Below are 143,451 nucleotides of genomic sequence, written 5' to 3'. Positions count from 1 at the left end.
GCTAGCAATGTATCAATAACTACAACATCGACAACTATATTTCTCAGCTGATACGCCGCGCTGCACGTTGCGCGTATAAATCGGAGAACGCATATTTCTCCCCGCGCTCAAGTGTGTTATCATCTTCGACAGCGACGGTTCGTTATCGCCCAAGAGCCGCGGCGCGCTGTGTGCGCGCCCTCTCTTCCACGGTGAAAATAATCCTCATGCTCGCTATACATAGCTACCGCCGCCGCCGCCGCCTCCGTTGCCGATACGAGATCTCGACGTCGTATTACAAGCGAAAAAGAAACGAGCGCACATCTCCCGAGAGATCTCTTGCGCGAGCGCGTATCGATTCTGCGCTCTCGTCCGGCCGCCCTTTTTCCACGATCTCAAATACGCGGCGCGCGTATGGATACACACGCACATGTGTGTGCGTGCGTGCGTGTACATAAAGGGGAGATAATGGAATCGGCAACGACGAAGCCCAGTAACCCATTTTCGTTCGGCCGTCCCCCCCGCGCCGCGGTGCGACTGCGAGGAACGCAAAGTTACAAAGCGGAAGCGTAGCAATCATCCAGATCTGATTTGCGCGCGAAAGCCGTGCGGACGAGAACTACATATTGTTCCAAAGTGACCAGAGATACGGAAATTCGCGGCATAACAGAGCGCGCGCTACGTTACAATGTTACGTACGCACCATGGTGGAATTTGCGTGGTGCTTTTCCGAAGAAAAAGAGATCCAAAGAGAGGGAGAGAGAGAGAGAGAGAGAGAGAGAGAGAGAGAGGAAAAGAAACGAAAGAAAAAGAGGGAAGAAGAACGTATTGAAATACCCGTACTTGATGTTACAGATATCTGCGCGTTATCTTCGCGTGTCTCAACGAATCTACTCGCGTGTGATATTTTTTTCTTTCAATCTAGGGACACCCCACGCGTGAAACAGCCGAGCCGATTCGATCTGCAACTCGCTTTCATCGCTTTCATCGGCGAAAAGATAAGAAATTCGCTCGTTCGGCTCGCAGCGGCTAGGAGTCGAGTCGAGGAAGCGGCGCGCCAGTGGATGCGGACCGCGCGTGGTACGGCGCAGTCAGTAAGACACGGTTCGCGCGGTCGGTGGACAGACGAACCCGGCGCCACGTACGGAGCGCCAGCAGTGGATACAGACCGCGTTATCTCGGCCGACTTGAATCGCGTCGGTCAAACGAGTCGCACGTGCGTTTTCTTCAGCCGTTTGTCCCTGCATGAGAAACGCGAGAGAGACGAGTCGGTAAATAGGTAAAAATATTGTCGAGAGAGAGAGAGAGAGAAAAAAAAAAAGAGAGAGAGAGAGAGTGGGAAGGAGCGCGAAAGGAAATTTCCGAAAGCGAACGCATGTGTTTCCACCGATATTGACGTTTTTCGCATAACAGAGCACGTTTCTGCAACCAGACGACATTTCGACTTTTGCATTTAGTATGCCCGGTGACACGCGCGCGCGGTACAGGCTGATTAAAGTTGCAACGACTTTTCTTCGAAGAATGTTGTCACGCGTTCCGCGTTTCCGATAGAAAAATGGAGATTACCTGAGGGAATTATTAAAAAAAAAAAAAAAAAAAAAAAAGGAAAGCAAATTCTCCTTTCGGATACGGGACGCGTAGCGCGACTAGTAACAGGAGGAAAAATATTGCGAGCCTTAATCAGCCGGCAGGCCGGTAGCAGCGGCGGCAGCATCGGCTGCGCAGAATTTCGACGATATTTCATCAAGAACGCAACTACGTTAATAGACCCCGAGCAATAAAGTGTTCCTCCGAGTACTTATCGCGGAAGACCCGTTACTCAACTCCCTCTCGGCGCGGCGCGGCGCGGCGCGGCAAATCGACGTGGAAAAAATAATTTTCTAACACAATTTGTAACGCCGATACTCGGCGGTAAAACTCGGCGAACTTCGTTACGGAGTTACGGCCGCTATCGAAGTTGCAAGGCCGTTGTCGCCGTGCGGGGGGGGGAGAGGGGGGGGGAGCCGCCGCGTCCAGGGGGGGGAGAATAGAACCGAGCCGATGCTCACGACAAAATGCCGAGGAGTCTACACTCTCGCGCGCGATCGACATGCTCTTCCTGCACTTTTTTCTCCTTTTCCTCACGCAGCAGAGACAACGTCTTCCGAGCTGCGACATAAGTCGCGCAAGCCTCCGGTGGCTATCCGATACCGCCGGCATACTGGCACATTCACGTGTGTGCGCATGTGTGCGCGCGCGTGTGTATACGCGACACAATTTTCGAAGCGATTCGCGGTGGCCGTCAAGGAGGCTGCTGGCTGCGGTTTATCGAACGTCTCCGTGATCGGAGCTCGCCATTCCTCAAGATCAGACCGCGCCGCGTGATTGCGCACCACGCGTAGCCAGATATTCGATACTGGCGACCCGACCGGCACATACTCGGCATTTGCGATGCGTAATTGAATATCAAACGGCGGTGGCCAGCCGGGGGAAAAGCGGAGCCCCCGCGATCTCTCGCCGATAATACAATCTTCTGCGAGCGCCGGCGACGGAATATCGGATTAATAATGCTGCCGCAGCGGAGAGTTGGCGGCGCCGAAAGAGTTGCGCGGCAAGAATAAGCTCCTGTCCTATTTTGCGCGAGAGACTCCGCCGCGGCCGGATCTGTCTTGCAACAAAAGAACGCGCAACGCGTGAAATATCCCGGCCGCGCCGAGGATTATTTCCGAATCGTAAATTGTTGCCGCAAACTTTGCTCTCTTTCTTCCTCTTCCCCCGTCTCCCTGCCCCTCCTTGTTCCTGCCTCACCTCTTGCCTCACCACTCGGCTAGCGCGTTATTGCGTTACATTATATTTACATTATCATTTTTACGCGACTCCCTCCGCGAGATCTCATTTCCCGCGTGTCCGCGAATGAAGAGAGCCATCTCCTCCCCCCCACCCCCGCCGCTTGGATGATATACCAGCATGTACGCGCGTACATCACATAATTCAGACGTCAGAGCCGGCTACGCGTGAGTTATCCGCCGGCAAAGACCAGGTCCCTTTATCGGAGGAAACAAATCGCTGGCGGAGTTTTCGCGCGACTCGGCGAGCGAGGCAAAGTGAAATTAGGATCCGGTTCTCGCGTCGACGACGGCTGAGCCCCGATGCCCGCCGTCGCGACGCTTCGCCGCGAGGATCCGAGGCGGCGGGCGCCTTCATAAAGTTAGATCGAGATTTCCAAGTTTCTCGTAAAAGAGAGAGAGAGAGAGAGAGAGAGAGAGAGGGGGGAAGGGATGAGTGAATGACTGAGTGAGAGAAGAGGAGGAGGGGTTGCGACGGACGGCTGCGCGCACCCACGAAATCGCCCCGATTTCCGCGGCCGTCGCCTCGAGTGGCGACGGCGGTGCTTTTAATAGGTCGCGAGAGTTACACGCGGCAGGACAGTTCCGGGGGAGGGGGGAGGGTGGCGGCGCAGCGCGAGCGGGGGAATAGCGCGGATGCTTTCGTACGCGAGAAAATTTCATTTGCCCCGTCTGTTTTTCGAGACGATTGCTTCCCGCCGCGCGCGTCCGCGCGGAACTGCGCCCTGCGAGGAATCGCTGACGGCGAAATTCTTTCTCGCTCTCCCCCCCTCCCGCATTCGCCTTCTCACTTCGCTACCGACGAATCCCCGCGGTAGGATGACTCGAAGGATTCGGCTTGCCGGAGAGGTGTCTCTTTCCCGATCGCGCTGCAGAATTCTTCGCTTTTTTGCGTCTTTGAGCGCCCTCCCTTCCTCCCTCCCTTTCATTCAGCCAACTGTGTAATGCAAATTCTCCCTTTTTTTTGCAAATTGGAATCGAATCTTTCCGTTTGAAGATACGGGACGGGAAATCGCACGACGGGGCGATTCGTCACAAAAAGGGAAGAATTCAAAAATTCATCCCTCGGCGAAAGGATACATATATGTATATATATATACATTTTTTTTTTACTCGTCAAAATTTATTGAAAGCCTTTACGAGCGCGGGTGTTTTTTTTATTTCCGTTTATTTCCTATCTGAAACGCAACGGTGAAGCGACCTCAATAATTCGTATCGTTTGTCACAGAGAGCGCGCACAGGCGACAACGTTATAATCAATCGTATTAGCTGATCTCTTAAACCACCCCCTTCCCTCGTCCCGAATATCTCCATCGGACACTCCGGACACGTGCGATCACGCGCGACCGCGTTTTTTGTTGCTCGCCAACTTTATCTTTCCGTCCCGACGAGGATTTACATCGACGCGCATGTTTTATCGAATTCGGCATCTCGCGCATAACTGGAGCTTTTAAAGCGATACGTAACAAACCATCGCGGGTATTGTTACCCCGGATATAATTGTCCCCGCCGCCGGTGTGTGTTTGCCTTTCCGCGGCCGTGAGCGGCCTCATTTTTATTTACTTTTTGCGAGCGCAAACCGGAGCGAGCTTCCAGTTATTCCCAGGCGGGAATAACTGGAAATATGACTGGAAATTGACACGCGACCGGTTCGCGTCTGTCGCAGATAGATCGACCCGACTGACCGATTAAATTTATTAACAAACAAAATCCCCCTCACAATTGTGTCCCTCACTTCGATTGTCACGGCACATCGATACACGAATATCGCGCATTGATATAAACACACACGTGTTTTAATACGCGGTACGCGCGCACGCAAGTGCGTACGCGAGTACCAGTCGCTCGTTATTCGCGATTGCACTTCGTCGCCATCCGTCGTCTATCTACCCACCCTCGCTGAAGACGCGCGCGAGGGGTCGCGTAAGAGTGCGGAACGCGCGCGGTTTTTAAGGACGCCGATGTAATGCGAACTTTACGACCTCCGTGACGAGTGACGAGTCACGTTCACTCGAAAACTTCCACTTAGCCGGCGCGGCGCAACTGCCGGCAGCTGTGGTCCCACCGGGAAGCCCCATCTCGCATTCTGCCGCCCCGTTGAACCACCCCCGGGACGACGGGAGCCATGGGGTACTTAACCCTCGTCGTCGTCGTCGTCGTCGTCGTCGGCGAGCGGGGTCGCGAGCGCCAGTCGAAATTTACGTTCGCGCGCGGCCGGCGCGTGCGAAATAAATAAGTAAATAAATGGCACGTGAAGGAGAGAAGGAGAGAGCCGGTTATCGGCTCGGACCGGTAAGAATTTCTGCGTGCCTAGCGGCGACAGCTGGCGCGCATACCGCTGCTGACTTGTCGCTATTCAGCTTCATCCCCCTCCCTCCCTCCCGCCCACGAAAATATCGGATTTATCTCCTGCGGGCCTGCGATCGACGACGCGTGTGTCTACATTGAGCCTCGATAGCGCTTTATCCTTTTCCGCTGCGATGGAAAAAAAACGGGCCGTAGGAACCAAGTCGCGGGATTAGTGAAACTTCGTTGCGGAAAATGCGAGCGAGTTCAGTCGAGGAAACGAGACGGCGAGCTGATATTAAGATTTGATAGGAATTTTAAGTATGAAATTTGATCAGCGATGAGAGACTACAAGGATCTTGTCTTAATCGGCAGCTCTCCGGTTGAAAGATTAATGGAATCAGACGAGAAAAATGGGCAATATCGAGTCATTGCTATGATCACTCTGTTCGACAAAATTTGGAGTTCGTTTTATGCGAGCGCGAGATTAAAATAAAACGGCAATCGCGCTGAAAGGATCGGAATAATTAGTTCGCCATGAATATTCCCGAAATTTCTGAATTCGCTTGACTTTTGTAATATTTTGACGAATCCTTTTTTAATGAAGTCTTGTCTATATCGGGATGAAATATTCTCGACGTATCTTCGAGAGCAAATGCTCTCCGTTCGCGCATCGACGACCGTGTCATTTAAACTCGAATGGATTTTCCACTCCGAATCGTCGGAGTGAATATTTTTCTTACAAATGGAGCTAGAAATTCGCAAAGAAGCAATGTCGCTCTCTAACCGATTGAAACATTCATTTATACGTTATTAAGAACCCATTCTAAAAATTTCAGTCAAACATTAAGTATCTCGCGACCCCGATATCGACGCCTCCAACGAATCTTCTCTCGTTTCCAAATGAAATTTCACTCCCAGATTTAAAGAATGCGATATGACGCGTCAAGCTGTCATACTGACACATCGCAGCGATCATGAAACGTACACTCACACACCCAGACGCGGTGCAAACTACACTGATAGAAAAATATAGTTGAATTAACTATAATCTCACTATATTTTATAGTTCATTTTGGCGTCAATCATATTTTTATAGTCCGTGGAACCTGCAAAATATAGTAGAATAGACACAAGTATACAGTCAATGATTGTCTTAAATAATTGTTTAGTTACTTTTACCACATATATGGTAATTTCTCATTCACAAATATAGTGAGATTCGATATTCATATAGTCATCATTCGGCAAATATTCAGATAATATTGACTATATAAAAGAGTTATTTTACCTACCTACCATTTTATATTTGTATCCATACAATAATTTTGGTTTAACTTACTATAATTCTTGGTAAAAATATTATGTGGTTGATTATACCATGCCTATATCGTAATTATTACCGATATTACGGTAACGCTTACTACAAACATGATATTTCGAACCATAATTTAGTTACTATATCATTATAGTTCCAAATATTATATACTTTTCTCTCAGTGTGCTGGAAAACCCGGCGAGTTCCATTCCGGCGAATAATTATTATTTATCAATCATTATTTATTAACTCGAAGCCAAGTTCTCTCGGCTACGCTCCGCGGACTCGGGGTGGATGTACGGGGCCGCGAGGTGTCCGCCAGGGTGCGCCGCCTTCCTCCTCCTCTTACCTCAGCCTTCGAGAGAACGTTATTCCGGGTCGCGGAATAAATGTAGCCGTCGTTCTCGCTCTTTCACCCCGCCCGTCGACCTGCACCACCCGTTTCGCACAACTCATTGTCTATATAAACGCGATATCACCCACGGTAAGCCGCTTTTCCTCCCCCTTTGCCAGAAACTCCATACCCGATGCGCGAAAAAATTCTCGCGCTCGCGTTCGCGCCGTCGTGGGTTAACGCGGCGGATCGAGGTTAATCCCGCTTCTTGCGCGCGGCCCGTCGTCTTCGCCGGGACGCGCTTATCCGGAGGGCTGCCAGTGGCAATGGTAACGAGGACGACGGCGATGGCGACAGGTGCAGTTGTTTAACCCCCTCCCCTCCCCCCCCGTACATCGCGACACGACGCCGCGTCTCGCGTATCTCGTCACCTCGCGGCGTCGCGCGACACCCTCCAAAGGAACTTGGCCTCCCCGTCCGTTGCGCCGCGCCGCGCCGCGCCGCGCCGCGCTGCGTCCCGCCGCAAGGCAAAGGGAAATTAATGCACGCGCCACGTGCAGCATACTGCGGCGGGTAAGCCTGCGCCATCCGCGGCGATATTTCGCGCCGCGCTAGTGCGATGTTCGCCAATGGGCTTAATTGCAAGGAAACAGACGGAGTGGTAACGCGAGGCGTCGATTCGACTGTCGCGCACCTCGCGGAGGAAGAGAAATTGCGTGGAGCCGCTGGCTTCTTATTTAGAACTCGACGCTCGAGTAGCCAAATAGCTTGTAGCGATTTTAGCGACTGACTTTTCCGCTCGCGGCGATTGATTGGAAATGAGCGGGTTGTCGGACGTTCCGAAACGGGCCGAAAGCTCCAAATTCGTGTCCCCGTGTCGTGAATTGATAACAGATTATATAAAAGTACGATTATTCTTACAAAAAAATAATAAACAAAGATAAATAAAGTAGCGTGCGCGGGTTTAATAAATTTCGTAGAGTGTGAAGTTGAACGTATGGGCTTTGAAGGAGGACGCGCGATCGGTCTCTCTCACGCGCGCCAAGACGCGCAAATAAATCCGCAACTTTGAGACTCGCATTCATCCTGCGACTTGTGCTCCCTTCTTCCACCCCCTCTTTCCCTCTCTCTCTCTCTCTCTCTCTCTCTCTCGCACGTAGGTGAAAATTCGAATCGTGTTTATTCGGAACTTTGCACATCCGCGTGTCGCACGCCTGCAGCGCATCGGGATTGCTCCGCGAGATACGGTTATCTCTCCCAGCGGAGCGAAATAATGCCTCGCCGGGAAAGCGTAGAGCCTACGCCGTGTTTCTGTGCAAAACACACACACACACACGCATACACTCCCCAGCGGCATGATCTACACGGGGAACGTATCTTACGGACGTCAGCGCCGTTTTGCGAAACGCGTTATGTACATCTGAATAATGAAAAACGCTCATACGTCGCGGCCGCGAAAGGAAGCAGGCAGGCGGCCCGGCCCGTCGCTTCGCGTTTCCCACGAAGAAAATTAATGTCCACGCTGCGGGCGAAACCCCGTCGCTCGCTCCGCTGCATCTTCCACGCGCCGCGCTGTATATTAAAACGCGAGGATCGCATTTACGGCGCGCGTTGCGCCGTGAATGTCGTCCAAACGACGACGGGACGAGAAGTTCATCGGCACGTGAGACGGGATTGGAGCTGCCCGTACGGGGCAAAGAAACAGAGAAGCAGGAAAAAATAGGAGAGAGAGAGAGAGAGAGAGAGAGAGAGAAGCCTCACACGTTGATCAACAACAACTCTCTCCGCGTCTTCATTCTCCCTTTTTTTCAGTTATCGAATTAATATCGCTGTACAGCTGTCGACTCGCTCCTCCCTCCCTCCCGCCCCTCCTCGCGCAGGATGATAACTTATTAACCACGACGGTGGAGCGCGATTTAAACACATTTCGCGAAAAATAGCTGGGAAGCAGTCGGCTGAAGGATACAGTAGCTTACGCGGCAACAGACGGAGAGGAACAACTTCTTCAAAGTCACGGGAAATGTAAGAGAGCAGGTGTGCAGCTTTAAAACTATTCCCGTCTGCACGACGACATCTCGGAGGGAGCGGGAGGGGAGGGGGGAGGATTCTAAAAGAGACGCTGGGAATTTTCCGTATTATTACCCCCCTGCAAACACGAACGCGTACGCGTATTCACGTTCGGTCTGCCGCTTTCGCTTACTGTATAGGCTTGTTCGTTGTTTCGCGCGTACCGTAGCTTTCTCCCCCCCTCTCCCTCTCTCTCTCTCTCTCTCTCTCTCTCTGTCTACTTATCTATCTATTCTCTCTCCCCCTCTCTCTCTCTCTCTCTCTCACTCTCTCTTCCTGCTTCATCCTCTCTTTGTGAGCGCTACCCCGGCGTTTTAAGATACATCCCGTACACGTCAAACGGCCTTTACGTTTCCCGGCAGCGTTTACCGCGAGATTATACGTACACACACACACACACATACACGCGAGCACGCGCCGCCGAGAGCGGAGAGGAGGTATGATTCGCGAAAGGAGGATCGGGGATGCTTCCGCAGCTGGTAGCAATTAGCGCCAGGGCCGAGAGCTATATACCGGGTATAGCTCTCCCTCGCGCTTTGCATTCGTATGCATGGAAGGCGAATCGGTGGCGGCTCTACGTGCCGCAGGCCAAAGCAAATTGAGGGCTTCGGGCCACGGAGAGTTCTCCGTCTCCCCATCTCTCTCTCTCTCTCTCTCTCTCTCTCTCTCGCTCGCCCGCTCTCACTCCCGTCCCCGACTCGGGGCATGCTCGAGGATAGCGAAGTCCGAGCATTCTCGTTTATACGGCGTCGCGACGCGAAATCGCTCGAGGTGATTGGGAATTTGCGCGAGAGAGACCCCACGCGAGGGGCCGCGTTTAAGCGGCGCGCAACGTGAGCGCCGAGGCTCGCATCAAGGACGGGGCGGAGGCAGCGCGAGCGCGCAGCAGGATAAATGGTCTCGCCTTTCGCCCCTGTTTCTCCCCGTCTTACCGCTCCGCGTCTCGTGAGATAGCCGGGAAACGACGAATCGTGTAAGACGAGTTGCCGCTCTCCGTCGATACAGAGGAATCGGAATTTCTTCCCGGAACGCGCCGAGCCCTTACGTCCGTCTGAATAGGCGGGGTCTTTTGCTACTTGGTATTCCAGTGAATGGAGTAGCTCGCGGTCGGACGTGGAGTGCGATTACGCATTTTGCTTCTTAATCCTCATCCACTCGCTCTCTCCCGCCTGCTTCTGCATTTTATCCTTAAATATCCTCGCGAAGCGTGTACATGTATGTATGTGTGTATGTATGTATGTATGTGTGTGTGTGTGTGTGTGTGTGTAGGTGTATGTACACGCACAATATACGGTGCACGCGGTGTTAAACAAAATTTTCAAGCAGCGAGCGCGATAAAGCACGCTTTCAGAGACGTAATCCACTCTTTCCGCGGTCTCTCCCGGCGGGGAGCTTTAAAAGTCAGCGGCCCGGCTTTCGAAACGGCTCGTTGGCCGTAAAAAGCATTATCTGTAATCCGAAAGACCGGTGGAGGAAGGAGCTTTCGGCGACGGGGGCGTTTAGTCGCTTAATCGGCCGTCGTCAAAGCGCGGTCACAGCCGCGCAAAAAGCGGACAGCTCCAACGACTCGATTAAAGTTATGAAAAAGTTCATGATCCCCGGCTGCGTCCCGCGACGGGAGACCTTCGCCCACCACCACGACGAAGGAGTTCGTCGTCCTGTGTGAGACGACGCGAGCTCTTCCGTGAGAGCGGAGAGTCTTTTCTCTCTCTCTCTCTCTCTCTCTCTCTCTCTCTCTCTCTCTCTCTCTCCCCCTCACTTCCTCTATTGATCGCGAAGATGCAGCCGCTGCTTTTCCCGCGCATGGATTATTGACAGATTTTAATTGCCACCTTGATCGTTATTTCGAGACTTTTATCGATAGACCGTTAACAAAATGAAGTCTTTATGCAAGCGGTGACCGAGGCTGGACGTGAAGAAGGATGTAACGCTTATGCCCCGAGGAGTTTCGCAACGCGGCCTTCATCCAATAGGGAATTTTGTTTGTCAATATTTTTCTTTGGAAGATAAATCTTGCTTCTTCTCTTTGCGATTTTAATAAAGGAGTCTTAAAAATTCTTTCACTCCAAGTAAATTTTCTACAAGGTTCGGGCTCTAATTTCTTCGTACCTGCTCGTACATATTCTCTTCACCGCTTGTTCCTTTGTTGTTACTCGAATTAAGTACCGATCTACTTGAATTTCAATCAAATGTCACGGGAGTTTAGGAAAGTCAGACTTTCCTCATAAATTTCTCCATCGACCGTCTTCTAAAGCTCGCCTAAAGGTAAAAGCGTGACAAACTTCTTTCTACTGATTGACGTCCACCTTAACACGAAAACCGCATAAATTCATCATCACCATTCTCCTTCTCTTTCGGCGTACATATTTACCGAACCGGGTTAAATTCGAGTGCATCTCGCTGGACGACATTAGTGCGCGTGAAAAAGGAGGTCGCTCTCGCCGCGGATTATTATTTCTCCGATCCATTAGCGGGCAATTAGACATAACACGCGTATTTAAAAGAGCGCTTTAATTTCGCGCCGAAATCGGCGAGGCGAGGCGCGATTAAAGAGAATAATTAGCTATTGATTTTGTTCTCGCGGTGGGATCCGGCCGAGGGCAAGAGGAGGACGAGGGGCTGGAGGGGGCGGGGGTATACCGTGCACCTGAGAATTTTTATTATGCGGACCATCGACGACGCTCTCCTTAACGGTACGTGCGTTCGAAAGCCGATGCTCCCAGAGTAAATACCACGGCCCGAGGGAGAGATCGAGAGAGAAAGAGAGAGAGAGAGAGAGAGAGAGAGAGAGAAGCTTGCAAGTTGGCCGGGAAACTTTTCCTTTAGTAATGTTGTCTAATGGAAATTAGAAGGAACGATCGGACACGTGCTCCAACTTGAACACGCGAAACCACCGAAACGCGTGGCTTACGAAATCTCGATAATCACTCGCCTCGGAGAAGGGAAGTGAAGCCGGGACGAAGCGACGACGACTGATCCCGCGAGATCGAGTCCCCGGCACTCCTCCGAGTCGAGTGCCGGTGCTACAAATCTTATATCCGTTTCTCCATTATCGACGTAAGAATTCGGACGACAAGAGGGACGCGAACTCCGACGTAATCCCGGCGGCAACTTCGCCTCGAGGATCCGGCGCTCTCGCCGGTGAGAGCGTCGCTTCCTTCAAACTCGAATCAAACGATTAATTGAATCGACGATTAACGACGGCGGAATCGCCAACAGCGATCTCGAGCCGTGTACAGTTCGGCCGTCCAACGCGGCCGAACAAAGCGTGTCGACAATTCTAACGGCCGGCGTTCAAAAATTCAACGGACGGTCCTCATGTTTTCCCGATAAAACGCCAGTCTCGCTGTCGGCCGCGCGAATTCGCCGCGAAGCTGACCGCTTGCGCTTGCGAGTCGTAAACGTCGAGAACGTACGTAGGTGAGCACGCCCGCACGTTCGATTATCGCCGATAAATAGCCATTCGACGTCGACGAGGGTCTCGCGCGCCGGGAACGAGGTAACGCGACGATCGTCGAGCGAGAAAGTACAAGAGTGGCCGCCGGTATGTCCGGCGGCTGTCGGCGGCGGAGGGCATATCTCGCGGATAGATCGATCGCCGTCGCGCGCGGCGCGTGGCGAGCGAGCGAGAGAGAGAAAGCAAAAGAGGGCGAAGGAAGGAAGGAAGGAAGGAAGGAAGGAAGGGACTGGCATTTCCGTAACGAAAAGCGGGCGGACGGGTGAGCTCGGGGGGTCCGTTCCGGACGGCGGAGGAATTCCATTTGAACCGCGGCCGGAGATCGAGGGTATTCTCAATGGTCGGCCGACGGGCGGATATCGGGATCGCGCAGGTAAAGCGTCGGGGATTTACCTTCGATTTAATCTGTCTCGCCCGTCGCCTCGCCGATGAACGGAGCCATCCTTTCAGCGTGGCAAACGGCTGCCACGGCCATCGCTGCCCGTCGCTCCGACGGCGGCGGCCCCCAGACGAGCGGCACGGAGGAGGGGCTTGCGGAAGCTTCAGGAAGACGAACGAAGGACGATAACACCGCGACCGTGCGGGATCACGCCGACAGGTCAGAAACAGAGTGCTTCCAATCAACGGGGATCTTTTTTTTCGCCGATTCCCCGCACGCCATCAAGAGGAACCGACGAGCGGAAGCCCGGATATTCCACCCTCCCCCTCTCACCTCCGCCAGCCCCGCGCCCTGCCGGAGTGTTCCGTCCCTCTGGACGTCCGTATCCTCCGCTGCGAGGATACGGAGTGAGGGGGCAGCCGGGGAGAGTAACGAGCAGCCTTCCGTCGGAAAAGCCGTTTCCCCCGATAACCGTGAGCGAAGCTGCGCGCGCTCGCCTCAAGTTCGACGTTAATTTTGACGCTCGATCTTGCCGTCACTCCTTTAACCCCTTAATCGCGCTCGTAAATATTGGACTATCCCGCCGTCGATTTTTCGCGTGAATTCCTCCTCCTCCTCCTCCTCCTCCTCCTGCTCCTCGTCGATTACGCGGGGTGGGGCTTTCTCTCTACATGTGCGATCGGAAACCCGTATAATTTTGACGAGATTAAGCGGAGAAATAACTTGAGACTACCTCGAGTGTCCTTTTCATCGCGAGAACGGGGAGAAGAAGCGCGAGGATTATTTCCGGGCCGTGTTTATCCCCCCTCCCCCCCCCCTCTTCATCTGATCCCTGCCGAGCAACGCGAGTGTCGAACTTTCAGTGGCGCAGAGTTTCGGGTTAAGTAAACGCGGACGAGGCTTGAGCGCGCGCGGTACCATCGTTAAGAAAGAGAAAAAAAATGGGAAAGTCGTCCGATGATCAATCACCGCAAATGCGCGCTCTAAACCGGCCATCGCATACGTATCGTATCGAATGACATCATTACGGGCGCGCGACGTAATCACCATTTCGGCGAACGCACTAATGCCGACACATTACTCATTGTCCGTCGCTCAACTTGCAACGAGCTGTAACCCTTTCGCTCCCCGGGTTAGCGGTGTAACCGATAGCAACACTAGACCATCCCTTAGATCGACAGACACGGATCGATTGCCCGCGGTGTCCATCGATAACAAAACGAGATCCTCGATTCATGACGATAAGTCACAACATTGGCGAGATAATGGCGAAATTATTACCGTTATTATAACATGCATATGCATATATATGTGCGTGCTAAGTGTAATAACGCGGAAGTATTATTTAAATCGTTGTTTGTATCAATTTATTGTCGAGCGTCAATTAGCGGCAATGAATATAATCAATAAATGAAAATACGCGCCATTTAAACGATAAGACGACAAACAGCCATTTAAACGGCCGATAATAGAATTATTATCAACAAATAAATTTAATATCGTCCCGACAGACAGGCGGAATTTATATAGCTGGACGAAAAAAAAAAAAAAAAAGAAAAGCGATAACAATTTCAGGCGAAAAGTGGACGACGTCCATAGCTCCGCATATATTTTCTTTTTTGAACGAAAGTGAAGTATATTCAACAATTAAAAAGAGAAAAAAAAATATTAAAACGCGCCGAAAGTGTCAACACCACCGGCCGCGCCACCCTCATCCTCCCGCTTATGGGGCGTCACGAACGTCCGGGGTTTACCGTTGGGCTCGATTTGGATTCATAGATTCACTTCGCGCCGTTTTTTTCCTCTTTTCCCCCTTTCCCCGCCGTTACAATGTTTGTCGTTGCGCCAGCGATGCGCGCCCACGGTGAGAATTTTCGCGGGGGTAAAAAAACATCACGGCGAATAGCCAAGGGGGCGAAGAGTTACACGCGGCGATGCGCGTAACGGCGGCAACAACGAAAATAGCTCTCCCTTTCTCTCTCTCTCTCTCTCTCTCTCTCTCTCTCTCTCTCTCCCTCTCTCTAACTACGCGAAAAGAAAAAAATAATCGCGCGATGGAGATTCAAACGCGCGAAACTCCTCTCGCCCTCTCGCTGTTTCGTCGCGACTAAATGAAATTTTTCGCAATGGCTCGGCCCAGCCGCGTGTCGCCGTCCGACCGAGCGATCTAATTCGGCGTTCTCGTGCAAAATCGTCCCATCGCCATCGTCATCCTCCTAATTTTACTACTCCGACGGGGGATCCCGCGGCTCTATTCGCGTTTCGTGCGCGGTGGAGTAGTTCCGGCAGCGCTCAACGGTGTAATCGATTTCGTGCCACCATCGGGAGAAAGAGAGAGAAAGAGAGAGAACGGAGAGGGAGCGGAGGAGAAAAGCGGGCGAGGGATGTCGCAGGGACGGGGGACAGGGGGAGTGCAAGCCTTTGTGCGATTTTCCGCGCACAGCACGCGCGGGAATCCGGCGCGACGGATCGTCGTTTATTGTCAATCGTACCGCGTCGCGCTCATGTATTTCCAGTCATCCCATGGGCCTCCTCTCCACCACCACCTCCACCACCTCCTCCTCCTCCTCCTCCTCCTCCTCCTCCTCCTCCTCCTGCACCTTTCCAACCCCTCGGTCCTGCTGTCCGCGGAAAAACGGTCGAAAAGCCGTGTAAATTCGGATATATGCAAATGGAATGGCGTTTTCGAGCTCACATGCGCTCCCACGCGTCGACTGTATCGTCGTCAAGCGTGTACTTTAATACCATCCCGAAGCTGTCCTACTCTCTCGCGCACACGCACACACACACACACACACACACGCGCGCGTTCTCCCTTTTTCTTTTCTGCTCCCGTCTTCGGGCGAGAGATTTAGCGTTATTTATACAGAAAATTCCCGAAAACCGGCGGCTCACCTCTCTGCGGCCCGTTCGCAAGCCAGCAACGAAAAGTCAAACTTTTTCGGTAAAAACTTTACGAAACGGGCCATCATTGCCACCATCTGCCGCCGCGAGAGAGAGAGAGAGAGAGAGAGAGAGAGAGAGAGAGAGAGAGAGAGAGAGAGAGAGAGGGAGGGAGGGAGCTCTCACTTTTTAAATTTGAATATCTCGACGATTAAGTGGCGAGTAAAATTTATTCGAAGCTAAAGTCTAATTGAATTTCACCCGACTACTTGCATCTGCCGGACGACTTCTTTCACTTCGCCGGGACCGTTATAATTCGCCGCTCTGCAAGTTGCTGGAGCAACTTGTCGGTATCAACACTTCGTCGACGCCAATGATGGTCGTGGTAAAACAGTGAGAATATACTTTCCGCCTCGGTCAAGGAAAGATCCGCTTCCGGTGCGTCGTCTCGACGCGAAGACGCAAAGACGATTGTCCGGGAACAACGAGACGGCGGTGCTTTGCGAGAAGCACCGCGGGAACGCAGCTTGACGCGAATCAAACCGAATCACATAAACGGCTCACAGCTCAAATCCGTCGGACTCTAACAAGGCAAGGCAAGGCAAGGCGAATTCAATTCGCGCGACTTAATTATCGCGGTGTTTAATTAAAAAAAAGAGGGGGCGAGAGGGAAGCGGAAACTCTCAGATGAGAGTCGCGCCAAGTTCTCGATGAGAAAAGTTCGAGGCTCTCTCGAGCTGCCGCGCCGCGCGCCGGAATCTACAAAGTGGATTCTTCACCTGTGAGAACTGCCGCTCGCGAAGACAGGAACAATTATCGCGGAGCCGGCACAGACGACGTGCGTGTTCCTCCAGCCGCGTACATATCGCACTCATCGCGAGGATGACGGAATTCAGGTACGCTCGTGGCTTCCTACAATTTCTATGATAGCGCTTATCCGCGCTCTCCCGCTTTCGCGAGTCGTGATCGCTGTTAATCGCGAGTGCTACCCTAACTGAACGCACGTCTATTTCCGGCTTGACGTCTTGTCTTCGCCCGACGTATCATCCGGACGCGAGTCGAGTTTCAGGAAGTTCATCTCGCAACACGGCAGCGGGATGAACTGTACGTTTATCGACCACTTGAGTTTACAAGCCTCTAATTAGGTCGATTATCGCGCTTACGCTAATTTTCTGTCGTCGAACAGTATGCGCGCCCGCACGAGTTTCGCTTTACATGACATACCGCGGTGAAATTCCACGAGAACGAAGTCCGCCTGCAAGCTGTAACTAGGGGAAGTGCCTAGAGCGCCCTTCGCCAACCTCGATGCACCTTAGGGCGGCGAGAGATAGACAGCGTACACGCACGTTTTTTTCAGTATTCTCTCTCAGCGTTTAAGGGCCGACCCAAGGCACGCCCCGGAGTTATTCCCATCATACGTCCAATGGCGAGCGAGTAGCCTGCCAAGTTGCGAGGTAACGTTCGGGAAAACGTTCGGAAGGAAAGCCTCACGCCGCACAATGCTTAATCACTCTCGGCATTCAGATCCGAATAAAATATCATATTTCTCAACGTGCTTGCCGTTGCTAGTTACAATTTTCGACTTTTTTACGAATTTTTCTATAATTTCTCGAGTTCGCGGAAGTTAATGAGAACTTTTCGCCAAATTCACGCGTATGTGAATAAAATTATTTTCTAAAATCCCACTTCCGCGCGGGCAAGAGACTCGCAGGCGTCGCAGCCGCGCGCCACGCTACGGGCGCATTTATATCTCGCTTTGTATGCGGCACTTTGACGGTGTAGTTCGCGGCGCGGCCCTGCAGCGCGGTGCACACAGCGCAGTGTTCGCAATACGTATCTGAAAAATACGATTCCACAGGATAATCTTATCGTACACGTCCGAGCGCACGGCGCAAAATTTTTCCCAACTCCCGCCACGGAGCAAGAATTTGGAAGTTCGTAGAATAACGTAACAATGGAGAGTGGACGCGCGTTGAAGAACGCGACACTTTTGACAAATCTCTGTGCACGAAGGTGCATCGGAGGCCGCAAAACATTTGCGCTCCAAATAATTTCCCATTCACCCTCACGGGATCTCCGAGATACTCTCGTTCATAAACAAATGCATCGAAGTAACTTTTCAGAGATTATTTCGAGCGAGAGACCGACCGCGTTTCCCTCATTTCAGGCCGCCCGACGACACTCGCATCCGAAGGTCGCAAAAATTGTCGCGGGACACCTTCGGACCCTCAAGTTTCCCGTTTATTCGCGTCTCTGAAGACTTAACTCGCGAGACGTCAAAATTCTTGTCGCGCGCTCTTCCCCCGCTCTTTCCCTTCTGCGCCGTGTTTGATTTCTTTTCGCCCGCGAGTCCTCGTAATCTCGGAATTCTTTTGTCTCCGTGTTGTGCTGCACGTCCGCGCGCGGTTTATCCCATTTCGTCGCAATCTCGCGCCGCTGTAACTCACATTCGATCGCACGAAAGTAACATTTATCGCCGGGCGCGTCCCCTCGCATCGCGCACACACCGCGGTGATCATCGCCTCGAGTGTTCACTAGCGAGCGTCCACGTACGCGCTCATTTCAGAATAGATAACCAGCCGCGAGATAATCAAGCAATCCGTGCGTGCGAACGTGCGTGAGCGTACGCGTGAGTTGGATGTGCGAGTGGGACAGCGATACTTCAATTCGCTAGCGCGAAGGTATGAATTATGAATCCCGCGAGCTGAAACACGTGAACGTGTGTGACTCTCTCTCTTTCTCTCTCTCTCTCTCTCTCTCTCTCTCTCTCTCTCTCTCTCTCTGTCTCTTTCTCTGTGACTAGCCTGAAAATTTATTATTTAGACTCCAAAGTACGAGCATGGGGGAGCATAAATATTCAAAATGACGAGCAATGTAAATTATTTCGATATTTCCACTTCTGTGTAAAAATACTAGTAAAAATAAAAAATAAATGGACACCGCCAAACATTCTTATATCGTGCAATGGCCGAAGCGGCCGGGGAGATCGATAATTCCGATAGTTTCGGGCGGTGCGTAGGCTGCTTATAAGAGCAGAAACAAAAGCCTGGCCCCGACGACGCGGACAGTTACAATTCACGACGGCGAATACGACGCGACGAGAATACGACCATTAGCGTAACACGCCGCCATATTGGGCATTAAAGCTGGAGTTTCGCTCATCCGATAGGAATTCAATGCGAGCGCCAGATGAGCAGCCGGACAGTCGTATTTAGCCATAAACGCGCGCCATGAATACGACTCATGCCGGGCGCGAGCGGCAGTCCTTTTCCGTACGAGGACGCGTCCTCTCGTTCTTTCACGTGACCGAGGTGCTACGAGCGAGCGAGCGAACGAGCGAGCGAACGAGCGAGCGAGAGAAAGAGAGAGAGAGAGAAAGAGAGAGAGAGAGAGAGCCCGCTCTGAAATTCCGTTCGCGAGGACGTGATTCCGATGCGAGTGGGTGGCGAAGAACAGACGAGGAAGGTTGATGACGACGGTCACGTTCGGCGAGTTCGACATTCGTTCTTCCCCTCCCCTCTCTCTCTCTCTCTCTCTCTCTCTTGCTCGCTCGCTCACTCGTTCTACCTTATTCGCGTCCGACGCGCGCGAACCGAGCCATCAGCGAGAACGCGCCTCGGGCGATCGCGCTTTCCGCGGTGACGGCTTATCCGTCGCGTTCCGTCAACGGTCACGCGCGACGAGAAGTCGCGCTTTTACGAGACAAACACACACGGGCGTTTTCCACGCATTCGGCCCGATCTCCGAATCTCTCTATCATTCGCTCTTCCCGCCTTACTCGCCCCGTTGCTTTCGCGCATCGGCCGCGAAGCCCATACGCGACTTGAATGTATCCTCCCCGGTTTTCACGCCAAGGGGTTCCTCCTCGCTTTCGAAAGGTACAAAGACCGGACAACGCGAGAACCGGTGTTTATTCACTAGTGCGGTTGAGTTTTCGCGCAGTTATACTCGTAAATGCCAATATTAAAAATACTTTGATGATTTTTTGAAAAAAAATTTGAGCCCCAAACGTGCGAAACGCATACGCGACTAAAGTGAAATTTTGAACGCGGCCTCGTTTCATACATAGTTTTCGTACGCTAAAGATTTATTTATGTCTCTCGTATTTTGCGAATTTTGGGGCTTGTAAAGCTTTCCCCTCTCTAACTCACTCTCACACACACACACACTCTCTCTCTCTCTCTCTCTCTCTCTCCTCTCTCTCTCTCTCTCTCTCTCTCTCTCTCGGACCTCGGAATATAATAAATTTTGTTATTTGACGTACGCTGAAAATGTAAATATAAAGGGGCATGGGGACCTACTTTTCGCATTTTTATCCGACAGATATACAAAGACATACCGGGGCGAAATTGTTTTTCCCACGCGTACATAGGAGTGGGATGCGTGAATTTCAGTTATTCGAAGCATCCCGAAGTTATCCCGGCCGCCCTTTTTATACCGCGCATACACGCGGATATCGGCGGGTAAATCTGCCCGAAAGCGAGACGCGGGCAAAAATGCAAGCGTGTTCGATGATGCATCGCGCACGGACGGCGACGAAGAGAGGCGTATCAGCTGCTTTTAAACGCGTCGCTCGTTAAAGCAACGCCGTCGCGAGACCGGACGTTGAATAATCCTACGTATTCATTATTTTAATGCGCGCCGCCAATAATTAAATAGCCGCATAATCTCGCGTGCGCGCGCGCCTCGCGATGCAAATATTTTCGCCGGCTCGAGTGAGGCGCGCCTGGTGTGCGCTCGAGCTTGCATACCTGAGGACGCGATAATTATATGTTTAAACAGACTCTCATCTCCAAGTTTCCTTCAGACTGAGGATGACCACGACGCGCGACCTGCGGAACGTCCCGGTGACAAGATAATTTGTACCTGCGCCTACAATACATTAAAAATGTATGTATATAAATGCAAGCGGCTCTATCCGTCTTTTATTGCGATATCAATCGCCATCAAAACGATTTTATGATCGCCGACACTTTCGCCGCGCGAGGCTTTTCTTGGACTGCTGAATACGCGCGAATCGATAAACTTTTTCCGCCGGCGCGGCGGCCGACCGTTCGTTCGCCGATTCGGGCTTAGTTCGCTGAGAACGTTGCGCCCGAATTTCTCGAATTTTCCGAGACGTTCGCGAGAAACGTCGGCGGCGGAAAAATTAAATACGGATCGGAGGAACGTCGTTTTCAAGTTAACGAGCAGTCGCTCGCTCGCTCGCTCGCTCGCTGGCGTCGATTAAATGGAACATTTTTCTAGAACGGCCACGGACGCGGTAGGTCGGCGGGTGATGAATCGCGTTTCGGACTGCCGGCTATCGCCGGCAGATGACAAACGACGGGCAGTTCGCAACAATGATAATACAGGTGGAGTGGGAATAAAACGCGGAGCCGTCATTCGCGCGAGGAGCTGTCTCCGACTTTTATACCGCGTTCGGAGATCGCGTTCTTGCAAAATGGGCACGACGAGGAACGGAAAGAGACACAGATAGGTCGAGAGAGAGAGAGAGAGAGAGAGAGAGAGAGAGAGAGAGAGAGAGAGAGAGAGAGAGAGAGAGAGAGAGAGAAATTATTATACCAGGTGTTCTGAGAGAGCGACTTTTCTCGCTGGACGAGTCGATCCTCCGCGAGGGAGATTGCGCGATAATCGATGATCATAAATCAAAGACAGCTCGACGTATAAAATATACACGAGAGAACCCGCATGTACTCGCGCTCGCGCGCCGCTTGCCTAGTCCCTTGCGGAATGAATGAATGCGAAAATTCTCGTTTGCACCTCTCGTGCGAATGAATTATGTTCGAAGAGACGGAACTATGAGCTCCCCCCCCTCCCTCCTCCGCGACGGTAGAGATTTTCATTTTGAACGCTCTCGCGCGCGCGCGCACCTATACGACTCCCGCTATCAATTGCTCAAATGTTTTCCACAGCGACACTGTTCCTAGCGCGAGTGTCTCGCTAATTGAAGCTCGAGTCGGCTCGCTAGCGAGGCGGACTCTCGCAATCTTAATTTTACATCGCTCTCGTGAGCGTCGCGACGGCGACGGACGAAGCGAGCGAATTGACATTCTTGCCGGTACGTTCTTTCCTCTGCAATACGCAACGTAGCGAAAGAAAGTACGCTTGCTTCTCACTGCCCCTCCCCCCCTCCTCTCTCTCTGTCTCTCTCTCTCTCTCTCTCTCTCTCTCTCTCTCTCTCTCTCTCTCTCTCTCTCTCTCTCTCTCTCTCTCTCCCTCTCTCTTTTTCTTTCGGTATAAGCTGACGTGGAGTAATTGCGCTTTAGATATTTCAAACGCGTTTCTTTCTCACAAACGGCTTTCTAATTCGATTCCTCGCACGTTCGTAGGGCCGCTCTGGAATTCCGCTTAAACGAAACTATCTCCGGTCGTATATCCGACTTTCAAGGAGTTAAATGGCGCGCCGCTTAACGCAAGAAACGAATCGCGGCCGGGATCCGCTTTGCGTGCAGGATCGCTGAAGGAAGGCGAAAAGGAAGAGGTGCGAGGAGCCGTGAGGGAGATAGAGAGAGAGAGAGAGAGAGAGAGAGAGAGAGAGAGAGAGAGAGAGAGAGAGAGAGAGAGAGAGAGAGAGACAGACTGTGGGAGGGGAAGGAGAGAAGTGCGCCAAAGATACGGCGGGTAATTAATTATGCGACGTACACGCGGTACGAATTAATTCCGCCCCGTCGCTCAACAATTCTTAATCGAGAGGGATTAAACCGCCCCGGAATTGCCGAACTTGCGAAGAGTGCTGCGGATGGATAGGAGAGCCATTTGTACGGTGTCGTCGTCGAGAGAGATCGATAATCGGAGCCGCAAGACGAAACAACCTGCAGCCCTTCCCGTCTCCCCTCCCGCCGCCCCCTCTTCCACGAGAAGAACTGATGAAGCGAGGAAAAAAAACGCAAAAGCAGAAAAAAGGATGAAAAGCGGAGAATGAGAACGCACTTGGCAATAACGGAGGGACGAAGTCCCGAGGAGAAAGAAAGCGGGCCCCTCGATTGTTTGGACGCAACGCCGAAGATCGATTATTTGTTTCATCCGTGCGCAGTGGCCTGAGGTTCCTCTCGATCGCGAGAGGGGTGGCGCGGCTGGGTGAGGAGGGTATATCGTAATTTTGCTATATCAGTCGGCCGTTACGATCGACATTAACGGCAGCTGACGGCCGTTAAGGACGACCAATTGTAGACAGATCCGGTGTTATGTCAAGGGGGAAATCGCGCCAAGTCCGGCTTGCTCGACTCTCTCGCTATCTCCTTCTCCTTCCCTCTCGCTCGCTCGCTCGCTCGCTCGCTCGCTCGCTCTCTCGCGGTGCACGGACGAGATGTCCGGTTCCGGATGGTGCTCAAACCCGAGAAGGATTACGGACAACGGATCGCGGCGGATAATTCGCCGGTGTACAATGCGTCGAGCCGAGAACGTATGTATCCGGTAGCCGGGCGCGGTCCGCGCTAATACCGCCCGAGGGAGGTGAGCGCGTTGCACTTCGATAAAGAGGCAGGAGCTGGGTATAGACCGCCGCTAAATACGTAACATTATCGGCTATCATCTTGCCTGCGGCGACACGGATACTCCTGTGCGCCGTCATAATGACGAGCGCGTCTTGCAACGCGCGCGCGAGTCTCTCCGATACAAACCGACGGCGGCGCCCGCTCCTTAGAGGGAAATTCTACAACCTCCCTGGGGGGAAGGGGGAAGGGGGAGGAGGAGGAGGAGGAGGAGGCACTTGAACGAGAAATAGCGATATTCGATGTTTATTGCGCGTCACGATCGTTTATTGCGCCGGTCGTCGCTCGGTCTTGCGATACGCTCAAGGAGTACTTCTTTTTACCACCGCCACCACCCCTTTCCCCTTTCCCTTCTCCCTCGAGTTGGTAAAAAATATTCTGCCGGTTACTCGACCATGTACTTCGTTGCTAAGTATACAAAGAGATAAATAGAGAGACGCTCTTCTCTCTTTCTGCTTCTTCTTCTTCTTCTTCTTCTCCGTCTTCGTCTTCTCCTCGAGCGCTTTTTCCGAGGGGAGACGAGCGGAAAATTACGAATTTGCTTAACGAAGATATCTCAATGAGAAGGAAAGAGTGAGAAAGAAAGGCGATTTTTCTCGATAATTAAAAGCGGAGAAGAAAGGAATACCCGCCCCCCTGTGAGCGAATCGGGGCATCGGGGGGGATGCGAATACGCAACGAAAGCGCACGTGAATGCTCGGCGAGCAGAGCCGCGAGCGGAACTTTAAGGCCGCCTCATTAAAATTAATTTGGAGAAATACAAGTGCGCCGTTCCGTGTTGAAATTAATGAAGCATACCGCCACTTGTACACTTAACCGCTCGCTCGCGCCGTGCGAGTGGCCGCGTTAGCGTGACTAACTTAAATTTTTCGTAAAAGTTCAACTTTCCCGGAGACTGTTGCGCGCCGCGCAGCCGGGGAGTTCCAGCCGAATCATTATTAAGCACGAAAGAGCGCGCGCGCGGCCTTAAAACAACGTTCAATCGCCGACTACAAATCCGCGTGCCGATCGCATTAGCCGAGCCAGTTATAGTTAACGCCAAGCCTCGCTGATAGCGCGCGCGGTGACACGCCATTACGCAGTAGCCGTGAATTTCAAGTGATTTCGTGACTTTGCGCAAAACGACGACCACTCGAATATCCGGTCGAGAGACATTGAGAGAGGGAGAGGGAGAGGGAGAGAGAGAGAGAGAGAGAGAGAGAGATACAACCAAACATCACGGGAAAATTAATTCGACAGCGAGCAGCATCAAACAATTCACGCTAAATCTGTTATAAAGTTGCTCACGTCGCGCTTAAAGACGCGCTCCATTCAGCGAAATCTGTCACGCCGCGCTTGATCCTCAATTTTTAGATAGCCGCGTGGTCGCGCGCGCCAACGACGAACGACTTTTCCACCGGCGAAAAGAGCATTTATACGAGAACGATAACGGTAACGGCCGCCGCGCCGCTGCTACATTCGTCGTAAAGTCGCGCTCTGTTTATGCGCGATTCATAGACACGCGCGTACGTACAATGCAGGCCCGTTTAAAGGCCGTTGAAGCTAATGGATATAATAAACTTTACGCGGCCTGTATATCGCCTCCTCCCTATAACCCTCCCCCCTCGACCACGCCGTTCCTAACCCGGCTCATCCTGACGCCGCGATTCGTAATCAGTACGTAGGTACCGTAACACCGTTACGGCTTTGCGTTAATTTGCCTCGCGGCAAGATGCGATCGAAACGACGGTGATGCAAAAGGGGAGAGACGTGGAGAAGGAAGAGAAGCAGAAGAAGGAGGAGGAGGAGGAGGAGGAGGAGCGGAGAGGAGGGGAGAGGAGCAGCTAGTGGCGAGGGAGTTTGCTCGCATTAGCCGCGCGATTTAATTTCCTTCCGGAAAACTAGCGGCGCTAAACTTTTCCTCGCCGAATGTCGACAATGGCGGGACGCCCGACGGTTATTTATACGCCGGGGAGAATATCAGGGGATATTCAGTGAAATTGGAATATAGTGGTGCGCGGACGTTACCGTAAATTCCGGACGTATTTACGGCGCGGGACGGCACACGGCGCGGCGCGCTTTTCGATATCGCAATCGCATTTTTACGAATATACATTTTACGTCATCTTAAAAGTTTATTTAAACCGATAGGAGCGCTGATGTAGGAGAATGCGGTTCGGCGTCTTCGCTTTATCGCGGATACGCGCGTAGCTCCCCCATATACGTTTCATTTTCTCGCTTTTCGTTCCTCTCGACGGCGCTTGAATTTCCGCGCGCGCGCGCGCGCGCGCGGGTTTTTCTTGCGTTCTTTCGTCAGCGTTTAAACCGAGTCGTTTAATCGACGCAATCGCCGAGTGTTTTCTACGAGCGACGAATTTCCAGCGCGCGGAGGGCAACCTTTCGTAGCGAGGCCTTTCGCGACAGCGACGGCCCGGATGTAATCGCATCAGCCATAAATTACGACGAACTTTGGTACAGGCAATTATTTATAGGCCGGCCAGGCGAGCATCGTATATCTAGGCTGACACACGTCGTAAACGCGATATGACCCAACATAAAGTCGCGCGATTGCTATCGGCGATTACTATCGCAACTACGTTCCTGTCACACTCAGCGACGGGGGGGGGAAGGGGGTGGGGAGGGAAGCAGGGGGACACGTTTTGCCACCAGGACTGTGACGCAATTGTCATTCGCGATAGTTAAAATGAACAGAGGACGACGACGCTCCAACGACAAAGACGCAAAGTACGGGGACAAATTTGAAAAATCGCGCCGACGCGATAAGCGCTCTTAGGTATGCACGAGCGGACGAGCGGAGTGAATGTAGGCCAACGAGTAAAAATTGCAAGATCTCGTGTTCGCAGCATATAACGTTCTTCGGAACGTTTTTCTATTACTGTTGACTGCACCGCGAAAAAAAAAATATCGGCTCAAAGGAACAGGGTTACTCGAGTTTTGCTGCGCAGACTGCGACCTAGTCGGGCCGAGCGAGTCTCTGACGTGGGAATTTGAATTACCGAATTTAGTCAACAGCGAAATGCTGATGAAACTGGGGCGCAGTTGTTATTTGCACGATACAGATGTTCAGTCAGCCACCGAAAGGCCGACCTGGCTGCGTAACACGGCTAATTACCTCTCTTTTTTTCTTGCATCTCCTTCGCAAATGTTGTTAATAATTCGGTTAATATGAGCATTGTACCGAAGAGGTAATTTCCGTGAATAAATAATAGTAGAGAAATATATACACACACACACACGCGCGCGCGCGCGCGCGCGCGCATCATCAACCCCTCTCTGCTTGCGTGTAGAAGGTTAAGTAAATTAGACGGCAAATACGGCCGATAATTTGTTGGGTCAGCTTTACGCTCGCCTCATTGGACAAATTTTGAGCTTGTTCTGTGCAAACAAGCGATTCCAAAAAACAAGCGAATTTCATTGCACAGAAATTGGGGCGGTCAGTTCGCCGCAACTACAACGTCGAAACGCTCGGTCCGTTTGACTCGATTCGAGTTGCTTTGACCCTTGTCGCAGCGTACAATGAAGAAGAAATAAATGGTAGACGGATGAGAACGACGATGATGAGATCTCGCGGTTGTAGAGCTCGCTCTTGGGGAGCGCTTGTCCCATTATCTTCATTATCTGCAATCTACGTAACGCGTGAGAGTGAGCACCGTTTATTCCGGACGATCGCCGTAACGCGAAGCCTTGTCGATCCCGCCCTTCTCATTAATTCCGATTCGACTTTCGCGCCGTCAGCGTTTCCTTCGCATTACAAACCCGGCGTGCTGCGCTGCGGTTGGTGCTTTTCACCGCCGCTCGAAACGGCGCGCGGTCCGCGGACCATCGGCAACAAACACCGGTCCGATCCGCGCGCGCGATTTGTACGACTGCATCATTTTTTTCACCACTCGACGCGACGTTAAATTTATACCGCTGCACTCCGCGACTAAAATCCCGCGCTTGCGGCTCCCTCCCCTCTCGCGCTCTCTCATTCTCTCCCATCGGTCTCTCCCGCATTTCTGCTAAGCATAAAGAATGACCTGCAGATTCACCACGTCGCGTATGAAATTTTAATAGCGAATAAACGAAAGATAAACGAAAGGCGACAAACAAACACGTGTAACAAATAGCAAATAACCGGCTGATAAGATTATCCCGGGGCGCAGTGTGCGTCACGTACGCGCGTCAACGAATAATAATAAATGTTATTTGTCGGGCGCGTATATTAGCACGCGCGTGAGCGCGGCGCATTTCGACGTGTAGCGTTATTCTCGCGTAATACGGCCAAGCGGCACAATAACTTCCGCGTGTGACACCTGACATGATAATAACCGGGTATCTCTGGTTACGCGCACGCGCGCAGATCGATGCCATAATCCCCTCGCCGGGGTTCTCACGGTGTGTCGCTTCCGGATCGCGCGATCCTCGTGTTTTCCATCCTCCGGCCGGCCGCTCGCTCGCGAAGAACTCGGGCGCGCAACATCCGGCTGTACGTTACGGGCTTTTCGGACGGTTCGTTGGCGCGTAACGAGCGGACGGAGAATACGCGGATGCGAGAGGCAAGAGAGGCAATAAAGTCCGATTCGTTCCATTCACGGCAACTCCGATCTACCCCCGACTTTGTCTCCCCCTCCCCTTTTCTTTCTTTCTCTCTCTCTCTCTCTCTCTCTCTCTCTTTAAAAGCCACTCTCGGCTCGGACTATCACTACCGCCGCTGCAGTCGGTAGGCAGAGCGGGCGGGGGCGGGGGCGGGGGCGAGAGCGACGCTGCGAAATCACGGCGAAATATTCTCTCATCGCGATAACGAAATTGCAGGAAGCGCGCGGAGTCGAGGAGAGAGACGAGCCGCCGTGACTTCGGGCTAGTTATTACGTCGTGTAAGGAGAGGCTGCAATTAGCATAACGGGCGTGTGGGACGTTTTCGCGGTGTGTACCGTCTTTTTGCACGCCGACGGCTAACCGATCGGGCGCGGGGATCTCGAAAACGGAGGAGGAGGAGGAGGAGGCGCATATACGGGTTAATTGCAGTTTAATCGAGGAGGGTCGTCGTCTGCGGCCGCAACGCTTAACGACTGAACCGGAAGAAAGCGGACGAAGAACCGCGGAGGAAAAATCGCAAAAATGCCGGCAGCAGGACGGGGGGGTGCAGTTAGCAAGGGAGACGGGAATATGTTTCGACGTGCGGGAAAATCGGCCGAGAGAGAAATAAAAAAGGATGAGGGAGGGAGGGAGAGAGAGAGAGAAACGCTCGGCTATTGTACGGTGAAACGGTTTAAACGCGTTCGCGAGTGAAAAACGGAAAGAGCGTTACGTCATTCTGTCGCGTGCGAATCGTTATCGGCCAGGGCGCGGGTAGACACCTCGGCCGACCAGGCCGGGATCCGGCTGGCTGGCTTCGTTTGTTTTCCCTTCTCTCTTCGCATTCTCCGCGATTCGAGAACAAGCGAGGCCCGGGGGACGAAATTTTCGCGACGCGCAAGCCACAATTGTAATCCGCTTCCATCGGATCGCGAATGTTTCCTCGAATAATTGCCGGCGTCACGTTGCGCGACGCGACAATAGCGTAATAAAGTCGCTGCCGGGGGGCGGGGGGACCCGCTCTGCCCCCCCCCGCCCCCGGCGAACCGTCTAATTCTCATTAAATGAAAGATTGATAATTTGGCGGATTAACCGCGCGAAAATGGCGAAATCTCGTGCTTATGTACAACATTGTGTGTATGTACAACTCGGTGTTGAATTGAATCGGTTTTGGCCGGGTATTAGCGCGCTTTTACCGCGTCATCGATAGCGTTTGGGCGGTAACAGTAACAGGTTGATGCGGAATACAGCTGGTAATCGAATCCTCTCGTTAAGTAGATACGTTACCTATGCGATAACAATGACTGTAGGAGGCTGCGAGAGAGCTCGTCGAACACGACAGAATCCGGGCTCCCGGATCGATAGCCGGAAAATTCTCGCGCGGGGGAGAACAGCCTTCGACGCTCTTTCATCCCCTATTTTCTCTGTCGAGCTCGCGGTAATAACGCGGATACCTTTTTGTTTCGCGGGCGCCAGAGAGAGAGAGAGAGAGAAAGAGAGAGAGAGAGAGAGTGCCGCACGGTCATTAAACTGCGTCAAAAGAATAACATACAGCGGGACACTGCCGCCGCTCCGGGAAATACGAGGTGCGTCGCGTGACGTAATAAATTAAAGAAACCAACGGCACTTCGGGAGAAACATTGGGGTGAATGAGACGGAAAAAGAGAGAGAGAGAGAGAGAGAGAGAGAGAGAGGGCGAGACAGAGACGGATGGATGGTTAGATAAATAGATAGCTAGGTGGATAGATGGATAGAAAGAGGCGCCGCCGCCTTTTCTCCTCGTTCTCATTTTCGGAGACAAATATTTGCGGCGCGATCGTTACAAGTTTCGCGAACAAACTACTGTACACCGGAGACCGGCTGTAAGAGAAATGTAAGTCTGAAAATTCCCCGCGGTCACGAGCGCGCGCACAACATGAAGAAAGCGGCGTCGCTGCGGCGTCTTAGAATCGGACGGTCGCTTTTTGCCACGCGCTTTTATTAGATGTCGCGACATCGGGCTCGTCGAAAAGCACCGCTTCTTGCCGCCCCGTCGTCGTCGTCGTCGTCTCGTTGCTCTCGTTCGCTCGTAGCGCACCCGGAGAGTCGTCTCCGTCGTCGTCGAGTCGAAACCGATCGATCTTTGTCGCGCCGCCGACCGGATATCGCGGCGATTGGAAACTCGCAACTCGCTTGATCCGGCCTCCATTCCCGCGTCGCGAGGTGTAATCGCGATTTATTAATGGTGTTGCGCAAACAACGACGCGAGACGGCGAAGCCGAGCGCCGCCGGAGCGCACGCAGAAGGATGGCAGCGGGATGGGTGCCACTCTACAGCCGGTCGAACGTAAAGGATACAAATGGACGTCTATCGTCTAGGATCAAGCCGTCCGGGAGATATCGGCGGCGTGGCACGGCGACAAACGTTCTCACTGCGAGTTATCGAATTCCAAGATAGAAAAAGATATGGATTACACCTTTTAATTTTTTCTGATTTCTTTCTTCACCCCCTCTCTCTCTCTCTCTCTCTCTCTCTTCCTCTCTCTCATTTACTATCTCTCGTGAAAGGCGTTCCCGATCGACTCTGTCGCTACCTTCGCGACTAAGGCCGGCAATAGCAGTCGATAAGCGCGGGCGAGTTCCGAGGCAAATAGTCGTCGCAAAGTGCGGAGAAATAGAGGACAGAGAGAGAGAGAGAGAGAGAGAGAGAGAGATAAGTACCCAGTGTAGGTGGGTATATACATATATGCCGAACTAACTGAAGTAGAAGCTACGCAGAAGCGAAGTAAGCTATACACGACCGGCAGGGAAAGCGTCAACAAAGACGCGAGAAGATGGCTTACCACCTCGGTTTCTCAACTCTTTCATCTCTCCCCCCCCTTTCTCTCTCTCTCTCTCTCTCTCTCTCTCTTTTTCTTTATCTATCTTACTCTCTTCCCTTTCGCGACGGACACGCGTATACACATACTTGTGCCAAGTCCACCACCGGCGGCCGGGCAACGATAGCCGGAAGCGCGGCCGTGGCTGCGTTTGCTGCGAAGTTTGAACGTTATTTGAACGAGGGGATTTCCAGAGAGTCGATATCTCGCAGTTCGCGCAAACGCGGGCAAGCACAGGTCGAGGGGATCCCGCCGGTCGGCGGCGGGAGCGGAAGGAAATCGGCCGGCCAACTTCCGCGGCTTCGTGTTATCGCGAAGATACGAGCGATTGGGACGCCCGAGAAGGAATTCGACACGAGCAGAGGTGAGAGATTTTCGCGCGTGCATCCTGCTGGCGTCGTTGTAGATCGTCGATGGTGGATTCGAGTTGCCTCGCTTCGCCTCGGTTTAATCCGTCAACTTGACTTAATTAATACACGCGAGTTCGCGCATTATTCGCAAAACTTCGGCTCAAAGTTACTCCGAGTTACGCACGGGAGATGCGGAACTTTAGATTTCACTTTCTTCATACACAGGGTCGTGCAAAGTACACGAGGAAAAAAGTTTGGCCGAATTAGCAATGAGCGAGGTGAACGCGGCCTGTCTTGGTCGGGGGGGAATAGAATTTCGAACTCTCGCGAGTCCCAAATTCCGCTCCGGTGTGTTTAAGAGCTCGTGGCGTCGTTCGAGTTCACTTTCCCCACCAACGAAACGGAAAATAAAATGATCTGCCGACGCGAAGGCGACGCGATTTCCCTACGTCAATTCCTAGCGCAGAAAGACCACTGCGTTTCTCGCGGACGGGAAATCCCCGCCAATTCCGCAATCCTCCAAAGCGAGAAGGACGCGCCGAATGATCCGCACACGGGAGGGGGGGGGGAAGGATTAACGCATCACGGGCGCTGCCATCACGCGGTTCACGGATCGCCGAAATAAACTTCGGCCTTAGACCTCTCGTGCGAGCCACTTCAGCCGCTGGTCCGCTCACGAACGAGACCACCTGAGCTCTTTACTGCCCACCCCGTCGGCTCGGCCCACCTTTTGCTTACCGCTCGGGAATCGACGAACGTGCGGCGCTATGGGTTCTTCGGTTAACCCCTTTACTGCTCGATTTTACGGCGCAGCGACGCTGTAAATGCGTTAGAGCTGGCCATCGAGTCGCGCACGTAGCTTTCCCCGGGCGTTCGGTCGCGACGCGCTCACGTAAAAGTCCTAAGTGTCGCGGGGTTAGCTTCGCTGGAGCCGGGGGGCGCGCAAGTGCGCCCCCCCCCCTCCGGCATTGACTTATCCTCCGACAACGTAGGCGCGGACGGAAGAAGCCGAACGTGATATGTATCGATAGCATGAAGCCGAGCCGATCGTCAAGGAAAGTAAGCGAGAAGTGCGTCGAAACTGCGGGATTTCGGACGAAGCAAATTTCGCCATCGACAGATGTATTCTCAACGTCGTGCCAGTCGACGTCTTCGTTGTCGTCGTCGTCGTAGTCGATGTAGGAAAATCCCGATGGAGTATGTACCGTTAATTTAGGCAAGGGGAGAACGCTATGTGTACCAATTTGCGGTAAAGGGAGAGTTGCGGTACTTCGGGTCATTCGGTTCGACTCGCCGCGGCCGTTCGACTCGCGTACGTACTTGTTCTGTGTACGTTTCGCGACGCATTGTCGATTTGCGATAAATTGACGTAGCGAATCCTTCCAAAGACGCTACTTCAGTTAGTTGCGAGCTTCAGTCAGCAGCTCTGCAGCGCGAGCTGCTACAAAGCAGGATATATATATATATATATATATCTGAAGAAACTTCCCGTCCTTGCCGTTAATTAGACCTTCCCCGTCTCGCGTCAACGACCGCCGTCGGTGGCACAGGCACGGCGGGGGGAGGGGAGGAGAGAGGAGGGGAGGGGGGATCGCGTATCGGTTTGTACGACACTCGAAATAAAAATTGCGCGCGCGAATCGTTCGACAAAAGAAATATTTCTCTCCGGCTGTTCACGTGCACACGTGCGCGCACGCGCGCGATTCGGAATCAAAGCGGATGGCATTTACATATAATTGAAGCGAGCGGATGCGCGACAGCGCGCATCGGTGCTTTTTAATCAAATCCCACTTGGCGGAATCAAGAGAGCCGACAGGGTAAATACGAGAGCGATAAATCAAAAAGATTGCATTTCGCGCGGCTCCGCGCGCGCGCGTTTTTATCGCTTCATGACAAATGTGCATTTTTGGAGATAGCGAATTTTCGGAGATGGACGACGACTCGAGCGTAAACAAAAGTGCAGCACTTCAATAACGTATTTGTACAGATTTCGGGCGGACAGCTAGCCGACGAGAGTTTCAATAACGGCAATCTGCCGAGCTCGCGCCGCCGACCGTCCGTCGTCCCGGGCTAATATTCGCGGCGGGGGTTGTGCGCTGAAAATGTTGTAAAACGTCAAGCGCGCGCGCGCGCGCGCGCGTCTCCAGGTGACGTGTGTTTTTCGGCTTCTTTTTGCGGCTTAAGCGTCAGGCAAACTAATATTTCGCTCGTTATCCTGCGCAAGCAGACGTCATTTCGCGCGACTAACGTTTTATCGGGTCAAGTGCCCCGGACGCGAATTTACGTTGCAGTAGTCAAATATTAATACGATCCGCGCGCGTTCAATTATCGTTCGCGTTTATTTACGCGATGCACGCGAAATTAGCACGCGCGCGATCCGCGCGATCACGTCGCTCGGTTCGTGGTTTTGACCCTTCACCGACTATCCATCCATCTATCTATCTATCTATCTATCTATTTATCTATCTATCTATCTACCTACCTACCTACCCACCTACCTACCTACCTACCTATCTATCTATCCATCTCTCTCTCTCTCTCTCTCTCTCTCTCTCTCTCTCTCTTCCTCTACAAATTGCACGCGAGTGGCCGCGTGGGATTTTTCACGAGCGTGCAACGAAATCGATTTATCTCGGCTGTGGTGAACTTGCTCTTCGCCCACCATCCACTCCAACGCTTTCCGAAATTGTACGCGTTCCAACTCGCACGATAATACGCACGAAGTTAGCGTACCCATCGAACATTCTATCTCCCGTGCGGCGTTCTGAGAATATGCGAAACGTCCTGTGGTTTCTCGGGAGAAGTGTCGAATATGTCGAGGCCTCCGCGATCTCGCGCGATCTTGACGACGAAATGAATCCGTTTTGCCTCAGAAGCGGATAATCGGCTCGTTTGGTTCGACCATTATCGCTAAAGTCCGAAAGTAATCGCGCGCGATGGACACAAAAGTGATCCTCCAGTGCTAAAATTATACATTCTTAAGTTCTGTTTTTATCGAAAAGATTCCTGACCTGAAAGATGTAAGATTAGACCTAAGAGATCCAATGTTGATGAAGAAATCTAATATCTTCGTCTGAAAGTTCGAGATATTTTTGAGTCTACCTTTTGGTAAGTAACTTGCGAGACGGAAGAAAAGTTCGCCGAGAAAGAAGGAAAAATTTCGTACATGGTTACATATTTTTATCAAATCTCTTAATGACAGGCCAACGAAGCGGCGAACCGTCCGTTCTCGCGCGCGGCAGAGCATGGGAAACGAACTTAACGGAGGAATTAGCTGACGGGCGAAAATAAACGGGGGTTCAGAGCCGTTGGCGGACGTTTGTTGCGGCGCGGCGCTTGCGCGCACATCTGCGGAATGCAATTAGGCGTGCGATTCAAAGTTCCGAAGCGCCGCTAACTTTATGATGCATTTGGCGAGCAATCTTCCGCCGTTTATACCGTACTGCGTTACGGATAAGCTCAACGCGAGATTAAAAAGTTGCCTCTCTGTGTATATGTATCCATGTGTGTAAAAGTGCATGTGCGCGTATTGTATGTATAAGTGTGTGTGTGTGTATTTCGCAGACCACCGTTTCGTAAAAATGAGTCGCGCATTAAATCGCGGGCGAAGCGCGAACCGGATACTCCGCGATAGAGCGACGAACTCGGGGCAAAGTCAAACTTATAAATGAACTATTGATAGTCGACCTCCCTGCCCCCTGCCGGTCCGCGAGAAAACTTACCGTGGTATCGAAAGTTTCGGCTTTTCCGAAAGGTCGCGCGCGGAGTTTCCGAGCGAATCGCACGCTGGAATTAAACGCCTGTGGGGCGAATTAATGAAACAGACGCTTCGCGCCGGTCCCGCTGCTGCTGCCGCCGCTGCACAGCGGCTTGTGCGTCTGTGTGTGTGTGTGTGTGTGTGTGTGTGTGTGTGTACTCATCCGGACACTATGGCGAATAAATCGCGAGGCAATCGCGCGCAACGGATCGGATGCAGCCGGACGAATCGAAGGAAACGGAAAAATCGCTGCCTCTGCGCGGAGCGAACGAAGGATTGGCTCGATTCGCTCCGCGCGACCGCCCCGCAATTATCCTCGTCAATTATGCGAGGCGATATTACATACGTGGGATTTACGCTGGATGGATCGAACGCAGAGAGTCTCGCTTACCTGAAACAGAAAAAGAGAAAAGTCGCGTTAGAGAGATGGATCTCTGTGCTATTTATGACGACGCGATTATATGCGATTACGTATGCATACGCGCGCTCGCGTGTGTGTGTAACAGGTGAGGCTGATTTTAAATTAAAAACTCGCCCGGACGCACCGCTCGGCGTCCCGTACCACTCTGCAACGCGAGCGCGAGCGGTGACGGTTATATATTCCCATCATTGTGATTTCCCTGACACACGAATTTTTAACTTTAATCCGATTCATCTTCCAATCCCATTCGCCGGCTCGTACTGTAAATTGTTAGCTTCGCAGAGATCCGCGCATAGCCGCGGGTTGCCTTAATTGCTCTAGAGAACTGTGTATATACACACGAGATTAAAAAGTTACCAATTCAATTCGAAGCTTCGCGCCGTCTATAGATTGCTAAACGCGTAATCTATAAATCCCCAAGCACGCGCGCGCGCGCGCTTTCGCTCCGTTGTGCAACACGTTTTCATTTGTTCGTTTTTTCGCGTTTCCTCTGCCTTTTTTCCTACGTAATCCAGAGTCTGACGAGTTTTCTATACTTTTTTGTTTCTCCTTAGCCCGCTGCCATTGTTTTACAAGCGCCATTGTGTGCGGCACGACACGCATCCCCGAGAGTCAACGGTAACCCTCGGCATAAATTACTCGGAGAAAACTCTTGTACGTGCGATCCGACGCACGACGCCGACGCGTGCGATAAATATTCCGCAAAGATTTCCCGGGATCGCTCAGGAGCGACAATTGCATTTCCGCGTCGCGCGAGCCGCGGCGAAAAGCCGCGGCGAGTCGGCGCACGGACGCTTAGAGAATACACACGCTCGCGCGCATTCAAAGCACGCGCGAGTTCATCGACTCCGGCTGGGATCTCTCCCCCGGATCCCTCGACGTCCGCGACGTCACTCTCTCCTCCTCGCTCGCTCCCCCTGCTCCCTCGACTACCCCTCGCTGTATCTACTTCTCTATCTCCTTCTCACAGAGGCAGTCCACCCACTTGATATTGTTGATCGCGTAACACGAGACATCTTAATACTAAGCCAAGTCGCACGCTCGGGGTAGCTCGCTACCTTCGTGGTTCTAATCCACGAAAATTAGTTCGAAACCGTTTAAGGATGTTTAGCACGAAGGAGGCGCTCTCGCGCGTTTTCACGTGCACGCTCGCGCGCGCGCCCGGCTCGTAGCCCGGCGCCAGCCGGTATCGCGAGCATATTGCGGCTTTGGGGAGGGACAGAGAGAGCGCAAAGGTGTAAAGCGGCGCGCGCTCTCATCGACTGTCCTCGCCGCGGTATCATTACTTAATTAAGATGCAAACTGCTTTCAAACTTGAACGCGACCCAACTACAGGTAATCCCGTCCACCTCTCGCCCTCCAGCTCTCTCTCTCTCTCTCTCTCTCTCTCTCTCTCTCTCTTTCCCGTCCTCTAGCCCATGCTCTTTCCGTCGCACTCTTGCTGGCGACACTCTTCTCGGCAGCCGTGCGAGTGGACCTCAGCGAGCGAAATTACGAGCCGCACGTCAAAAAATATCATGCATCTTCCTCGCCTTGTCTCGTCGCGTCTCGGCACGGTTATCGGATCGATAACGGACGGAGTGTGGCCGATCGAGCGAAGGAGCAGAGCACGAAGACGCTGAAAAGGGAACTTCACGGACGGACGACTATCCGGGACGGGGTGGAAGTAAAATTCCGAACTATAGCCGGTGTAACGCGGAGATAAGCGAGATCGAAGTTGTCGCCGTTTGGAAATTTCCAAGTTGTCGCCGCGTGCGCGCTCGGCTACTCGCCGGACGCGGACGAACTTCCTCCGAAGTGACACGGGTCGGTCCCGATATTTTGTAACACCGTAATCGATCACTCCCGCAGATTCGAGAGGGAGAGGCAAAGAGAGACGGAGAGCGAGCGAGAGAGAGAGAGAGAGAGAGAGAGAGAGAGAGAGAGAGAGCGAGAGAGAGAGAGAGAGAGAGAGAGAGAGATAGGAGAGATAGTTCCGAGTTAACTCGCGCTGCTAACTTTTGAATCGCGACTTGATCCGCGAACGCGTCGCGCGCATCGCGCAATTTATCAGCGATCCGTCAGCCCTCTGTCGCAATCACCAGAGTGCGGCCGATTACGTGGACGGAATGTTATTTAATCTCACCGGTGCGTGAAATTATCAGCCCGGAAGAGGAAAGTTTTCGTCTCCCCGCAGTCTCGAGTCCAAACATGACGCAATCGAGTCGACGTACCCGTATCGCGCCTGTACTTCGGAAAAACACACAAGCACACGTAAGCGCGCGCATATACCACAACAAGGAGAAAGAGAGAGAGAGAGAGAGAGAGAGAGAGAAGGAACGCAAAAATACGCAAAAATATGCAAAAGCCGTCGACGCCGGACTCGCGAAATGGCGGACCGCGGGTGAGCGCGGGTGACGCCGACGAGCAGAATTTCGAAAATAGCGAGAGCGGTCAGAGTGGCTGCTGCAGAGTGCCGGCGACGAGCCAAGGAACCGACGGTGATTACGACGCGGTAAACAGGAAGGAGAAAACGAGAACGCATCGCGACAGTCTTCCACCGTGCATAAATATTTATGCACTCGAACACGCGCGCGCGTGCCGCGAAAGCGAAACTCACGTGGCCGTAAGGACGAAAGGAAAAGGACGGACGGCCAGCGGGAGAGGACTCGCGGCCACCTGCCAGTCGGCACCTGCCAGACCGAGTTAAATCTGCCGTTAGTTTATGCCGTGACACGAATAACGGCGAAATCCCACGCGGCCGTCATCGGCACGCACTTCCGCCAACGATACACGCGCGCGCGCGCGCTTATCGATGCGCGTGATTACGCAAGCCGCGCTCTGTTTATGTCAGCAGCTCGCCTTGGTACGTGCCTCGCGCCGTAATTCCGTAATCGATGAAACCGTCCACGTCGACTCCGCGTTACGCAATCCGACGGATGTCGACGGCGACGAGTAACATGCGATAATGACGAGAACTTGGGGTGACTTGGGCTGCGCAAAATATCGTTCTCGCGACTTCCCTTTCTCTCTCTCTCTCTCTCTCTCTCTCTCTCTCTCTCTCTCTCTCTCTCGATCAAGATAACCCAACCGGCACGAGAAGGACTTTTTCGGTCGAGCGAAGCACCCGCGGGACATATTCGCGGAGGTCGCTCGTTCGCAATGCGGCCACGCCGGCGAAACACACTCGTACCCCGGGAACGACGCGAGACGCTCGTAATGACGGAAAGCGTTCGCTCGGTCCATCGGCCGCTCGTAAAGCGCTTTTACGAGACGCCGTCCGCGAGCCGAAACGAGCCGTGAATCGACCGCGCGCGGAATCGGGAACAGGTGGCGAACGTTTGGAACTCGGCGACAACGAGCCGGGGGTTGGAGAAAGCAGTGGCGTCGAATCGCGATCGTAAAGCAACGAATTCGCGTTCAAGGGGGGGGGGAGGGGCCGGGGGAAGGGGGCGGCACACGAGAGGTGGAGGAAACCTCAATCTCGGCGCGAGCTGCGCCCGGAACTTTCGAGCTGGATTCTTCGATTGTGAGAAACGGAGCGGCGGCGCCCGCGTCGAACGATCTCGGGACGGTCGTACGTTTAATCCGTAATTGCTCCGGCGCAGGCGGCCAGGTAGGTATGTAGGTAGACAGATAGATAGGTAGGTAAGTAGGTAGCTAGGTAGGTCCTTAAGCTCAGTTCTAGATCCGGAGGAAACACATGAGACTGGAAAAGCGCGCGCGCGCGTAGTTTCACCGTCGACGCGACTCGTGTAGGAGAAAGTCCGAGAGAGAGAGAGAAGCATTGAGCCGCGTCGGGTTCATCGGGAGTTACGTAAAAGTTCATTAGGGCGTGGAGCGATGAGCTTTCGGCGGGACAATCGCGGAATTGTCTGATAGCCCGACGTTTCCGTTCGTGTGTCTTTCCGAGTCCGTGAGGGAGCGAGCGAGCAGCTCCCTTTATTAACGCGTGCGGACCTGCCGCATGCTGGTCACCGGTGTGTGTGTGTGTGTGTGTGTGTGTGTGTGTGTGATCAGCAGCGTTGTAATATCGCCGCTAAGATCTCGCCAATTTGCGTTACAACCGACTGCGCAAGTGACAAAGTGATGACAGCCGATGAAAGGATCGAGCGAACGCTTCGCACGAGTCGCGCTTAGTCGCCGCTTAGTCTTTGCCGACTCGAGCCTGAGCTGAGCCTCGAAATAATCCCCGTGGCGACGGTCAACGTGTTAACATTTTAGGATATGCAGGATATGCGAGATACCGCAAACGATCGGAGGATATCCGCCATATTCGTGAAGTTGTTTTTTCGAATTCGGCGGACAAGCGCGGCGAATCACGGGCAAATCTCGAAAAAGCGGGGGAGGTCCGAAGCGATTTATTTAATCGGAGCCTCCGTTGCCTACGGTAGTCCTTCGCACGGCGAATATCCTCGGCAAGTTGCGTCGACGCAACCACACCACACGCGGTCGGAACTTAAATTTCAGTCCGCTTTACGCTCCTTTCCGAGGAGAGACCCTTTCTCGCCCCCCCCCCCTCTCCCGCTCGCTGCCTTCGTCCGTCGCTCGCGTGCAGCGGCAGTTCTTTAAGCTGCCGTTCTCTCCGCGACGTTGGCTTTAACGCGGTTACGCGAAATTAGAACGTCAAATTAGAGCGTGTGTTGTCGACCTCGACGGACGGAGCGACAACGCCGGCCGAAATAGCGGAGCTGCAGCAAATAGACGCGAAGCCGTTCCTCCTCGTCCTCCTCCCTCTTCGTACGCGAGAGCGACCGCGTGTGTGCCAAGTGAAAGCGACTCCTGCTTGTGTAATTCTCTCCCCCCCCCTCCCCCTCGCGCAGCACGCGCGAGAGCCGACCGACGATGTAACGGCCCGCCCGGATTCCGCGGCGATCGACACATGGTCCTTTTTTATCTATTTATTTTTTGTGATTTATCAACAAGGCCGTCGTAACAGCCATGATACGAGTACGTACATAACGTAGTAATCGGGTGATTAAAATTTTTTCCGGATTATACCGCAACGTTCTCTACAGTTTCGTGCGGGTAATCTCGATATCGACGCAATCAACTTTAATCGGAGTGATTAGCATTGTGCGGCTATTCTAGTTTTGACATTGAACCGCATTATTGATTTCGCGTTTACTGATTATCCAAAGAAACGGTCACGATATGCCGCTGTGATAACTCGAGTCCAGAAACGAATATGTACCGTCGCAAAATGCCCGTAATTAAATTAAACCGCGTGATAAAGCTATTACGGACGGCCGGTCCGTATGATTTTATTAATTCGTACGGCAAAAGGGTCGAGGCGGGTTCTTCCCCGTGAGTTTCACGGCTCACCCCCCCCGCAAGTGTTCATCGGGACACTGTTTCTTGTTTTCTTTTTCTCATTGAAGATAAATTAGCCCCAAGCGTTCTAATTGTACTTTGACGGACGCGTTGTGAGATTCGCCCAGGTGAAAGCGTGTCGCAATTTCTATTCGCCACTGACTGTATCAAGATGTCGTCTTACGTGGGCTTCTGTCCTTCATCGAGATTTTAATTTCAGCGAAATCAGCGAGCCGATTATATCACGCAAAAATGTCTCCTCATCTCGAGAGAGACATTGGCGCGGTCGAAGTCGGCTAGAGCCGGAGACGGCGGATTGTAATCCTTGCGCGATAACTTCGCTCGGAATATTCATTTCTCCGTCGTTCATTCGGCAAATTCCGGCCGATCTCTAACGCCGCCGACGAACTTGCAGAACGCCGTCCGTTTCTCCCGAGCAAACGGTCGCTGCGGATGTTTAGAGGAAGTCGAGTACGAATCTCGCTCGCCCCGGGCTTTGGGAAACGATTCAGCGAAAGTCGGCTGTACAAATTTACTTATCCCTTTGAAGGGGCTCGCGGAATGTTTTACACGAGTAGCTCCGTTATGAAAAAATATTTGCGCAGAATATTTCCCCACTTTACTCGCCTGGCTCGGGACGGATCCAAAGCAGCTTTCGGGGCTGCCTCCCCCTTAATTTCTATTCGAGACCGGCGCGAATTCTACTTGCTTGTGCTTTGAGAATACGAACGCAAATACCGAGTGAGTTTTCGATTCTTCAACGAGCTCTTCCTCTTTCCCCGCTCGATCGCCTCGCACTCGATGGGTTCAAATGAAACACGCTGTTTATTTAACCCCGTCGCGGCCATATAACATTGTTATGCCGCGCCATTGAAACTCTCAGCCGGCTGAAAGACGCGCTTCGCCGCAAATCGTGCGTCCAAGGGGAACCGAGAGAGAGAGAGAGAGAGAGAGAGAGAGAGAGAGAGAGAGAGAGAGAGAGAGAGAGAGGGAGAGAGAGAGAGAGAGAGAGAGAGAGAAGAGAGAGAGAAAGGGACAGAGAGAGAGAGAGAGAGAGAGAGAGAGAGAAAGGGACAGAGAGAGAGAGAGAGAGAGAGAGAGAGAGAGAGAGAGAGAGAGAGAGAGAGAGAGAGAGAAGGTACACACGGCAAGTTGGAATGAATTTAACCAGGATTATTAAAGGGCTACGTCGGTAACGATCGCGCGCTCGTCCGCGAACCACGAACGCAAAGTTGTATCTCGTTAGGAAAACCTCGGCCTCGCCGAAACCTCGCCGAAACCCCACCGCGCCGATACCTTATCGCGACGGGCACGTGCAGTTTCGCCATAAAACTAGGCGATCGTACTTTAACTGCCAGTCATTCTCATTTGCCGGGATCATTAAGGAAACCAACCACGGCCGTCTCTTAACGCCGAATGGAACATCGGCCGGATCGTAGTAATAAGGAGGATAGGAAGTGGATACTCTCAGGCAATGCCCGAGGCCCGCGTTAATTCCGCGGTAATAACACAAGGGAAATTCTCTTTCCCTCCCTCACTTTCTCTCTCTCTCTCTCCCCGCCCCAACCCCAGCTTCCTCGACCTGCCAGACTACAAAGTCTCATTTTCGTCACGTCGCCACGTCGGACATTTTTATCGACTAACATCGCGCCGCGTCGCGTCGCATCGCGTGACCGAGATACGCGTCCGTGTCGAATGCCAAGTTTACATGCTACGACAATCAATTAGCAGCAATTCGCTCGAGCATCTGTTCACTTTGCGATAGGAATTTTGTGTCATGCGTGAGACAGTTCTCAAACTTTGCACCTTGGAATATTTCGGATAACGCGAGTATATAATGACGCCTTCTCAGCGTACGAATGCTGATACCCTGCGGTATTGTCTCCGTGCGTGAAGCGTCTTGGGAAACGTTCATTATCCTCGCTGCTAATTACCTTTGACGACCTTAGGATCGACTCAACGAATATTGGAGGAGTTTCCCGCTAATGTTCCTGTCGTTGACGTTATCCGAAAAGCGAGTCGACCGAAACTCAAAGCAGATAAGCCTATTTCGTAATTCCTAACCGACACCGCGTCGTTATCGAGACATTGTCGGATAAGTCGTTGCAGAATAGGCCTGCTACTAATTCAGGTAATGACAATGGGAGACGTCGGCGGAAAATTTCGCCAATGTTCACCCGACCGATCCCGAGCTCGTCAAAGCGCCGCGAGTTGAGCGCTCGCGCGTTTGCGAGCATTTGCGCGCATTTAATTCGCAGAGAATATTCCATATTACATTTAGTAGCTCTGTTGACCTTTCGATCAATTTTTCAATTCGCTGAACACACCGAGCGCGTGAGAGCACTCGCTGCGCGCGAAACGGCGCGACGCGGCCGTGACGGCCTGCGCACGCGATCGGAAAAAAAAAAGTGGAAAAAGATCGTGAAGTATAAAGTCCAAACAACGCGGTAGAACAATCGCACGCCGTCCAAATATTTGCTCGACGATGTGCCGAGCGTTTTCTCAACAGACCGACCGACCGTTCTCGTGTAATAATACCGCGTAATAATAATATATTTGGGAAAACTCGCCTGTGTGCTCGTTGCGTGTATATACGCGTTGTGTTACGCGCGTCTACGTGTGTTTTCGCGAGCGAGAAACGCTAAACATTCGCAATTTTGCAGCGCGGTTGCTGGGAGATTTCTATCTCGATTATCACGCCGTCGTTGAGAGAGCAACCGAGAGAGTGAGCGAGCGAATTGATAGCTTTATTTATCGTCCTAGGCTGGGATGAGAGAGAACGAGAGGGGGGGGGGAGAAAGAGAGAGAGAGAGAGAGAGAGAGGGCAGAAGGAGGTAAGAGGAAGAGAGACAGAAGAGTGGGAGGGAAGGGGGCTCCGCAAAAGCTCGTAAAATGCGAACATCGAGAAAGAAACGGACGAGCGCAAGCCGGTCGCGGACTCGCCGCGTACTCGCCGCGCGGCAGATTAAATCCTCTTTTAGTACCTCGTCCGCTTTCAGGGCGGCGATGCAAAACCGAATGACTTTCGAATGGACGTAACGCACAGCCGTTACGAAAATTTAACGAAGCCCGCCGGGCAACGGCGCAACTTCGCGAGGCGAGTCGCGACGGACGGGACACGCGGTCGCGGGGCGCAATGCGGCTGCCCCTGCCCTCCCGCTGCCGCGACCGCTTATCGCGACAATAACGCGACCGAGTATGCGTCTGTTTAGCCCGGAGCTAGAAACTCTTAAATCGCCTTTTGGACGCCGAGGAGCTGCGCGAACGGAGGGGGGAATTTACGCAACACGGCTGGCATTAATTACGGCATATTGCGCGGCATTGAATTAAGCTTACGCAAAATAACGAGAGAGAGAGAGAGAGTTAAAGTTATATATATATTTACACTCCGGGGTTGAACTCCATAGAGAATAGAGTGTTTGACAGAATATTGTGACTCAACCTTATGCAGTGAACTGTGTAATAATTTAGCAATTCATGGCTACCCAATCATACAAGTATGGCACAAAATTTTGTGTGCATGGATGATATTTCGATTTGGCAGAGCAGCCAATAAGCGTAGAGACAGTTACCTGGCTCAACAGAAAGCAGACCAATAATTATATGAGTTACATCGGTGAATGCTGTCCTCACACAAGGCTGGTCTGTGCCATCGAGGTTTATATTTTATATTTTCTTGAAACCCTAACCACCAGCAGTGTACAACTTAATTTGTCTACGTCTGAAGTTACAAGCGCATACAATGAAGATTCTCACGATATTGAGCAGGTCCGTGTACATATGCATAGCTAAATATTCAAGCAACAATTTATGAAGCGATAATCGAGATAGTCGACCAAAATTTTTACAACATTGTAGAACCATGTTCAGTTCAAGCAAATAATATATAATACAAAAGAAGGTTTGAGAATACGCAGCGAGTGCAACATTCAGAAAAGCCGGAATAAATCAAGTGGCAAAATAAATCAAAATAGTCAAAAAATCAAAAATACTGTAATATTGGTATAATACAGCAAAGTATAGTATAGTATAGTATAGTATAGTATACACCCACACTCTTGATGTACATAGATAAGGCAATATTTAGCTAATTGAGATGAATCAACTGACATTAAGTGTAGTTGAGTAGTCTCACTAGCTTCAGATGTTCTTTCGATGCTCAGCAATCGATCACATATTAATTGTCGAAACTCTGTAAACGATACACTACTCAGTAGTGAAGACAGACAGAGAGAGAGAGAGAGAGAGGGGGGGGGAAAGGGAAAAAGAGAATCGCCAGATACATCCTCCGAGCAGATTTGTACTTGCGTCAGGGGAAGCTAGGAAAAATGCGGACGCTCGAGGTGACAGATTCGTCGCAAGCGGTCTCGATAGTCCGGAGGAAGAAAATTGCTCGCGTCACCTGGAAGGAGGGAAAACGGTAGGATCCCGACGAATTAAGGCGCGAACGCCCACGGCACGTTCGATATTATTTATATACACCCTGCTCGCCCTTTCTCCTTCGCTCCGTCTCTTCCTCTCTCACTCTCCCTTTCTCTCGATCGCCGTCGAGGGCTATAAATATCATTCCGGCGGATCGAGCCGCTGCTAATCCTTTGCAAAGGAATCCCGAAAAGAGTCGCGTCGCGCTCATACTCCGTAATTCTCGTCCGAAGTGATGTTGCACTTTGCTAACACCGTTTCCCCCGTATAACCATCCGCCCTCTCGTCGCGAAGCTTCATCTCTTCCCGCGAGCGCGCAAACCGACCAAGTTTTCCTAATCCATTTACCGAGGAACGCCGAAGCGCTCGGTTACGAGGAAAGAGAGAGAGAGAGAGAGAGAGAGAGAGAATGGAAGAGAGAGAAGGCAGCACCGCGATCGATGATGCCGCCGACCGTGATTTTCGACCTCGGCGAACACAGGCTCGCGCGCGCGAGAGAACGCCGCCAAAGTGCATCGGAGGGGGGTGGGGGTGGGGGAGAGAGGCGATACGGTGCAGAGCGGGCGGATAATTATCCTAATTGGTAACGGATGAACGCCGCTGAAAAACGAAGTCCGCGACTACGACGACAACGACGACGACGACGACGAGACTACGAGAAGGAGAAGGAAGAGAAGTAGCAGGAGGAGATGAACGAAGAGGGCGAAGGTAGACGCAGGGAAGCGAGAGGAAGCCGAGGATGACGGAGGGGGAGGCAGGTTGGCGACAAGGCGAAAGCAGCGATCGCGAGGTAGCGAGGTAGCGAGTAATTAACCGGGCGGTGTATAGCGTTCGTTAGGCGAAATCCGCTGTTTCGCGAAGAGTAACCCGCTTGCGGCTTTCGTGCGCGTATCCGGCGATTGGATGATTGCGCGTCGCGCGTCGGCTAGGTTCAAAAGACTTGGCGTGTTTCTCGATAATAACAGGCCTGCATAAAAGGCTCCGGGCTGGATCGACACGCACTTGATGCGCTCTCTTCGAGTATTTGCCCTGTCTCTCGGTAAAGCCACGAGTACGCGGCGTACACAAAGTGTGTACATGATTCGCGCGCGGTATGTGCGTCGAAAGAAAGATGGAAGGTGATGGCTCAAAGGCGAGCGCGTGCGTCGTGAGAGCCTTGGGATGCAGACTGCTGTCTCCGAAATCAAGATGTCTTCGCCGTCTCGAAGACGATCGAGAGAGGCGAGTGTGTACGTAAGAGTGCGTACACGCTCGTCTGGGCGCGCGACACCGCAGACGCAGCTTGACGATCGCGAAAAATCTCATGCGGAAAGTGACGACGATGACGAGGCTGACAACATACCTCTCAATTTGAGAGCCAAAGGTAATGAAGAGCCATCTGGAGCCCGCCCGTCTGGGAGAGCAAGCAGCCAAGCAGCCAAGCAGCCAACCAGCCAGCCAGCCAGCCAGCCAGCCAGCCACCGGTGTTTTCTCACTCGGGCGCTGCTGAAGGGCTTCTTCCGCAAATGGTGCTCTCCCGGCGCGCCGACGACATGGGTCTTGAAAGCACGCTCAAAAGGACGGGCGAATTTATCAGAAATACCCTAGGTTCCTAACGGCCGCGCCGGTGATTTCCTCGAGAGCGTCTCGACAGCCGGCGGCGCGACCTAAGCGGTGGCTCCCCGACGCTCTCACGCGAAAAAATCAGCCGTGACGAACATCCGCCCGAGGCTCGTTTCACGCCGCTCGCTCGCAACAAGTCGGGACATCTCGTTTATTTTATCCCGTTTTATTCTCGCGCGCGCGCGCGAAAACGGGTCACTTCAGTTTCGCCGTTTAAGTGGGATTCGGCCGAGTCATTGTCTCCGATTGCGAGAGAAAGAGGGAGAGGGGGAGAAGTGACGATCGCAGGGTGACACTCGAGCGAGATGATAATTGGAAAAATCGCGAACACCCAGAGGAAAAGCGAGATTCATTTCGGTCAATTCAAAGGGTCTTTTTCATAAATATTGATGAAATACATAGTAAAATGATAAAAGATTACCGAGTCGACCCAATTTTACCCAGACTTGTCTCGTATTTTTAGTCGCATTTCTGCCATGAATCTTTTCCGCTCCAAGGATGCGGCAGCAGCGCCAACCGGAATTTCTTATAAAACTCGGAAAACGCTACGTCGGTTTAGAACCTTTCCAATCTTTCCAAACTAAATACTACAACAGCTGGTTTTTTAATTGATTTAAAAGCCGCAAAGCGCCGTGCAGCGCATATATTTCGCGAGTTTTATAAAATATTTCAAATACCGCTGTGCCACGGTGCCGCTAGAGCGTACAAGGTAATTGTCTGATCCTGTATTTATAAAGCGGCTTGTTTTTCAACCGTCTATATAAAGCTTGTTTTTCAATTAAACAATCGACGACCCAGCGTTCCGCAAGCCCCTGCGCCACAAAATGTCACGCCTGACAAAAAATTCGGCTCGACCTTTGTCTTCAACGACGAGCCGGTCACCCTCGATGATAGAGACGCGCGAATGTCAGGCCAGCGAAAATTTGGCGAAAGATCACAGACTACAATAGCGCTCGCTCGCTCAATCGATCGATGATAAATAATTCCTTGCCACTGAACGCGCGACAAGATCCAACTCGCCAGGAGAATCGCTGTACCGAGCTGTACAGCAATATGCGACGAGAAAGTGCGTTATTTCGCACAACACTCTCACGGGCACGAGTGCTCCTAACAATTTACGCGTCTTTGTACTCAACATTCCGGATCGTCGGAGCCTGAATCTAAATTGCGAGATCCGCCGTTGGCGACGAGAGCCGCGTAAGCTCGGCAAGTTTCCCTTGACCCAGTACTACTCCGGTAAAGTACTTGCTGAGTAGCGCGTCGGTACTTACAGGCCTATTAAAATTCTCCCCGTCTACGAGGGAGCACGGGAGAGAAGAGAGAGAGAAAGAGAGAGAGAGAGAGAGAGAGCTGTTCCGCGTCTCTTGTCGCTCGCGAAGCGACTCCTTCGCGAGCTCACGGGGCGGCATAATTCGTACATACGTGTATATACCTACGTACGTTCCTCTCGGCCGTGTCCCAGCGACGCTAAAGACGATAGCGCAGGTGTGCTGTCTCTCTCTCTCTCTCTCTCTCTCTCTCTCTCTTCCTCATTTAATATTCTTTCGCCCGGGAGAATTCCGCGTATATACCCGGTAATCGTTTCCGCTTGTTATTACAGACAACATCGTGAGACATCGCTCGATGATAACGCGACGCCAGCGTTATCCTTCCCTTCCCTTTCCTTTCCTTTCCTTTCCTTTCCTTTCCTTTCCCGCGTCTACTCTCCACTTCGTCGACTGCACGACGATGAATCTTTCGCAACGACGGTTTCAACTTTACGGGACATTTTAACTGAAATCCCGGCAATCTCAATGCAGCGAACGACGCTCGGCGTGTGTTCATCGCTGCAGATATTTAACGCAAATCGCCGGTTCCTCTTCCCTCCGGCCTCTAATTCGCGGTCAATTATAAAAAAAAAAAACCGACTCAAAACCGAATTATTTAAATTCATGATGATGCATTTTATATGTCCAACTGACTGAATATATTTTTAGAAATATATATTTTTTTCGCACTCTCTCTCTCTCTCTCTCTCTCTCTTTCTGATTTGTCCTTCTTTCAAAACCTGACATTCCGACAAGATTGACAGAAAAAGGTCGTTCATTGCCGATAGATGTCGGGCTAAACTGCCACCCCCTCCCCCTTCTCCTTTTTAAAGTTTCCAAATACACGTGTAGAAAAAATACACGTGTATAAAGAAGAAGGATAAACGCAACGATCGAACAGCCAAGAAGACCGCGAGCCCCGAGGCTCTCAGCCGCGCGCGCGCAACAAGCTCGAGTACCGCGGCGCAGAACGAAGAGACGTGCAAGAAAACAAGAATGCCAACTGCAATATTCCGCCTGTGGAAGCACAAACTCCGCGTCGCGCACGTGATACGAACACGTGGTTCGATACTGTTGCCTGCGCGACTAGCTCGGGAACGAGTGTACATATTTATATAAGAAGGAAAGAACAACCGCGCTTACCCGGCGCTCGCCCGGCGTCGTCCTGCGAGAAGGACCTGCGCCAAGAAAAATAAGAGAAACGAACAGGAAAATATAGGTATGCGAATATCGATCCGATCCTGTGTCGCCGACGCCACGCGCGCGCTCGAGGCACGTAGGATCTGTAGCCGAGCGAAATAATTCGGGACACAGCGCGACCGAGGGGTGACACACGCTCGACGGCCGCGCGGCCACCGCCACCCCTCCCGCGCGTCTCCCCTGTCTCACCGCGGCCGAGAGTACCGCCGCATGTGAGCGCTGCTCTTTCGCTGCACTCTGCGACACGGTTCGGCCCGCGGCATTATCCGACACACGTACGCATCTTTTCGAACGCGCCCGGATATAACATGTGACGCGAATATATTATAGAGCGGATGCGGAAGCGCTGCTCGCGAGGGAGAAAGAGGGATGTTCATCTTGGTTCCGAGCCGTTCTCTCTAAGGGAGAGTCCAGCAGCACAATGAAGAAGAAGAGAGCAGCTTCGGCGATTCTCGTTCACAGGGCGGAAAAATAAAAGACAATAGAGAAGTAAAATAAGACTCGACGACGGCAATAAATACAACAAACGCGTAAAAAATTACAGTAAAAGACGCGGTGGAGAATTAGGGTAAGAGAGACGGTCGATGTAAAAGCGACCTTAATAACCAAAAACTGAAATAAGTAAATAACGACACGGAAGAATACACGAGAACGGCGAGAAGAGCGAGCCATCAAGGAGGCGAAGCGGAAGCAACACCCTCCGCGACGAAAACGAGGAAGGCGGCTATTGTCGTCTGCTTTCCGAGATTAAGTGGTCGTTAAGTGCGCGCCAGTCATACGAAGAAACAAGTGACAAAGACGCGCAAGTAGGACACGCGATGGAGGATCGGGCGAGGGGGAGGGCCGGTCTCGCCCGGTAAGAAATGTCTCCGCCGACACAGGTAAAAATGCGTGTAACGCGCCGTGCGTCACGGTTCCTCCATTAATTACCGGGCGAAATATTTGTATATGAGGCAATACAATACAATTCCCCGCGCATCACAAAGATTTATGACCGGCCGGTGAATCGGTACGAGCAAGCGCGCTCGCGCTCGCGAGCGCGGCAGATGCAGTATGACTAATGACTCGTGAACGAACGCGGCGCGGCACGGAGACGCGTGACTGGGAATTCCTCATTGGCGTACGCGATCCACGCGGTAATCCGACTGAGGAAAATACCTAGATAAAAAGGCGGCTCGGGGCCAAGAAGAAAAAGAAGGGTAGGCAGGGCGGAAAAGAGAATGGGGGGGGGGGGGCAAGAGCCGAAGGGTAAGTATCGACGCGGTAAATGAATAAAACTCCAATCCCTTCGAAGCTCGTACCGCGTCTCTACGACGAAGGAGGCAGCAAGGGGCAGCACGAAGAACGGAAGTTGGAAACGGAAGAAGAGAGGAGATGAAGGAGGAGGAGAAGAAGGAAGACCGAGTTCGATCGAGAACAAGAGCAGAGTTAAAGAGGTCCTGTCACGTGGCGCGATCGATAAGTTTGCCTTTATCGTGCGCCTGCTCTCTCACGTCGCTCTCGACGTGTGTGTGTGTGTGTGTATGCTGACGGTACGGTAGGGAGAGAGCGAGAAAGAGGGGGCAGGTGGAGAAGGGTAGAAATACATTGCAAGCAAGCTGTACTCCCGAAAGCCGATCGCACGGTCCTCTCAAATCTAATCCGAAGCAACTTCCTTGCTCGAGCCCTGAGCCGCCGCCGCCGCCGCCGCCGCCGCCGCGACCGCCGCCGCTGCCTTTTGTCGTCGCCGTCGAGACGCTCGTTCCCACGGCGAAGCAAGGACGGAACGTCGTCTCGGCCGACGGTGTCGCGTCCCGGATGGTACGAAACAGCGAGGGCTCGCGACCTCGTTTCCGCCACGAGGATATATGCCTGCCGGTTTCACGGACCGCGCAACCTCCTTAACCCCCTTGACTATTAAACACAGGCAAGTTCTTCCCGCCGACTCCTCTCGTCGGCTCCTTACGACTTTGTTTCCCTTCTTTTTACTCTATCTTTTTCTCTCTTGTCGAAAATTATACGTTACGAGAGTTACCCCCCCCTCCCTCCTCTCGCGGCACGGATAATTATCGCAGCGGACTTTCCGAGATTCCTTTTAAAGCTTAGTTGCTTAGACTGCAGCGAGCGATTGAAGATCGAAGGGAGTCTCGGCCGAATCGAGTTCTCTCACATAGTGTAAATAGATAACGACAGAGTTCGTACTTTGGTAAGTCCTTGCACGTTCGCGGATAGAGGAACTGGACGCGAGAAACCGTAAATCTACTTGCGAAGTACGCGGGAATGCTAGGATAGTTTGACGTACGTGCGATTGGCTGCTGCGGCGGCGACGTCTAGACTATTGCTTTATCAGAAGTTTCGCGAAGAGAGAGCCGTACGCGCGGATTTTGTTACGACAGTAACACGATCGGAGATTGCTCCGATTTACTCTTCTCTCCCTCGGCCACCACCCGATCCCCGTGTTGCGCGTCTGTTCCGATAAAAAGCTTGATCCTCGTTCCATCAGCGAAAGGATCGACACATCTCCGAATGAAGGCGTTCGTCAAAAAGATAACTTCAAACACCGCCGTCTCTCTCTCTCTCTCTCTCTCTCTCTCTCTCTCTCTCTCTCTCTTTCCTTTCCTGCCTCCTCCCTCTCGTCCTCCCTCCGTCCTCGTCCCCGCGAAACTTTGAAATCAGGTCGAACCGCCTTCTCATCCATATTCCTCGCTCGTTCCCGACCGCCCTCATCGTCGTCGTCGTCGTCGTCGCCGGGAGAATTGCGAAAGACGTCGCAGAATTTCGCAATGACCCCGCGACTTCGCGCGAATCGCAGCCTGCACCCGCGTGTCACGAGAACGAGAGAAGAAGAGCAGTTCACGATATCGGACGCGATTACGCGCCGAGAATTCGCATGAGGTTAGCGGATTCAACGAGTGTGCCGCAAGAGAAGCGCGACGAGACCGGCCCGCCGCCACCGAGCGAAATCGCTTTCTCGAGGCCGATCACGACGTCGTCGGTGTTTCGGAATTCGGGACGACCGGCGAGGCATCCTCGACGGGAAGAACAGTCGCTCGCGTGAGGATCGCACGTCGCCTTCACCTGGGCGGAAAAAGTGGGAATTGAGCCGTCACGGTCCGTCGCGCGAATTTTCATACCTGAACGCTTAGCGGCAGTGGGACAAGGAGGAGGAGGAGGAGGAGGGCAGTATCACTCGCTCGCTCGTGCAGCAGCTGCGGGACGATGAAAAGCCCGCTCGCGAAAAGCCCGCGATGGCACCGCGGGGACGAGCAGCTCCGTACGAGGTGTTCTACGTGCGATTGTCGTAAAGCCACGTTTCGCGGATACGACGTTTAACTCCGCGAATCTGGCGTTAAATCTCCGTCGTTCGTGCTCACCGTCTATCTCATTTCCCATCCCCTTCCTCCCGTCCTCTCGATGTGTGACTCGCTTTCTCTCACTCTGTCTCTCCTCTGTCTTCCTCTCTCTCGCTCTCTCTCTCTCTCTCTCTCTCTCTACCTTTCACCCCCCCGCTCTCACTCTATCTCTCTTTCTCTCTCTCTCTCTGGTTTTCTCCGGTCCCGGTGTCTCCACGGTGCACCGTCGCGTGTACGTCACGTATACATCCGCATGTATATACGTGTAAATATATACACGTAAGGTATACGCGAACGATCGCGCAAGTCTTGATTATTCGGGGATGAAGCAGTTACGTCAGTTACCGACGTCCTCGCGCCTAAGTACGGGGGGCCACGCATTACCAAAGTTTCGCCCCCGAACAGCAGCGGCGGCGGCGGCGGCGGCGGCGGCGGCGACGACGACGACGACGACGACGAGGCGACGACAAGCGTGAAGCTACTGTCGGCGTGCCAGTTAGAGCGCTCTGTGAAACGGTTCAATTTAACTTGGCCACCGATGCTCCCCGACCTCGGAGTGCCGCGAGCAAGCACGCTCGTAAACCGTGGCCGCGACTCGCCAAAAATTCGCTCGCGTCGCTCACGCTGCACCTTGGTACCGCGACGTTTTCTCTCCTCCCCCGTTTCGCTTCCTTCGCCCGCGCAAGTTACGTAGCGAGAGCGCCGGTCGACATCGCGGTTACCGCGTTAGCTCGTAAAAAATACAGACGTAACGTTACGTGACGAAATCCGCTTACGGATTTTTTTCATTCGGCGGTGCGAGTTTCTCCAGATAAAAACCGCCGAGGTGTTTAATGCCTTCTGAATGGTGAGCGAGCGAAAGTGTTTTCTGCTCTGAGTTATTTTCGTAGAAATGGACAGGGAGGGAGAGAGAGAGAGAGAGAGAGAGAGGAACGGTGAAATATCTCCTATTCGGCATTTCATTTCCAAGCGCGCCCTGATCAAAGTTCTAATTCGAGGCTTTAGACGTAATGAATTAGTTGCCACAAATTACAAAGCCATTCGGGACGCGAGGCAACGCGAGGCGCCACAATTCAAATCGATTCCGCCGCCATAATAGCTTCGTCGTCGCCCGAATTTAATCACAGTAGGTGAAACGAAGGCGCGCGCCGCTTGTGCCCCGCTTGCGTGTGTCACCGTAAAGAAGGGGGGCACAAAGAACACGCGTATGGAAACGAAGCGCGCCGTTACGTCGTGCCATTATATACAGCATATAAGCAACGACTCGCTCGCTCGCTCGTTTGCTCGCGAAGCTGTTTGCAACACGTCGCTTGCCGCCCTCGCGCTCTTCGCAGCTGTCGTTTTTCGCGAGGAGCTACGAAACTAACGACAAACATGAAAGGCGAGCACTTCACGCGTGAGGAATCGATGCGAGCGGTGCGGGCGCAGCAGGTGAACCAGGTAAATAAAGAAGAGAGAGAGAGAGAGAGAGAGAGAGAGAGAGAGAGAGAGAGAGAGAGTTTACCAAACGAGTGAGAGAGAAAGAAGGTGGATGGATACGCGGCGAAACAGACCATATCAGCGAAATTAGAGGGAAGCAGCGAAGGAGAAGCCCCGTATAATGCAGCTCTCGACGCGTGCAATCGCGAAGGAAAGTCGAGGTTGCGCAATAAAGAGTCACTCGATTCCGACTCGTGGGAGCCGGCGACAAAGCTAATTGCGCACCTTCGAGATCTTCTCGTAATATAACGGATTAAGAGAGCGTGCGCGCACGGGTGACTCGAAATTACCTCGGCGAGTCAGAGCCACGAGAGAGAGAGGGAGGGAGAGAGAGGGAGAGGGGGAGAGAGAGAGAGAGAGAGAGAGAGAGAGAGAGAGAGAGAGAGAGAGAGAGAGAGAGAGAGAGAGAGAGAGAGAGAGAGAGAGAGAGAGAGAGAGAGAGAGAGAGAGAGAGAGAGAGAGAGAGAGAGAGAGAGAGTCGCTCTCTCGTCACTCAATGGAGACGCGAATGACGAAACGAGAGTGCTCGGGAAAGAATCCCGCGAGTCGCTGCTCGCGAGGCGCGCGTAATCGAAACTCCCCTCGGCGGGAATCAGCGCGAGAACGAGATTTAAATCGGCCGATTGTGTTTCGCCGGCTGTTGTTCAACGGCGCTCTTGCTTTCGCAGCGACGGCGGCGGCGGCGGCGGCGGCGGCGGTCGGCCTCGTTTCTAAGGAGAACCTCTCTTTTCACGGTAACTAGCTGGCTTTTATATCGACGACTCGCATATATACGCAGCTACTTATGAAGTAGCGGACGCGCAGAAAGAGTCGAGAAGAGGACCGTTTGCACGAAAACGCCGGCTAGAAGAAAAGGCATGCAAATTGATTTCAGTCGCAAGCCGTCTCTCCCTCCTCCTCACTTCCACTCTCGCGCAGCCGCTCCCCCGACTAGTTGAATGAGAACCGTGAAGAGCAAGCGATCGGAATTTCTCTCTTTGTACGCTAAGACGCCCCCTCCGGGCTCGACGTTTCGATAACTGATTCTGGAGCTCGGTGAAGCTTTGAGTAATTAAGGTGCAATACAGCGCGTGCATATCGACGGATGGTTACGAGAGAGAGAGAGAGAGAGAGAGAGAGAGAGAGAAAGGAGATTTGCAGGCTCTCGGAAAGTCCCGGCCACTTCAACGTGGCGAAGCAACTTTTCTTTTTCCCCTGCGACGGTAATTAGTCGCAGTATTCGCACGACCGTGCGAGCCAGTTCGACCTGATTCAATCCACGGACGAATTAAAGAATCGGTAACGAAGGCGAAGGGTCGCGCGGGTGTCGTAATCTGGAAACGGCGCGATTCTCACACTATCGACAAGAGATATTCGCTCGAGGGAACGGATTCGTGATACCTCATGAGAACGGTGGAGGACAAAACGCGGCTCCGCAGATGCTCGCTCGAAAAATCTTCGGGAACAGGGAACATCGGCGCTTCTGACAGGTTAAGCAGAGGGAAAATGGACGAAAGTATACGAAAGCGCCGGATAAAGGAAACAGACCGCGTGTTGTTGGCCCGACGCTGAATAAAACGCCCCGGCTTTCGCGATCCGCTCGGGATAAAAGCCCGCCGAACGAGATCCCGATCCGCAAAACGAATCTCGCGCGGGTTACCACCCAGGACTACCACGGAAATTCGATGAGGAAAGTGAAGGAAGGACGGAAGGAAGGAAGAAAGGAAGGAAGGGAAGCGAGCGAAGGAAAGAGAGAGGCAAGCTCGGAGGCCGGGGGATCGTACTTCTTCGAGAGCCTCTCCATCTTGGGAATTTATGCGAGCCTTGGCACCGATTCCGTGAGCCGCAAGAGTCGGCAGAGATTGCGCTATCGACGTACAGCAGACCTCCATACGACCGAACACGCCACCGACCGCGTTGTTCAGCACCCCTCGCGCGCGTTCTCCCTTTCTCCACGCATCGACGCGACGCGACGCGACGCGACGGCGAAGAAAAAAGGGGGCGAGAAGAGAAAAGAAGAAACACGACTAGGTCGTCGGATTTCTCTTCCGACTCTCGACTTTGGAGAAACATTGTTTACCGATCGGCTCGTCGCGCGACGTTGCACAGCGCGTCGCAGGACCGCGAGACGGCACACGACGACGTTGAGGCATGAAGGAGCGCGCGCGCTGCTACCGGCGCGATTTACGAGCAATCGCGAATAAATCAAACTCAGCTACGTAGGTATATGGCAGCGCGCGGCTTATCGTTATCGGCGATCGGCGCGAGCGAGCGAGCGAGCGAGCGAGCGAGCGAGCGAGCGAGCAGACGACGGCGGCTTGTGACGCGCGAGTCGCGCACGAGTTCGCGAAAACTGCCGCGTCGCGCGCGCGCGCGCCTCCAACTTTCCGAGAGCGAGCGCTCTCGATATTGCATCGCGACGTGTCCCGAACTCGTCCCCGATAACTGTCCCCGCTCGGGCGAACCGCTAAATGTCCCGGAGATCGAGTCCGTATTAATAAAAATTCGAGCCAAGTTCGCGCAAACCAATTGCGAGATAACTTATTTCTCCGCGACTTCTTTCCATCCGCTCTCCGGCCGACGCTCGACGGCGCGTCCCCCGTCGTCGTTGCGAAATTTCATGTCGCTAATTAATATCGATCAACTTTAACATCGCCTCTCGTCTCTCGCTGCTGTTCTTTTTTTTGCCGTGTGTGTGCCCATCGGTGCAAAGAAAACGTGCAATTCCCGAGACCGCGTCGCGTACACGGCGCGCCTCGTCGGAGCCTTGACATTTGCCAGACCGAAGCTCGCTTCCTAATCTTTCTAATCGCTCCCATCGCGTCCGGATACGATACGTTATACGTCAAGTCGTCAAAATGACATATTGATCGAACGATCGCCGATCGTAACGCGCACGCGCATTTAGAAGGCGATGAGAGAGAGAGAGAGAGAGAGAGAGAGAGAGAGAGACCGCTTGAGTATCTCCGTGAACGTTCGAGGCTTTACCTCGAAGCTCTCCACGTGGATGTCGCGTTAATGAGAGAACGGCGAGCGATTGTTACGCATGGCAACGAGCTCAGCGAGCCAACGATACAAGGAACGCGCGAGGCACCGCGCAAAATTGATATATATCGCTCAGCGTGTCACGGTTATCTGCGGGCGAGAGCTCGTTTGCACGATGAAAATCTATCTTCCTTCTGTACGCAGCGCGGCCGGCTATTTTTCATCGGTCTCCCGCGCGCGCGCACGAACAAGCCATGATTCTTACGTCATTAAATTCCGAGTTCATAGTTAGGCAGCTCTGTTCATCGATTACACGACTTATATGCCCGACTGTTATCATCTGTCCTATTAATCTCTCGTTATCTCGCGACGCGCTCATTTTTCTCCCGCGCACGCTCTCTATTTTTTCCCCCTTCCCACGGAATCCCGGGAAAACTGTTGTTCTAAAAAACCTAATAAGGATACCTATTAAATTATATACCCTATTCTCTTCTCTTCTCTCTCTCTCTCTCTCTCTCTCTCTCGTTCTTGCGAAATAAAGCATCTCTCTCTCTCTCTCTCTCTCTTTCGTCGTCGCGCCGCATGACCTTCCGACACTCCCTTGTTCGACCTCAGCCCGTGACAAATGGATGCCGCTGACAGTCACATCGTACACGTGTAATCGCGCGTAATTATTAGCTCGCGAAAGAGGGAAGAGCATAAAAAGCGCTGTCCAACTATTCAGCACGACCCTGTTCCGCGTTAATCACGACGGAGCCGAGGACGATGGGAGCGCGAGCTCGCGCTCGCGCTCGCGCTCGCGCGCGCGCGGCGATCCGCGATCGGCGATATTAATTGCGGGCGTAATTAACGGGAAATACACACGGCAGCTAATAGCGGTGAACGCCGTCGCGTCGCATCGCGTCATTTATTAGCCCTACGCGACGCGGCGAGAATTTCCCGCATCAATGCTGTGTACTCGGCCAAGACAGCAAAGGAACGACGGCAAGGCGCGCGCCCGCTTGTTCGCGCGCGGGCTCGTCGTTACGCTTCGATTGCTCGCACCCTCCGCGACGATGCTCCAATTTGTCCGGGCACCTCGATATGCTAATTAGCCTCTTGTGTGTCAATGAGATTCGCGTGACGCCGTCAACCGTCGGCCGTGTCTCGTCCCACATTCGCCTCGCCGGCGAGGCGTTTGATCGAATCGGGGCGATCGCGGTGCGCCGAATAATGCTCCGATTGCCCGTCGCAATTAGAACGTCCGCGACACTTTGATCCCGTCGCGCGGTATCGACCTGAGAGGGTGGCGAACGCGACCCGAGGATTAATATGTATGTATCTTGCACACACGTGAGAGTGCCGAGTCCGAGGAGAAAAGGGAGAGATAGATGTGCCGTTAATAATCATTATCAGTATTGTCGATCGATATTTACCTGAAACAAATGGCCCGGGCGCGATCGCACGTCGCGGTGTTCTTTTCCATTAGCCGCTACGTGTCGCGCGGTATTGTCACAGATAGATGATGAAAATTTATCAACTTAATTGTTCGTTCGCTGGGAACTTTGCTGCTCCTACAAAACGTGGAAATCACCGCGCGGTTTCGGGCTCCACCGAACCGCGGGGGAGAATCTGCTAGCCGTCATGTTGGCGGTTAATATCCACGCGGTTTTATTAACATGTTGCGTTACGAATTGGCAGCGTAAAACGCGCGGACGAGACGAAGGAGTCGCGAGCGAACTGGTCGCGGCCGGCGAACGATAATACGGGGACGAGAGCGCGATGATCAATCGGTCGCGTGAAAATGATGGATTCCATTGGAGGACGACAAGAACGAGAAGGGCGAAGGCGAGGGACAAGATCGCTGATACCTCCGTGTAAAACTAATCCCCTCAGATATCACGGTGCTGTTCGCGCGCGCGCACATGTCGTTTTGTCCGGCGCTCCGGAAGAATTACGAGCGATCTAATCGTCACTTTATCGCAAGACAAAAAAAGGAGAGGGAGAGAGAGGGAGAGAGAGAGAGAGAGAGAGTGAGAGAGAGAGAGAGAGAGAGAGAGAGAGAGAGAGAGAGAGATAGAAGCAATTTACGCTTCATCGGCGGCGATAACGGCGAAAACTGCGTGTGGTTACGCGTGTACGAGGCGACCTGAACGGAGAACCGAAAGGGAGACCGATAAATCGATAACAGATCGTTAAACGTGAAATAGAGACGGAATGGCGGCTCGTCGTTTCCCACTTTGGTGGATTGCGCCGGGAAAATCAGTTTGGCTGCGAATAAAAGGGAGATTCGTCGTGGCGGCCGTCGTTCCGCCGTTACGCGAGAATTGAAGAGTTCGGTATTATGAGTGGTCTATCGAGCGCGATTGTCGATTGTCGCTCGGTACATTGTGCAACGCGAATAACCACCGGCTTGGGGCTGCTCGAGCATGTAGAGCGACGTCGCGATGCGATGCGATGCGCGCGCGCGGAAACTGTTTGCGATCTTATGTAAAACTTGATGTTTTCCTGGCCTAATGTCAATATTGCAAGCGCTTGCGTTATTATGAGAGCGACTTGCGGGCGTAGAAATGAAGGATTCTCCGAAAGCTCGCCGGTATGAGCTCAGTCGACGAGTCAGCCGCCGAGATACCGAATGTCGAAAAATAAAGGAGCCGCAACAGGTGAGAGACGGTCTTGCCGCTCGTCTCGCCGTGAAATTGTCAGCCGGTAATTATCAGGATATCTTGTATGCCACGAGGTCGCGATACAGCGCGCGCGAATTACTCTTTCCCGATAATCCGCGTGAGGAGGCGGAGGCGCTTAATTATATCTCGGGGCTCAATTATATCTCCAAGTCCGCCGTCGAACCGCAAGCGCAGCGCTCGCGCAAATGCCGGCATTTCAATGTCGATTGAATGATTTCAGAGTTAATATCCGTGAGGAAACTTGTTTCGCCACCGAGTGGAGTTGGACCGGAGTTCGCCCCGCCCCGATGCGACGGGGATTGCTAATTGCATCTGATGCTTTGACGAGAGAAGACACCGCTATTCCCCCCCCCCTCCCCCCACTTGCCCCTGCTCTCACCGGTTCGCCGTATTTGTCCGCAGTCGTAAGAACAGCGGCGAACTTGCGGCACGAGGCCGCAGATGTTGACACAGTTCGGGTCACCAAAGAGGAGAATATCTTTCTACTTTATCCACCGAGACTGCAAATTCACCCCCAAAAAATAACCCTTGTAAAGTCCGCTTCGCCGTACGCCGCTCACGCGTCGGAAATCGCGACCTTTCAAGTGCTAGGAGAGATAGGATGGAGGAGGAGAGGGAGGGACTAACCCCGGTCAGGTTCGCAAACTTTTCCGAATTTCGGTATCCGAGCTTGTCAGACAACTGAACTAAAACTATTAATTTATGAAAAAAAAAATCGATCGATTTTTTCAACTTTCTAAACTAAGAAGGACCTTCAACATCACGCTAAACGTATCTTGAAGATTTTTATGTTAAAGACGATTTTTTTTAACCAACAAACCGTACAAGCTATTATTACTCATGAACGAGCTTTCCGGTAGTTAAATATTGACTAACCTACTTCATTCGTCCACATGCCCGATTCCGATAATTTCACTTCATTGATTAACAAAATCACTTTTAATAAAGTACATCATGCAGCTGCAGCATGCAGACATTATTCTATCTAATAACACGTCGCTTAAGTTTATTCGCTCGCGATGGGAAATATTAACGTCGAGGCTCTCGAAAATGTACTCGGCTGCTTTTATAAATCAGACTTCCCTCTGCTTTAATTGCCATATTTTTTCCGACTTTAATGAAAATCGGAAAAGAGCGCGCGCATTCTAAAGAAAATATTTTTCGCGTTCCCTCCTGTTCCGCCGTTCTGGCCTTTTGTGCTCATTTACTATCCCACCCATTTTTCCTATTTCTTGCCTTATTTCCATGCCCTCATCGACAAGTGACATTACATCCATTAAGATGGTTGAGAGATCAACGGTCAAGCATTTAATCGTGGCTATGAATCGAGATACACGGTCTTTACGATCACCGAGTGGCGAGCCGAGAGTTCGTCGGCGAGTAGCTTTACAGCTCACAGTAAAATCCACGCATCTGGTCGCAACAACGCTTGTCCCTCCGACCGCAAAGATTTATGATCGCGTTTTAGATAAACTCGTAAGTTTACAGCGCGCTTTATTACCGGACTCGTTAAACCTTCGTCCTCGTAGACGCGACGCTAATGCGTTATGAATAAGGCGTTCCAGATGTTCCGCTTTTGAACAATAGATCGTATAAATAAGAGAGAGAGAGAGAGAAAAAAGGGAAGGAGGAGCAGAAGGAAAATAAGAGCTGCGAGCGCGCTTATTTTCGTGACTGAGAAATAAAAGAAATTGGTAGAATGAATTAAACGCGAGCGGGGCATTTCCCCGGTGAATCATAAATATCATATAAATTTGAGCATTATAAATGCACACAACCGTCTGCCGCGATGTCGTCCATTTTGTATCGCCTCGATCTGGAAACACGGGGAATCCCGCGTGGCGACGGGCTGGCAAAGCAGCGAGACCGATCTGGCTTTAACACTTCGCGAGACGCATCGAGACCGCGAATCGAGGGATTAATTCGGATCCGAATGACGCGTGTACGTCAAATGCGCATTTCTCGTTGAAAAAATTTGCCGCGGAAATTGACTTTTTCGGTCGCGATACTTGATCGTGCATTACGCGCCGAGCCGTTTATCGCGTAATAAAATAAAACTGATTGCGATCCGGCGGATTAACGGGATTACACCGCTCGTTCGACAAACTACGCGCACGTGGGGCTCGGTCGACGCGCGCCCGAGAGAGACAGAGAGCGAAGGGGCAGAAGGGGGGAGAGCAGAGGTCGCGTACAGTTACACGAGCGAGCGGACGCAATTTAATCTCGATTATTATCTACGAGCCGACTCGTTTTTCGCGTCGCGTCGCGTCGCGCGACTGGCAAAAGTCCACCGGCGTCTATCGACCGCGCGACACGTTCCCTTGAACTTTCACTGATAACGTCCGCGTGTCGGTGTGTCGGTCAGGCCGCACGGCGCAGCGCGCGGCGACGGCGGCACTTACGATAATCGCCGAGCAAAAGTGCCGAGATAGGCTGATTTCGTACGGGTCGCGCCTACGTGCGCGGAACTTTTCGCGCGAGATCAGCGCGTAATAAAAATCGCCGCCGTTCCGTCCCGTGCTACGCACACGCGGCCCCCTCTTTTCATATGCGCGCGTTAACGACCGCTGCTTTAAACATCCGGCTTGGGTTACCCGGGAAATTCCCGGAGACCTCTTCACGAATTATCATTTCCAAGAGAGTGCCGTGTCTCCTTCATCCTTAACATCGTACCGGTGTTAATTTCTGCCGTAGGTTAATAACAAAGTCTCCTGCGCATTTTGCAACGTCTCTTGGTGGTATCTTGCGGCCGTTTTTATTCGGCATGTCAATCGTCCGAGAGAGAAATATAGATTGACAGATATAACACTCTCTCAACATTTTGGAGAGCAACGACTTCTCTGCCGAATCTTTCGATGTATCAAAATTAAACCGCTTAATCGGTACATTACATTAATGACGACGTCGCGACAAAAAATACACACCAGAGTCGCGCTACATCGCGCAAGAACCAGCGGCGAAGTTATATAGCGCTAGACTGGGAACGGGTTGCGCTGCTTCGTAAAGGATTATCGAAGTTGGTAATCCTCTGAGAAGCGGGAGATTGAGAGCGGAGTTAACTTTTAAAAACCTAATTTCTTTGTGAGAGAGAGAGAAAGAGGGGGAGGGAGGGGAGAGAGAGAGAGAGAGAGAGAGAGAGAGAGAGAGAGAGAGAGAGAGAGAGAGAGAGAGAGAGCGGCGGAGCAGACGAGGGAGACGAAGCGCGGCAAAATCCATTCCGCATTTAACGCGAGTGACGCTCTCGGCTCTCGGCAGGGCTGCAGCAGAATTCCTTATTAGCGCATCACACGTCGACGCGAGGATAAGCCGGGCGCGTGTCTCGCCGCGCCAAACGCGAGACCGACGCGAAATAATACCGGCGGTCGTCAAATATTCGCGTTTTACGACCACGTGAGAGCCAACAGTCGCGAAGTATCGGAGCCACCAAGTACATTGTTATTTTACGACCGCCGACGAACGATGACATCGGCTCGATGGTCCACCGCCCAACGACAGCGGACAACCGAACATCCATCTTGAAACGAATAAACTAATCACATGAACGTACGAGATGGGACTATCGATATACTTTTGTTCGACTTGAGCCGCTTCTTTTTTCCGCTTCGTCACGATACAGACGGATACCTCGCGCACCAAGGCGATCCAAGAACGAGAGGAGAGAGAGAGAGGGAGGGAGAGAGGGAGGGAGGGAGGGAGGGAGGGAGGGAGGGAGGGAGAGAGAGAGAGAGAGAGAGAGAGAGAGAGAGAGAGGGAGACCGCAATCCACCGACGAGCTCGGCCGCAAGCGTGAAAGTAACGCGCGCGCGAGTCTCAACCAGGTCGCCGAGTTTGGCGGCGAGATTACGTACCCCGAGCTCGAAAGGGAAACAGAGAGAAAGAGGCGGTCGCAGGAGCGCAGTAGCCGCAATTACCACTTTTACGGGCGGATGTCGGTTTAATAAGTCACAAGACACGATCTCAGTGCCGAGGATTTAACCGGCCGCCTCATGAGCGACGTGAATTTTTCCCAACGAACCGTAAACTTTACAATTACACACATTTCCCCTTTACACACACCCTCGCTTTACGCGAGATACGATGCACGGCCCGCGAGTCGTTTGGTTCACCTAATCTCGATCCTACGATCCTACGAATAATCCGTCCACGATTAAAATGCACGCCAAAGATTTCGCGACTGCGGGAGCGATAATAACAGCACGGCCGCGCAGCGCTAATTTAATTTCGGCCAGATTGATCACACGTCACAGTGGGAGCGGATGCAGAGTCTCCCCCCTTCCACCCTCCCCGGTTGCCCTGCCTTTCAAGCCCCTTAACGTTCCGCCGTAGACGATCTCGCGGTGCAATCGCGCGGTGCATGCGATCGAGTCATCGATCTCTCAGTGCGCGCTGTCTTCCCAGCCCAGGCCGGATATTTCGGCGGCGCCGAATCGAGACGATCGCGCGCGCGCGCGCGCGCGCGCGCGGGCCCGCAAACTCGCGTCCGAGCGAGGCGAGGAATGTAACGAGAACTCCAATTTCGAGAGTGCAGCGCCCCGCTTCCTTTATTCCGGCTATATCCGCGACTTGAATTATTTATCCGACGGCCAGCTTTTTATCGGACACAGACAAACAGTGAGCGTGAGGGAGGTGGAGAGGGGGCGGTGGCAGGCAAGCAGAGGAGGCGAGTTTCTCGTGATCGATTTCACGGGAAGAATAAAAGCGAGGCGCGTCGTCTCGGCCCCGCACGCTTGCAGCTGCATAGAATTTTCCTCATCCATCCGAGCGGCAAGGAGGAAGAGTAAGGGAGGCTCTCTCGCGGCTTCCAATGGGGGTGAGATCCCCGGGAAAGAGCGTGGAGGAGACGTCTCGCGTGTCACGTTCGCGTGTCTGTTGCCGGAAACGGTTAGCAGCGGGAGAAGCGAGCGCGCGTCTCGGCGTCGCGTCGCCGAGACGGGAGAGAGAGAACGAGGTGAAAGTCATTTTGCCGAGAGTCACGTTACACATTCGCTCTCGAATCGACGAGATCGTGCACGCGGCCGATTCGCTCTCGATCGATCCGGCTCCGCCGGAAAAAATGCGTAACCGCCGCCGCTGCCGCTGCCGTTGCCGTTGCTGCCGCCGCCGCCGCCGCCGCCGCCGCCGCCGCGATTGTGGGTCACGGCGAGGTGCATTAATTCCAATCGCAGAAACCGCGCTCGCGGAACAAAGGCAGGCGATCCGCCTGCCGCTCGCCGAGTCGCGCACGGAACGCCGCGCGGCGCACGCGTGTTTCAATTACTGCGCGAGCCCGCGACGATTGTTTTAATAAATATCGGCGCGTGAGAATTTGAAGATACATTTCGGCCGATATATCTCGACCGGAATCGGGACACCGAGTGTCAACACGCCTCGTTGTTTTAATATGCAATAAAATAAGGACACACTTTGTGGCTTTGGCACTTTTCGCCTTTGCCGTAATAAATTGTATTCCGTTAACAGAATTCGTTAGGTATTTTCTCCCTCCTCTCTCTTCTCCTCCCCGTCTCTCTCTCTCTCTCTCTCTCTCTCTCTCTCTCTCTCTCTCTCTCTCTCTCTCTCTCCCTCTCTCTCCCTCTCTCTCTCTCTCTCCGTGGGATGATAAATATCTCGTTATTATTACCGCTAGAGAGTATATAATTATTGCGCTGAAATAAATAACGAGCAAGCGAGCGAGCGGGTTGATGCAATTGTGTGTATTTTCCGCTTTCATCCGAAATTGTACGCAGAATTACATTACCCCGCTATTCTCATTACCGCGCGTGACGTTATTCAATAATTAAAAATACCGACAAATGTCGTTAAATGCGGAATACCAGCGCCGGCCGAATAAAAGCATCGATAATCTGAACGAGGTTCCGGTTATTTTCGGATGCTATCTTGCAGCGTTTCCGCTTAGAAACGCATCGACTGCATCGACAACAAACACGGCGATAATGCAACTCTCGACAGAGATGGATCTCGTTGGCAGGTGGAGAAGTACAAGTTGCAATGAGGATCATTTTTGCCGATGATTGTAAACTGGGAATCTTGTTTTCCGAAAACAGTCAAACTCCAGCGGCGCGCGCGCGCGCTCTCTCTCTCTCTCTCTCTCTCTCTCGGGCGCTTCCGGTCACGCTTTTTCCGCGGAAACGATCTCCAACGCCAAAGAGGGAAACGCTCGGGGACAGGTCTCTGATGGTGATGATTACGTGACTACAGCCGGCGGCCAGGTAGACACGATAATTGCGTTAAATGCTCCAAGTGCCAGATATAATTAAAAGACGCTCGCGCGGACAAAGGCGGGCGCACTTGGCTTCGTTCAACGCACCTTGAATTTCAAACGAGCTCGTTCAAATGGCTCGTAAATAGAATAAAGACTACGCCACTCTGGGCGAAATGGGCCTTTGGTCGGTTCCGCTTCCGGTCAATCTAGCGTGATCAAACCTTCGACCGGGATGATATCGTCCTTCCGGGCTCCTGCCGGCGCTGACTCTCTTCAACTCGCGGCGCGGCAGTCGGGGAATTAGAGAATTGAACTCGGCGAGACTGAGGAGTTATTCGCACGCGACTGGTCGCGACGAACGAGTAAGAAAAAAAGAAAAAGAGAGAGAGAGAGGGAGGGGGGGGAGAGGATGGGAGGAGAGGGAGGGAGCAAGGATTTTCGCGCAGCGGCGGAACCGCGCCGCAAGTTAATTTCGTTTGCGGATGGGAGTATCGCGCGCCGATAATGCGCGCAATAATGCGGAGAAAACGCGTGTGAGAGAGTGGAGAAATTGCATCGCCCGACCATAATCCTCGGCATTTATCTCGGGACGTGCGCAACGTGTGTTGCGCGTGGAATAATGGAGAGTAATACTAGTTTAATAAATAAGCCGCTTTAATGCACGCCCGAAATACACGACTAAGTACACGGAGGAGGGCTTCGCTCTCACTCTATCGCGTGCGCGCCAACACGCACGCGGATGTAGCAAATATAATCCAGTTGTTTCATAATACCGCCGCATACGAGACGCAATAATTGACGAGCCTTTTGGAAATCGTTGCTTCGGCCTGCCGGCCGGCCGGCGAGCGAGCGAGCAGATTGCGATATGACCGCGAACGCAGACTCGTTCGCGATGGATGTCGATATCTCTCGCTCTTTTCTCGCAAAACCAAATAGAGACACGGTGGTGAGTGAAGACGCGATGTTGTTAATCAGCCGAAAAGACAAGAAAACACCCCGAGAAATGAGCGCAGAAAATTTCCGAACGGAAGAGTCGCATTTTGCGGAAGACTCAATTTCGGCCCTTGGCCGAATTTATCGCTGTAATAACGCGAACCATCATCTATTTAATAAGTAGATCATCGGGCTTATGATTGACCTGGCTTATCAATATTAATAGTCGCAATTATTAATTTACCAATTTTTCGGATTACACGAATGCGCTACGATAAATTTGCATCTTAATCACGACGCATTAATAATCTATAACAATGGTATTAATAATAATCTCTATGCAAATTGCAAACTAATAGTGACAATTTACAGGAAATAAACATCGATACTATCCCCTCCCCCCTTTTTTCTTTCTTCGTCGGCGGTCATGTGCGCGGAAGAATGCGAGAGGCGTATAATGGTCCGATAATGGTCGACGTCTGTTCGGTATTTGGTAAGTAATGCGAGAGTGCCATTCCTCAAGCGATACCAGTTATCCTTGAGACACAGGAAGGGTCTCGTAACGTGGCAGAAGCGACGTGTTATGGATCGACCGTAAACTTCGTAATCGGCCGCGAGGCGACTCCTCGAGGTGTCTTTCGATTTGTGGACGAGATCGACGGCGGGGCGACTGCGGCCGACGTCGTATATTTTGACTACCCAACAACTGCCATAAACGTAAATTCGTGGACGGCGGAAAAGCGTCAAGCAAAGATAGCGGTAGCGCGCGCAGCCGCTGCGCACTTATACCCGACGCACGGTATGTATATATATATATATATATATATATATATATTCGGGCGGATAATAAAGTGGCCATGGAGACGACGTCATAGAGTCGCTTTCGAAGCTATTGCACGATTATGGAGATCGGAGAGAGAGAGAGGGGGAGAGAAGGGGGAGACAGACAGACGATCGTCGAAGCGGCAAAAATGTGGCGCGACTTCGTAACATCTTCGTCGTTTGAAAAGCGACAAAACGCGAGGCGAGAAAACGGTCGGACGGACATCACTGCGAGCGAGCGAGCGAGCGAGCGAATTCGCTTGAAAGTCACGGGACTTTCACTCGCGCGACGACGACGGTTCCACTTTTTCGCTAATGAGAAGAAGCGGACGGACATCGACAGCACGCGGCGAAGAAAGCGGTAATCATTTCGACCACCGCTCATTCAGCCTCCGGCGGTATTTTATTAATCCTGTCTTCTCCCACACACCTTAATTTTTACCCCTTACCGTTGATCCCTTAAAAAAGAAAATAATGGCTTTCCTCGAGTTATATATGGCGATGTCGAGCGACGGCGAGCGGTACGCATAGATTTCGCACGAATCGCTCTCTACGCAAAAAGCGGTAGAGCGCGCTCACGCCACACACACCGGCGTATAGCGACATCGTCCACGGTAAATGAACACGGTAAAATGTCCGAGGAGAAGGCCTCTCGGATACACTCAATCTGTGCGTCGTCGTACGTGCGGCTGTGATATTTTTCGAAGTTGCTACAGCGCGCGGCGGACTCGCGCGCACGGCGGTCCGCACACGCGACCGTTCGCTTTCATCGGGTTCCACGCGGATGTTCCTCATGGGACGGAGCCGTGGTCTCTGGTTACGACACCAGCAGCAGTCGCGTCGGAAGAACCGGCCAGACCAGGTAGCGCGAGAGCGACCGGAGCGAAAAGGGAGAGGACCGCTATGTGTTCGCTCGCGCGCGTGACTGCGAAACTGTAAGAGCGCGGCGCACGAGTGAATAAGCGCACGCGAACGAATGTAAGTAAGTGATTAAGTGAGCCGGCGAACGGACGCGAGCGGGCGAGCGAGTGAATGAGTGTGTATACTCGGTGTAAATGAGCGCTCGTGAGCGCGCGCGTATGAGCGCTGCGCGTGCACCTAGGAGCAACAAGAACGCAGACGCTCGCGAGTGGGAGCCGAGATAGGCGAGAAAGAGGATGAAGAGAGAGAGAGAGAGAGAGAGAGGGGAAAGAAAGAAAGAAAGAGACAGACACTGACCAATGACGGTGCAACTGGGCTCTCGATAATTCTTGTTTTTATTTCCGTCCGCTGAAAGCTGCGCGAGCACGAACACATTTAATACCGAGAACCGCATCTGTTTCTTGACAACGTGTTGCAACGGTACAATATCTCCGTTAAACGGACGTCCCTGTGTCGTCGGCTGTGAGGTACCGGTTTCTCACACACGACGACGACGTGTACCCGCCGCGCACGGACTTCGCGTGCCCCGCCGGTGGTGAATAGCTTCGCTGACTGAAATAAATACAATAACGCGGAGCACGACGCTATTACGATGTCGTCGCGATGTCCGCGGTTCGACTTATACAACGCGCCGGCCGCTGATAAGGATTCCAACGTCGAGCGAGAGGAGGACGCGCAGGAGCGCGCGCGTCGACGATTTTTCTTCACGGCAGACGCCCACTAATTAGTCCAATTAGCGAAAGCGGAGAGCGGAAAATATTACTCGGGCGAGAATAAGATGAAAAATTTAATGGAAGATAATTAAAGACCGGGGGAGAGGGGAGGGAGGGCTGCGCAAAGTTGCGTCAATAACCGCAAAGTCAAGCCGATCGATCGCGGCAGCTGAAAGGCGCGCGACGAAGGGTAATTAATTGCGCGCGCGTCTACGCACGACACGGCCATATGTGCGCGCGCGCATTTTCGCGTCACGGCGAAATCACGCGTCAATTAGGCAAACAACGCGCGGCGACACGCTCGCCTCGTCGATCATCGCGAAGGTTCTTGATACTAAAGCCCGGTGTTGGCGGCGGTACACTATCATGCTAATGCACAGAGAGACACTTACGGGCTCTGTGTGTGCTTCGTGAGATTCGCATATTAAACTTCCGAAGCCTCGGCAAATGTGGTGGACTCGACCTAGCTCCGCCGGAAAACTCCGGTCGGGATGTGTACGTTCGCTCGTGAAATGATTTCAACGTTTTTTCGCCTCTTTTTTCCAAACTTCGCGAGCGCATCAAGTGCTCGCGATTGCAATTGCCATTGCTTACGAATGCGCGCACGAATAACCTCTTATGGCGGGAGAGCCGAAATGGCAGGATGAGACTCGACGTCACCGATAAAACGAAGGATTCGGGAAAAACGCAAGGGTCTTTTTTATACTCTCATGCGGCATAGCGCGATAAAAGGCCAATATTAATACCGGCGCGCTCTGCTGTCAATTGGCCCCAGTCATGACCGATTTTCAGCACTCGCTTGCGACAAACACTGTTCGAACAAATTTCTTTCAATCATACTGGCGCATCAGATGGTCGCAATTACGAGCCGCCATTCGCGAGCCTGCGATGAAGTAATTCGTCATGACAGCAGCACGACGGTGCATTGTGCGAACATCGCGGCCCTTCGTCATGCTCTTGTCCGGCAGATAAGAACGTGACGAAAGCACTGATTTTTTTCTACATTTTCTCCGTTGCAATATGACGTCGGATATGTCTCACTTCGAGACACCCGTCATAACGGATCACCGTGCGCAAGTTCGTGATTAGCGGCTCGCGATCGTGATGATCCGCGATGCATTCCATCAGGAGAAAAAAAATAAAACGCGTTTTCAAACCGTCTCACTGCGGAGAAACGAACGGACGACCGACTCTCGCGATAAAATAACACGCGCTAATTTCATCTTCGGATACTCGCCGTTATATTAGCGTCTTCCGAATCGGCGGATTAAGGGAGATCCTGGTGTAAAAGCCTAAAAATAAGGGTGTTTTTAGGCAATTTTTTTTAAATAAAAAGCGCGATAAAAGCAATAAATCTTTTTGAGATTTTGAGGGTATATTGTACTACATTTGAAGTATACAATCAAATTTTTTTGAGTACAGAAGTTGCAATATTTTCGAAATATAAGAGCGGATGTCCAAAGTGTCCAAAATTTAGATGCAAATCGGCGGTACACTAGGAAAAAGTATTGTTGCGTGAAGCAAAATTTTGTTGTAACAACAAAATAATTTGGTTCAAATATGCCCAACAAAACTGTTTAGTTCCTGCAAACAAATATCTTGTTTGATTAACGGTTTGTTCGTGTAACGTAATACTTTTGTTATAGCAACCAAAAAGCTTTGACTAAATGAATTTTGCAAAATATACTGTAATTTTTTCTTAATGTATAAAATCTAAATTTTAGTGCACAGAAAGACAAAATAGTATCCATTGGGCGTTATTTTAGTTTATGTAAAATAATATTTCGTTATTATGTAATTTTTATGGATAAAGTAACTAAAAGGCTTAATTTTTATACATCAAGTCCAAGAACAAAATCATTTGGTCCAGAGGACAAAGCAGAAAAATATATTTTGTTGAGACAACGAAATATTTTGTTATATAAAGCAAGATATTTGATTGCCATTAAAAAATGCCTCAACTAAACAGTTTGGTTAGAGATACTAAATTCTTCTTCCTAGTGTAGGAGCACATTCTACAGATCGAAAATTAGAGCGAAAAATGGAGCGAAAAAAAATCTCGATTTTCTCGATCCTCTACACCAGGATCCCCCCTTAATCGCGACTGACGAGCGGACGAAGGAGCGCGCGGCGTCGGCGACTTGTTTATCGGCAATCCCAGCGAGAGTGTTATGCGAAAAATATCGGAATGCATAATTCAGCGCGTACGACCGGGCTTTTAAATATACATGAACCACGTGATTTTGGGTAACGTAAGTTATACTTTCGAAGACTTTGACACTTTCGCGCGCAATTTGCATTCGCGAATTTGCATCAGAAGCACGATTTCCCTTGCGAATTAGCTATGAGGCTGCGTCTTGTACCGGGGAAATACCACGGCGTTCCAGAAACTATGGAACACAACGCGCCGCATAAGATCTCGACCACGACGCGGCGGGCGCGCGCGCAATACAGGATAATACCATTCGATAAATATTCAGACTCGTCTGCGAGCCTGCGAGCCGAAACTTGATTTTTAACCGCGATGCCGCGTGCGCGCGACCGTAACTGATTTTTAATGTACACGCCTGATACACATCGAGTGGCGTAGATACGGAATCTCGTCGCTCCAGCATTTCGAGAATCGCCATCCCCTCTGCCCGTCGACCCAAATCCTTCGCGAGAGCGCCTTCCTTCTCCTCGTAAACGCCAAAATCCAGATTATTCTTTCTCGCGCGACCTCCCCAAACGACGTGAGGAGGCTCGTCGTCTCGCCGCGCCAGTGAGAATTCGCCAGGGTCCGGGAAATTTTTTCTCCAAGCGAGACGCGGCCACACGTCGGGCTGATTTGTCTCGCCCGGCGTGAGAGATAAGCAAAACCGGATCGAGAAAGCAAACGGGGCGGAAGTGGGAGGCGTCGGAGGCCGCGTCACTCTCTGGAGATCAGCGAGGGTGGCCGCGCGCAAACCGCGCCAGCGTCCGACGTCGGGTTGCGAGCGAGCGACGCGGAAGGAAAGTGATTTTCCACGGTCTACCGAGGTGAAGCGATTCGCGGAAATTATGGCAGGAGCTAGAAAGCCGACAGTGTCCTCCGTCGTGCGTTATAATGTATCTGGCGACGAATAAGAGGAGGAAGAGGGGGAAAAGCGCACCTTCCAAACGGGCCGCTCTGATCCTCCTTTCTCGTTGCCGGTGTAAAAATATTTTTAAACCCGACCGACCCGATCCTCCGTCCGCAACGTTGTTGTTGCCGCTGCGTTGCGGCTGCTGCGTGCCATCGGCCGGAAAATATTCCATCTCGCCAAGAATTATTTTTTCCAACCCTTCAAGCTAACTGGAAATTCGAGCGTCCGTTGCGCTAACCTCATCTCCCTCGCTCTCGCTCTCCTCTCTCCACGCAAACGTGACGTACGCTTGACCGCCGACTCGCCACCCTCGGCTTCTTTCCGCGCGTGAGGGAAAAATACTTTATTTTGTATTACCTTGAGTATATATAAATATATATAATTCTTTTATCTTATTATCTTTATTAATAATATTACGATTAATCCTCCGTATCGTGTGTATTTCTGTGTGTCCATTATAGACATCATGTTGAACATCGTTATATTATCGTTACATTATGCATCTATAATGCATCGTATAATATACAAATCAATAAACAAGTGCTAAAGCGCATTCGAAACGTCCCGCGTCGCACTCGTGACGCTACAAGACCGATATCGGCTTTGAGTTCTGACGGAAAAATCGATGCGAGCTCATTGCTACGAATTACGTAACTTTTAATCGGATCATGCTGCAACTCCAGCTCGAAATATGGCGCGTGTACGCCCGCCTCGCGATGGTCGGTCTCATTCGACAACAGGACTCGGTCGTGTATCAAAAACATTTTCCCGTGACTTTACGCACGTGATCGCAGGTACTCGCGTTTTTCCCGCCGAGAAAAGAAAGGAACTTCACGTGGACCGGCGTAAAGGAGGGGGTGAGCCCGCCGTGGTTGAAAAATATATATCACTCGGCTGCAAGCACACACACACACACACATCGCGCACCGTAAATAAGCACATACAAGTAATCACCGCGTGGGTGTGGAAATATAAACGACGAGGGAACGAGTACAGGGCGTTTCACGCGATGTAACTCGTCAGCACGCGGCTCGATACAGCCGCGTAAATACAGCGCGACGTAATCAGTTCCGGGCGAATGGACGCGTGTGTACAACAGGTTCCTCGTCTCTCGAGCTCCGTTGCGGGGAAGGGAACCGCAAAGGCTGCCGGTATTTCGGCGGATAACACGAGACTTTTGAAGCGAGCCGGTATACACGTGGGGAGGGGGGGAGTGCATACGGACGAGCGGTATACACACGCGCTCTCACACACGGATTCCTTCGTCTACACTGCAGCCATGCAGTGTAAACACGTACGTGGCGCGCGCGCGCGAAGGAGCACGAAGCTCTCTCGAGTGCGGTTATACACGTGGGAAAGTCTCGCGACCGCGTACACGAAATCCTTTCTCCGCGAGTGGCCTCGCCTTAATGCCGCGCATCGAGCGCCAACTTTTCTGGAGCAGACGAGCGGACCGCCCTTCGCGGTGCACGCACACGCACACACACACACACACACACATACACAAACATGCACGCGCTCCTAACCAGCCGCCCACCCGGCTATTATTTACCTAACATGGAAAGCCGAGCGGAGGAGAGCCTGCTGTAAAATCACGACCGCTTAGATATCGTTCATAACGGCGCGCGATCGCGATCGCGACCCGGCACGTCGGCTCGGGTCACCTCAGAGAAGGGCGCTCCACCCGACCGCGAGTTGCGCACGCCCGGCAAAGAGAGAGAGAGAGAGAGAGAGAGAGAGAGAGAGAGAGAGAGAGAGAGAGAGAGAGAGAGAGAGAGAGAGAGGGAGGGAGGAGAGAGAAAATAACCGTGTTACCGACCCGCAGTCAATTCCGACGAGCTTAATTGCCTGCCTTGCGAAACGATTGATACCGCCGGCAGTTTGATTTCGCGATTATACGGGCCCGACGTTACGTACGCGGCGCGTGTCAATAGCGCGTCGCGGCCCCATTCTTCGCGTGTGAGCGCGCTCGATTCTCCTCGGGCGGATTTCAGCGTGTTTAACGTTAAAAACGGGCGGTCTCCTTTTTTTCTCTCAATTAAGCTCGGTGTAAGTATAAGGGTCTGGAGCGCGGGTGCTTACCATCTAATTGAGTGCCGCTACTTTGCTAACGTAAACGTCACGCTCTTTCGCATTGCGCAAGATAAAGGCACGTAATTTCCCGTCGGACCTGCGAGAACGAGGGAGGGAGGGAGGGAGGAATTAGACGCGTGTCAGCTACGGGGCCGACCGCGATGTTACATGACGTTTATCGATTGCGAGCCATTACACGCTCGCCGGTGAATAGCCGGCGTCGTTATTAACGTTACTCGATATTGCGAAACTAAATCGCAGCTACGCGATACGCAGAAACGGGAGCGGACCGATTGGAGGAGAGTCGATCGTTTTTCCGAGAGGTTCTCCCCGCTACCTTTCTTCCGAAAGAGCGTTCTTCCGCCTAAGAGAGAATTCTCTCATCTGGCGTCGAAACATTGGGGCGGCTGCCAAAATCACGGTGACAGCCTGCCACCGAGAACGAGTCGGCGTGAGTGAAAAAGATCGTCGACGATTCCGGGGGCTATCCGGCACGACGGCGAGGAAATTCACGGTTGGCGAAAAATCGCGATACAAGATTTCGCTCAATTTTACGGGTAGGGAAAGAGCGAACGGCGGGTGAGGGCAGAGGGGACGAGAGCGGGAGAGAGAAACGGACGACGCGCTCGTGATATGCCAAGCCCACCGCAGCAGAGCTGGGAAGAGTAATCGCGTTACTAACCCGCCGTAAATTCCGGCGAACCTAAGCGCGCTCCCGCGCACGCGCGCCTTGCGAAACGTAACAGGTACAGCGAGAAATTTGATACTCGCGATTACCCCGGCCGGGCTTTTCGCCCGGGGGTGGAAGGATAATCAATTGGCTTAACTCGAGCGCCACGCCAAACTCGATCGTCACGGCGCGGAGAACGCGCGTTCTCCGCGTGTGTAATAATCCACGCCTCGACGCTGATGGCGACGGTATGTTTTAATTTCACCCTGTCCCCCTCCCCCCCTCCCCCGACCCTTCCGTCATTACGTCCAATTTAGCCCGTCTGCCCGCCCGGGAGCGCGACTACCTCGGCGAGAGCGGTTTGACCGTGGTTGGACGAAACTTATTACCGCCGTAGGAAATGAGACGGAAGGTCCTTGTGCGCGCCAAATTTCACGGGCTCGGATTTATCGAGTTCGCTGTTATCGAGTTTACTCGCACGGCCGCCGCGGGCGAGAGCGCGAATCCGGTGAGCCCCCGGCCTGCGGGGGGAGTGACGAGAGAAGCATTCAGATAATGACCTCGGAATTCTTCGAGTTCCCGCGGGGAACGTCGAAACTTTCGTCCCCTCGAAAGATACAACTCCTCGCGCTGCGCTCGAGACGACGCTTAACGTCTCGGGACAAATGACAACGTAAACTAACGAGGTTAATTAACGTGAGGTACGCGTTAGTCGCACTGCTTTAAGGTCTCCATCTCCCTCCCCCCTCCCCCACCTCTCCATGCGTACTATACACGGAGCGTCGTCTCTCCGCAGCCTCTTCGATCCGCCGCAAGTCGATACGTTCCGCAAAATAGCCCGGCACTGTCGCTTTACATAATGGGCGGATTTTGCAAATTTGCATACACCTCCGCGCAGCGCTCGGCGCGGCGCACCGGATATTGTGAGAGCACGCGCGGTTGTCAAACACGAGTTTAACATTTTGTCAGCGTAGTTCAGGCGGACTTCTTTCCGCCGAGCGGCTAAAACCCGCGTTCCTCCGTCGTCCGTTGAACGCCGCGAACTGTTTGCGTCTAGTAAAGCGATTCCCAGAAAAATCGATCGCCAGATCGACCCGCGTTCCCTCGCGTGCGGCCCAGTGAAACTTTCCCCGCGCTCCGAGAGAAAGAGAGAGGCGGGGGAGTGGCGAGAGTATATGATATAATATTAAGAAAAATTCGTTCGTCTCCCGCGTGAAACGCGACGCTTGCTCTCGGAGCGACGACAGGACTCTCCCTCTCTCTCTCTCTCTCTCTCTCTCTCTCCCCCTCCCTCCCTCCCTCTCTCTCTCTTTCCCTCGTCGCGATAGTTTCTGCGATTTTCTCGCGGTGTTTCCACTTCCAGCGTTGCTCTCTCCCGCTCTTGGGTGCTGCTCCACCTGCAGCGCCAGCCACATTTTTCCAACAACGAGCGCTAAAGTTTTTATCTCGTCGGGGGAATGACGTACGGGGATGGCGGGGCTCCCTCTTTTCACCGCAGCGCGTTTTATCCGCGCGTCGCCCTGTCCTCTCTCTTCGCCCTTGGAGCCGCCGCCGCCGCCTCCTCCAACATCCATCCAGCCATCCACTCACTGCGTCAACCCCCAGTCTGTCGGTCGGTCGGTTTCGTGTTTCACACGGAAAAGAACGGCGTACTGCGCGAGGGAGGAAAGAGAAAAAAAGAGAGCGAGAAAGAGAGGGACGCGAAGGGAGGAGGCAGAAGAGAGAGAGAGAGAGAGAGAGAATACTCTCCTCCCCCGCGGTCCTGCGAACGTATACGTGTCGCGAGATAAAAGTTTATTACCGGGACCTGGCAAATGCAGCCACTAGCCGATGCATGCTGGATGCATGACGATCGTTCCGTTCCGTGCCATGCCGTGCCGTGCTGTACCTCCACTAGCAACCCCCACGATCGCCCACCCTTTCGCATCCCTCGCCCTCGTTCTTTCTCGTCTCCCGTAAAGTCGCTCGTACAATGAGGGTGAGAGGATGGGCGACGCGCGAGGAGAAGACGGAGGAGTAGGTGGAGAAGCGAGGAGGAGGAGGAGGAGGAGGAGGAGGAGGAGGAGGAGGAGAGGAGGAGGAGGAGGAGGAGGAAGAAAAGGAAAAGGAGGACAGGATAGCACGATACCGCTCTCGCGGAACGTCGACCGTTATCTACGGGCGGTAACGACTCCCTGTACGTCCGCCTGGCCGATAGTGTGTGTTCCAAGTTGAACTAATAAAAAGGAATATCCGGTCGTCTGCGCCGGCCGTGTATGAATAAGACTTCGCGCGTATGGGAGAGAGAGAGAGAGAGAGAGAGAGAGAGAGAGAGAGAGAGAGAGAGAGAGAGAGAGAGAGAGAGAGAGAGAGAGAGAGACTTCCACGTCCAGCTCCGGATTCGGATAATTACTTTCGCGTGTCGCGAAAATTGAAAGAATAGGCGAAACTCGCAAGAACGGCGGAAGCGCGACGTTCGCAGGATCGACAGTTTTTACCGTTACGAAAAATCTTAATCGCTTTTATATCGCCGGCCCGGCGCGGCAGAGCCGGACATTAATGCGTGATTTAAACGCTGTAATGAGATTGAATGTCAAAGATAAATTTCTCGTCGACGTGCAAATTTATGCGCGCACGATAAATCACCGAAATAGCATCTTTCGTCGGACGCCCCGCTCTCGCGACGTTTCATCGTTATGCGCGCGCACGCGAGAGGGAGAGAGAGAGAGAGAAAGAGAGAGAGAGAACAGGCTTTTTACGTTAAATTTCAGATAGTTCATCTTAACACTCGCGCACAACGGTCGCTCGGTAAAAACAACTTGTATTATGCCCGGTGCTTATAATGCTTTACTGCTCACGAAGACGTGATAAGTTACAATGAAGAGGTACGCTCCTACTCGGAATGTTTCTTCTTTTCACATTTTCCGCGCTCCCTGGCTTCTATCCGTAACTTCCGCGCTGCAATTCATCTAGCCGTAAAGTTTCACATCCAACAGATAATGTGTTCGACGTAAGAACGCGAAGAACGACTTTGCGCAAGCGAGCGAACGAGTAAGAGAGAAAGAAGAAACGAGTGAGAGAAAGACTCGCGTTTTTCTCTCTTTCTGTACCCCCCCTCTCTCTCTCTCTCTCTCTCTCTTTCTAGATCGCTCATCTGGCGGCGATCGGAGAATATCGGTGACGGGATCGCGTATAACCGTACACGGCAAAACTCTTCCGATTTTACACACGCCGACATTCGATTCGGTTCGATTACTCGTGCTCGTTCAGTGGAATCAAATTTTAGAAGCTCATCGTCAGAGCCGACGCGCCGAGCGAGGATTTTCGCAGCAAAGTGTTAAAGCGGCGTAGGAAAGACCGGAACTTAATCTTCTGCCGCCGGTCCTTTCAGTGTATGAACGGATATAAAAAGTTTATTACTCGTAACTAGAGGAACACGCGAAAGCGTGTGAATATGCCCGGGGATGAATAACGGGAAATTACTCCCCCGTACGATCGCGATTAAACGCACTGACTTAATTACGTTATGCAAATTTCGTCAAATTTACATTGAGGCCAATCCTCAAAAAGAGCACCAAAAATGTAGGAATGATACATACGGAAGCGGCAATTTTTAAACCACACACGCGCGCGCGCGCGCGCGCAGCCACTTTCGTGAAAGAAGGCGCGCGTACATAGTCAACATGTCGAATTAACGCGCAATTTGTATGTTTACCGATGAAATTCGTTTCTCCGCATTGCGCCGTTTGCAGCGCCGGTGTATATATATATATATGCCCGGGTCGGAACTTTAGTTCCATAATTATCCCCGCAAATTCCGTCGAATTTGAAGGGTGCCGATGAAAAGTGCCGTGATAAAACATCACACGGACTACACCGTTCTACCTTGATACCACACAAATATTCGCTCATTGCGGGCCCTCTTCAAGCTCCGTGAAAGCTTGATATTTTTAGAAAGGATTTATCGCGCGCAGATTACTTAATATATTCGATTTTGTCTCAATATTCCACCTACATGAGATTTTTCGCCTCCGAATCTCAGCCAGCGATGTGTTAATTACATAACTCGCCCAACTGCAAGGCGCACGAGATGAGCGAAAATGAAAGACTACGGACAAATAAAAGGACAAACTTTCTTTATTCATGACTTTTTCATCGCTCATGAAATTCATTACTTATTATCATGACTTATTCAGTATCTTTTTCTTCCTTCATTCGCCTTGGAAATTCTCGCGGGATTTAGAAATGCAAAATAGCGGAAAAGGAGCAAGTTGTGAACCAATAATCGGATATACATGAAACCGTAATTAGTGGTCACACGATAACGACGAACTGCACGCACCGGACTCGAATATCCGACTCGCAAAGTCCGTCAAAGGTCCGCCAACATCTCGGAAACCTGCTGTATAATAAATGATTCCACCCACCTGGAAATACATGTCGTGTCGCTGCCCGCATCCTGGCCTCCTGCGTCTATGTCCTGGCTTCTCGGCCCAACATCCTCCAGTCCAGTGGCACTGACACCGACACTCGCGTGGGCACGATCCGATCGAACGTACAGATACCTACGTACACGTGTTAAATAACGCGAGCCCGGCGAAAGACTGATTAAACACTTCGAAGAGACCGGGCGAGATATTTTAATCGCCCGACGAAAGCGATCAATTAACGTTACCGACGCACGCAGCAGCTCGCGCGCGATGTGCGTGTCGCTCGCCGGCTCGAAGCATAATAAACACACTCGGGCAGGTACGAGACGCGCGAGAGCATGTTTATTCACCTTGAAGTTCCGGGACGGTTACGGGAGCGCTGATTGTTTAGATTCCGCGAGTAATTCAATGGCAACGCTCGGTCTTTTTTCGCCCGTTGTTTTCGGGGACCTTCGCACGCTTGCCCGCGCGACCGAAGGTACTGGAAGAACGGGCGAAAAAAAGCCGAGCGTCACCGTTCAACTACTACTCTACTCGCGGAATCAAAACAGCTAGCGCGCGCTCTCTCTCTCTCTCTCTCTCTCTCTCTCTCTCTCTCTCTCTCTCTCTCTGTCTCTCATAACGTCCCGATCTTAGAACGTTATACGTTTCTGTATATTTTGTCGGCTCGTGAAATGCCACGTCTCTCATATCGACATCGCATTAATTAACACGAGTTCCTCCGATCGAATCGTATCTGGGCGAATGTCAGTGCCATGAACCAGGATACGGAATGCCACAAGCAATCATGAGCAGGATGCTGGCTTGGAAAGCCAGAATGGAGGATGCGGGCAGTGATATGCCATATATATTTTCAGATGTATATATATATATATATATAGATATATATTTTATATATATTTGCGCCAATGAGAAAAACAATAGATATGGATTATGGGAGAACAGAAATTATGGTTTTGTTTGTCCATTAATTATTCTTGCCCATTAATTTTCGGTAAATTATTCGATATTTATTCATCGTACATATTTTATCCGTAATTGAGCAAGTTATACAAGTGCACTGTTTATCGAAATTAACGTAAAAATCAAACGCCAGCAGAATATTGAGATAATCGCTTATTCCGTTCTGATAATGTGACCCGATGCATATTCCAAGAGGATCTCTCGAGAATCTCTCTCTTGCCGGAGGTCCGTCCGAGAGAGGGAAACCGCGCGGCCAGCGCGTGTTGTGCACGCTAGAAAACATTTTATACCGTGACGGGGGTCTATATTCCGGCGCGAGCATTACAATTACATAATTTGCATGATGTTTCGATACTCATAAACAACGTCGGCGTTTTTGCATTTTAAATACGACCGGATCCGAAATGTCGCGTTGGATACGTCGTTTCACATCGCACGGCGGATATCGGATGACGCGGCGGCAGTTGAAGAACGCCTCTGCATTTCGATCGGCGTTATTAATGTCGACTTTGCGCTAATTAACGAGATATCAGACATACCGAGTATCGAAAGAACGCGAGGAAACACGATCGGCCAAACGGCCGATTTCAGCTTTCTTCGGAGAGCGTTACGACTCCCATTTCCTCAGCGAAAATGAAATCCGCACAACGCTCCGAACCAAAGAGACGCGAACTTCCGAGTCACCCGGTATATGTCGGCCGCCGTGCCCGTATCGGTACGCCGACTAATATGAACGAGTGTTTAGCGTGCGATCGAGCCGTGCGAGCGAGTATTTAACATGCGATGTTTCTGTCGCGTCCGCGTTGCCTGACCGCGATCAACGGCCTCGGATGTACACGATACACCCGACATTTATCAGCCTCGTCTTATCAGCGCTAAACCGAGCACGCTTCCCGTATCCAGACAGACAACGGCGAGTTGACTGACGCAAAAACGAAACTGGAACGATAACGAGCCGCGTTAACGCGATCTTTCCTCCTCTTTCTCCTTCCCCCCCCCTCTCTCTCTCTCTCTCTCTCTCTCTCTCTGCTATCGCTGCAAAGAGTCGCATTCGTCAGGTCGATCAACGCGGGGCCGGAGCCGCATGGACACGCGAGAGGCGATTGCCTCATGTCGCGACTGGGCGTCGCGAAGCTCCGTTTCTCGATCAGAGCTCCCGAGATCCCCGGAGGCAATTGAAAATTAATCCCTCCAAAAGAGAAGACGACGACGGGAGGATCCGCGCTGACATCTTGCAGGCGCTATCTTTTTCGCGAGACGAGCGCCGAAGCTCGGTGAATAATGTGAAGACGCCACGTTAAATAGTAATTTCTAGTACGGGTAGCGATAATCTCCGCTGGACACCGGAGGACACCGCCTCCGGCGGAGTCTCCATCCAATCTGTCTCGTTAGATCAACTTCCCCGACTGTCCCGTCGCCCCAATCCGTCCGACATGATCGACACCCCGCGGTCCGACGCCGACGGTGCAGCGCCGTAACATCGTTCGTAACGGAGCATCTAATCTCATCATCGATGAACCGGCTCGAATGAATGTCAATACGCGATTCGACGCGCGGAACGAGCGCGCGCCGCAAGCAAGCCGACCTCGCGGCAATCTCGCGGAGTGCAAAGGCACTCGAGGAGCTCCGCGGCGGCTGGGAAACGTCGCTCACTCCGACAGGAAATCTCGCTCGGTCTTTCGCTCGGCTTAAAGGGAATAAATTTTCCCCAGCAGGATTCCGGGATGACTGCGCGCCACGGAAGTTCCTCGAGCGATCCCTCGAACAACGGCCCTACCAGAAGTGCTATGTAAGATCCGATCGACGACAATCATCGTCACAAGCATTGACTAAGTTCCCTGCCTCCTGCTGAAGGCTCTGTCCGTCGGAGGAAGCTACTCCGCAAAGCAGCTTCACCTACCGAGCGCAACCGTTACTCCTGTATATTTCCCCCTTGCGACAGAGAGAAGTCACACACGTATGGCTTCACCCTCGAATCTCCGTCCCGACTGACACCCCCACCCTCCCCCACTTCCTGGCCGGATCCGACGTAAAAATGTTATCGGGATTATAACATTACTGAAAATGGTGAAACGCGATCCAGAGACTCCAATTTCCCGCTGACATCGCGAGGGTCGAGAATTCCCTTCGGAGCGACGCTCTCGGCTCCATCCCTATCGAGAAGACTGGATCCAGTACTCACCTGTCCATGATTGTCGAAGCCTCGCTTCTGGGCGATCTCGTCCGCAGCTTCCGGCCCGCTAGGCACGTAAACAGCAAACTGATTCGAGTAGATGGCCGCTGGTCGCGATCGCGGCCTGGGCTCGGATCTCGCGCCGGCCAACAGCAACGCGCACACCAACAATGTCACTCGGAGGATCATGTCGCGGAGGACGCGAGCGCACGACGAGTCTCTCGCTTCTTCTCACTTGCTTCTTGCTGTGCTCCCGGGCGACGACTTCGGCCGGCTCGCGTACGCACGCACGCACGTTCGTTCGTTCGCAAGTCGCGCTACCTGAGCTCGCGACGAGAACGCGGGGCGACTGCTCTCGGACGATCCTCGGGCTCGCGAGTCTCACATCGGAGCCAACGCGCGAGCTTCGGTCGACGGATGGACGCGACGTCGTTTTCGCACGACCGGTCGAGTCGAGCGCCGCGGGTCGCGGCTCGCGAGAAACCGTGCACTGCGCCTCGCGAATTTCACTCGTCGTCGTCGTGGTCTTCGTCGTCGTCGTCGTCGTCGTCGTCGTCGTCGTCGTCGTCGTCCTCGTCGTCGTCGTCGTCGTCGTCGTCGTGGTTGTCGTCGTCGTCGTCGTCGTCGTCGTCAACGACGAAACGCCGCAGCTACCGAGTGAGACGGGCGGACGACGATGGCGGCGGGCCGGGCGCTCCTCGCTTCTTGTCTTATCCTGCAACACAAAGAGGAGGAAAACCACAGGTTATAGCCGGTGTGCATTCGTGTCACGTGCGCCGAGTCGGAAGGACGCGGCGGGAATTCTTGCGGCGGTCGCGTTGCGATATTAATTGTCACCGAGCGGGGGACACGGAGAGCGGCAACGGAGGGGAGCTGGTTTTTCCTGCTTCTTGACGTGCGCCGTGGATTTGCATTACAATGTTTCGCCATGAGCGCGAATGTTTGTAAACTTCCTTCCTCTTCCTCTTCCTCGCGCCTATCCTTTCTCTCGTTTTGCGGAGGCGAGGCAGGTGCGGAGGTGAGGAGAGAAGGAGAGAAAAGGAGGAGAGGAGGCGGTAGCGAAGATTAGCGAGGCGAGTCGTTTGACAACCGATGTGTCTTGATTCGCGCGCGGCCGGTCGATCGATCGTTCAATTTCGACGGATAGATTTCGACGATTATTCGTCAACGTTCGGCGCGTTAACGAGACCGCGACGGATAAACAAACGGTTAACGCGGACGGAAAATCGCGGGAATGGAATGATTCACGGTGATAGGGGAGCCACATCGCGTCCGCGAGTCATGACGGAATATAATTAAACTTGCGTGGGCGCGCGCGGCGCAGCGTAATCCACGGTTAATCGTCTAACGAACAGCATCACAATGACGGATCCCGGCCGTCCATTTTCCCGCATTAACGGATAATTAATAAAGTTCGATGTCTATTTAGCTAACTTGTTTGACTGGACACAGCCGGGCGAGAGCGGCAGGTCGGCTTACGAGGGGGGTGAGGATGGGGCAGGAGAGGAGAGACGAGACCGAGAGCGGGGCGCTCTTCCTTGCGAGAAGTTGGCGGGATTATAAAGGTGAAGGAAAGTTTGATGGCCGCGCGCGATACTCTCGCTCGCTCGCGCGCGCGACGAAATAATGATCTAAAAATCATTTCCCGCAAAGTCCGGCGAATCAGCCGCGGCGGGATCAGCCGTTACGCGATCGAATTGAGTCCGCCGACGGGGATAAAGAGGAATTCGAGTGGAACTCGCTGAAACGTGGCGAAAGCTTTCGATGATCAAATTTCGATTGTGAACTATGCGACGTGTATATCTATATATAGCCGTTGCGCGCTGAAGTTCAGTAAGTAACTGGTAGACTGGTGCAAAAGGAGAAGTCCGTTTCCACGGCAGTGTCGATAGTTACCGGGCGAAACGAGCGAAAGGCCGAACACGAGTTGAGTTTGAAGTTAATCGGGCTCTCTCACGAAACCGTTACCGCTCTTAATGAGTCGGGAAATAGACTAAAATACCTAACAGATATGATGATTTATGCGCGTTCTAATTAAAGACACATAAGGCGCTTCTGGAATTGTTGTAAATAAATAAGAGACGCGCGGCCCCGGGGGGAGCGCCCGGTCTAATTAGCGAAATAGCGAGCACGCGGGAGATTTCACTACGCGGCAAATAAATTACCTCATAGGAACTCGGCAACATTATGACAGCCGCGCTCGTCTTATCACGCATTAATCGCGCAAAATTCCCAGGCTGCGGGGGCTCCTTTTAATTTCGCCCCGTTTCACGCGTTGTTGCGTTTACACTTACTCGCAACAAGTGGTTACGATCGTAAGAGCAGATTGCCATTTTTTACAGATGCGACGATTTTGTTCGTTCGTTCGTTCGTTCGTCTGTTGCTCCGTTCGCAACGGCCCTCCTCCGCTCCGCGCGTCTCGCGCGGCGGATTAATCCGACAGCCGTTGCTGAATCCGCGAATCAAATAAAAACTCCCGGAATCGCTCGTGTTTTAAATTCGTTTGGGAAAGTTCGCGAGAGAACGGCGGGCGCATGGGCCGGAAATGCGCGCCAGGTCGGCGGCCAACGTCGAGAAAAAGACGAACCCGCAGAGTATCCCGAATTAGTTTCTTTACGGAACTGATCTCCCGGGAAACATCCGCTTGTGCGGAGTAATTCCGTGGCCGCGCTTCCTCGCGCGCGCTATAGCGACGGTACGCGCGCATTATCGCGTCTTCTGCCATCTTATCGTCCGTAAGTGTCTCGTTCGCCGCTCGAAGAGCAGTGTAGACGCGCGCGCGCGCGCGCGCACACACACACGACAGACGCAAGCGAGCACGAAGTATTCGCGTTTACGCTCGCCGTACGTTCGTTCGTTCGTTCGTTCACGTGAGCTCATTAAAGCCCGAACGTAAAATGAGACGGTCCTTTGACGCGAGCCGCGCGTCCGACATCTTGCTTTGATAATAAATGAAACGCTACCGGAATCCGGCAAACGCTCACAACGCGCACCGACGACAGATCGGGACTTGAAATTAAACGTTTCATCCGGAGGATATTAGAGAGATTACGAGCCAGCTTGTTTAATGTATGAATTTTCGGAACCCGAAGCGCGCACGATGGCGCATTCCCCGCAATATTCTCCCGTCGTCGTGGTGACGCGTCGCGCGTCGAGGCAAAAACATTGTAATTCGCAACAACGTGATAAAATTCGTCGCGCTAACGCGACGCACTCCGACTCGCGAAATACCCGAATGGATAAATGTCAAATGAATGCATTACCCGACACTGCACACAAATCTAAATAGATAATATAAATAAAAGCGCCCGGCCGAACGCGCGAGAGCGTTGGCTGTGCATACGCGTGAGCGGGTGAGGGGGGAGGGTCGAAGGGAGGGGGGTTAAACCGATTGAGAGAGGAAACCGTGCCGTTCTCGTTGCGAAATTGGCATTTTTTCGGGCATTCTCTCGCGAATTTCGAGAGAGAGAGAGAGAGAGAGAGAGAGAGAGAGAGAGAGAGAGCGAAAGAGAGAGAGAGAGAGAGAGAGAGAGAGAGAGAGCTCGATGAATCGGCAAAAGAGCGACGCGCGAGCGCGAGGGAGAAAAATCTATCAACTCTGATAATATGTATGGAATTAATTTCGCACATTACAAATTTGCGCGTTACGAGAGGAATGAAGGGGGATAATATCGAAAAGAGATTGAATTACGAGGCCGTTTGCTCGACGCGATGCTTGGCTGCTAATTAGCGGCATTGCATACGTCGAAAGCGTGAAAAATGCGCCCTCGGCACGTGCGCGCGGCACTCTTGTCGGATAATTTTATCCTCGCGCGATTAGCAAATTATTTACTCGTAACGATCAATCTACCGCTGGCTCTCGTAAGCCCGATGATATTCCGCGTAATTGGAAATCTAAAGAGCCTTGGGACAATCAATTCGCAATGTTCATCAAGTACTGCAAATCATTCGCTTAACAGTGTAATTTGTTTGTCATTATGCATCTCCGCCGACGTATCGGCGTGACATTCAAGCGTTCCTAGAAACGATCCGTCGAAAAACGATCTCGAGTCTCGAGAGACGCGAGCGTGACGTTCGAATAACGAGTAGCTGCACGAGTTCAGCTTCGATGGCGTCAAGAAGAGGCTGTCGCGTCTTTAGCGAGACGTCGCCTCAACGCCCGAGTGTCTTCGACGTCACGTGCTATTTAAATTACTATCTGCAAAATAGACAGAGCCGTGCGCGCTCGGCAATTTCGCGAGTTCACTTAGAGGGACGATCCACGAAGGAACAAACGAGCGAGCGGACGGACGAGCGAAGAACCGGCGTCGCGAAGAATATAAACTCGTCTCGAGACGAAACTTGGGGCGCTCCACGGCTGCGTTAATGACCGCAGAAGTTAAATCCCCCCGGGTGAATACGGCTCGGCAATAAAGCGTTTCTGGCTAGGCAGCTGCGTTTGCCGCGAGAAATACGGTCAGCGAGACCGACGCGAATTCTCGCCCCGAGAACAGGATCGCTCAGCTGTTAACGCTTCCGCATCACCCCATTCCGCGTGTACGCGATGTTAACAACTTACGGGAGAATATTTAACCCTGCAGCGGACGCACCGCAGAAACACGTCGCATCAGCGCGCACGTGGCGCGCGCTCGCGTACCGCAGGGACGCCGACGGGGGCGCCGCGTATGCACCCCCCGCGGCCCGGTGCGCAGCGAAGGTTAACACAACGTGCGGAAAAGAGGTTATCCTAATTAGCGCGAGATCTCGCAGTAGCGCGGAAACTCACAGTGGCGGAAGTAAAGAGTACATAACAAAAAGCAAGAGGGAGCAGCAAGAAGGTACTCGCGCGCTACTCACGGACGGGACGGGACGGGACGTGAGCCCGTGCTACGTCGAGGGGGGAATTAATTAAAGAATTACACAAATTCGCACGGCACGGCACACGATCCAGGTCGCAGTTGGCAATGAATTCCCGAGCTTAACGAAGTCTCTCCCGATTGCCGGACTGCAACAATCGCTCGGGAGTTGAAAGAGAGACCGCCGCCGCCACCGCCGGCGCCGCTCGCGTCCTACAGATCTTCCGTCCCGGACAAGTTGGACGACGATGTCGTCCCGGCCGTTTCCCAGCAATTAAACGTTTCCGTATTCCCGCGGTGTGCACGAACGAATTCTCAAGTCGTTCGTAGCGAGAGAGAAATATAAGAAAGTGAGACGCACACGAAGAACGGAGAGACTGGCGATTCCCCTCCGGCGACAATATCGAAGAGAGTCAAAACTCTCTTTTGCTCCTCTTTCACCCTCAAACATGATTTTCTGCCGTCTCCCCTCCCCTCCCACTCCCCTCACCCCGGTCTTGTTTCGGGAATGAGAAACGAACCACGAGAGATCGTAATACCGCACGTACGCCCGTATGGGATAAGAGTAACAGAGAGACTGAAACCGCGATACGAATGGCAAGTACAATACATGCACGATCGGCCGCCGTTCGACATCGCGAATGTGCGTGAATAAGCTGCGTTACGTGAGTGCGTGCGTGCGTGCCTCTTTCGCGGGAGGTCTCGCACACGTGCCATGTTCGCCCGTATCGCCGATAGAATTATCGATGACGCTGCGGGTCGAGTGGCGAGCAAAGCGCCAGGAGAAAAAGGATGAGCGACGTAAGAGAGCGCTGTAATTGATAGATTCGCTCGCGAAGGAGAGAGGGAGGAACTTCCCGGCCGCGGAAGTTACATGAATCGCGCGATAATTTTCACCGTCGACCTATCCCGGCGGGAGAATCATTTCGGGCTCACATTCTCGCGCACGTTTCTTTTTTTCCGTTATTCAAATGCAAGACGCCGCAGAGCCGACCGCGGCGCTCGCCGCGAAGGACGAGAGACTCGAAATTTCTCAAAGTGACGATTGCGCGCGCCTCACTCTTCCGACAATCGTACTGTGCGCGCGGTGTTCTTTCCTCGCTGAGAATATCCGCCCGAGTGCAACACCTCCGATTGAGACGTTCATGCTCGAAATAATGGTAATCGACATTTTCGCATTAAGCCTTGAGAATCGCGTGCGGTTTCTTACAAGCGGATCGCACGCGAGAGCGAGGGTTTCGCTTCGACGATATTAAACGCGATATCAAACGTAAATTTCCGTGATTAATCGCGGCTTGTATATATCGCGCGCTCGTGATAAATTACGTCTAATATTATATTTCTCGCTAGACACTATCGGACAGTCTGATCGCGTTTCCTCCTGAATATTTCATAGGCCTGTGCGCAATCGGCCGGTGATCAGTGCGCGCATTGAAAAGAGGATTTACATTGTACCTTCGTCTACGCACACACACCCTGTAGACAGATACAGATTCGTGTCGTAGAGCAGATGGTGATGCGCACGCGCGCGCGCACACACATACACACACACACACACACAGGAAAATGTCGTTTTTCCGACGCGCCACACGCCGCAGCTTCTTTCATATCGAGAGCGCGAAATGGAAATTCCATTTGTGGCGTTTCCAAAGAACGACAGTGCTTTTTGCCTTAGTTTCCGCTGGGAATAAATTGCTTCGGTTTTTCACGCGCGGAACAGCGGGAGGAATCCGTCTTGTCGTTTTAACGATCGGCCGATTGCGCCAGCTGAGCGCAGCGTCGACGTAAGTAAACGGAAATGTTTGCCGACGCACTTTTACTGCGGGCCTGTCGTCGGAGCAGGACAGGGAGAGACGGAGGGGAAAAACACGATGAAAATACGCGATCGACGCGTCCCATTATATTGTATTTCAAACCGATTTCGCTGGCACGGCCTGAAACGCGCGCGGCAACAAAGCGCACTTTAGAGCGTAAATGTTTCGCCGAAACGACGTGTGCGAAACCACGTGCAGGACAGTCCGGCCATGGAAAAGTCAGCGGAGTGATGCGCGGGGGAAGCGCGGTGGAAGAGGAGGCAGGGCGAGTAGAAGGGGAGCGAGCCGGTTGTGCGGAGAAAAAAAATGGAAAAACGTTACGAGTGTATTCATACGCGCCGAGGCAAAATGCCTCCGCGTAAAAGTGAATTCCGCGCGGCATGAATTTGTATGCGCTTTCGGAAAATGTTTTCGAAAACAGGCGCGCGCGTCCGCGTTGCTCCGCGTCGGCGAAACTGCGCGCGTCGCGTGCTGCGCTCAACGTAAGACAATTAATTGCGAGTAACTGTGGTCGTCCTGACACAAGTTCGTGGCGCACATCTGCCCCCCCCCCCCCCACGTGCCTCTCGTCGGTCCACACCGACCGCCTGATTCTGAATTTTATCCTTCCCTCTAAATTCGTACGCAAATTTATCACGGGCTGAAAAGCACAGGCGCTCGCTCGCTCGCGAATTCGCTTCCGCGAATCCTGGCTACCGAATGCGAAATACACGTGCGTATCGCTGCGCGATGGTACGTAAAAAAATATCGCTTTGAAAAAAATGTTTCGCCAACAAAGACCACTATCGATCGTTCTGTCAGAAAAATGTCAAAGTTCATAACGATATATGCGCGATGCGCGCGTTGGGATGCGGATAGAGTCGATCACTTTTGCTCGGATGCTTTAATTTAGTTCGGTGTATATTTCACGCGTAGATTATGCGAGTTTGCACAATGTGATTAAATGAAACCTCCAATCGCTGGAAGCCTCCATTGTATGCTTCTAAAGTGACGCCGAGGTTCTCCATGCGAGAGAGGCCTCACGCCGTCACCATGTTACACACCACTGTGTAATTACTGGCTGACGTAAAAAAAAAAAGAAAAAAAAAACGCTCTTTTTTGTACGTTGCTTCACGTGAAACGGTTTGATTATATGGCAGCGCGTCGGCTTTAAATATCGCATGTACGCTTTGGTAGATCGATAGATACGCGTATCAAGCGTTTAAGCGTACCGCAATACCCGTCTTAGTTCCGTGTATACTTGTTAGGAAAAAAAACGCACTTTGTTCGCTGTATTGTTACGAAAGCGCCGTATGTACAACAGTCGAGGAAGCCGCACACGCTCCGCGCTCTCATGACACATTTAGAGCTAAATATAGTGCGGTCGAGATCGTAGGCTAATATTGAACGCGTTCTTCGTAATTGGATAAATAAAACCCGAGAAGATGTTCACCTTCGCCGTTAAATGGGGCACTGGACTAACGGCGACGAGCGCAGGGTCTGCCGCAGCGAGCGAGCACACGCGAACGATGTCACCTAGCAATATTCGAGAAACGTGATACATGAACGGTAACCGGATAATTGTTGTCTCATAATACATAATACACGCAAAGCGTATCGACTCCCGATATTTTCGAAAATTATCCGCGAGTGTTAAATGCGGCTGAGCTGGATTCTCGCACATTGATGCGACATACGAGGTTGCGGGTCTCCTGCATATTTTGGAGTTATTTATGTTTAACCGATCTGACGAGCGCATTTTATTACGCACGTGGCAGATGCAAAAGTATTGCGGTGGACCGCACATAACGCGTTTACGGCGAAATCGCGAGGAAATATTATCGCGCCTGGGAGATATTATCGTCACTCATACAATACAGGTTGCGTCGCATCGATCGCGCATCCTGTTCCTTTCCGCGCCGCTTCGGAAGTCGCTTTATGCGGATCCGATATGCGCTAATCACCGGTATTTATACGTATCACTGTCGGCGGGCGCGCCGGCATGCAGGCAACGGTCGTTTAATCGCGAGCTTAAATATAGCAACGTAATTGCGGGCGAAAGCGCACTTTTCGCGCACGATTAAAAGCAACCGCACCCGCCGATAATTGGACACGATCAACATCGCGCCGGAAAGTCACGGGCGTTAAGCCGCAACGGTATGATACGCTCGTGTGAGGTAAGGAGAAACGATGACTTTTATTTAATCACGCATCGATCGTCGCAGCCGAGATTATTTCATCATCGATCGGTCGAGCGAAATCGCTCAGGATAAACTTGATTCGTCATTAATAAATCGTTCTGGGGGAAAAAGGAGAAAAGGAAAAAGGAAAACAGAAAGCTTTTTCCTCACATTCTCACGAAAAAAATGAAGCACGAGACAAAATCGAAATATTACGTCGCCCGGAGAAACATTCACCGTCCGCGACTTTTCCCCGTCACGTCGATTAAATCCCACATTAAATCTCGACTTTCTATTCTACGGAGGATTAAACGCTGCAAGCCGGAAATTTTCACGCGGCTGTTCGACGCATTAGACGCCGGCGAGTGTTTACTGTGCGCGACACCCACGCAAGCAAGTAATTTTCCACCGAGGTACCAGTCCTCGCCGCGGATGATAAAACGTGCGGGAAAAAACGATGGTAGGAAAGGGAAGCGCTGCGCGCGCGACCCGGTTGCGTCAAGACGGCAGGAACGAAGTATACATCACGGAGGAGTCGGAGGATCGCGGGAGGATATTCCGTCGTACGCTGTAATTACGCAGTATTACGAGCGGCGTTACGACGGGGATGTTACATTAACGCCGCGGCTCGTGTTGTACGAGACGCGCGCGCGCGCGCGCGCGAGAATTAAGAAGACGGAATTAAAGCGGAGCTGCAAATTCGCTCGCGCGACTGGCTTTACGACGGACGACGACGTCACGAACCGAAGTGTAAAGGCACCTCTGCACGATCTATATAACGCCCGACGAAGCTGACAGAATTATGCCACGTATGCACGGACAAAATACTCGGTACGCGTAGCTGGATTTTCCCCAGAGATCGAACCAAAATTCTCGACGCAGACAAAAGATTAATTGAATTTACGTGACAATGAGCGAAGCATACGATTATTCTGGTTGAAGGAAACAGAATTTTGGACTTTTTAAAACCGAATTTGATTCGATAAGAGTCGGAAATTCAGTTGCCTTCAATCGAAACGCATTTGGTCACCACCACGTCTCTACGATCAATCTTTTCCTCCCTGCAGGAGCAGGAAGATACCGGCAGTTCGGTCCATTATCAATTATCTCCCACGAGTTTTAAAACAACAATGTTGAGAGAAATGCTTCTTTGATTGCGATAACAAAAGCATCGTTTCTGATTCATGAGTTTCCGCCGGATCCCCGCCGCGTTCTCTCGGCTGCACCGAGAGAATTTTTTTCTCCTGTGTGTAAAAGTCGTGAATTTGAACGGGAAAATATTGCATGGAAAAGCATCGGGAGAGAGAAATTACTCGTTTGAAAAATTAGAACTTCTCAGCCGCTTTTGTTGGAAACTAGTTGCTCGCGTCTTGTATCTCGGCGGGGTGATTCCCGGGACTCCTCCGGGCGAATTCTTGCGCGCATTATAAATCGCGTAAAACAGGCTTAAAGGACACGGGGAAAGGAGAGTGCTCGCCGCCCGCTCTCGCTCGTCGACTCCTCTAATGCCCGCATATTTCGCGACACGTCGCGCGGAGTCGCGCGGAGGCGACAGCGACTCCGAGTCGCGCAGCGCGTGATATTTCTCGCGCGCAACGTTTCATGCATACGGGACATCGATGACGATTTTTCAGCGCGACTTCTTCGGTGTGTACCGCTGACGGATCGCCGTACTTGCTTTCCGCGCATTTATTACACAACGTAAGTGTGTGGGATCATTGAAACTTCCGATAAATGGGTCAACGTGGAGTCTTCGGAGCAAGGAGTGAAATTGATTATCACGAGGTGATTTACGTGCCACGTATGATCGTTCAATCGACCGATATTGACAGTTTTCGTCTAGTCACGTAATTAAAATGTCCAAGTATCTTCGGCAAACTCGAACACCGCAACGAGAATAACGCAAAAAGTACGCGCGACAATGACTCGGTATATTTGTATTTTCAGCTTAATGCGTGTGTGTGTGTGTGTGTGTGTGTGTGTGTGTATCTTGGACTATATTTAACGCCGACAAATCTATTTATATGTACAGCGATGTTGCACGTTATCTCACGCGAAAGCATCAGTAAGGAGAACACTTAACAAATGATCCTTTCAATGCCACGTCAAAAAATAAATACATAATAGTCTATGTGCCGGTATATTTATCGTAGGACAATTTTCGGATAAGTATTTCGAGTATCACGAAGCGAAACGAAATTTCACTAGATCGCGACGCGCGGCCGGGACGGTCAAGGCCGACCTCGATTTTCGTCGAAAGCGAAAGAGATGGGAGACGCGCACGACCTTTCGCGGAGAAGTTCCGAATAAGAACGTCGATTAAAAACGCTCGCTCATTCGAGTCGTAGCGCGCGACTCTCGCGGTAAGAAATCGGCGAAGGACGAACGAACGAGCGAGCGAGCGAACGTGCTGAGGAGAAAGTCGTTGACGGAATAGCTGGAACACGCTGGCTATCAGCTGACGGAAACGAAGGCCGCGAGCGACGAAACACGGCGAAGCGCTGATGAATCGCGATACATCACGACGACGAGAATAACGGCTATGATCCGAAAAAAATGCAACGTGCCATTCGTCAGCTTTAGTCATCGCGCTCTTTCGTTTTTTCCCGGCATCGCCGCCGCTCATCGGAATTTAGACCTCGGGGGAGCGCGAGAGTTTAATTTAAGAATACGTAAGGCAAGGCTGGCTAACGAAAACTTCAGTAACGATTAACGGTCCACGTTATACAAGCCGGGCGATCTGAAAGTGTCCGTGGAATTTGGGTCAAGTCTCCGGCCGAACACATGCCAGTGCTTTTAACGTCTAAATTAATAACGATGATGATAAACCGATATTAGACGCGAGGAGAGAACGACGAGCAAAGGAGAGGAGAGGAGAAGTGAGATGAGGAAAGACGAGAGAAGGAAAAAGACAAAGTTAGCGAGAAAGAGAACGGAATGAATCACTGCGAGTGACGAGAACGAGCAACGGCTAACGTCACGTCGAACTTGACGTCCGGTGACCCCGATGTGTATCGCGCGACTTCGAGCGCGAGCAAGATGCGAAGACTTACCCGACTGACGTACGGTCGTTCGTTTCCAGCCGATGACAGATTTCCAAAGGCGGGGAGGGGATGACAGACTCGTCAGGAACTCGAAGATCACGGCGGACGTGAACGGATCGACACACGATAGTACGGCGATAATACGGCCTGGCTCGCGACTATCTCTTGGCGATGCTCCGCGACATATTCTTCTTTCGACACGACACGACAGGCTGCTCTCTCTCTCTCTCTCTCTCTGTCTCTCTTGACGAGATGAGTAGTCTCCGATCAGACTGCCGCTGACATGTGCGTGGAGAGCGAACGAGAGACACGACGAGCCCGCACTCGCGATTATTACAACAGGACGCCCGTGTGACGGAAGGAGGAACAGCGAGGAAGAGATAGAGATAGGCAGATAGACAGAGAGAAAGACGCGGCCGAATTTCCTGCCCGACAGCGACAGCTACCCGATCGCGCGCGCGCGCTTCTCCGTACCGCCGCCGAGTGTAGCGCACCGAGCGTAGCACCGCGCACTGACTGCTCTCGCTCCGTTCACCAAGGCGATAAACAAACTCACCGCGCGTCTCCCTCTCGCCGTGACTCCCCGTCCGCACTGCCGCCTCGCGTCCCTCTCACTCGCGCACGAAATCTCTCGTTCCCACTCGCGCACCAAACCTCGCAACGCGTTCGCGATCCTCGTCGCACTGAGGCACGCGCTGACTCCGCCGTCCCACTCTGCGACGCGCACGCGCCCCTCCCCTTTGTTCCCCTTCGCAACCCCGCAAACTTTACGTCACTCCACCGCCAGCAAGGACGTTCTTCTCCCTCCAGCCAATAGCGCGCGGCAGCAGCAGAGCGCCACACGTCGTTTATAACCCTGAATGTTTCCTTTTTTTCCGCCGCGGATCGGACTTGAGGGAGAAGTAACGAGTAAAAGCGCATTGTTCCTCGCTCCCTTTCGTTCCTCCGAGAGATATCCGCGGCAGATACGCCGGTGAATAATGCCTCATGACGGCGCTTCGAGATGCGCGCACGTTCTACGTGCCGCCGCGGAGCGCGCGCGTTTCCCTTGGCGCCATCTTCGGGAAATGACGATCAAACGATAGAATCGCGGAACGAGAAAGAGAGAGAGAGAGAGAGAGAGAGAGAGAAAAGGGACGCTCGCGTTTCGGGGGTATAGCAGATGTTCGGGGAATCAAAGTATCGTTGACGACGCGGTGCACTCTCTTCACATATAACTTCAATAAGGATGAACAAATGTCTAATGACTTATCCGTCGAGTGTATCTCGAATTGCATCGATAATTGCATCGATAAAAGTCGGTAATACTGCCTTAGCAGCGGGATACGCATACGATAATGCAGCGAACCTCAAGTCGGGCTTACCGACTCTGCCTCGACTAATGTATATGTATATGTATATGTATACGTATGCATCTTCGTTCCGTCTCCATTACGTTACAAAGAAACAGACGGTTAACTTGCATCTGCTTCAAGTTCGCGAACAGAGAATGCACAATTCGACGGACAAAGTTTCACAAACCTGCTATATGCAACAGCCTCTGTCCGGACGATGCTTAGTTTCCATTCTCATCGACGACTTGCAAATGTAATACGCAGCAATTTGAAACCTCCAACCGCCATGATCAACAGACGCACGATACTCCGTCCCGTACTTTCGGCTGTCCAGTTTCGCAAGATGTTGTTCACGACGACTGTTCGACGATTCGTCGTCGCGACACACGCACGCGAGACTCTCTCAGCACTCCCGGTGACGATTCAAGCGCGAGACTCGCCTGAGACGAGCCGACATCGCCGTGATACCGGAGAATCCAAATTACCGCGTCCCGGTCACTCCGTAACTGACAATCAACATGGCGGCGCCTTCGATTCTCGAAGTGCGACATTCGATTCTGAGATCGATATTCAACAACCCGACTTTGCACACGACTTTACGAATCGTTAATTATCCATCAGTTTGCGCTTGCTTCTTGCAAAATACATTGATCCAAACGAATAAATCATTACAGTAACAAGACAAATTAATTAGTCCAAAGAAATAAAATATATCTTATGCACTGATTGAAAGTCATGAGATAAGACAATTGGTCTGTTCTTTTTAGCTGCACTGCGGAACTAGTGCGATAAGTTAGAATGAGACAACTCTATATTTTTTCTCACTTTAACTTATTGCACCAGTTCAGTAGTGCAGCTAAAAAGAACCGACCAAATATGCTGAAGCTACTTTGGAGAGGTAATTTCCATGCGCGATATATTAACGTAAACAATGCTGTCGCGCATCTTCGAGCGCCACGTGAAAATACTTGAACAAATGCACGAAGGTTCGCTTCGACGACCTAAAAGCGTTCGTAAAAGCGCGAGATGAAACTTACGGATACGAGTGAGCCGAGGAACCTCTGGATAACGATAATTGTCGTCCAATGAATATTGCATTACGAGCTAATTACTCACGCATATCGGCAGTCGTGCAAACTGCGATGAAGAACTTGGGCTCTTACTCGGAACGTATCGGATGGTAAAGCAAACGCTTCGTTAGTTCGTGACTCCACCGCTGGTGTCGACGAGAGATTGCATCAGACGATTCGGACGCAGTAACGATACTCTGCCATTTGGTTTTAGTTTTTGGTACAAGTACTAGACAACATGGTGCGTATATCGAGATATCTTATAATTTTAATCCGTAAAAATCGCAACGATCCACAATGACCTGCCGGTGATTAACGCGTGTCCGTTTCACAAGGGACTTATTTGGTCCGGGAACGCGAATATTAATCGGCCGTGAACCGACATGATCGATAATTTAGGTCGGGATTTAGGTTATGTGTGGATTTTAATAGTGCGGGAACATACACAACAATTGTGCGCGATAAACCTTATACATGCTAATTGTGCATTACTGCTGACTCAAATCATTATCTTTCCTTCGTTCACAGAGTCGCGTTAGGACAAAGACGGTCAAGAAAGCCGCGAAGCTGATTATCGAGAAGTATTATCCACGTCTCACGTTGGATTTTCATACGAACAAGAGGATATGCGAGGAGATCGCTATCATCCCCAGCAAATCCTTGCGCAATAAAATTGCCGGGTGAGTATTGCAGCTACAGTTCATTCAACAAATTACAGTTCTGAACAGCTTGTATCGTCATTATTCTGTCCAGTGATTAATGGCTGCAACATGCATGCTCTATAAACTACCAAGCTGACTACTAACTTCATAATATCTGGATATGTTTGCTGGTTTTTAAGCATAACTTATAGTGATACGATAATCATTATTGTTGTATTTTTGTCATTAGATTTGTTACTCACCTGATGAAGAGGCTTAGGCACAGTCAGGTACGTGGTATCTCCATCAAGCTGCAGGAAGAAGAGAGGGAACGCAGAGACAACTATGTTCCTGAGGTCTCTGCTTTGGAACACGATATCATCGAAGTTGACCCAGAAACTAAGGAGATGTTGAAGATGCTGGAGTTCAACAACATCACTGGGCTCCAACTCACACAACCTGTACCACAATTTAGCAGGCGATCTTAAATAACTTTCTCCTTACTTGATAAACATGGTTGGTTTTGCATTTTTCAATAAAATAGCAGACTAACGTACACGACAGTGTGTGCTGTGTTGTACTTGCCGCGGCGTTCGCCCCTCCGTGAACCTCGATCATGGATAACCTCAAAAGTCCACTTGGCATCGAGAGTGTTCTCAAACGATTGCGCGTTCGATCAAGCTCTCCCGGTTATCAGTAGCCGGATGCAAACGCCGCGCGAAAAAATAGTATCCCGTCGGGAGAAACAATCGAAAATGATACGATTCATAAACGCGTGACGTACGAGAAAAAAGAAAGTAACGAGAGCGAAGGCGATAACGCGCATGCGCTCAGTTCGCCATCTTAATCGCACTGGACGAAACGTGCGACGATCGCCCGTGTCACATCCCGAGCTCAAAGTGCATTTGAAGCGAAACGCTTACTCCCGTGGGCTACATGAAGCATAAACGGTAAAACCTCGTGGTCCTGCATTCGCCCGGTCTGCGCCGCACACACACAGACACACGAATAATTATGTTATCGCATATTTGCGCGACATCGGAAACGACGACGACGACGACGTCGCCGCCGTTAGTCACCCCGCATTAATTTCTCATGTCCGCATCTGTCGCGTCTCGGCTCGAAAAACATCGACTGCCTCTGGTCGCGCTAGACATCGATATCATCGCCGACGGGAGTATCGCGTAGCCGTTGGAATAAAACCGGTAGCCCCCTGGCTCGCGACAATTCTCACGTCGGCGCGCGACCGAGGGGCGGGAGATTCGGCAGGGTTGCGACTATATCCTTGGAACGACGACACGGCCGACCAGGTGCGCGAGAATATATCCCTCGGTGCTGGAGCGAGCAGAGTGGATTCTATATTGTCGCGATAGCGGGATTCGCGGCGCGTCTCCTGGTCATCTAGTTCTCGAACAATGCGCTTTGTATGAGAAAACGGCAGTAGGGAAGGGCACGATGCATCTCGCGCGACGCGCGAAAAGATCGAGTCCTCGAGGACTATCTATCGGCGCGGCATTGGGTGCGTTCACGACACTCAACAGTTGCGCAACTGTTGAGTAATTCATCAACGTTATTGATCTGAACGTAAGGATCTAACAGTAAGGACCAATAGTCACTGATTGCTCACTCAGCTCGGTTTTTTCCGCTGAACGCACCCATTATCGCGAACGCGACGGCTTACTCTCCCGCGGAGACGCATTTTTACTTCCCCACACCGCGCGTCGCGTCGTCGTCGTCGGCGATTAGCATGCTGCGCGGCTACGTCGATCGAAGCGTCATAATTTTCTCATGCCACCGTGACCCGGCGAGACAGTGAAGCACGAGTTCCGCGCGATCGCAGCAGTCTGCGAGCGGCGTGCTATGCGCGACAACCTCCTCTACCCCGAGATCGATCAGCGACGGCGGCGTCGTCTCGCGCTGTGTAAATCTGCCGGCTACGTTCGATAAATTCGCGTTCGCGGCGAAAAACGTCGACGTACACCCGCGCCCTCGGCGTTGAGCCGGCCCTGGCCTCGGCTATGCCGCGAGGCTGCGCGCGACCTAGCGCGACCCAAGGCTAGGAGACCTAGCGCAACCCGTGTCGCGGAAGACTGCTCGCTCGCTGGAGAAAGCGAGAACGAGATAGAGAAAGAAGAAAGGGCGCGACGACTCCCTCGCGAGACAGAGACGGAGAGAAGGGAAAAGAGAGAGAGAGAGAGAGAGAGAGAGAGAGAATGCGATAGATGAACGAAGAAGCGACGGCGACGGTTCCGATAGTGCGGCAACGGCGGCAGCGAGAGCAACGCTTCAGGGCTTCTCCGGGACGGGACGGGAAGGGGAGCTTGCACGGCAGGCCGGCGAGTCAGTCGACTATTAGTGGTCTGTGACTCTGGAGGTGGGCCGACCACCGCAGAACCGAGCCGGACTGAGCTCGGTCGCGCTCGGCCGGCAGTCGGGGCCAGTCGGCCGCACCGCCGCTCTCTTCGGATCGTCGCGCCGCGTCGTGCCGTGCCGCGCTGTGCCGCGTCGCGTCGCGTCGCGTCGCGCCACTCGTTCCTTCGCTCGTTCGCTCTCACATCGCGTTCCTACCTCTCAGTTCGTTATACACCGTGCAACGAGAACGATCTTGCGTTTCCACGCGCGCGCGCGTTCGCTCGCTCGTTCGTCCGTCCGTTCGTCCGTTCGTTCGATCGTTCGTTCGGTCGATCGTTCGTTCGTTCGTTCGTTCGTTCGTTCGTTCGATCGATCGTTCGTTCGTTCGTTCGTTCGATCGTTCGTTCGTTCGTTCGATCGTTCGTTCGTTCGTTCGTTCGTTCGTTCGGCTAGTTTTATTTTTTTCGTTGGAACCGTCGCGAGAGTACTCGACATTACGCTATGTGACGGGATATCGCGGGGCACCGCAGTGTGTACCCCGTCGCCTCTTTCTCTCTTTCTCCTCCCCCCTTACGTATATTGTTCCCCTCTCGGATCGACTCTCCCGTCGACTCGCCTCGCCGACGTACCCCGGATCCCTCGCCCTTTGCCGAGACCTACCCCACCTCTCCCTTCTGTCTCCTCTCCACTATCCCTGTCTCTTTCTCGCTCTTGCTCTTTTGCTCTCTCTTTCTCTCTCCTACCCTCCCCCGACCCATCTTGTCCCTGTCCCTCTAGTCGTCCCTTGTTCGTCGTTCTGTCGTGGAAAGAGAGAAAGACGGATTACCTCGTGAACGCGCGTACACGGCGACGAGGGGACCACGAGGGCCCCGTGGAAAAGCGTGCTTGGCGAAAAAATGGAGTGCCCGCACCTTGGCCAAAGCGTGCGACTCGGCAATGACGACGTAGACGCGGGCGGCTGTGCTCTAAAGGATCTGCCGTTCGTCTGCGCAGGTAAGGTCCGCACAAAGCGACGAGACTACCTTTTACCGATTCTAAACCCGATCGGGGCGGGAGAAAAGGAGCGAGTGATAGAGGTAGACAGACGGATGGATGGATGGACGGATAGATAGATAGATAGATAGAGGGGAACCGGCTCGTCCTTCTCCCGAGAGCGATCCTTTCTTTCCTACGTAGCCAGCAACGTTTTGCACGTTGCTTGTCGCTTCCCGGAGCCCTGCCTCTCGCTCTCTGCCCTTTCTCTCTCTCTCTCTCCCCCCCCCTCTTTCTCTCTTTCTGTCTCTTTCTCTCCCTCTCGGCCCTGTCTTCCGCTCCCTTTTACGCTTCTCTTCCTCTCGCAAATACACGAGCGCTCTTACACACGCACGCACGTATGTGTGCACGCGCGCGCGCGTCGTAGCAGCCTTCTCTCTCTCTCTCTCTCTCTCTCTCTCTCTCTCTCTCTCTCTCTCTCTCTCTCTCTCTCTCGCGCCTTCTTCCATCTCTTGCACACGCTCTCGTACACGCTCCTTGCCTACGTTCCGTCTCTCTCTATCCCGTGACCCAGGCCCCGGCCGTTCCTCTCGCGGCCTTGAGCCATCGTAGCCGACGAGACTGAGCGGATCGTCGCCGTTGTTTCATTCGGGAAATGCGGCGCACACTTCGCAAAAAGTGATGAATGTTGATCCGCCGCTGTCGTGCGCTTCTACGACGCCGCTGTTATCGGCTGTTCGTGATGCTCCGCCTGACATATGTACGAAACAACGAGCGAATGACGTATCGTATGGATCGAACGTGTCGCGCGAATATATGCGCATATATGCACATAACGCGCGCGCTCACACACACATACGCATATACATACGCATATACATACGCATACACACACACACACTCTCTCTCTCTCTCTCTCTCTCTCTCTCTCTTCCCTCTTCTATCTCTCTTTCGTTCACTCACTCTCAAAGTGACATGCACGCGCGAGACGTAGCGCATCTCGTACACTTCGTGAACGAACGAGCGGTACAACACGGGCCTCTAGATGCGTACAAACACGTCCGTGCAGTCGCTCGTTTCTCGCACGGTGTGTCGTCGGTGTCCCATGGCTCGGTTTCGCGCGCGCGAGAGTGCAACGGCGAGATTGGCGGCGGCGGCGGCGGCGGGGGCAGTGGCGGCGGCGGTGTGTGTATTGTGGTGGTGTAGTGTGGTGTGACTGGTGTGATGCGATGCGTTGCGACGCGATACGATGTGATGTGGTGTGCGCGTGTGCGTAGTCCTGCTGGGAGTTCTCAGTATGCGGCGCGCGGCCGTCATTGGAAAATCAATACCAGACGGCACTAATCAGCTGGCCCAAGATCCGTCATTAGAACTCGCCGGCTATAACGGTCCTCCACCGCCGCTCTCTTTCGTAACTCGCCTGCTCGCGACAGTTTCTCACCCAGAGTCCCACGTCCGCGAAGAGAGCGGACTAGAGGGGAGTGTATGTGTGTGTGTGTGTGTGTGTGTGAGAGAGAGAGAGCGAGAAAGGGCGGAGAGAAAGAGAGCGACGTGGAGAACGAAAATATAGAATCGCCCGTGCTGAAACTTCGATGACACAACAATCGATGACGGCGCAGGAGGGAGAAGAGGGAACCGCGGTGTCTGTATGTGTGTTAGAATTATAGGACCTTTGTCCTTCGGTGCAGGCAGTGACATTGGTCGTGCTCCGTTGCGAAATATCGATTTAAAGATACGTGGATGCCGGTCATTAGGGAGGTGTTGCAGGGATAAAATAGATAGAAACACTGGAGTTGATCAAAGTTCGACCGAGGCGCTTCGTTCCGTCTCTCTCCCTCTTCGTAAAGTCTCGGTTGATGCTCGTGCGCGAACTTTTCCGTTGTTGCACCAGCGGCCGGCCGGGAACGAACGGCAGAAGTTCGGCCCAGACTCGAGGCGCCGACGGCCCGAAGAGCGTCGTAGGAGAGCGGTTTCGCTGATCGAGCCGAAAAAGCATGTCAACAAACAAAATGTTGTGACCATTCGCGGATTACAGAGCGCGCAAGTGTTATCGCCGAGCGTACTGCGTACTGAGTTGTGCTAAAGTGTCGGCGTTTACGAGACAATGCACGACGCTGAAGCCCGGTGAGGGAGACGAGGGGGGAGAGCGCGCAGGAGAGAGGGCAGACTGACGACGACGACGACGACGACGAGGATCGCCAGAGAGGAGAGGAGAGCCGCCCCTCGGAGGCCGTGAAATCGACAACGGCCACGACCGACGAGAGAGAGCTCGTTCTTCCTCGAATCCTGGTGCGATCCTCCGCGACACCGCGCCGCGCGAGCTCCTTCCTTTCTCTTTGCGCGACCTCGGGACTATATTTATCCGAAACGTGCGCGTTTTTTCTCCCCTTGCGCGTCCACCGTCGACCCGGGACCCACCTTGCCCCTCTGTCCCCGCTTTGTAGCCCCCCCTCCCCCCTACGCCCCCCTTTGCCCGCGGCTGTGCGCACGGCCCCCCCTCTCCCGGCATGGAACCCTCATAGATCGGCGCAATTGAAGTCGCCAAAGTACGACTGTGCGACTCCACCCGTTTGGCTAGGTTAATTCCGTTTCGGCGATTCGCGGTTTCTCCGTATCGGCGATATCGTTGATATCTTATGTAAGTCGATGCCATTATCGATTCCCGGTATCGTCGGCGCCCTCGACCGGTGTGTGACACACGTCGCGTGTGTTTGCGATTCACAAAGGCAGGCATTCTCTCTCTCTCTCTCTCGCTCTCTCTCTCTCTCTCTCTCTCTCTCTTTCTTTCTCTCTCGCTCTCTCGCTCTCGCGCAAAGGATACGCCGCGAAGGGGAGAAAGGTCCCTCTTTATTCCGATCGCAAAGGCGAACACGAGAGCGTGCACTCGTGGGGAGAGTTTCGCGCGAGATGGTGTAATTACGATAAACGGTGGCAATGCGTGGGCACAAGCAGCGGAGCTCTGTCTTACATAAATGGCAATGACGTTATCTATATTAATTGACGCTCGGGAGAACGGGAGAAAGCAAGAGGAAGGGATGCATGCGGGATCGCGCCCGGACGCCGGGCTGCGCCAAACGTCAAACTTATTTCCACCGTCGCTCTACGCGTTGTTTTCCTTTCACGGTAGTGAACGAAGCTCTCGCATTCTCGCGCGCGCGCGTATATGTGGGTGTGTGTGCTATTGTTGCATTTATTTCGACGAATAAGTAACGATTATTCATTGCTCGGCCGGGCGATCTCAGCCGCGAGTCTGATGACAGACAGTTCGCCACGCACGAGAGATAACTAGATACTTGAACATAACGAGACAGATAATAGAAAATCATAGGTTAAGGCGGGATAAAAGATCGCACCGCGAGGAACGACACACACGCGCACACACGTGTGTACAATATGTAGTACCGTGTACGAGGAGGTAGATACGTCACTGGCGATGAGTCAGTGTCCCGACGAGCGGGCGAGAGGGGCGGGGGAGCGGGCGGGCGGACGGACGAGCGAGCGAGCGAGCGAGCCGCGTACTTTTCCCCCGTGGTCGTTTGATTACTCAACGCGCGGTGCTATCGGCGGATTCGTGGATTCGCGAGTGCTTTCGTGTCGTCATAGCCATCTGCCAAAGATGCGCGTATAGTAAAAAACGCCGACCTTTAGTGACTAATATTGATAAGAGGGCGGCCCGTTACTTGATTACTTTACGATAACGAGCAACTGCGTTTCGTCGGGATCTCGCGTCCAGATAAGATAACGAACTCGTAAATACCGACTCTGAAACGATTCTTTATCTTCCCGATCGAATTCCATGACTGTGTCTTATCTCACTCGCTCTCGGTGTGTATCAGTACTTTTCGATAATATTTACCTTCCAAGATTCAGCTAGTATGATATTTTAATGAATGAAGATATAAATAAATGAATTTTTCCAAACGTCCTCTGGTATATGTCTGTGTGTGTATGTGTGTTATCACTGGATACAACGACGACACATCGTCGAGATTAACGTGGTGAGAGGGAAAGAGATAGAGAGACCCGAGAGGGACGAGAGAGCAGTTCACGCTTGGCGAATCGCGACGTATCCGGCGGATCGATTTAAATGCCTCGGCGGAATCGCGCCGCGGTGGTCGCCGCGTGCGTTCCGCCAGCCGCGAGAGAACGACAGAGAGAGAGTGAGGGGGGGGCTGGGAGGGGGGCAGAGAGAGAAAAAGTGTCGCCCCTTACGCACTATAAAAGGACCCTCGTCCGCGCCGCCGCCCCTCTTCCGCCGCTTTTCCTAGGCTGGCGTTGCTGTTGTCGCGGCCGCTGCTGTTGCTGCTGCTGCAGCAGCAGCAGCAGCAGCAGGCTGCCTTCGGCTACACGACGTTGCAAAATCGATAATCGCGCCGTCGTTGCTAATCGGATAGCTGCGAGAGAACGCCGGGGACGCTTCTGCCTCGATACCGCTTTAGCCGCGGATACTTTGAACCCGGAGCGCGTCGGGCACCTTTGGCATTTTTATCGCGAGCGTCGCTTTATTGGGAAAGCCGCGAGATAATGCGCAATGGCGGCCAAGCCATATCGGCGGTGTCGCGTGAGGCTGTATTTTCAACGCGACACGCGCGCGGAAGTGCGACAAGGATCTCCCGCGAATGCGAGCCAAGCATACACATCGATACGCGCGACCGAGCGCGATTCCTTCGTCGAGCAGTTCTCCGTCGCTCATTCAGCCACGTCGCCGTTGCTCCTGGTCGTCTCGTCGTCGACGTCGGCTCTCCGGTGGCAACGACGAACACGACGACGACGACGCGCGACGACGGTGTCTCGTAGGCGTGGCGGAATCGAATTGTCTGTAGCGAGACGGAAAGAGAGAGAGAGCTCGGCCGTGCGCGCCGAGCTGTGAGCGGAATGAAGAGGGAGAAAGCAGCTCGACGCAGTCGTTTCTTCTTCGAGTACGCGAGTACTTCCTTCTTCTGCCTCCCGGCGAGACGGCGGCGGTATCGCCCGACTATCACTGCTTCTGCCGCGCGAGAAGAGGCCGGCACTCGATTGTCGACGCGTCCGCCGACGCCCGTCGCGACGCGCGCTCCTTAATTCCTCATTCGCTCGTGCAATCCTCCGGAGTGCTACCCCGGGTTTCCGCACGTACGTCGCCGACGTCGATGATTTGCGACCGGAAAAACTGCATACCCGCGTGTGGCTCGGTCGTGAGCGCGACGAGCAGTTGAACCGAGCCCGCTTGAACACGAGCGGAGAAGTACAATTTTGTCGTCGTTCAAACGGCTCTCCTCGCGGTCGCGATACGGCGCGGGAACGGCGCTATCATTTGAGTGTATCGCTAGAATTGCTCGATATTTACATTGGGAAATAAAAATTTGGCTCTTTGATCATATATATATATATATATATATATATATATACATATACATAGTCACGTGGTGAAAAAATTATCAAGTCGAGAGAGCAATTTTGCAGTAAATGTTACCATAGTACTAATAAAAGTAATCTTACATGTTCGAATGTTTTGTCTTGAATATTTTATCTTCACTGAGTTGGAGCAACAAGGAAGAAGCGATCAACGCCGAAAATAGCTGTAATTTGCGAAGAGATTAAATTTTTATTTTTTTCCTCCCACCAATCACCTCTAATCACGAAGTTGACGCTGTGACTGATTTTGTTGACACAGCAGAATTTTTTTGCCCGTGCAGCTGTCGTTACGACGATGACGCGCGCATACGAGGATCCAGCGGATTGTTCGGCGGTCGCGTTGAACAAACGAGAGCGCGCTCGTACGAATGACGTGACATACACGACCGGTCGTTTCATGCATTTTTCGACTGATAACGCGCCGTTCGTTATCTACGAAACTACGACGCATCGAGACCGCCGCGCCGCGCCGCGCCGCGCCGCGCGACACTCCGTGCCACCCGCGTCGTTTCAGCGACAGCGATTTATTTTCCAGCAGATATCGGCGCTAATGGTGTTCCCCGACGACGACGACGACGACGACGACGTCGTCCGTTGATGCACGGCGCAAGAAACGCGCGGCGCTGGGACCGCGATGACTATCGCGTCGGGCGACGTTTAGGCCGATTTAAATCGTTCGAGCAGTGAATCGCAGCTCAACCGGCTCCGGCTGGCGAATCGTCATCCCCGAGACTCGCGGTCGCACTTATTCGTCGCGTCTTATCCGTGAACAAGAGCAGGCAGGAAAAAGTATATCGCGATTCGCCATCGATGACGAATTGCTGCGCCATTGCGCAATCGACGTTCGCGAGTATCGCGATCGCGGTTCTTTTTTTGACATTACATACGCCGGTTGGCTGCGAAATTAGCATAGTTCGCATCTACATCACAAAACAGTCCCCCCGTTCCGGAGGAGTGTTGACTCGCGAGAGTGTTTCTCGCTGGATCCCGATAGCCGCGGGAGAGAAAGAGAGAGTGAGAGAAAGCACACGAGATGCGTCGCCTCTCTGGGCGAGATTTGATCGTTTAATCGAGATCGCGCTCGGTTTTCAATCCCCCCGTTTCTTGCGGATCGGCCGGGCTCCTCACGGCGGACGAGTCGCGCTGATTACGAGACGTGCCGAGAAAGAGCGCACGGTCTAAGGCTTCCCATGTAGCGGACACCGAAAACGGACACGAGTCCTCCTCCCAGATAGAAACGACCTTCGGCGAGATCAGATTTCCATGGCTGGACTTTTGGCGTCGCCGTTTCACTTTTCACGCGTCCGCGCTTTTTAACCTTCGCTCTAGGTGAGCCCCGTTCTCGCGCGCGCGTTCTCGCGTTCCATGTCGTGTAAGATTACAACTGCCGCTCGCGGACGTCGGATAATCGGCCACCTCGACGGGAAGGATTCGAGTAGCGGAGAGAGATAGGGCGATAAGGGAAAGGGCGGCGAAGAGGGAGAGTGAGAGTGCGTGAGAGAGAGAGAGAGAGAGAGAGTGAGAGTATACACTCGGAGAGTTTCGATCGCCGACGTGGATTCGTGAATCCGCCTGCATATGCTTTGCATATGCAAAGCGGTGACGGATTTACACCTTCCGTTGCCCTGAGTCACACGACTCGAGTCTTCCCGTTATGGATGATTCTAATCTTAGAGCTGTACAATAATGCGCGCTTTAATTTGCCCGTATCGCGGCAAAGTCGTGTTTCGCGTTGATTTCGCATATCTCGAGGCAGCGCGCCTGCGAAAATATTCTCCCATCCCCTTTCTTTTCTCTCTCTCTCTCTCTCTCTCTCTCTCTCTCTCTCTCTCTCTCTTCTTTTCACACGATCCCAATGACTGAATGTGCTCCGCTATCGACGTACCGCGGATTTCTCCCGCGAAGCGTTCCGCGAGACACACGGGGGAGAATCGTCTCCTCTGTCTTCTCTCCCTCTCTCTCTCTCTCTCTCTCTCTCTCTCGCTCGCTCCGATACGAAATAACTCGTTTCTATCGCCGCATCCGCGTCGTCGCATTCGAGCCCGGATCTCTCGTCGTCGCCGTAAAATTCAATGGATACCTCATCGAAGCGCTCCTCGCTTGGCGCCTTAATTAACGCGATGTTCCCTCCCGAGGAGGGCGGGAGATTTCGAGTGACCGGGATTTAAAAGAAAGAAAAAAAAGGAGAAAAGAAGGAAGGAAAAAAGAAAGAAGAGGCACGAAACGCGCCGGGGAATCCGAAGCCCGATGGAATTCCGAGACATTTCGCGATCGATCGGCTGCGAAGGGGGTGTGTCGGCCCCCCCCCCCCCACTCTCCTCCGCACTCCGCTTTTACGCGCTCTCTCGAGAATTACGTAAGCTGAGACGAGCCGAAACGACACGGCGGTGGTGCCGGTACTCGCAATTTCGCAACCACCAGATACATTACACCCTGCGACTGGATGGTTGTCGATCGCGCCGACCGGAGCGCGTTGAAGATCGCTCCGAGAAGAATACGCCGATTGCTGAGAGGCTGAAATATAAAAAAATAAAAAATGCGAAATGTTGTCAATTTTGCCGCGAGGCATAAAGTTCGAGCACCGCGTAATAATTATCATTATAATGAAATGGACGAGAACCAGCCTTCCCCCCCCTCACCTCCACCCCCCACCCCCATATTTGATGTTCGCATGTATGCGGCGCGCGAAATTGATCTCGCCGGCGATAAAAGTGGCTATTAATATCTATTTTGCATGGTGTGCGTGCGAGCGTGCACGCACGTGTTTCCCGGGTTACCCTAGAATACTGTGGAACGTCGCTGCGAGCTGATGCACACGACGCGCATTGACATTTCACGATTGAAGTGTCGTAGACCGACGCGGTAAACACAGTGCCATTGGACCGTATCTTCCAGTGTTTCCGTCAACATTCTTCAATCCTCACCCCAGCCGCCCCTCCGTAACTTGCCACACATGCAGACACACACACGGCGTGCACGGAGAATGCATCGCGAAGCGCAAACGCACCTTTCGAAGTGCGTCCCGATGCATCGACGAAACAAACGCCCGGTCAATTTTGAATTGACGTTCCGGCCGAACGCTTGATACGATTAATACGTCGTTTCAGCCGATACCGTTTCTGACCGTCGTCGTCGAATTTAGCGCAGCGGCGTTACCGCACCTCATTACACACGCCACGAGCCGCTGCTCGCTGCTCGGAGATTTCCTCCGAGGCCTGGATGAGATTTGAAAATAGATAGAAAAGTTCCAAAGGAACCTTATCTCAGATTGGCTGAAGCAAAAATTGGCGCAAAAAAATGCGCTGAGTCACGCGCAAGTTACGTGTAGAGTGCAATTGATCGCGTCTATAAATTCGGAGTAGCTCTCTCTTCTCTAAATTAGTTAAGTTAAGTCCCAATCTAATCGTCAATAGAGAGCCGATGAGACGAGATGAGATGAGATGAGATGAGATGAGATGAGATGAGAAGTCTGCACTAGGAAAAAATGTATCGTTGCGTGAACCAAAATTTTGTTGTAACGATAAAATAATTTGGTTAAAATATGCCCAACAAAACTGTTCAGTTCCTGTAAACAAATATCTCGTTTGATTACAGGATTTGTTCGTATAACGTATAACACTTTTGTTATAGCAACAAAAAGCTATATGAATTTTGTTAAAATACTATAATTGTTAAAATACTATAATTTTAAATACAATATTTTTTCTTAATATATAAAATCTAAATTTTAATGCACAAAAAGACAAAATAGCATCCATTGGGCATTATTTTAGTTTATGTAAAATAATATTTCGTTATTATGTAATTTTTATGGATAAAATAACTGAAATGCTTAATTTTTATATACAAAGTCTAAGAACAAAATCATTTGGTCCAGAGGACAAAGCAGAAAAATATATATTTAGTTTAGTTGAGACAACGAAATATTTTGTTATATAAAGCAAGATATTTGGTTGCTATTAAAAAATGCCACTAAACTAGACAATTTCGTTAGAGATACAAAATCTTTTTTCCTAGTGTACGCTTGCTTTTATCCGCCGTGTCGAGTCTCGATCGTGTTCAGATCGCGTTCTTCCTTCGTGCTCTTTCTTTTTTCCACCACAGATTTGCCTCCCAGCCGGGCGACACGCTCGTCCCCCTCGGCCCCGATTGTTAATACAACGGCATCGATCGGCTGGTGGAGTATTCACGCGAATATGTTACTGACGAATTGTGTTATTATCGTGCATAGTGTGCGGCACCGAGAAGAGTCCCTGGCTCTGTCTGCACTGCGGAGCCGTGCACTGCGGACGGTACGTGGCGGGCCACGCGCTGCAGCACTACGAGACTAATACTCAGCACTGCGTGTGCATAGACTGTGAGAACCTGGCAGTATTCTGGTGAGTCTTCGTTTCCCCTTTCCGCTTTCGCCATGTCGCATGCTACCGCCATCCGGCGGGCGTATTCTCCTCTTCCCCTTTGAAACCCCGGTGTAATTTTAAAGAGCGAATTTTCGATCCCGCGAGACACGCGAAAATATTACCTCACCTCACCTCGCTCCACCACATCTTACCCCATCCCACTTCCCCTTACGCTGTTCGACGCGCGCGCTTTCACTTGCGTGAGTAAACGTAGAGACTACCTCCGCGTGTCGCGAAAGTCGCCGGTCGATAGCGCGACATGAAGAAACTGCAACGTGTTTCACTTCGATTTCCAGTTACACCTGCGACGAGTACGTGGTGAACGACACCACGAGCGGGCAGATCGAGAAGATACGGCGCGTCACCTTCCGCAAGGACGAGCACAAGGAGAATGAGACGAGCTGGAACACGTCGCCGTCCACGACGCCGTCGTCGAGGCGCGACGATGTCGGCCACGACAACGACGACCCGGACGCTCTGTGGAAGGCGGAGGTGGTCGTGAGGAACCTGCGGCCGAGGACCGCGCGCAAAAGGCTACACGCCCTGGACGCCAGTAGCGCGGACAATCGACCGGCGACCAAGCGGCGCAGCTCCAAGAGTACCAAAGAGAAGAAGGTCGTCGGTCTGAGGAACCTCGGTAACACCTGCTTCATGAACGTGGTGCTGCAGTCCTTCAACAACATCAGCCACTTCTGCGAGTACCTCACGCAGATGCCGTGCTTGGAGGGCATCGCGTTCGACGAGGCGTCGTTGGAGCCGCCCACGCACCGGGGTCGCATCGTCACGCCCGGTCGCGCCAAGGAGATGTCCATGAGCGACGCCCTGCTGGCCGAGGAGCTGAGAAAGGTACTGCTGGGCCTGAGCCTGGGCGGCTCCAACGGCCAGGCCATATCGCCCGAGTGCCTGTTCCTCGCTATCTGGAAGGTCGTGCCGAGATTTCGGGGCTATCAGCAGCAGGACGCTCATGAGTTTCTCACCTACATGCTCGACCGACTGCACACCGAGCTGCTTCAGCTACTGCCCAGACTCGGCCACGAGCCTCTGGGCTTGCGCGGCAAACAGAGCATCGTCACCGCCGTTTTCGGAGGCACCCTTCTAAGCGTGGTAAGTGTGCTGCTGCTCTTGCCACGAAAACAGAGAGGGTGAGAGGGGGCGGGGGGGGGGCAGGAAGAATGAAAGTGACAGCCTCGAACGCACGCAAAATGTTAGCGATTTTGTCGAGTGGGTCGAGCGGCAGGAAGGGAATCTCCAGAGTGCTCTCCAGAGAGAAAAAGAGAGAGAGAGAGGGGGAGAGAGAGAGAGAGAGAGAGAGAGAGAGAGAGAGAGGGAGGGAGGGAGATCGGTGTCGCGCTAGCCAAAATCACGTTCTTCTTCGTTTTCTTCTTGGGAGAAGCGCGGACGAATTATGGATCGCGTTTCTTCGCGCAGGTCCACTGCATGAACTGCCGTACAGACTCGAAGACGCACGAGCCCTTCCAGGATCTCTCGTTGGACATACCGGACAGATTGCAGAGACGGACGAAGGAGCAGGAGGAGGTGTGCAGTCTAACTTACAGTCTGACGAGATTCTTCAAGGTCGAGGAGCTGGCTGACAGCGAGCTCTACTTCTGCGACAATTGCATGGGCAAGCAGAGGTCCACTAAGAGGTTCTGGATACACAGGCTGCCTAATGTAAGTGTCGAGGAAATACGTGAGCATTTGCGCGCGCGAGACCTACGTAGAATCACGAATTTGAAATCTTTATCTCGCCGAGAAAGAAGATTATGCACACACGTCCTTGTATCCTTGTATAAACAATTTCGATATATTTCTCTCTCTCTCTCTCTCTCTCTCTCTCTCTCTCTCTCTCTCTCTCTCTCTTTGCGACACACATGTGTGCGTATTTCTTTCCGTTCTCTCTTTTTTTTTCTCTTCATTTTGTCGACGGTGTTCTAATTTTACTGAAGGCGGTGCATTCGCGAGTCTGTGTGTCTCGCTCGATATAGTTTGCATGAACGAACGCGACCCGAAAAGAAGGGAGCGCGCTTTCGATCGGGCAGAAATACGTCTGACGTCGTACGCGGCCAACGGGTCGATGCTCACGTTGCGCCTCTTTCCAGGTGTTGTGCCTTCACATTAAAAGATTTAGGTGGTGTAATTCCTATCGCTCGAAGGTGGACACGCAGGTGGACTTTCCGATGGAGTCCCTCGACATGTCCGCGTTCACCGTGCGCGGCATGACCGGGACGAGATTGGGCGCTCAGAATAGTCACCTTTACGACTTGGCTGCCGTTATCGTGCACCATGGCTCTGGGTACGCTCCTACTAAACAACGCTTCTAATTACAGGCCGGCCGGACTGTTGGTTGGTTGGTTGGTCGCTCGCTCGCTCGCTCGCTCGCTCGCTCGCTCGTTCGCTCGTTCGCTCATTCGCGAAGAAAACATATCGGAACCATTCCCGTGGTAACAACTATCGCGTACAAACGCTCATATCATATCATATAAGATAACGCAACACCATTGTATTCCCCCTCTGTGCTGTTTCACAGTATTCACAAAAAAGTCCTTCTCGGGAGTACACCGGTGGTCTCACCGAATGTCTCTCATCGAGCGTCGATATTTCTTCTACCGTAGAAAAATTTTCATTTCGAAACAAGTCGGATTAAATACTCTCGCTACTAAGCGCGATACTTTTATCATTATTCACGAGGTTTACTTCGTGAGTAACGGAGTTTCGCGTGATTTACATGGTGAAATTTTATGTTGCAGCGCTGGTACCGGCCACTACACTGCCTTCGCTGTGCACGACGGCCAGTGGTTCCACTTTAACGACAGCTCCGTGCGACCGGCGAGTACCGAATCTGTCGCAAAGTGCAAGCCTTACATTCTATTCTACGTGCGGAAGGAGTTCTCCATTCCACCCCCCTTGTGACGTCGTTTCGCCGACAAGAAGCCGCGTCCCGGCGGTGAGAACCTCGATGATGAAAACGACGAAGGAGACGAAGATGATGACGATAACGACGATAACGACGATGAAGTGGAGCGAACGAAAGAGAATTGAGCGTACCGCGTTCCTCGCGAACGAATCTTGATCGCGGGGCGGAGCGAGCAGACAAATAGGCAGAGGAACGGAAAAATAGCGAGAGAGAGAGAGAGAGAGAGAGAGAGAGAGAGAGAGAGAAAGAAAGAGAGAGAGAGCCAAGAGATCGCACTTCGAGTGCCGCTTCGAGATTGGAAGAGAAAGATTCGTCCGCTTATCGCCTATATTATTCTGATAAATGATTGCTCACCGTTGCCAAATCGTACAATCTCGTAGAAGCGTTATTTGTGTCCGTGTTCGCTATCGCGTTTCGATGACTCGCGACGAGGACGACCTTTGAAACGCGATTGGAGTAACCAGTCGAAGATGTAATTGCGCCGCGCGCATAAAATCGCTCGAACGCGTTCCTCCTCGTGCTTTATTAGGTAATTAAAATCGGGCGGATCCCGAATGAGAGCTCGACGTTCGCGAAGAAATAGCGGACTGACTCGTGTACCACGAGTGAGAAAGAAAGAGAGAGAGAGAGAGTAAGAGAGGTAGAGGGAGATCGACTAATACGGCGCCCGAGCGTGCGTGTATCGCGTTACAGATCATTTCCATAATCTTATCCACAACGTCTTTTCTTTGTATCGGGGATGCTCCGTGGCCTCTCCGTCCTGTCGTTCGCCGCGAGTCGAACGGTGTTTCCTCGTTTCAGACTTTTGCATTTCTGTCGCATTACCAGGCGAGCGTCGTGTGCGTGTGCGTGTGCGTGTGTGTGTGTGTGTCTCTACGGTGAATGCGCGCTTCTCCTCGGTTCCCTTCGTTTCTCAATCAGAGGTCACGGTTTCTCCCCTTCTCCATCGACTTGGTTCTCTCGCGCAGGAAGGCAAGCGAGCAAATTCTATATTTTTCTAGCTGAGTAGTCGCGCGCGGGATGGACGACGCGGAAGTCACGCCGATCGTTCGGTCGACGCGCTCGAGCTGGCCTCGCGCATCGCGCCCGACGAAGATGCGGACGAGGAGGCGAGAGTGTGTCGCACGGTGTATGATTGACGTCGAGCACGCATGCGTATCGTGTCAATGTACGTAGCACGCATGCGGTCGCACGAGTACGTGGAGGCGCGCGATTGTATGCGAAGCGTGTATATCGCGGCGGGCGAACCTTCCCTTCCTTTCTCGGAGACGGCGAAAAGGGGAGAGAGAGGGAGAGAGAGGGGGAGAAGAGCGAGAGAAAGGAAGATAGGTAGAGAGGAGGAGATTGCGCGAGAGAAAGAGAGAGAGAGAGAGAGAGAGAGAGCGCTCGAGGTGGATCGCGGAAACGCATTGCCTTTAGCGTCGATTTTCTTTACGCTCTTACTCGGCGGCCGTCGACCGCCCTACCCCCTCTCCCCTTTCCTCCTCTCCTCTCTCTCCCCTCCCTGGCCCCCGCCCCACGCTGCCCCCCGATCGAATCGATTAAAGCCCTCCTCGGTAGCGGAATAACGTGTAATCGCGTTCCTCGTGTAGTCCTAAAACGCGAAAACGACTGGTCTTCTCGGTAGATAGATCTTTTTCTAGGCTTAGCGCGCGCACGCGCGCAGCATCGTTGTTTCGAAGGAGCTGGAAAGCGCAAGTACACACCGTATAGGGCCGACAGCGTTACTTCTCAAACGACTCAAGCCACCCTTCATCCTTCCTGCCCCTTCACTTCGCGCCACTTTACCTCCTCGCTCACCTCGTTCGTCGTACCATGCGTCCACGTATGCTCACGCACGCGAACACGTACACACACACACACACACACACACACACACACACATACACATACGCGCGCACGCGTGCGTTTGCACGCATCACACGCATGCATGCATGTATGTATACATATACACGTGATCCTCCGATCCTTCTCCCCCTGTCCCTCTCCACCGTCTGCCCCTCCTCCCGATCCGATTTTGGATAAAATGTATTTGCAAATAGCGAATGACGATTTGGAATATGTATCTGTAAATGTATAATCAAGTCTATATATATATATAAAATATACGTTAACTATCGTGCGTACCGTATATTTTATATACGCTAAAATCACTTATAAATAGTTACTCGTTATTCGCGGATATACTTTACTCAACACTGCTCCGAAGACCCTTTTCCACCGCCAGTCCTGAAAGACTCGACGACTCTTATGTGATTATTTAAAGACTTATTTTTTCTATAATGATAACGATAATAATGATAATAAGTTAATGCGTAGCGAAGAAACGTTTTATTAAGGCGATAACTGCGATAATGCGCATCTTCGGCAAAGACTTACTCAAGTATGAAACATGACGGAAGTAAGCGTGCAAACAATATTATTGAGAACAAGTGAAATATGTACGAACGGCGAATAAATAAAGAACATGAATCGACGGTTGCGAATGTTTCATTAGGATGACTCAACCGAGATTGTTGATCTCTTATTTTCTCACTTTTCTCTTTTTTTTTCTTTTTTTTATGAATATTGTACGTAACAAATATCTAAATCTAAAATCAAATTCTAAAATCAAATGATCCTCGCAAATTATTTCCGAGAGAGATTACACGCGCATTGTAATAGTCCATAGATAATAGTAAATGTGATAATTACATAGAGCCGTCCACAAGTCCAATTACGATCTAATTCGCATTAGTTCTATTTACAACATTATGTTCAGTGATTTTCTAATCATTGTTGAAATGCGATGTTTTTGGAAATTGTATCAACAGCGATATCTCCTTATTATCATCTATAGGAATGTCGAGCTTGTTTTTTTCGGCTATCGGTACAGAGATCTTATTTTCTAGTTTATAATCTTACAGAGAAACTTTAATTTCGATCACATGCACACTATGAAGGTATCATTGAGGCCAATTTTTACTCTTCGCCATAGGATGAACATTTTTCGGGCATGCGCATTGAATACGACAAATTTGATATCCCTCAGCGAAATACTTAGGTCGACTGTTTTAGGTCGATTGCTGTACAACGTGTTGAGTGTTTTCGCAGTCATTTACAAATTTTTGAAAAGTTTCTGCGAATCCGTTTAAAATCGACTTATCTGCTATCTAATATCTATTATTATACGCACAGAATACGTATTATTATAAACGAGTTTTCACTGCAGAAATGGGCATATGTAGAAAATGTAGAGAAATGACATCGCTCAGTTTTGGCGAGAACTTGTGGTAGGTAAAGTTTCAACGTGAAGAATTCTTATAAAATTTTCAAAAATTAATACGTAACTTTAAGAATATCCTTATAGAGGCCGCTTCAGTATTTTTAAATAGTCAAATTAAATATCTCACTGAGAAGTGTCCGGTTGATGTCGTAACTATGCGCATGCTTGAAAAGAGGCTTATCGATTGAAACTGCTGAAAATATGCCCCAGAGTGGTTCCTCCATGAGGTATACGATTCGAATTCGAACTTCACTCCGGGATTATGCAGCAGGACATAAAGAAGCATTTGTGATTACCGATAGTCGGTAAGACGGTAAAGAAAGAGAAGGTACTGTCGCCGTTGATTGTTCCCGTTGCTGATACCATCTTCCAAAAAATCGATCCTAGGAGTTTTATTCTTCGACTACTCCCTCTCAATACCCTTCGAGATATTTCAATAAGTAATAAAAAATTATTTCTTCCTTGTCCGCAGAAACCGAGCGGATTTCTTGATCTTAGAAGAACGAACCTGATCCCTTTTGGACAACCGACGCTTCGACGGTGAGATTAGGCGACACAACCTCAGACAGAGACAATCGGACAACGCTTCTTCTATCTCGTCAATTTCAGAAACAATGTCCACATCGATGTCTTTTTTGTTTCTCCCCGCTGATGCTACTACGTGACCAGGAATCAACGCATCACGTTGTTGCACCTCCAGAGAATCGCCATGTTCGACGTTTGACATCAAGGCCTTGTTAGACCGGAGATTTCTCGCGAGGAAAATCGAGTATCGATCGTTCGAGTCATCCTCCTGATCCTGTTTCGGCAACGTTTCGTTATCTCTTGCCGTCTCCGAGGCAGTCTCCTTGGAGCTTCGAGTCCGCAGATCGTCCCGGTCGTGCCGCCTATAGGGATGATCCTGAGGAATCTCTACGAGGCTCGACGTCTTCTTCAAAACTTTCCCCCCAAGGACGAGCGTCGGGTTCGACATCGCGACGCGATGGGTGATCCTGCTCGACGATTTGTCGCGGCTCGTTCCGTGGCTTTCCTCCGCCGAAGAGTGTCCTGAGCAACTGTTTGCTCTGGAGTCCACTTGGCAGGCGCGATTTTTGTAAATCAGCTCGGCCGGCTTCGACGCTCGGCCGTCGCTTCGTTGCCTCGGTCTTCTCTTGAATCTCGAAGAGAACATCTTGATGAAACCCTTGATCCTGGACCTCGACGACAACTCGTCCTGCCTCTGATCCTGTGCGACGCAGCACAGAATGTCCGCGACGGTGTCCTCCAAGCCTGCGTTCGCCAACCTCGTTATGCTCGGATGCCTCTTCAGCTGATGCGCGGTCTTCCCTTTCAGCTGGTCGTCCATCTTCCCGCCACGAAGGTCTTCGTCGGCCACCTGCTGATCGATCGTCCTTTCGCGTTCACTGGACAGCCCCGCCGGCGTTTCCGAAATCGTGAAAGGGAAGCGCTCTTGGCTTTTTCTCATCTTCCTCTTCGGCTCGCCGCTAAAGTTCAACGTCGACGAGGATACTCGCGCAACGAAGCTAGACGTCTCCCGCGTCCTGCGCACCTGGAACACCGGATCCTTCGACGGTTCCGAATCACTTTGACCAAAGCTCGATTCATTCTTCCGAGCTTCCGGCACATCTTCGACCACCTTTCGGCACCAAACGATCTTCCTTATCTCCGGCGAACGAGGACGCTGAGGAGTGTCCAGCGGACACGAATCGCACTCTTCTCCGCTCGTCAATTCGAAACATCTCTTCGTCGGCGAGTATGCCACTTCCGGTTTGTCGCGGCGCGATTCATGACGCTCCGTATCCTTTAAGTTATCGGAACGTTCCTCGTCGTTGTTCGACGTCCACACGTCCTCCGCTCGCCAAGCGACGTTGGAACAAAGAATTAGCGGGCAGCTTTTCTCGCTGCTCTCGGCCAGACATTGCGCTTTACGACGAACCTCAGCCTCAAATTCCGCGCTTTGAAAATACAGTGGACTCGAGGAAGGTAGACTCGCGAGTTCGCGTTCGTTAACCTCCGCTTCTTCGTATTTCGTTTGTTCGTGCTCCTTGGACGGGAACGTATTCGAGCGGGTCCCAACAATCGTGACTTGGGGACTACCTTCTCGGGATTTCGGCAAAGGATCCTGCTCGTGGATTCGGAAAAACGACTTGACGTCCAGTTGGCGATGAACGACACCATCGCGCCATATTTCGGAAGGGACATCGCTCCGACCGGTGAGCCTCGCTTCTTCGCGACTGGCGGCTTTGCCGCCCGAACTCTGTGAATTCACGCGACATCCCGGCAGTTTAGTCGAGCTGCTGGAAGGCACGACCTTGCTGCTAGGTACCCGGACGGGTATCCTGGAAGGGACGCGTGACAGAGCTGTCCCAGGCGACTCTGAGGATCTCGGTACGCGCCAAGTTTCTCCTTTCGCAGTGAAACACCGAACCCTGCAGGATGCATCGACCGAGTCTTTTCCCCCCCGAAGGTCTTCGTGCTTGCTAACGTCACCTCTCTCTCCCTCGCCCCGCCGCAAAGACACGGCAGATAAAGCCTCGATCAGCTCGTGCGGGTCGACAGGCTGCACCGCGGAGCACTCTCGGCTGTACGCCGAGGTCGGGCAGGAAATATCCTGCGAGTGAAGCGCGAGCATGGGCACGTTCGTTATCGTCGCCATGTCCTGCTCGTACTTGTCCGACAGGTCGGTGTCGTTTTGAAACCGCCCGCTCGAAAGCGTATCTTTCTGCCAGCTGATTTTCGGCGTGCGGGACGACCGGTCGTAACCTTCAGAAGTCTGAGAGGACAGAGCCTCCTCCGTGATGTCGTTCGGAATCCTCCCGGTTGCGCGTGGCGAGTCTTCGACTCCTCTCGCGCAAGCATTCGTCGGTGGCTCCAAAGCGTCAAGGATATCCTGCGCGACGTTTCCCGCGGAACTATCCGCGAAGGTCCCTTGACAAGGTCCGTCATCGGATCGCCTCATCGAGCGACCTCGGCGATCCTCGTCGTCGCGGTGCGCTTCAGACATGATAAGACGACGAGAACGATGGTTCTCTTCGCCCTCGTCGTACGCATCTTCAAATTCAGTGCAACGCCACAAGTCATCGTCGCGGCGAGGCTGACCGTCGCGATCGGCGCTGCTCTGTCGCGAGATCGAAGGCAGCAGAGTCGGCAATATCGAGTCGATGATGTCGCTGCGCGCCGACATGATCGGCATCTTCTTCGTGGGCTCGCCGAGGACGACCTTGACTTTCGGCGAGGGGAGCTCCAACGTGGCGATCGGCTGGCCAAAGTTCCGGACGGACGGCGAGTCGCGAGTCCCCGTGTCCTTGGCGGATCCCGACTCGCTGCCGGAGCTCAGGTTCCTCAGGATAACACCGGACGGCGGGCGGTAGCCGCCGATCCTCCTGTTGGGCCGCGAGTGGACGTGGCTGAAGGAGAACGGCGACACCGATCGCAGGTCGGCCGATCTCGGGTGGGCGTTGCGGAGCGCGCAGGCCGCGCGGCTGAGACGCGCGGTGGACGGCTCCGACAGGGAAGTGGGTCGAGGTTGCCGGCGAAGTATCGGCTCGATCGCGGGCAATCGCAAGTAATCGCACTCCTGAGTCGATCGAGCCGGCCCGACGGGATTCGATTTGCCGCGGTTGTCGCGGTTGTCGCGGTCGTCGTCCTCCTCGTCGTCCTCGTCGTCCTCGTCGCCCGCGCCTTCGTCATCGTCGTCGTCGCAGTCGGTGACTCTGAAGGGGCCGGCTGATCGCGAAATCACCATCGCTTTGTCGTCGCGACGCGAACTTTCCAGGCGAATACGCGCCCTCCTGCGGGCGCGGGCGTCCATCGGCCGTCTCAGCACACCCAAGGAGCCCTCGGATCCGACCCTTTCCTCCCTCTCCTCCCACTCGTCGCTCTCCTCGATTCGATCGGCCGCTCCGTACAGACGCAGGAAGAGCTCGCGTTTCCGACGATCGAGCGCGGCCACCCGGTCGGTCAGCGGAGTGAATTCGTCCGACGACGGCAAGTCCTGAAGACGCCGCCTCAGCTCGGACGGCGAGCTCCCGCTGGAACCGCTGGAGCTGGACGCCCGCTCGCCCGACGAGGCGTTAATTATCTGCTCTGTGATGGCCGGTTCGGCTCGGTTAAGTGTCAGGGGCTATCACGAGGGACGTCTCGAGTCGGAGGTTACACGAGTGACGAGTCGATGTGACAAGTCGCGCGTGGCAACGTCAACGTGGCGACTACGTTCGCAAACGCGTCGTTGGTTCGTTACGTTAAACGGGGGCGCGGGGGGGGGGGGGCGGGAGGGGCAAGAGGGGAGGGACGAGCAGCTCGGTGTTGGGGCCACGATAATGTTACGGTCGCGAAAGTCTCATGACGATCATCCCATCCCGCGGGAACGACGTTTGCGTACCTCTCGGCGACGATGCGGGTCTGACGACGTTTGTCACTTGTGCGGACGGGTCGTCGTTGCTTTTCATATCGTGCTCAGGACGCTGTCTCGGTTCTCGTCGGAAAATTGCCCGTCGTCGAGTCGTACTCGGCGGAAGCGTATCATCGAAAGCGTGACAGATCGCGCTTTTGTCGCGCGAGAAACAGAAGAATCATTTCTTCTGCTGAGGACGACTAGATCGGACACGCGCGCGCGCGCTGACGTCCGCTGACGGCCGTTCCGCGCGATCCGGGACAATGTGTGTTCCACGGCTGTCGCTTTATAAAGCGATCTTATCGCGGCGATTGCACGTATAATGTCGCGGGACTTCAGCGTTACTCTTACCATCGATATTTGTCGGCGGTGCTCGTGCGCGCACAAAGAGTCCCGAGATAAGATTGCATTCTATTCCGCCGCGCGCTTTATGATTATTTATGGAACAGCATCGCTCTCTCGAAGCCCGCTGGCTTCGGTATTCGTGCCGCGGCTAATTTTGTGTCGGCTGTCATCGCGAATAGACAAACGGGAATTTATTCAACATTTATGTACATATTTTCTTGCGGAAACTTGCGACGTTAAAACGCGACGTTGGTATTCATAGATAACGTCATACACGCGACGTCCCGGCCATGTCAGGCCACCCGCCGGTTAACCTATTTATTTCTTTATTTTAAAATCTAATGTATTTTTGTGTCACACAAAGACTTGCCACGCGCGCGCGGCAACGGGAGATGTCCGTTTACGAGATATCAGGGTCACGGTATCTTACCTCCTCTGATCACGAAAATTCAGAGATCAATCGATCGCGGTTTTGCGCAAACATCGCGAGGAATCGCGTGAGCGACGAGCGCAAACGATAAAAAAGAGTGCACGGACAAGGGCCTCCGAGGTGACTGCTTCTCGTTGGCGCGTGGCTCGTGGCTTTTCGCAAGCGTCAAGAAGCGAGGGAGATCGGTAAAACAGGCCGAGAGAACGGGTTAGGAGGAGCTAATCGGAGGAGGCTGATAAGCTCGAGAGGCGCATTCGGAGGCGCGCGAGGGACGAGCAATTTGCATTGCGTCGACGCGCAATTTCCGCGATACGACGAGCGCATTACGACAAGCGCGCTTAATGCATCCGACGGATATTTGCGTTAATGAATGCGTCGCTCGCGAGGAACCGGCTGAGTAAGCCAGCCCGGCGATCTCGATAAAATAGCGGGGCCTCTGCGCGACGGCGACGGCGACGGCGACGGCGAAGGAGAGATCGGCTCGGTTGTTTCGATCCGCGGAGATGCGCCCGCACATTGTGCAGTATGCGCCGTTTGGAGAGAGACATCACGCGAGAACGCCTCTCGATTCTCGCGCGCGCGCGCTTTCGCGAAACACATTAAAATATTTCCATACTGTTGTGCGCGAAAACACGCCGTCGCGGAAAGTGCCAATTACGATACTCGGCGGCTCGCCGACCGCGGCGAACGCCGAAGCGAGCGACGGTGAAGGGTTGAGCTCGACGTCTCGGCGCCATCAGCCAGCGCGGTAAGAAATTGTTCGCCGCCGTCGTGCCCGGAACGAGAGCCCTCGACGACCTCGACGACACGCGAGGACGGCGCGCGCGGAAGCTCGAGAGGAAGGCGAAGACGCTATTTTGCGGAGAATTGCGCGGCGGAGAGTGCGGTGAAGCGCGCGTCGCATCCGCCGCGGTTTCTCCGGTGGAGAGCAAGAGAGACAGACAGGGAGGGAGAGAGAGAGAGAGAGGAGGGGGAGAAGGAAGGAGGGAGAGAGAGAGAGAGAGAGAATGCCGCACCAAAGAGGAAAGTCTAGCTAACGAGGGAGCCAAGAACAGCTTACTTGGCGGAGGCAGACCATTTTCGAAAGTTCGCCGAGTTGTGTAACAAACTTTACTCGGGATTGGTTGCCCGAAGGGACGGCGGGTGGGGCCGCCGGAAGTGGGAGACGGACCGAGAGACAGGCGAGGGGAGACTATACCGGTGAGAAAGAGAGAGAAAGGGAGCGGAAGGCGCTGTTCTCTCGCACCGGCTAGGCAAGAGCAAATGAGAGAGAAACAGAGAGAGAGAGAGAGAGAGAGAGAGAGAGGGAGAATGAGAGAGGGAGAGAGAGGGGAAAGAGAGAAAGAGAGAGAGAGAGAGAGAGAGAGAGAGAGAGAGAGAGAGAGAGAGAGAGAGAGAGAGAAAGAAGAAGAAAGAGACCCGTGGAAGGAGCGAAGGAGAGGCACTCGCCGAGTAGGTCGACCTGCCGAGATGGCACGAAGAGGAGCGAGGCGCAGAAGAGATCCTCCGAGAGAAGAGATTCAGTTAGGATTCTATATACCCGATCTACCGTTATACGTCCGACGAGCTACGTGCGTCCCCGTAATCGTAAGCGATCTCGGGATACCTCTGGGAAAGCGAGCGAGCGAGCGGAGAGACCATTGACTGATAACGCGGAAAACGCGATTTAATAACCGCGTCGTTGCATCTTGCTCTCTTTCTCTCTCTATTTCTCTATCTTTCTCTCTCTCTCTCTCTCTCTCTCTCTCTCTCTCTCTCTCTCTCTTTCTCTCTTTCTTTCTCTCTCTTCCATTATTTTTTTCACACAAATGCCTCAAATTAAGCAGCAGCCTCGTCACGCTGCGATATGAGATAGCCGCGATATTCCAGTCGCGCATCTGGTCTCTCCTGGATCGCAGAAATCCTCTCTCTCTCTCTCTCTCTCTCTCTTTCTCTCTCTCAGTCTCTCTTCTCCCGTCACCTCTCGACGATCGCGTCGATTCGCCCGGAAGTGCGATATCGACGCGTTCGCTCGCGCACGGATAAACGTACGAGAAGAGCGCTGATGCTTCCTTCCTCTCGCGGCGGGCAATCGCGCGAACGGATCGCAGATCACAGGGTGCACAGTGCGCCCTGCGCAGCGCCACCCACCCGCTCCCTGACCCCCGTCGTACCCCTACCCCTTGGGCCGACTGTTCCTAATTCCGCCGGTTGCGCGGACGTCAAACAAACAACCGGCAATTAAATGCAAATACGGCTAATGCGTTCTGGGTCGGATGTGCAAGTCACCGCGCTCGTTATGGAGATCCACCCGCCGGCCATGTTGTTTCGGGGCCGCGTGTTACATACCGCGGTCGATATCGATGTGCCGCCGCCGCCGCCGCCGCCGCCGCCGCCGCCGCCGCCACCGCCGCCGACATCATCGAGAAAGAGAGATGCCGCGCTCGGATAAGACACGTCGAACAAATACCCGCAAACAGAGACCGCGGATGGACTCCGAGGAATTTTTTCTCGACTCTCTTTCTCTCCCTCTTCCTCTCCCTCTCTCTCTCTCTCTCGCTCTCTCTCTCTCTCTCTCTCTCTCTCCCTCCCTCACTCACTCACTCACTCACCCGCTCCTTCGCCGTCGCTATAGTCCCTTTTTGCCGCGCAACTCGGCGTCGCAGAAAAGCGGGTTATTAAGCCATCACGAAGGCGGCACAGTGTTGAAAGCGGCTCCTCGTCGGCTCGGTTCGGCGGATAAAAGCGCGGCTCTGCGCTCGGCCGCGATATAAGAGCGACCGACGTCCAGAAGGTCGGAGGGCGAGCGCTCTACATACGCGCGAGTCTAACGGTACACCTGACGTAAGACGTCGTCTCGGAGGAGAAGCGGACGCAAAGGAGAGCGCGAGCGCGCGAGATGAGCGATCGATCGTCGACTAAAAGGTTGTTTCGCGCAAACAAATTGTCCGAGCGAGCTCTCTTTCCTGCGGCTCGTGTCGTGTCGATCGCGGGATCACAGGCCAAGTCGCGCGAGGGACAGACGAACGATGAGGAAAAAGCCGCGATTCTCGAGGAGGAGATCAAAATTGCCTCCCATCGGCCTAATTAACCGCTGACAATTTCCCGCTCATCTTTTTCACCAGCGATTCTTTATCAGGAGAGAAGACCTCGTTTCCCTCGACGTGGACGTGGCCCCCGGACGTGGTTTCACCCCCTTTCCCCGGCACAAAGTCACGTCGAGACGCGACCACATCCGCGTGTAATACCCGCTCAAACCGAGTCTAGTCACCCCCCCCCCTCCCGTGCGGGAGCGCGCACATCGGGGCTGCCGTATCGCGACTTCTTATTAGAAGATCAAGGGGATCGGCGAAGCGGCGAAATCCGTCGACGCGGCCGCCCCGACGAATTCTCCGAGGACGTTGATCCGCGCGCCGGCCTATTCAGCCTCGAGATATCCTCGCCGCGCGATCGGCGCCACCGCGGCGCAAACCGACGCTCGCGCGCCGCAGGCAGGGTCTTCCTTTTCACGCGCGCTACGTGTACACGCGGCCGCGGATTCGCCGGCGCGTATCTGCGCGAGCCAGTGACTCTCAAAGGGAAAGCTCTCACCCTCGGCCAGCATCCTTGTCGCGAGCGAACACCTCTTCCACAAACGCGCTCGCGTGCTCGCTGGGGCCTGAAACTCGATGGCAGTCCCGAGCGACGGGTCGCGTCGGGCTCCGATTTGCACGACGACGCGCGCTTCCCCGACTGGGGGGCGCTGGAGAACACGACGACGCGGAGCGTTGAGAACCATCGATACACTCCAATCCGCATTACGCAGACCGGTGTATTACTGGGCGTGCTGCCGCGAAGCCCGCGCCTCGCGACGCAGAATAGACCGGCGGATTACGGGTTACGCACAGTCTGCGGGATTTAAAGGGAGGACCATGCGCGCGCGGCGCGGCGGAGCGGGGCGGATCGACCGGAGGGACGCGCCGAATGCGATGCGACACGCGCGAATGCCGGCTCCGATTAATACGGAGAGATTCGATTAATTTTTCCCGCGGCAGCGGGAAACTCGGCGCGTTTCAGCGCGATCGCTGAGTGGGTGCGACCCTTAACCCATCTGCGCTGCAAGTTCCTTTGAATCGGTCGACTGGCCGCCGTACAGACAAAATTCTCCATCCGTCAATTGCGCCGATCAATCCGCACGGACTCTTCCGCGGGAAATACAATACGAGTCGCGCTAAAAGCCAAGCATAATCAGCCGGCGTAAAAGCGCAGGAAGTTCGCTCGAAGACGGCGGGGCGAAATTTCCGAGCGTCTCCGCACGATGCGAGCAGCCCGCTGATGGACATCGGAATACCTATTGAAACAGCCGCGAGCCACGCGCGATATTATTTCCAGCTAAATGAGTTTCCGCGGGATCAGCTCAGCGGGGAAGGTCCAAGACAATTCGACCTCTCTCGTCTGTGTCTCGCGACTGAGATTCTGCCGAGCGAGATTCTCACGCGGCCCAGCGAGCAAATTAGTTTCGCGCGTGCAACGAGGCGGCCGGTGTTCATCCCCCTCGGATCCGCGCGCGACTCGGCTCCGCGGGTCCGGTAAACGGGGCGCGTACGCGAGCGGGCCCCGAGTCAACAGTATCTCGTGCGAGTGAGTCGATTCAATACGGAGGAGGGATCCACGAATCGCGCGGTCCCCGCCACGGCGGAACAATGCGACCACTCGGGCACGAGCATTTAATTGTTTCCGCTCCTGTCCGCCGCCGTCGTTTTCGTTCCTGCGGAGCGTCTATCTGCTAAGCGTCTCCTCCCCGCTCGTTAGCGAGTTCCTCTCTCGGAACCGGAAGACGTCGACGCTGCAGAGCGTCTCTCTATCTCTGTCCCTGGCCTCCTCTCCTGCAGCCTCCCTCCATCCCTCTCTGTCTCTCGCTTTCCTTCTTTCTCTCGGGGGTTGCCATCCGCCGCGAGTTACGCGGCCGCGTCATCGGCCCGAAACGATTTAATTTACTCATCTCTCTCTCTCTCTCTCTCTCTCTCTCTCTCTCTCTCTCTCTCTCTCTCTCTCTCTTGTCGCGGCGGATCGCATTAAGGAGACACGACGGTCCGAAACACGAACCCGCGATCGACGCGAGGATCACAAGTCGGCTGCTTCGATTGTACTCTGTGAGAGAATTGTAGTCGAATAATAACCGACAATGATTGACGAATTGTCATCTGCAGGTTTTTCTATAAATTCAGTCAGATGGCATTCACACTTTGACGGTTAAAGAACAGAAAATCGCGTCATCGATTGCACCGCATAAAAAATACAGAAAATTATAATCCAAAAGTCGAACAGGACTTTACAATGATCGTCCAGTGACGTACAATCTTAGCAGAGATTTCTCTTCATGAGTGCTTGCTCTCTCTCTCTCTCTCTCTCTCTCTCTCTCTCTCTCTCTCTCTCTCTCTCTCTCTCTCTCTCTCTCTCTCTCTCTCTCTCTCTCTCTCTCTCTCTCTCTCTCGGCTGGAATCCACACTTTGCGGCGCGAAAGTTGGAAAATCCCGCGGAGAGGATGGTGCATGTCTGTGCATTAATATTGCGTTGCTGAATCGCCCATAGTTTCCCCGCGATCGGCTTTTAGGCGAATCACTCCGCGCTCTCGCAATCTTCGTAAATTTCGAGGTCGCGGTATTACACGTTGCCGACGTCGGCTGCGGCGCGCCGTGAATCGAGCGCGACGCCGAGGGCAGAACGAGGCTGAATTTCACGCGTCGCCGCGCATCCGTGGAGCGCGGCATGCAAATATGTACAAAACGCGCCCAGGAGCGTATTTTATCGGCCGTTGTTCTTCCGTTTGCGAACATCCTATCATGAGGCCGCGATCGCCGCCCGCCGCCTGCCGCCTGCCGTACGTCTTAATGATAAAATTGCCGGTAACAGTTCTGCTCCGACGGACGCGCGCGCGCGCGCGGAATGCTGACAGAGGTCACTAAGTAGTCGTGGGATTTGGACCTTCGATTCCCCAGGGTGCTGGCACGTGTTAACTCTTAACCTTTCGCCCACACGACATCTCGATAACACGGGATACCGACGCAGCCTCGGGCCAATTAATTCTCTATCCTTCTTTTTCTCTCTCTTGCTCTTCGTCGATTTTGCGATGAATTTTCTCTCTTGATTCTTTCGACTCTTGACGTGTCGCTGAAAGTTTAAAGAAGTTTCCGCAAATATTTCAGACAAAAAGAACACATCCCTCCCCCCAAATCTCTTTAGCCCTCTGGCACTCTTGGAAGAGACACCTTGGAGTCTTTGCTGAGGAGAGAGAAAGAAAGCGGGGGGAGGGGGGAGGGGCCCAGCGGACGAGAGTTAAAAATTCCTTTTGTGCTCTCCAAGAGCTCAGCTCCGTCCGCGAGAAAAAAGCGCGAGAGAGGAAGGACGCGTTACGTCGTTACCGCCCGGTAATTTTCGTCCCGCGACGCGAATATTTCCGCGTTATACGGCTCTCGTCGTTGATCGACCACCCGACCGAGATTCGCTCTCGTCTAATTCACATCGCTCCCGTAGCGAGCGACGCATTTCTCGGGCGTACAGAGAAACGACTTCCTCGGGAGAGACAGAGAAAGCAGGAGACGAACACACGGGGGGACTCCGGGGAAACACGTACACGCGAGCGCATCCGGCGACGATCCGGAGGAAGGGTGGCAGGAAGGAAGAGAAAGGGGCTTGGATTTCACACGTCGCGCACCACGCACACGCGGAACGCGGTATGCAAATGTGTACAAAGCGACGGGAGCATTTTGCAGGCCGTTGTTCCTGCGCTTATCCCGCTATCTCTCTCTCTTATCTGCGCTTCCCTTCGCCCTCCTCCTCCTCCTCCTTCTCCTCCTCGTCCCCCGGGCTTTCTCCCAGCAACTACACACGGCCGCGCAAACACACACACCCCGTGTTCTCCAGCGGAGGATACGGCGACGAGGTAGCGCTGCAATCCCATCGACCGCTTTCTCTCGTTCCACGACGTACAACGACCGCTTGTCGTCGTCGTCGTCGTCGTCATCGTCGTCGGTCGCGGTCTGCCGGTCGATCGCTCGCTCGCTCGCTCGGTCCCCAGGCGTTATTTCGCCGGAGGCGCCGGCAAGCGAGAAAAGTCGCGCCTCTACGGCGTATGAATAAAATATTATTTTCGCTTCACACCGCACAAAACGTGGCCGCCGCTCGCTCCGCGTCGAGCGACTCGGAGATCGCTCGCTTGGACCGCGCTCGACGACGTGGAGGAGTCCGCGGGCGCGGGGAGACGAAGCTGATTATTAAGAGGAGCGATTAAATAGGCTAATTTCAAGCGATCGTTTGTGATACGTTTGTGCCAAATAATGACTTTCTATCGCTCCTCCCGGACGCGCACTCGCCGTCGTGCGAACGGCGCTAAACCACGCAAATTTTATATATCCGCAGGACTCGTATTGATTTCGCGGTCATAAATAAATCGGCTCGTATCAAGTTTAACATTTTGATTTAATCACACTTGAGTCAAGCCTCCTGCTTAAATTTAATGACTACTTTTAGATTCTTTCTTTTTAATTTTTTACCACTATTTAATTTCTATTTACATTGAGAAAATTAATGAAGACACTATCGCGAGCATCTGTTTTTTTTCTTCGATTCGATTGCATATTCGTGTCGGGAAAATTTCACAGCAAACGGAACAGCTTCCAGTGAAAATCCCGACACCCGCCCGCCGGGGCCAGCAATCGCTCTTATCGATGACTAGCCAGTGTTACCAGCGCGCTCTGAGATCTTCGCGCTGCGAGGGGTCATGGAGATAATGTCATTAGGGCGCGACTAATGGGAGAGCCGCGAGAACGATTGCTCAAACGTAGCGTATTTATCACGTAGCGGCGCGCCCCGCGCCCCCAAGCCTCCGTCTGCCTGCCTGCCTGCCTGCCCGCCCCCCCCCGTCCGCGCGATGCAACGTGTAATGTATTTTAAAAGCGTGCCTTTCGAGGGCGGCGTCAAAAAGCCGATGTAAAATATGATCAAATAAAGCGAGGCGGGAATTAGATTTGGCAGGCTCTTTCTCCGCTACGCGGCGCACAGCGGCGCGGCTCTGCTCCGCTCCGCGTTCTGTTTCGTAGTAGAAAATTGCGTCGAAAAACGTTCGTCCGCGCGGCGCGGTTAAACGCGCCGACGAAACGTCCGCCGCAAACCTATCGACCGGTGATTTCCTTCGGGATTTTGTTGGCCCGCAGTCTTACGCGCCGGAAATGCCGGCTCTCTGACTGGCATGCCGATCGCCTGGATATGAGATAAAATGAATTTCCGATTTGGAATAGAATGAATAGAAGAGAGGTAAAACGTAAAGTCCCGGTAATAACAGTTTTTTTTTTCTTTTATCGAGCGCTGTGATACGTGCGCGTTCGAAACGCTTCAGCTTCCGCAACATTATTTTCTGATTATTTCGACAGTCCCTTTTCTTCTCAGCCCATTCTCCACCGTATTTCTCGAAACACCGAAGGAACCGCTCGTGCCGTTAATTAAAGGGCGGTAAATTTGCCGTTATTTGTTATTTTCGAGTTACCGATGAAGTACGGTGAGTATGCAATTCGAGACGCGTGTAACATTCGCTTCGTGCCGTCGTCTTTCGCTGGTCGTACGATCGATTTTTTGCGCGACATTAATTACACTTTATACATGGCTCGACAAGACGCGGTAATGTCACCCGCAGCTCGATCTCGATTTTACTCCGCCGCGGATTGAAACATGCCGATCTGTGCCGCACCGTCGTTACATAAGGTTAAGGCGAAATACCGGACGGCTTCGCCCTGCGTCCGGAGTTGGGTTAGGTAAACGGCGGTCCCGAAAGAGTTAAATCGGCGATTGATAAAAATGAATGGAAGAGCTCACACCCGCCGTCGTTAATCCGTCTGTCCGTCCCTTCCGCTCTCGCGCGAGACTGCCTTATTCGTAAAAAAGATTTTTTAATTACCCCAGACTACAATATTGAGTCGCGAGGAGATATAGCGCGGTTTCATCGGCTCCGCCACGATAATACATTGTGATTTGCGTGGGAGGGAAGGAGGGAGGAAGAGAGGAGAGAGAGAGAGAGAGAGAGAGATCTGTCCGTTTATTTGATCCCTTTGCCACGCGCCAAGGGGAGCTTGTCCACCCTCCATGCAGTCCGATTCGTGCATTCATCGCTCAGCCACATCCGTCCGATTCTTGTCTAATATTAATACCGGCGCGTTGACGCAGAACGCAGGTAACAAATTCGCGGGGATGATCGCGCGATCGTCTTCATATTCAGCGCGCGGAATTCAGAATTCAGAACGGTCGCGGGTAAATGCGCGGCAAATAAACGGATCGAAGCGAAGAAAGCGCGAAGAGTGCGCTATTCATGATCGAGGAGACAAATTATGAGGAGGAGGAATACGAGGAGCGTGCATTGCGAGAGAAAAGAGTCACTCGAGGAGCTGCGATCGAGCGAGATGAATTTCCAAATTGCACGTTCAAGCGACAGCGCGTTCGACCCGGCGGCCTCTCGATCAGCGCCGATCACTATGCCGCAAAAGGGTTTTAACGCCGACCTAGCTACTTCAGAGGCGATCGGCCGTTGTTGGGAAGATTTTTCATCACCGCGCTTGCAGTCACCGAGCAACACCCCGTGGAAAAGGGGTAAAAATTGCCGCACCTCTGGTGCGTTAAGCGTGTTCCGCGCTAGTTTCACGAGGCGAGAGAAGGAGAGAGCGGATGTGCGCGAGAAAGGAGGAAAGAGAGAGAGAGAGAGAGAGAGAGAGAGAGAGAGAGGGGATGAGATGGAGGAGGGAAGAGGGAAAGAGGAAGAGAGAGAAAGAGAGCTGATACAAGCTAGGCGAGACCCACGGACGAAGACAGAGGACAAACGTGCACCTGTATGTGTATGTGTGTGTGTGTGTGTGTGTGTGTGTGTGTGTGTGCATGTGCGTGTACGTGTGCCGGGGATGCCTGCATGGCAGGCAGGTTAATACAGCGGCGCGTAGAGTGGAGGGTGGCTGCTGATGTAATTTTTGCCCGTTTGATGTCTTTAATGGAATCAGGCGCGTATCTAGCAGGCGCCACTCAATTTGCAGGGTGCGACTAATGGCTGCCGAGAGGTAGTCACGAGCGGAGCCGACCCGACGAATGCCCGAGCTGGCGTGGCGTGTCCGCGTTCGCAACGTAGCTCGCACTCTCGCATCGCGCGACTCGACTCCGCGCTGTCGACTCGCGCGCGTCCGGCATCCCGCAGTTCGCTCGGCTGAGCTTCGCCCGATATAAGAGATACGTGCACCCCCGAGGTAATCTCCGTAAGACGACGACGACGACGACGACGACGACGACGACGACGACGACGACGACGAAGACGATGAGACTGACGATGACGATGAGCTCGAGCCATCCGAGCGAGAGGTTGCTGTCAAATTAGATCGAAATGGCAAGAAGCGATGTAGACGCGCGCGGTGCTATCGGGGAAATTATATGGAGGGTAATGCGCTCTCTCTTTCTCTCTCTCTCTCTCTCTCTCTCTCTCTCTCTCTCTCTCTCTCTCTCTCGCTGCAGATTACCCCGGAAGATAGTACGATTGCGATCGAGAGTACAAATTCCGTCTCGACGCCGTGAGCGAGGAACGAAATTCGGAGGACTGGGAGTAACCAAAATTTGCCGCGGAAAATGTGTGCCATTGACGCGAGGTCAACGGTGGACGACGTAAGATCGACGGTGACGTTCTCGATCGAGTAATATCGAATTGTCCGAATTGCCGAAGCGCGAAGCCCAGCGGCGGCTTCCGCAAGTAAAATTCAGGGGATTGGGAGGCGAGGCAGTCGATACTCCTCGCGTAACTACGTTCACTTAGAGAACGACGTTCCGATCGCGAATAGCCAACGGCCCACTTTACTCCGAAACGAGAGGAAGGAGAAAAAAAGAAAGAGAGTGAGAGAGAGAGAGAGAGAGAGAGAGAGAAACTGAGGAAGAGAGAAAGTAGCGCGGAATCGAAGTAGCTCGGCGAACGTCGGCGCGGGCCGGAACGACGCCCTGTAGGTGCCCTATAAAATATATTATGTTCCTCTCATTATCACGCTATTCTTCGCGAGCGGCCGCGCGGAATGATAGGACCGCGACGAGTGAATGTATTTAGCCGAACGCGCCCCGGAGTCCGACCTAAATGTTTGACATTACCGAACGCGGCCGGCTCGAAGGGGACGCAACGGCGGCGAGGGGGGTAGGTACCCCCTCGCCCGGCCCTGCGCCAACCCGCCCCCCTGCCGCCCCGGCCCGGCCGCTCGTACGGCTGCCGCAGCGCCGAGTCAACGCTCGTGCCAACGTTTCTGCTCCCCGAAATGCGTTTTCACGCCAATTTGTCTGTCCGGAAGCTTTCACGAGTCTTTACGCCGCTGCCCTCTCCCCTGCCCCTCCGCCGATGGCCCGATAGGAGAGGAGCGCGTTTCTGGATGTAACCACGCACAAGCGCGTACATCGGGAGGGTGGGCGCGCCGCCATCCTCCGCTACAAACGCGCGCGCGATCGGCGACGTCCGTCCAGAAGGAGCGGAATTACCGCGGAATTTCGCTCGAGAGTCACATGAGGCGCGAAGGTCGCGGCTGAGGAGGGACGAAGGAATCCGCGAGTCCTCGCGTACGTTACTAGGTGCGCAACTAAGTTTCCGGGTTTCACACATGGATGACGCTAACGACACATGTAGTCGACATACATGTCTGAAGTTGTGTTTCTTTTATAGCTTGGACATCTGTTAACAATAACCAATCGTAATACCAACACATATCGCAACGCCAAAATATTTTCTCTAACAACGAAGATGTCGAGTTTTGTGGCAAATAAACAACATTTGCGGGAAGCTTTGCTTTTCTGCTTTAACTTGAAAAAAAAGTGCAGCTGAAAGCACGTCGTTTGCTTGAGGAGGCCTATGGCGAACATGCACCATCGAAAACTACCTGTGAAGATTGGTTCAAACGCTTCAGAAGTGGCGATTTCGACACTGAGGACAAGGAGCGCTCCGGAAGACCAAAAGCAATTGAGGACGCCGATCTGCAAGCGTTATTGGATGAAGATGATACGCAAACACAAGATCGACTTGCGGAGGCATTAAACACGACTCGCCAAGGTGTTTCCAAACGTTTACATGCCATGGGAAAAATTCCAAAGGAAGGGAAATGGGTGCCGCATGAGTTGACTGAGAGACAGATGGAAAATCGAAGAGCCACTTCCGAAATTTTGCTTTTGCCGCATGAAAGAAAGAGTTTCCTGCATCGAATTGTTACTGGCGATGAGAAGTGGATATATTTCGAGAATCCCAAACGCAAAAAATCGTGGCTTTCACCTGGCGAAGCATCAACATCGACGGCACGGCCGAATCGCTTCGGAAAGAAGACAATGCTCTGCGTTTGGTGGGACCAGAAAGTAATCGTGTATTATGAGCTGCTGAAAAGAAACCGGGCGAAACTGCCAATGGGCATCGCTACCGACAACAACTGATCAATTTGAACCATGCATTGCTCGAAAAACGGCCAGAATGGGACACGAGCGAATGACAACGCTCCGTGCCGTCGCACGGACCATCGTCCAGGACACCATCAAAACGCTGAAATGGGATCTGCTACCGCACCCGCCGTATTCGCCAGACCTGGCCCCTTTCGATTATCACTTGTTCCGGTCGATGGCGCATGGCTTGGCTGGGCAACACTTGGCCAATTTCGAAGAAGTGCAAAATTGGTTGGATGAATGGTTTCGGTCCAAAGACGCGTCGTTTTATCGTCGCGGTATTCATATATTGCCAGAGAGATGGCAAAAATGTGTAGCTAGCGAGGGACGATACTTGGAATAAGCCATTTTTTGTATTTCTCTTGAAATTTTCCATTTCTCATTGATCAAGAAAACCCGGAAACTTAGTTGCGCACCTAGTAAGCTTCAATGAGTCTTCAATAATTCGCCGGACCGGAACTCGTTAGTCTCGTCCCATACAGCACAAAAGTTGTGACAACATTGCTGCGACAATGTTGCTGCAACGTTGCAACAATGTTGCAATATCGCAGCAATGTTACTGCAATTTTCTGTGCCGTATGGCACAGGTGAGACACAGGGTGACGCACACGTCGCTATGGGGCATTGGATACAATCGAAAATTCTCAGCAACCGAAGCGAGCATCGATGAGTCCTGAATTTCCTTCCACCTAATGAATATCAACTGGTCATCTCTCGGAGCTCGGTATACAAAGTATCGTTTGAGCGCTCGATTTCTCGACGCTTAGACGATCTCGAGGTAACACACCCGCTCAACGCTCAACCCCACCGACGGTCCTTTCTTCTCCCCCCGCGTATTTATCGGGGTAGACCGCGATTGATCATCGTGATCGTCCGCTCCCGGGAGTCCGCAAGCGCGCGCGCGCGTCGATGGCTCGCGGAATTAATTTAGCAAAGCCACGTTCCGGTTCCTCGGGTATTACGCGAGGGACGAGGAAGCCGCGACTCTCAAAGGACCGAAGATCGCAAGATAGCCGCGGTTCCGCGACAGCGGCAGCGGCGCGTGTGTATAATAACGAGAGGAAACCCGGCTGTGCTTTATTTCCCTCGGGGGCCCCGGCGGCAGCTTAACCGGTCGTCGCCCATTCGACGAGCGAGAGCAAAGACGCGGAAGATCGTATCGGAGTAGGTAATTGGTTGACGATCCTCTCCTCGTCTCTTTCTCTCTGCCTCGAAACCGCTACCAGCCGCTACTTATCGCTCATTTCTCTCCCGGCGACTCTCTCGCTTCCGCGATGCGTGTGCCGGGGAGATGTTTTAATTAAGAGCAACCGGCCCAAAGTTCGCGACGCATCGCGTTCTTCGCCCCCGTGCCGAGGGTAGAGGGTAGCCGTGACGCCCGTCTCCACTTCCGCGACCTAATCGTCGAATACGCCGCGGCTGCGACGCAAGTTGCGATCGAGGGTAGATCAATTTCCGCTTAGGCGCGAGAAACTGCTCTTCGGAGACCTCATCGTCGTATTTTCCTCACTTTTTAATGAGATGGCGAACTGCTGAATATTGAGAATGCTCAATATTAAAGAAGTTACTAATCGTCGTACCGACTTTAGCGAGAGAACGAGCGCCGTTGTGTGTACAACGGCGCTCGCATTGTGCTAACTTGATATTCGCACAAATAAATCCCGACTCTACTTTACACATTGTAGAAAATGGAAATTGGTTTACGATCGGGAGTAAACGGCCGTTACTTGAAACTTGTCTCATCCGAGATACTCGGATTCAAATTTAAAGTTGGATCCGAGTTTTCCCTTAAATCATACGGCACTTGTAATCGCGATTTCAACCGGAAAACCCGAAACTGGAAAATTCTGAATTCGAGTCTAAATATCTCGCTTGAAATGCCTTGCAAGCAACGATTATTAACACGATCCTAGCGGCCTAATCAATCTCTACTTGCCCGTGGAATTTCCACGACAAATGCGACTTCACGCGAGGCACGTCGTCGTCAGGAAGCGCGTTCTCTCGTTCTCATCTCGCGGAGATTCGTCGAGCACACGGAGAATGTGCGCGCCATTGTCTCTGCGAATCAGATTCGTTACCGAGGATGATAGCGACGCGTCTTCGGAGCTCTCTCTCTCTCTCTCTCTCTCTCTCTCATTTCCACTCTCACTCTCTCTCTCTCTCTCTTGACTGGCAAATTTTTAGCGGAATCTCGCGGATAGACAGCCTCGAAGTCAGTTTACGCCTGAGGCTCTCCAAGCCACCTTTATCTCGTCGAGTTGCGTGCGGCCCGCGAAGCTCTCAGATCTCTCTCCCTCGCAGCTCCCTCCGATTTTTCCGCGCGCGGCCGCTTGTCGAGAATATCAAGTGTCGTGCGTGCGCCGCCGCGGGCCCTCGCCCGCGCGTTCGTTTCGTTTCGTTCATCGCCGCGGAGCGAGCGAGAGGGATCGCGCCGATGGTGGTGGCGGCCGGTCGGAAGCCGCGCTGCACCTACGGGTTTTACGGTGACGGCGGCATCGGCCAGTGATTATAGGCCGCGGCTCGACAGGCGAGTCGCAAGGTCGAAAGCTCGCTCCGATCGAGAGGTGAGAAGAAAAGAAGCTCATGAACGCGCCGATGAAACATCCACGCTCATGGACGGCGCGCGCGCGCATACACACACACACACACACATACATACATGTGGCGGCCGATCAAAAGCCTGCTGCGGAAGAAAGAAATTCACTGTCGACGTGGGCGGAGTGGTGCGGGAGGGAGGACGTATCGAAACCCGGAGAAAGAAACACGCTCGTGTGTGGAAGAAGGAGAGAGAGAGAGAGAGAGAGAGAGAGAGAGAGAGGGAGAGAGAGAGAGGGAGGGAGGGAGTGAGAGAGATAAGGAGGACGCACGAAGATAGATAAGGAGGAGACGCTGGACGCTGGACTCGCGAAAGAGGGGTCGTCACGTCGAGAGGGTGGAAGATGGCCGCGCGCGTCCGCATGAGCGTGAGTCGGAAAGGGGATACAAACGAGAGGGTGGCCGGTAACGAACAAGAGAGCGAGTGTATATTTGCTGTCATCATGCTAGAAAAGCGAAGGATTTATATTCCGAGTTTTCTGTTAGGAAAGAGGCACCGGGAGGGGAGGGTTGGAAGTCAGAGACGGAGATGGAAGCTATGCGGGAGGAAGGAAGAAGGCAGAAACGAGAAGCAGAGAGCGCGAAGGACAGACTGTTAGGGGGGAGGGGGAGGAAGACAGAGAAGCTGAATCGGCCGAGCTCTCGGAGAGGAGGAGGGTGTCACGAGAGTGGCAAAAGGAAAGAAAAGCCGGCGAGGATGAGAAGAGAGAGAGAGAGAGAGAGAGAGAGAGAGAGAGAGAGAGAGAGAGAGAGAAGAGAGAGAGAGAGAGAGAGAGAGAGAGAGAGAGAGCAGTGGAAGAGGAGCGAGCGGCCGGGGCAGCAAGGGACAGGGGGGCGGGGTGGAGAGACGAAGGGAGACACCGTGGAAGATGGACGGAAGGGGGGAGGAACGGCTCTCGGAGAGAGCGGGCAGGATAAATAAACGCGGCGCGCCGCCCTCTCATCTCGGACACCTCTATTTCGCCGCTCCTCACGGACGCAAGTCATCCTCCGTTTCTGAGCGTGGATACGGCGCGAGGAAGCGAGGAGGCGAGGAGGCGAGCAAAAAGGGAGGGCAGGGAGTGCCGGGTAAAGGATCACGGTCACCTTCCTCGTCGGTCGCTCGTCCGTTCGCTCGCTCGCTCGCAACGTTCGTCATTAACTCTTTCCCGTACGATACCTCCGGTAATGATCGCGTCGGCCGGTGAAATCGCCAAATTAGGGCCTTTCGCGCGCGTTTAGAAGCTCGCGCAGCCTACGCACCAAATTCCTCCCCCCCCGTCTTTCCACCGTTAACCGTGTAACCACCCCCTTTTCCCGACCGCGCTCGGGGAAGAGAGATCGGCCGCTCTGGCTGCGACGAGCGCGATCGCGCTCCGCGTTTCCCCGACGAAGCGCGACGGTTTTCGGCGCGGACGCGAGCGCCAGGTCACGGCCAGTCGCGCCGGAGGAGGTGCGCGCATCGCGGGATACGAGAGAGTTCTAATGATTGGCCGCTCATTATTCCACCGGAGTGCCGACTAATCGCGAGCGATGAGCTTCGCTCGCGACCGCGCGGAAGCGATTACGCTAACGATCCCACGCTGATCCGGAAAGTCCGCTTTCTGCCCGGCGCTGGAGCTCCCGCGGGAGCTCCAGCGTTCCGCTGGAAATGTCAACGGCGATCGCGTGAGGATCGCAGGAGGGAGGAATCGGCCGCGAGTAATTCCATCGCCGCAGGCGACTTTTCAGCCGCTCGCGGAACATCGCGAGGTGAAAAAATCGCAGACTTACGGTGCTATAGATTTGGACGTATCTCTTTTTCCATACTTTTGCACGCGTTATAAAACACTTTTGCGTGCCTCATATTGAAAAAAGTGACAAAGAAACCCGGCAAAGGCTTCGATAGATCGAGTCGATATCTTCTCCTGAGGCAGGAAGAGCGATCCCGCAAACCGAGAAACAGACATCGCTATCGCTCGATCGGCCGGAGGGCCGATAATAAAAACAGAAGTGATGAAACGCAGGTAGACGCGAGGCGAATTCCCGACGGCATTCGAAGGACCCATTAAGCCGTCGCGAGCCGCCCCGCTGCGCAAATCGCGCAAATCTGAGGTAAGAACAGCACCTGCCGAGCCACCGCTGGCGGATGAGGTGTTTGTAGAATGCGCCGGAATATCCGGAGGTCACGAGCTAGGTACCTAACGCCGCTTTGGCAGCACCAACCCGTCAGGCTCCGCCTCGTCGTGAGCGGACCCAAACTGGCCGAGATTAAGTGCCTGCGCGTAATCGGCTTTCTAGAACAACAACTCGATCGTCCAGCGAACGAGTTGGAACGAGGAGGAAAAAAGAAATCCGGGAAAAGCCGGAACTGCCAAACAAGCGGCATTGTGCCGCGCGAATGCGCCAGGCCGCGCTAATTTCCAGATCAATCCTTGAAATATCAAGAGCGGAAAGGAACACCCGCCGTTTCGGGGTTTGATAAGTGCCGTTCGACAAGGGCTGCTTGTTGCTGGGCCTCACGTATTGTCCCTCTCAGGCCCGGGCCGAAGGTGCTATTTGTCACCAAACGATTTAAAGTTGTGGTCCGGAAAATCGTCAAGAGAAAAGCGGATGAACGCGGATGAAGAAATGTTGCACCCCGTCGAGAGAGCGTGACGGTCGTCGCGCGCGGCCACGAGCGCGCTCGAGTCCGAATCGCCGATGGAGAAGAGCAACTTGTCAGCGGCAGAGGCGATTCCTCAGGATTCGCGAGGGCGCGAAGGGCGGAAGAGAAGGAGAAAGGGAGGTTGTAAGGGACGACGCCGGCGAGAGAGCCGGCGCGTTCTCTGGCGAGGATCGATTTTCTGGATCGCGGATAGGACGGATCGCGCGTGATTTGCGCGATTACATGTAATGACGCCCTGCCACCGCCGCCGCCGCCGCCGCCGCCGCCACCACCGGCATCCCCTCGCGCGCACCCTTGGCCCTCGTACGCTCGCCTCGCCCGTCGATCACGGTTGTGCACGATCCACGTGTGTGGGTTCAGGGACGTGACAATGGTCGCTCATTATCGGCTCGCTATTGGCCCATTGTTGCCGGTGAGAGAGAGCCGGAACGGCCTTACCGAGTGTGGCGAGGAGTGATACCGGGTACACCGCAGGGTGACTCGTCCTTTTTCGACCGGCACCGGTGTCCGGGTACACCGCGTACATATTCGAGAACGTCGCGCGCGCAATCTGCTCTCGGCGATAGCGCAGCTATCGCCACGGCCGATAAAAGGTGATTGAGATCGCTCTCAAAGCAGCCATAATCGAGACCGCACGGCGAATGTCACTCGCAGTTCGCGGCATGGGAGAAGTGCCCTCGCATGTCCACGTCGAGCGCGCATGTCCACGTCGTCGTCGTCGTCGTCGTCGTCGTCGGAGATCGCGCGAGGCTGGAAAGATTGGGCCGCCAGGAAACGCTGGAGACGAGCCAGCTCGTTCATAATGATCCGACAACTGACTGTCTCTGTCTCTCTTCCTCGCGCCGGCAACGAGCATCTACGCGCCGAGGAAAACCAAGGAAAATAATTTCCTTGCGCGTCGGGTCGACACCGCGTTACCTCCCTCGGCAACCACGTCTCTTTTCGTCTCTCTTTCGTCCTCTCTCTCTCTCTCTCTCTCCCTTAGTCGGAGCTACCTCCCTTAGTCGCTCTTCTCTCCATCCTTCCACCCGCGTGCCGGCCATGCCGTAGCCAGAAAAGCAAGCAGAAAACGTAGGCAGACAGCTGAAACCCGATGGGCGCAGCCGGGACGCGCTAAAACATGCAAAATCATGCAAATTGCGTTCGTTCGAACATCCCACCCTCCCCCTCTTGCCCCATCCTCCCTCCGCGCCGCCGCCTCTTCGCCGGCTTCCTCCGATACCGTCGCTCGTGTCCTTCTCGCTCCCGCGGCTCCCTTTTTCTCTCGTAGTCTCTCCTTTTCTCCACCACCCTCCCCCTCTCCTCCCCCCGCCATTTCTCCTCTTTTCCTTGCTTCCTCGCCCGCGTCTCTCCTGTCCTCACCTCACCGGCGCTCACCTCTGCGATTCTGCGAGCGAAGCTCGCTCGCTCGCTCGCCCGCTCCGTCCCGCAACATCCACTCCTCCCCCTTGCCCCTCCCGCTGCGAGCCCCAAACTCCCCTGTCGATCTCGTGCGCACGGGAGCGAGCGTCAAAAATGTTTCGACGATTGTGTGCCGTGGTGTTCCTTTATTTTTGCCGAGGGGGTGGAATACCAGGCTGGGCGGGGCTGCCGCCGCCGCCGCCGCCGCCGCACATCGGGGGATGAAACCTCGCCCGCCATATTTACGTCTCTGTCGAGTGGGAAGCGGAAAAAAGTCCGGGAAATCGCAAGGTCCGCCAGCCACCCCGTCTCCATCCATCCATCCAGCCACCCTCTTCGCTGATAACGACCTTCGTCGCTCGCATCTCCGATAACGGCTGATATACGGCCCGGCGTATATCCTGGAACGAGACTGTCGACGAGACGGTCGTGAAATATCGAGGAATCCTATCGATGATACGCGCGGAATACGTAACCTATTTCGGGGAGGGGCGAGGAGGAGGCACGGCGGGGGAGGAATTCGCAACGCGATCTGCCTCGCGGAGTGTCTCGCGGAGGGTAGCATGCGCGCGAGAGCTCGATTAGGGTCGCGTCTTTTGCATTCCGAATTAACGACCAGTGTACACGCTGTGTGTTAGTCGGAACAGCGCGCACGGAAAAACGTGCTAATTCCCACAGTGAGTTTGCTGCATGCCTTCCTCCGCCGCTTCCCGCTTCTTTGCGGCGAGTGTAATCACTGTAATTTCATGCGCCGCGCCGCACCGCGCTACAGCAGCGCGGCGTTCGCGCAAAAAGCGCCCAGTTCTTGGAGCGCCGCGGCCTGCCCCCGTCTTGCGCTCGGCATTTTATTTAAATCGCACATACACACGCGCCTCCTTGGGCATTAAATCGCGGCTATTGCGCCGCAGCGCCGCCGCCGGCGCTCGCCGTCGTCATGCCTCGCATTCGATTCCGAATTGTCTCGGGCTCGCTCCTCGAGACCGGCCGCCGCGACTTTTTCTTATCGTCGGTTTCGTCTGATTCGTCGGTTAATCGTCGCGATTTTCAACTCGATATCGATCATAAACGATCACGTTTCGTGAATTTTCCAGGGCTTTGGTGGTGGAAACTTTCGGTCAGTTTGGTCATTGTGATTGTTTGTATGAAAAGATAAAAATTTTTTTATTTGCGGATCCCATTTCAAGTATAGATTATTGATAAGAATTATTTTCATGTCGCAAAGTACACTTATTCGGCCGCTGCGGCTTTTCTTATCGTCGGATCACTGCGATTTCCAAATCGGTACCGTTTATGAACGATCGATACGTTTCGTGAATTTTCCAGGACTTTGGCGGTGGAAACTTTCGGTCAGTTCGGTTATTGTGATTGTTTGTATGAAAAGGTAGAAATTTTTTTGTTTGCAGATCCCATTTCAAATATGGATTATTGACAAGAATTATTTTCATGTCGCAAGATACATTTACTCGGCCGCTCTCTTAAGTCAGACTTTTCACTTCGCGATATTCTCCCTATTTTAACGAGACTCGAGAAAAAGCGCCAATGTTTGAAAAGGAAGGAATATTTTACGACCTCTTCTTTCGTAATAAATAAACGGACGAAACGAAAAGCGAAGCTAGCCTGGTCCGAGTTTACTTAGCTTCCTCTCGCCGGCGGGAAATCCGTCTTCGCGTTTTCCGCCGGCCTGTTTTGCGTACATGAGGAAAACGCGAGCGCGCCGCGCCGCGCCGCGCCGCGCCGTCCGGCGAATATGGCGAGGACTCCGGCGTTTTCAGGCGCGCTCGGCCGTGCCGTCTCGTCGCCCCCGCACTATTTCCCGCATTTTCTACAGTTTTTCCGAGCTTTCGTAATCCCAAAGAGGGATTCTGCCGGGCCCCGCGTAATCCGGCTGCTGTTCGCTAATGAAATTAAAAAAAAGGAGAGAGGAGGTCTCGATGGACGACGACACAAAAAAACGCCGGAAAAAAAAGAATGAAAGAGCCGACGCCGAGGGGATTTGCAACGGCGTTGATTAAAACCGCGACAACGTATGGCTGCATTCAACGAACAGTGGATTTGCGGCCGCCGCTCGTTCTCCTCGATATGTCACAACATACGTATACATTAGGTACACATCTCTACGTATATATTATTATATATACACATATATATATATATATATATATACACATACATACACACATATATATATATATATGCACGCACACACATATGTATATCTTTTTTATTATCGACGTGCGCTATATGCGGCGGCCGCGAGCTTTTTCCCCGTCACGCGCGGAAGAAACGGAATGGCAAATACCTGAGAGTGCAGTCGCTATTATAATCGAATGCGCGTCATCTCTCATGCATAAAGGCTAATAATTTAATGCGCACGTGCTCCGTGGTCTTAACCGCCTCGGTTCCATCGAATGGGATGGAAATTATCGACGGCCGCGCCGTTTCGTGCGATTCCTTCTCCACCGAGCCGCGAATATTTCGCATATATTGCTGGAAAAAAAGAAAAGAAGGAGAAGCAGCCACCGATGAGAGAGACAACACCGCTGTTCGTCGCACGACACTGGCCGATCGCCAGCGCGATAGTTTTCAGCAAGCAGCGTAACCACGATTCACGATCAAGCACGGAGCTTGAGCTCACGAGATGTCTCGCGATCGAAGTCGAGAAGGTAGGAGAAGTCGGAAATAGACACGACGGGCGCGATCGAACGAATTAATCGGAATAAACGAATTAGCGTGCGGACGAGAGAGCGCGGAGGAACGTTCCATCGCGTGAATATATTTTCGCGGGCGATTTTCCATCTCGTCCGCGTCTCTCCTGCGCGCGACGG

General features: G+C 52.8%; 3 protein-coding genes across 6 annotated transcripts; 2 read left to right on the top strand and 1 right to left on the bottom strand.

The window, feature by feature from the left end:
* Window positions 1-34,694: 34,694 nt before the first annotated feature.
* Fur2 (furin-like protease 2) lies at window positions 34,695-95,862 on the bottom strand. Of its 2 annotated transcripts, none has more exons than XM_025306231.1 (3): window positions 95,581-95,862; window positions 82,217-82,922; window positions 34,695-34,933 (listed from the first exon to the last, which is right to left on the bottom strand). In XM_025306231.1, exons 2-3 carry the CDS (start codon window positions 82,394-82,396, stop codon window positions 34,862-34,864), a joined length of 252 nt encoding a protein of 83 aa, XP_025162016.1. In that variant the 5' UTR covers window positions 82,397-82,922; window positions 95,581-95,862; the 3' UTR covers window positions 34,695-34,861. The 2 variants fall into 2 exon arrangements, with proteins under 2 accessions (XP_025162016.1, XP_025162015.1); XM_025306230.1 differs by lacking the exon at window positions 95,581-95,862 and adding an exon at window positions 94,069-94,608.
* Window positions 95,863-96,610: 748 nt separating this feature from the next.
* RpS17 (ribosomal protein S17) lies at window positions 96,611-97,670 on the top strand. The gene is made up of 3 exons (XM_011142870.3): window positions 96,611-96,704; window positions 96,992-97,143; window positions 97,355-97,670. Exons 1-3 carry the CDS (start codon window positions 96,702-96,704, stop codon window positions 97,590-97,592), a joined length of 393 nt encoding a protein of 130 aa, XP_011141172.1. The 5' UTR covers window positions 96,611-96,701; the 3' UTR covers window positions 97,593-97,670.
* Window positions 97,671-99,868: 2,198 nt separating this feature from the next.
* On the top strand, window positions 99,869-115,612 carry LOC105184224 (ubiquitin carboxyl-terminal hydrolase 3). 3 transcript variants are annotated; one of them, XM_011142867.3, is made up of 6 exons: window positions 99,871-100,449; window positions 110,054-110,201; window positions 110,519-111,326; window positions 111,651-111,893; window positions 112,322-112,515; window positions 112,970-115,612. In XM_011142867.3, the coding sequence occupies exons 1-6, from the start codon at window positions 100,353-100,355 to the stop codon at window positions 113,130-113,132; spliced, it is 1,653 nt and encodes a 550-aa protein (XP_011141169.2). In that variant the 5' UTR covers window positions 99,871-100,352; the 3' UTR covers window positions 113,133-115,612. The 3 variants fall into 3 exon arrangements, with proteins under 3 accessions (XP_011141171.2, XP_011141170.2, XP_011141169.2); XM_011142869.3 differs by lacking the exon at window positions 112,322-112,515 and having other exon boundaries at window positions 99,869-100,449; XM_011142868.3 differs by lacking the exon at window positions 111,651-111,893 and having other exon boundaries at window positions 99,870-100,449.
* Window positions 115,613-143,451: the final 27,839 nt, after the last annotated feature.

The sequence above is a fragment of the Harpegnathos saltator genome, unplaced genomic scaffold (genome assembly GCF_003227715.2).
Source record: "Harpegnathos saltator strain DR-91 unplaced genomic scaffold, Hsal_v8.6 scaffold772, whole genome shotgun sequence".
In the NCBI taxonomy this organism is placed as follows: Eukaryota; Metazoa; Arthropoda; class Insecta; order Hymenoptera; family Formicidae; genus Harpegnathos; species Harpegnathos saltator.
Note: the sequence above shows the minus strand (reverse complement) of the source record. Positions and strands in the feature narration are given on the sequence as shown.

What these genes read in the sequence shown, in the direction of transcription:
- Fur2 (XM_025306231.1), bottom strand. Translation starts at nt 82,396, where the DNA reads ATGATCCTCCGAGTGACATTGTTGGTGTGCGCGTTGCTGTTGGCCGGC. An exon ending in GCTTCGACAATCATGGACAG is followed by an intron (nt 34,934 to 82,216) that starts GTGAGTACTGGA and finishes TTTCTGTTTCAG; the next exon opens with GTAAGCGAGACTCTCTGCGT.
- LOC105184224 (XM_011142867.3), top strand. Translation starts at nt 100,353, where the DNA reads ATGGAGTGCCCGCACCTTGGCCAAAGCGTGCGACTCGGCAATGACGAC. An exon ending in GAGAACCTGGCAGTATTCTG is followed by an intron (nt 110,202 to 110,518) that starts GTGAGTCTTCGT and finishes TTCGATTTCCAG; the next exon opens with TTACACCTGCGACGAGTACG. An exon ending in GGATACACAGGCTGCCTAAT is followed by an intron (nt 111,894 to 112,321) that starts GTAAGTGTCGAG and finishes GCCTCTTTCCAG; the next exon opens with GTGTTGTGCCTTCACATTAA.
- RpS17 (XM_011142870.3), top strand. An exon ending in TTGCGCAATAAAATTGCCGG is followed by an intron (nt 97,144 to 97,354) that starts GTGAGTATTGCA and finishes TTTTGTCATTAG; the next exon opens with ATTTGTTACTCACCTGATGA.